This window comes from Adiantum capillus-veneris, chromosome 30 (assembly GCF_014529385.1).
Source record: "Adiantum capillus-veneris isolate H3 chromosome 30, ASM1452938v2, whole genome shotgun sequence".
NCBI classification, from domain to species: domain Eukaryota; kingdom Viridiplantae; phylum Streptophyta; class Polypodiopsida; order Polypodiales; family Pteridaceae; genus Adiantum; species Adiantum capillus-veneris.
The window spans coordinates 31999651-32143829 of NC_140960.1; the positions used below are offsets into that span (position 1 = coordinate 31999651).

At 42.3% G+C, this 144179-nt stretch overlaps 1 protein-coding gene across 2 annotated transcripts; it reads right to left on the reverse strand.

Annotated features, from left to right (window-relative positions):
- Window positions 1–39701: 39701 nt before the first annotated feature.
- LOC147417753 (Thioredoxin superfamily protein) lies at window positions 39702–99403 on the reverse strand. 2 transcript variants are annotated; one of them, XM_086506774.1, is made up of 5 exons: window positions 99021–99403; window positions 76886–77029; window positions 76579–76787; window positions 40419–40506; window positions 40145–40282 (listed from the first exon to the last, which is right to left on the reverse strand). In XM_086506774.1, exons 1-4 carry the CDS (start codon window positions 99263–99265, stop codon window positions 40436–40438), a joined length of 669 nt encoding a protein of 222 aa, XP_086362900.1. In that variant the 5' UTR covers window positions 99266–99403; the 3' UTR covers window positions 40145–40282; window positions 40419–40435. The 2 variants fall into 2 exon arrangements, with proteins under 2 accessions (XP_086362898.1, XP_086362900.1); XM_086506772.1 differs by lacking the exon at window positions 40419–40506 and having other exon boundaries at window positions 39702–40282; window positions 99021–99397.
- Window positions 99404–144179: the final 44776 nt, after the last annotated feature.

The window sequence follows — 144179 nt, forward strand, 5'->3', positions numbered from 1 at the left end:
ATGACAAAAGCGGGGTGGGTGGAGCTTCAAGACGACACTCCAAGTGAGAACTTTATAGACTTATATATTGAGGGCTTTAATAAATTCAATCAATATTTAGGTAAATTGAGCAGCACAAAGAATAATAAGAAGCGAAAGAATGAAGACACAGGTACAGCAAATCAATCTAAGACGCTCAAGGAGAGTCAGACTCCCTCACTTGGAGAAAATAGTGGAAATGTGGCCGAAGAAAATCTTTCAGTTATACCCTTACAGACTCAAGAAGCAGGAGATTCTAGTGGACTTGCAACCCTAACAGTTGGAACCCCCTCACTGGCAGTGGTTGTGGACTCAGCATCCTTAGCTGTGTTGGACTCTATTATACAGCCCAAAGAAAAAGATCTTGATAAAGAAGTTGCCAAAACTTCTAAGAGTGGGCTAGATGGATACGTCGGAATTGACCACTATTTTAAATTTGGTGTACAATTTACCCAATTGATCCCAGTTGAGAAATTCAACCTTGCACCAGAAGGCTATAAATGCAGACCATTGTCAGATGTATATGTGAAATATCTCTTGAAGCAATTTGAAAGGCACTCTAGGCCAGTCTCCAATGCAGCAGACTTGATGCCGTATAACCCAATTACAAAAATGCCTTTACAAACAGCTGAAGTGCATGGAGACAAGCTATCGACATACCACTACTGGATTCTAGTTGGTCAGCATTCCATCATAGCGGCTAGAGCTTTTTTGCGTAACAACAGCACTAAGTATGCTTTGAGAAAAGAGTTCTACAAGTTTAGAACTGCAAGGATAGTGGTAGACGCTCCGAAAGAGGTTGTGTTCGAATTTCCAGAATGGAGAACATGGAGAGAATAAAAGCAATGAAACACTAGCCTTATGTGGAGGTCTTGAAGCATGGCCATAGTCAATGGCTTGCATATTCTAAACCAACAAAACCCAAGGCAAGTGTTCCTGTCGGTCATCCAAGTTGAGCAGGTTGGGATGTAAGTTCCACTTCCCTATGCTTGTTTTTGTTACAAATATGTCTTGAAATAAAGTTAATTTTCTTTTCTTTATTTTGAAGGCCTTTGTAAATGTGGCGAACATCATGTTCAACCATAAATCATTTGCCAACAAAGAAGCACACATGGTCATGTACGATGATGAAATATATGATCAGTGGATACACATCTTGGAGAAGCATCAGACATCAACCAAGCATAACAACCTTTAGATGCCTAGCTGGTTTAGAAGATAATGATGTCAAGCTACTACAACAATAGCTGGCAGATGAGAAGATTTGCTTTGTGAAGAAACCACGTCAACAAGCGGGCATGCTCGACCTCACTGCACGTGCAACGGTCTTAAAGAAGACCAGGGTTTTTGAGCTTCAAATGTTGATGGCATTTAAAGAGATAGATCCATCATCAATAGCAGTTACTTCATGGGATAAATGTAAGTCTCATTATAACATTACAGATGAGATTTACAAATCTCTCTTCACGAGTTGTACGCAATGGCTAAATCTCCTACTACAAAAAGGAAAGGAGAAAGAGTCAATTCCTGATATCACTAGGGGATATGTGCAGTGGATCATTGCACAAAAGAATGGCACTTCTAGTTTGCAATTCATTTTACCATGGACAATCAAGTGTGTTGGAAAGAATTTGGAAGGCATTGAGTTTCTCTGTAGTGAGAATAGCTCTAAAATTTGTGTTGGTGTTTGCATCATAGACACAACACACAAAAGTCTTACATCTAGTGGTTGGAGTGCTGCCCAATTTGGTAAAGTAATTGATGGAGTATGTGGGGTAGCACATCAACCATCAGAGTTTTTAATTGCCGGCTTAGTCAAGTATCAGCATGCTGCTTCCCTAGAGAAGGCAATTTCTGAAAAAGCTAAATGGTATGAAATGCACGTTCTACCTTTGAGCTCCTTAATGGGATCAGAGACCATCCAAACATGTGCTCTTCGCGAAGTAGTTTTTGGGGTTTGGGCATTTTTCAGTCAAGGAGAGCAGTACACCAACTACTCTAGTGTTAAAGAGTCATTGTTGGAGCCAATGCATACTCTCTGCATCAATGACGACGAGTATGATGCTGTGACCACGGCCAAATCCTTTTTTGTACATCGTGCAATCAAATGCATCTGTCTCAAAGAGGATGATCAAGTGATAGACATCTTCTCATTAGGCTATGGGACTAAAGAGGCACTACAACAACAGAGAAAGGTGATATCAGTTGCATGTAGTAGTGATCAAATGACGCAATTGGAATCTCTTTGCCATTCCATAGTGGAAGAAGACCTTGATCTTAGAAGGTGGGTAGGTGTGGATAACACAAAGAAATTCAATGCCAAGGATTCAGAGGAAGAAGAAATTGAAGAACCATTGGATGCAAGTGTTGAGGCCATTCTAGAAAGTCTACAGGAAACAGGTTAAGCTAGCCACCCATGATATTACATTATTGATATTTAGATTATTATTATTGTCATTTTATTTTATTTGTCCCATCTCAAATCTGCCCATGATGTTAAAAACATTGATGTTTGGCTCATTATTGTTCTCAATTTATTTTCTTTGAAAAAATGTGAACTTGTGAGTTTGAGTTTTTTCACAATAAATGAATTAGACTTAAGTGTATGATATTATATGGACATGTTTTGGTAAATAGAATTCTACATTTATATATGGTCATAAGATATATATTATGTAATACTTTAAAGTTAATTGATCATATGAGGTTTGGGAAGAATACACTATGACTTGAGACATAGAGTTCTTTGCAGACTTGAGGATCATAGAGTTCTTTGTAGACATGACACCCTATGGCCCTAGGGCCATAGAATCCCCCAAAAGAAAATGGGATACCCAACAACCTTACAGATGTAGGGTGATTACACTGAGTCTCTATAAGGGCACATAAGCATCTGGGTTACTCTATAGCCTTAGGCCCATAGGGTGTCAACATAGAATCCCCCAAAATCATTTGGATACCCTACAATCTTACAGATATAGGGTGATTACATAGAGTCTTTAAAAGGGCACATAAGCATTTGGGCTAGTCTACAGCCTTAAGGCCATAGGGTGTCAACACAGCTATCCTACAATCTTATGTATATAGAGAGATTACATAAAGTCTCTAAACGGGCACATGCGTATTTGGGCTATTCTAGAAGGAAACATAAGTTATCCAAGAGCATTTGGGATACCCTAAGGCCTTAGGGCCATAGGGTGGTGACATAGAATCTCCACAGGGTCACTTAAATCACCCCATGGATGCAAATCACCTAGCTCTTATGGACACATCTTATAAAACATCACATGACACCCTATGGCCTTTAGACCATAGGTTGGTTATTCTAGGTCACCTAAAGACTCTTTAAGTGTTTCAAGAACATTTTTCGTTGGCCTTATATCTTGTGTCCATATACATTAGGGACATATATTTCTTATCTTGTGATAAAGGTTTAATATTCTATTGAGAATGAAATAAGCTAGAAAAAACTAAAAAGTATTTAGTCCTCAAAATTCCAAAATGAGAGTTTGAACAATTTATGTATGATCATTTTTTGTTGGGTGTAAGTTCTTCTATTGTGAATTGATGGTGTAAGAGTTTGAAATAATTATCTTTGCATTGCAACTAACTAGATTAAACATATATTCAACATTTGTTGTAAATGCCAATTATTTGCTTAGATAGTAAACATCGAGTATAAATGGTTATTGAAGCATTTGTCCTTTGGATTATGTGAAGATCTAGTTCTTTGATTGTAAGAAGATTTTATTCAAAGATATAAAGTGCGAGTATTTTGTTCCAAACTATGATTTTGTTTCTCTTCTAGATGATGCAGAGAATTGGAATTTATATCTTGAATTTTTTTCAATAGAGAGAAGCTAGGACTAGTAGAATTTTTTAGCTTGTCATGTAGCAATTGGAACATTGTATCAAGGTTTATTGCAAAGAAATGATTGTATAATGTATAACCATTGTTTAAGTTTGTAAATTGGAAGTAGAAGGCAATGATAGTTCCAAAACATGTGCAATGCCATAAGGAGAATCCAGCACAAATACTTTTGCCCCTCAAGAATGTAACAATCGGAACATTGTATCAAGGTTTATTGCAAAGAAATGATTGTATAATGTATAACCATTGTTTACGTTTGTAAATTGGAAGTAGAAGGCAATGCGAGTTCCAAAACATGTGCAATGTCATAAGGAGAATCTAGCACAAATACTTTTGCCCCTCAGGATTTGTAAATCAAAGTGCATGGTGAGCCGGACCTTCCATCCACCAACAGATCAATGCATTTGTGAATTAAAGTACTTGAAATTTTGATTTAAATGTTTGAATGTTATGATTATATTTGAAGGCAAAGACCCCTTCAAATGTGTGGTAAAGCAACAAATGTATGATGTATGATAATGATTCAATTTTGTATATCGTGTTGCATATGTATCGCATTTTTTAGCTTACACATTTTGCTAGCATAGAGGACACCCTATGGCCCTAGGACCATAGGATGCCATCATATCCCATGTACAATTTCTCTTTTACCACAGAGGACATCTTATGGATCTAGGGTCATAAGATGCCAACATAGTGCATAAATGGCTTCTTATAAGTATACACGTAAACACAGTGCATAGAGGGAATTTTACTAGCATAAACACCGCCCTATGGCCTTGGGACCTAGGGTGCCAACATAGAGCATAGAGGGCTTTTTATAGCACCTTGTTGCCCTTGGGATGCCATAGTGCCATAAAGTGGTTTTTGTATATATAGTAGAGAATTCTCACACACATGATACCTTGGTCATTATCTAGCCCTTGGACCATATGATAGTAGCATAGAGGACACCCTATAGCCCTAGGGCTTCCTTCTATCCCTAGGGCCATACACTGCCAACATATAGTATACATGGTTTCTTCATAGAGCAAACCTTTTAGTCCTACACTATAGAGTGGAAACCTAGACCATATAATGTATCCTACTAGCATAGAAGGCACCCTATGACCCTGAGGCCAAAGAGTACCAATTTAGGGCATAAAGGGTCTCTTCCTAAGTTGAAGGGCACCTTGTGGCCCTAGGGAGCACCCTATGGCCCCAGGGCCATAGGGTGTCAACATAGTCAAATGGGGTGTAAACTTAGAGCATAGAGGGTTTCTTACTATCATGGAGGACACCCTGTGTCCTTGGTGCCATAGGGTGCAAACATATAGCATGGAGGGTTTCTTGCTAGCATCGAGAGCACCCTATGGCCTTGGGGCCATATGATTCCAACAAAGAGCATAAACGATTTTTTGATAGCATAGAGGATAGCTTATTTCCCTGGGGCCATAAGATACAAAAATAAAAGAGTCTTAAGAAGGGAACCTAGGCCACTAAATCACCATGGGGCCATAAGGTGGTCTTTGTGGGGAATGCTCCTAAAGGGTTCCTTGGCTATCCTATGGCCTTTGGGCCATAGGCTATGGGCCATAGGCTACCAACATAGAGTTTAGATGGTTTCTTACTAACATAGAGCTCACCTTGTGGCCTACGGTCTTTAGATTCTAATATAGAGTTTCAATGGTTTTATACTAGGCATAAGGGGCACCCTATGTCCTTGGGGCCATAGAGTGTCAATGTAGAGCACATAAGTTTCCTTTCTAGCATAGAGGGCACCATGTGGCCTAGGAGCCATTTGATGCACCCTATGGCCCGAGGGCCGTAGGTTGCCAATGTAGACAAGGTTTCTTAGTAGCATTATAAAGGGTACCTTGTGGCCCTCAAATCTCCATAGGGTGCCAACATAGAGCATAGAGGGGTTTTCTTACTAGCATAGAGGACATCCTATGGCCTTGGGGCCATAGGGTTTCAATATTGAGCATAGAGTATTTCTTACTAGCATAGAGGCTACCTTGTGGTCCTAGGTCCATAGGGTGCAAACATAGAGAATAGAGGATTTCTTACTATCATACAGGGTACCTTGTGGCCCTAGGTCCATAGGGTGCAAACATAGAGCATATAGGATTTGTTACTAGCACAGAGGGCACCCTTTGGCCCAAAGGCCATAGAGTGACAACATGTAGCATAAAGGGTTTCTTACTAGCATAAGAGGAAGACCTTGTGGCCCTCGGGTCATAGGGTGCCAACATAAAGCATATATGGTTTCTTACTAGTGCTCATAGAGGGCATCTTGTGGCCCTATGACAACCCATGGCCTTAGGGACATAGGGTGACACATAAATAAAGTACCATATGGCTTTGAAGCCATATATCTATTTATATGTTGAGACCTCCGAACAATACTAACCCTATGGCCTTGAGGCCATAAACAGACATATTTTGGATTATCTTAAAGTCATAGAGATATCTACAAAGAGAAATGTATGGCCTGAAGGCCATAAGAAACTTAGTCAAGGAAATCATCCAATGCAAGAAGATCATGGCAATAGAAAATGATACTTCTGCTCTAGAGCTTAAAGGCATAAATGTTTCTCCAAGTATACTTCTAGGCGCCACCATCATGGACAAAGAACTAATGTAGCTAGATAAAGATTAGGAATCTCTAGACAATAAGGAGCATAAAAATAAATTCATTGTAGATGTGTTGTCAGTTAGTAAATTTTCTATTTGCGATTAGTTTTTTCTAAGAGTGTGACAAAAAAGAGTTATCAAAATGTAGATACTTTGGAATCTAAAATTAGGTGTTCTTTAAACTTGCAATCCTTCAACAAGATATTGCAGCTAACAAAGTTTTACTGGAGATTGTTGGTATAGAGGATGCTAATGCCATTGACCCTACTGAGAAAGATACTATCAATCTCCATGTCAACCGAAGAGTTTATGACGAAGATGACAAGAATCTACAAGTCTTTGAAGGCCAACTGCTACAACGACTGGAGATAAATTTAAAGAGTAATCCAATGGAAGAAGACAGTGAAAGTTCCAGAACATGTGCAAGGGAAGAAGAAAAAACCAATGAAAATATTCTAGTAGCCCAAGAGTAGGGAATTGGATTGCATGACACCACAATGGAAGTAGAAGGCAATGGAAGTTCCAGAACATGTGCAACGCCAGAAGGAGAATCCAACACAAATATTTTAGCACCCCAGGATTTGGAAATCAAAGTGCATGGTGAGTCAGACCTTCCATCCACCAACAAACCAATGTTGACTATAATAGTGAGCTTGTGTGGATTGTTCCTGAGGAGATGCTGGCAAAAGTCCAAGAAAATGAAGAGCTTAAAGTTTGGACATGAGCATATTGTTCTTCGTCCAAGATGCATTGAGTTTTTAAAGGCTCTATTTAGCAATTTCAATGTAGGGATATCGTCAGCTACTAATGACATGCATGTTGTGGACATCATCAAGATTTTAGAAAAGGAAGCTAAAGAAAAATTTCCATTCTTTATGATCTGGGGGCAAAGCCAATGTCAATCATGCGTAGAATCAAGGATCACTCGCTTAGATAATCTAGGAGTAGAAGCACTTTTCAAACCGCTGGCTATTGCATCATCAAAATTTGGGCTTGATGCAAGAAGATTGCTTCTTGTAGATGATGAACCATTAAAGGGATATGTGAATCCTGCATTGAATTGTATTTTTCCACCATCATTTAATGTTGATGATGAGGAGGATAATATCCTCCTTGGGGAGCTGCAACCATATATCAAAGCTCTCAATCATGTTAATGACATTCGCAGAGTTACAGGGTCTCATTTATATGGACAAGCACCCATTGCTCAAGGTCATGAGCTTTATAACCGTATACACAAGGTTGTTGCAGAGTGGGAGGAGAGAAATCTAATTTTTCTAGGAAAAACCTACTCCACGGGAAGACTACCAGAAGTTTCTCGTCCTCTTCACGATGAGAAAGTTACAACATCTAGCACTAGTGGAATGTCCACTCGAAGTCAAGACAAGAAACTTTCAGTACGTGATCGAGAAAAAGTAAGGGTCTTAAAGAATATCAAATCATTATCATCCTTGAAAGGTACAGAAGCAATCATGCTTGCCCAAAAATTGGGATACAAGGAGCCTGTGATCAAAGTACATGAAGCCAGGAATTATATAAAGCATCTAAAAATTCAGTATGATCTCAAATAGCCCTATATCAAGAAATGATGGAGCAATGTTTTGTAACATTTTGTCATTTACAAAGATCTGTATGTACTCAGAGACTTTGTTAGAGTGCTTAGGGTTTCAAGATATATGAAGATGTAAATGATTAATAGTTTTTTAAATTGTCTTTCAATACTATAAGTAACTTCTGAGTTTCATGTGCCAAATGCTCTTTTTTTTTAAAGCTTTTATACTTGTTTGCTTTGAAATTTGAGTTCACTGTGCCATCAAGGACAATCTACGTGCTCATAAGGTCAAATCTCACCCTATATTTCCTTGGGGGAATTTCACTTTATGGTCTCAACACCCTATGAATCTAAGGCCATAGGGTCATAGTTTGGCATGTGTTCTTGCATAGGACTTACTAAGTGTAACCACAAATTAGCACCCTATGTCCCTAAGGTCTTCAACACACTTAAGATATCTATATTAACTTTTCTTTTTTAATCATTTCAGGGCTTCTAAGAAAAAATGTTTTGCTATTAGATTATCACAAAATAGAGGAGCTCCCTTTCATATTACATCAAGTATCACATTCAAACCAAGAGCAATGGTTTCATTATCTACCAACATCTTTCAAACAGGACAAAAGAACGCTTATCTTGGATTTAGAGGGTGTGCTTCTTGCAACATTTGAGCTTCAATCAAGGCCAACTTGGACCAAGTACATGTGCATTGTAGAAGATAACAATGAGGTGTATGCGGTGCGTCCAAATGCAAAGTATTTCTTAAGATTTTGCTTTGAGTTCTTTGAGGTTTGGATTTGGAGCTGCCATCGTTTACAAAAAGCTCAACACATACTCAAGATCTGTTTTCCTACACAAAGTCACAAATTCAAGATGATTATGGATAACCGGTGCTGCCAAAATTCAAATTTCATGATCGGTTACAAAAGAGCCTATCACAAAAATCTTTCGACCATATGGAAGCTATTTGATTATTTAGATGGGGGCAACACTATAATATTTGATGATAGTCCATATCAAGTGATGTGGAATATGCAAGGAACTTATATGATTTTTCCAAAGTTTTGGAACCAACCTACTCAATTGCTTCAAAGTTTTTTAAAAGATGAAATTGTTCCATGGTTATGTGGATGGTTGTATGCTAAAGACAAGAGAGACTATACCATAAGAAATTTTGTAATGTTCCATCCTGATCCTGAGACTCACTATGTAATGCAATGTTATATGTCTCAAAGGACTCAAAATCTCAAGAGAAGGAGGCCATATTAAGTGTACTAGTTAAGTATTCTAAATAGCATCTACCAAGTATTTGGCAATGTGTACTTTTCAAAATTTAAAGTTGATGGAATGTTGTGGGATATCTTGAAACATCTTTAAGCTGTTTTTTTAATGAAGTGCATCCTATTGTCAGGAGACTTCTCTCATTCAAGTTCTTTGGTTTCATTGTTTGATGCTTCTATGGTGTTGTTAACTTTTTCTTTTTATTAATTGTCTTTATTAAGTGATCCAAACAATCAAAATTTCTTGACATTTGGTAGTGTTACAAAACGGTGTTTTTTGAACACCCTCAATCTTGGAGATATCATACTCTTTCTAGTTAGTCTTTTATTGTATATGCGATGAAGACCATCATTTTTATGAAACTGTCAAGTTGGTGGTAATCTTTATGTTTATACTTTATACTATTTTGACATAATCAATGTATACAATGCGTATTATTCACATCAAATGGTGTTTTTCAACACCTCCTTTTTTTGAGACACCATCTCTAAAACCTTTGAGTGAAGTTTTAAAGCATGTACTTGATGTAAAAAATCTTCATCTTAACATTGATTCTTTGGCACAAACTTATATTAGGAGTTTTTATATTGTAGTTTTATGTTAAGAAATAATTTCAAAGTTACAATTATGATAGTTTATCTAAGTAAGTGTTTAATCTAACTTTGTATAGTTAAATAAAATACCAAATGGATTATAGGTGCAATAGATGACATTTTATGGTCTTAGGGCCATAGGATACTCTATAGTATTGTTTATATTTTTGAATTGTTTGTGAACATAGATCATAGAGGGTTTTTCTCACTACCATAGAGGATATCCTATGGCTTTGGGGCCACATGGTCTCAATATTGATCGTAGAGGATTTCTTACTAGCATAGAGGGTACCTTGTGGCCCTAGGTCCATAGGGTGCAAACACAGAGTATAGAGGATTTCTTGCTAGCACAGAGGGCACCCTATAGTCTAAGGCCATATGGTGACAACATATAGAATAAAGGGTTTCTAACTAGCATACGAGGCACACCTTGTGCGCCTGGGGACATAGTGTGCCAACATAGAGCATAGAAGGGTTTGTTATTGGCATAAACAACATCTTGTGGCCCTAAGACAACCTACATCCTTAGGGACATAGAGTGGCACATAAATAAAGTCCCATACGGCTTTGAAGGACTGGACCTCTTTGTACGTTGGGACCAGCTAACAATCCTAACCCTATGGCCTTGAGGTCATAAAGAGACATATTAAAGTCATAGACATGTCTACAAAGAGCACCATATGGCCTTAAGGCCATAGGTGCAATAGATGGCATCTCATGGTCTTATAGCCATAGGATGCTATATAGCATTGTTTTGACTTTTTAAGTGTGAAATATTAGTTTGAATGTTGTTTAAATTATCGTGTATTTAAAACTTGATAGCATGCTACAAAACCATGACCAAGTATTTTGTTATACATGGATTAAGGTCACCAAATTATGACAAGAGTGTTTAATAGTATTTGCCTTTACATATTATCTTTTTTAATTGCTGTAATCAATCTATATGCTGCTTTAAAATCATATCAATTGGTTTTTTTGACACCTCATTTTTTGAGAATCTACTTCTAGAAGCATTTGTTGAATTTTGAAAAGCATTGATGTCATACAAATCCTCTTTCCAAAAACTATATTGGAGGTTTATTCTTAAATTTTATAGTAGAGAAATTAAAATAGACTCATACAATCATGATAATTTATTTAAATTAAAGGCAACTAGAGCTTAGAAATCATTAAATAACACAATCCTAGCATACACATTTGGTATTTAGGAAATGGGATTTTCCCAAATTATCTAAAATGGTGTTAGACCTTCGGAGAAGGGCTTTCATTACACAATGTGGAACAATATTTTCGTGGATCTTAGAAGGCTTCAAGAAGCCATGCTTAGATTTTACGAGTTACCTGAAGAAGGTGACACACTTTACTTTTTTCTTTGGTATTATTCTTATCATAGACTCTGAAGTTTAAGGTCTTAGCACTATTTATTTTGTAGTGCTTGGCACAAAAGTCGCTTTTGTGCTGAAACTCGATGAGTGTCAAATAGTGAAAGGCCGAAGGTTAGAGAGGCTAAGTGTCACTCTAATGAATGATGCCGAAGGTTAGAGAGGCTAAGTGTCACTCTAATGAATGAGGCCCTTCTGCAAACCAAGCAAAGGGATTCAGTCGAGCCATCTCCCACCCCATCTTTTAGAGTGCAATCAGAGAAAGACATTTAGTGGTTGGGTGCTATTGAGGTGCCCAAAGAGACCAATGGAGTACTTTCATGGATTTTTGAGAGAACTCCATGGATCACAGAAGTAATACACTCCCAAACTGCAGGTCAGAAGTTGGAGATTGAGGGTTTTGGTAGTTATGATGTGGAGTGGCACTTAGGTGGGGATTTGAAGACCATAAAGTGTTTGCTTGGCTGCAAACAAGGGGCTTCTTCTCTCATGCCTTGTCCATTTTGCACTCGAGGGTACAAACCTAATGGACAAAAATCACATAAGAGCACTACAAAGGCCGGTTCCATGCTTCCATGGCAAGGGCATGGAGAACAAGGGTTAGATTGTCGTGATGTCGGAGATGAAGGTAGAGAATGGGAAGCGTCTATTCTGAAATGTCCCATGCTCAATGCCCCAGACCGTGATCAAAGGGACCACGCTTGGAATCCAATCTTTCAATTTCCTCTATCGAATGTACATTTTTGTACATTACACGCATTCATGCGCATTTTTTATAGGCTATTGAAGCTCCACATTGACTATGCTTTCACAATGAAACCGTTGGAAAAGTCCCAGGAAGCGATCGAAAGAGTGGAGGTACTCTTGAATTCCATTGGCTGTCACGGTAGAAATGTGTCTATCGTTGCTGCAGAGAACACAGGGGAGGCCCATGAAATTGCTCAACAAGTGTCAATGAGTGGACAAAAAGCTAGACACTTTTTAAAGAAAGTTTCCCAAGGAAAGCCAAGTCGATATGATGCTCAAAACAGCTCCAACCAGCAGGCAGGTAATCTTTGGGAGCTTTGGAAGGAGTTATGCAAAGCTACTACCGACAATGATTCAAATGGCGAGCTTGCAAATAAGCGCAAGCAAGTTTGGGCACATTTTGATAAAATGGTCAAGCTTATGGGCCTTAACAGCACAAGAGAAGAACAACGCCAATCATTTCAAAAAGCCTTGGCGGATTCCACCAAGGTCTTCACCCTTTCTTGGGGTGAAAATAACATCACACATTACATGGTGTATTCATTACAAGGGATTGTTTTTATTTAATAATGTGGATCGTTTACTCATGTGAACAACATATCTTGTTTGCGCATGGTGCAATTTTTATGCACAAGTATGGATTGCTTGAAATTTTTAGCACTCAAGGCATGGAGAAGTCCCATTATCGAGCAAGGGGAGTGTACTTCAAAAATACTCGACATGGTGGTGGAATGGTGCAATCCAATTATTTGGAGGAGATGTTCAACTGGTTTTTACGCACAACATTTTCTCGTAAGCTCACAATGGAGCGTGCACGACAATCCAAGATTGCTATTGAAGTGTAGAAATGGAGTCGTCAAGAGCATAGCAACAAGTGGCAAATGTCGCAAGGTCCCACCAAGCATGCTGCATGGCGGCGATGCAAAGTGTGACAAGAATCAAAGTGGATACTGCGCGAGTCACTAAACATGAACGCAAGGTCCAACTCTTAGCGACATGTTTATTTAAAAAATAATACTTTTAAAAAAGAATTAGTGTGAACAGGGCCCTTTTTAAATGGGCCCTTATAAATATTGCATGCTCTCATAAAACACTCATTTCTTAAGAACAGGTGAGCTCTTACCAACGAAATGGCGTGCACCAAACAAACCACGAAAGAGCATCTTCCTGCCAACAAAAACACCCTCCAAGGATGTGAGAAGCCGTCATGGCTTAAAGGCTTAAAAAAACAGCCACGAACGCCTGGCCATTCCAGGAACTCATCTTGTAGTGGGCATGGTGGTAGGGCACGAGAGTCATCGAGGACTGTTGAATCTCCACCTCCTCAAGATATAACACCTAGAAGGAGAATGAATCAACGTGCCCAGTGTTGGAGAGAAGAAGAGGGCCACCAAACAACAGAGTCCGATAGGGAGCAGCCATCACGCCACCAATCACAAGCAGGACCATCCAGGACTCGGGTGGTCCATACAGACACTGAATCAGAGAGTGAGCCACCTTGGCTGCGAGATAAAATACCGCGCACACACCGGGTGGCCGTTGGGGGGAAGACATTGCCTCAAGGCCAGGGAGCTCTCCCCACACGACAAGATCGGCAGCCAAGGAAAGAGGAAGAATCAGAAGAGGCTGTAGAACCAGCCCCTAAGCATGTAAAGAGACGCAAGTCTAAGTTTTTTAAGAAGCCTAAACGCCACCCGCCAGCAAATGTGCAAGTGCCCCCAAGACAACCGCAGCGGCGCCGAAAAATAGCAAGGGCATTTGCAAAAATCCGCCACTACCAGAAGACGACGGAGATTTTGATTCGACATGCCCCCTTTGCTTGCACTGTGAAGGAGGTGCTTCAAAGCTATGGAAATCAGTATAGAATGCAAGCAATAGCGCTAGAGGCTATTCAAGAAGCTGCAGAGGCCCACATCATTTCGGTGTTGGAAGATACCAACCTATGCGCCATTCATGCAAAGCGAGTGACAAAGCAGCCAAAAGATATGCAGCTTGCACGTCGATTGCGACGAGACTTGGAGCATTAGCCGAAGTTACCCCTCTTTTTGTATTGCACACCCTTATCTTTGTAATGATTTGACTTTCCAATGATAATATGATCAACAGTTGTGTCAATTGTGTCTATTATCTTTGTAATGAAATGACTTTGTAATTTCAAGTTCTGTATGTAATTTCAGTCAATTTCAATAAATTTGTGCTTTTAAGTACCCTTGGGGGTAGATAAGCCTATAAGGGGCAAAAAAAAACCTGGCCACAAGGGCACGCAAATGGCTCATCCATCAATTTTGGATGGGCCATTTGCGCGCCCTTGTGGCCAGGCTTTTTTTTGCCCCTTGTAAGCTTATTTACCCCCAAGGGTACTTAAAAAACACAAATTTACTGAAACCTATTGGTTTTGCAACATTATTTTACATGGATCCTTGTGGACACCCTTTTTTTCCATTTCAAGCTTTGAATTCCCTATAGGATATCAAAAAAAATAACATATTGTGAAACCAAGTGTCTATGCAACATTAATTTGGATTTTTCAAATGTCCAATGTAATTGGACTTTTTGGTGCAGGGGTGTACTAGGTAGAGCTAAAGCACGTGATAGTGTGTTGGAAACTTCATTTCATAATTGATTTCACCTTTTCTAGTGTCCTTGAGTGTGAACATATGCTGGAATTGCCATAAAAAGGGTGCATCTAAATTAATGATGCAAAACCAATTCATTTCAATAAATTTGTGCTTTGTAAGTATCCTAGGGGGTAGATAAGCCTACCAGTGGTAAAATAAAGCCTGACCACAAGGGCGCGCAAATGGCCCATCCAAAACTGATGGATGGGCCATTTGCGCGTCCTTGTAGCCAGGCTTTTTTTGGCCCTTGGTAGGCTTATCTACCCCCTTGGGAACATAAAATACCTAAATTTACTGAAATTGACTGAAATTACATACAGAACTTGAAATCACAAAGTCACCAATCAAAACAATTTTCATATCACCAAATTGAAACAATTTTCAAGATTGACAAACCACATTCAAAAGAATTTGCAAGATAGAGAGACAATTACTTCCAAAATGGTGATTTTACATCATGTATCTAAGGAGTTCATAATTTTTTTGACCATTTCCTGGCGCTTATTTTGCACGTAAGGAAACTCCCCAGTCAAGAGGGACTGCGCTATGGCCTTTGGTTCAGTTGAGCCAATGGAAGCATGTATCCCTATCTGGGCAAGCACTTTACCACGAAAGCCAATGCCAAACGCTGTGCATACAAGGGATCTACGCACTAGGAACACTTGATGCGCAGTTTGAGCAATGGTGCTCAAACACAAAAACTTGCTCAAAGCTTTTAACGACCAAGTCATAAAATGGGCTTGGAGAGTAAATTCATTATGGATAATGGCCACTTCGCCAGGGGGGAGTTGTCCTAGGTAATGCGCAAGGGAAGCTTGAGGTCCAAAGCCTGCAGCAAAATCATCAACCTCCACAACATCTTGTCATAAACCGATGAAGGTTGAGAAAAAAAACAATGAAGGATAAAATAGTAACATGAAAATTAGGATACAGTTTACCTCTTGCTCCTTGTCGTCCTCCTCCCTGTTGCCCTTTGCATCCAAGTCAATGCTCCCATGCACCACAGATACGACCTTTGGATCATCAGATGGGAGGTTGCATAATGGCATAGGCATCCTAGCAGCCTCAACCTTGGCTTGCATGGCTTGGAATTCTTCATCAGCCACGCGCAACTGCTCTGCTACCAGGAACTCCGCACATACAACTGCAATAGTGTCAGCAATAGAGTCCCCATCTGGCAAGAGCTTGCTTTCTAGGACATCTGGCGTATTGTCTAAGGGACATTTGGTTTTGTTGCATAGCACACTCAAGCATTCATCCATGCGCAGGCCAAATACTTTCTCCAAATCATGCAGAAACACATACTCCTCCCCATCCACTAACACTGAGGAGAAGCGGCTGATTTCTACCTCTGGGAGAGCCACATCCGTCAGTGGTAGTGGCACTGGAGTGTCACTAGGGCCAGCCACAACTATGGATTTCTCAACCACTTCCTCAAGATCCCTAGGGTACTCGAGCCGGTGTGCCTTTCCTTCCGCTGTAGGGTTCATGGGGATAACCTGCTGCTCCTTGGTCTCCTTGATAAAGGACCCAACCTGAAGGTGTGGTAAGCGAAGCTCCTCCAAATCAGGTTCCTTGCTCACCAAGAAGATAAATGCTGCGAGCCGCGGAAGGTAATCCACCCCCAACTTGCGCTTCTTGAGCGCTGACACCCCTGGGGCTTGCTTGTCCAAGTAATGGCCTGCATCGGTTGCAATTTCTTGGAATCGTTGCAAACGCTTGGAGAATGGGCGATCACCTTTGTGTATATAGCGCAAAAGATCGCAAGGCACCCAGATCCCTACATGTGGGGGGATAGATACAGAATATTTTATGATGTGCTCCTCCATAAATGCAAAAATCTCGGAAAATGCATCCATGTGAAGGGCAACTGTGGCATCAAGGTCAGGGAGACGAGTAAAAAAGGTGTGGAGGTCTAACTTCCCTTTGTATTTGGTGTCCTCGAGGAAGAGGATGAAGCATGACAAAGGGGTGGATGTGGCTGCAGATGCAGAGGCTGTGGAAGCATCCATGTCTAGCCTGGGGTGTAGATAGAGAGTGGAGGAGCTCAAGAGTTGCAAAAGTGAAAATAGTGAATGAGTTAGGTGGCCCCCCTTTTATAATGGACCCTTTTTTTAAGACATAAAAAAAGGCACTTTCACCAAAAAATGATTTCTCATCCCAATGCAAAAAATTATATTCAAAGGCAAATCATGTTGATTACAACAGGGATCAGTTTGAAAATTGCAAGAGTTACAAAGTTATAAGATCGATAGCATAGTTCCATCCATCCCCCAGTCCTCCTCGACCTTCAATTTTTCTTCCATTCTCTTCCCAATCTGCGGACATTCATTACAATAAGCATCCAATGATCGACAAACCATGATGTTTAAAAAATGTGGTGGAAGGATTCTCACCTTGTGACCTTGTAAAAAAAATTGTGCTTGTTGAAGGGCCTCAAAACCCATAATAACCAAATGTTCTCTAACATTACTGAGAGTCCAATGCTTGTTCACTTGGACTGCCTCCAAAGCATCGTTGGGCATCTTCATTGCAATGTCAAAGCTTGAAATAGCGCCGTCTACACTATGTAAGGGAGTCCATACTCCAAGCTTGCACATCCAACGATCATAGTGAAATCGTATGTACAAGGAGGTGCGGGATTTCAAATAGCGCATTCCAATACCTGAAGCTCCAACCTTACAACAGTATCGGTCCCCGTTGTGCATGCCCTCCACAAAACCCCATTCCTCTTCTAAAAGCCTTCCTAATTCCTCGTAATGCGCATCTTTACATACAAGAATTGTGGTAGTCTCCACAAATCCAAACTCTTTAAAAATGTGCACAAAACAATGAATAGGCAAACACCAACTCAAGCCCACAGACCTAGAAGCTTTAGAGTATTTCAAAGAGTTTTGGACATCCATTATTATCTTTTTCTTGAAAGATGCTACCGACCACAAATCTGGCACCGGCCACTCCATACTTAATAAGGAAGTTACTTTGATGGGTTCAAGCGTTCCAAACGCTTGTGTAGAAGTAGGGACAATAAAGGAGTGAGAATAGGAGAAAATCCTTCATTGAACCAGTTTGGTTGGGCAAAGATGTGGGAACATTATTGCTCCAATATCCGCATGTATAGCATTGAATGTGCCGGAGAGACAATGTAATGGCTGCTCCTCCACCAACGTGGATGGAAATATGACTATAAATGCATGACAAATCTTAAGTATGAATCCATAATAACATTACACTGTGATTTCACACCTGGCTTTGTATTCTCAAAACATGTACTTCCAATGTGTTGGAAATCGAGGTGGTTGTTACAAATGCATGGTTGACATTGAGGAAACATGTTGCACAATGGCTACGGTCCCCTTGTCTTTGCGGTTCTTGAAGCCAAGGAGCTTTCCTTTCCAATGAAGATCCAAGTTTGCACGATTCCGCATACGATGAGGGCAAATAGCAGATGGTTGCATGTATACCCAAGCACCTTTGGTGAACTCTTGTGGCACCCACTCATCATCTACACCTCTAGTGTTGTTGCATGCAAGTGTTGTGACCTCATCCTTTGGCCGCCTTTGCGAAGTAGACTTGGCCATGGTTGAGCAAAGAAAACTAGGAGGAGGAGAAGGACCTTGCTTGTTGCTACAATGTAGGTGGGATAAAGTGATATGAGAAGGTGGTTAACCTTTGTGGCAATGGGAGGAGAAGGTGGATAACCCTTGCTTGGTGTGGCAATGGAAGGTGGTAGGGGAGGAGAGAGGAGCTTCCTTGCTGCAGCAATGGAGATGGTGTAGAGAGAGAGAGTGTTGGAGTAGAGGATGAGTGTGATGGTTGCAACCAAGGAGGGGTTGGAAAAGGGGTTCTAGAGAGAGAAAATCACTTTTTGCCTAAGAACTACTTTTGGGGAAGCTTTGGATAGCAAAAAAAGATTTTTCAAAAGTTTTTTAAAATTTTTGAATTTTAGGGTTTTTGGGTGCACGTTTTGACTTTTTGAGGTCAAAAAATGCTTTTTTGACCATAAAATAGTTTTAGGAGGGTTTTAAGAAGATGAAATTTGAGTTTTGAAAATTTTCAAATTTTTGAGATTTTTTCAAAACCGGATCAAAAAGGAGGGAAGTTGGAGGTTCCATATGCCCCCCCCCCCCACCCCACCTTCTCACTAGGTAAGAGCCCATTTAAGAAGTGTAAGACTACTTTGTCCCCCTACATTTTTGAGGGCATAGAGTGTGTCCACCACCCTCTTCTCATTGGCTGGCCTCTAATTAATCTTAATCCCAAAGGGCCCCTAGAGGGTTCATATTTTTCCTAATGCCTCCTATCTCTACCACTCAGATAAGGACGGTGCTTCAATGTCATAACAAAGGCATTACCACATGGGGTGTTCTTTGGAATCAACAGCTACATAGGTGGAAATCAGCCGAGGAACTTCTTCTCCAATTCCCCCTCCAACCATGGGAACTCACGTTCATTCTAGCCAGACTGAAGGTTTTCCCTGGTTCAGAACTATGGAAGCTTTCTCTTAAAGATTGTGTCACACTCGGTGCCTTTGGATGGAAAGGTAGGTTCAAACTCTAACACCCACAATTGGTTCTAGGTGACATCGCCCCCCTCACTACACAGCACTTTGAAGAGGAACGTCAGCCTAGACACAAATCAGTCCTCCAGTGACTCATATTCCACAAAGCCAATTGGACAGGGGAGAAAAGCCTCAGTGCAGGCTTATCCACAGGAATCTGTCTCAGATGCAATGTTGAAGTGGAGTACATTTTTCATTTATTTTTAAATTGTCCTCAGTCTACCACCATTTTGTCCCCATTAACTTATGTCCTCAAACATCCTGTGTCTTGGAGACAACTTCTGCTAGGTGACTCTGTCGGTGTTATGTCATGCTTTTGGAACCGCACTAGGACAGAATTTTTATGGATTATCTGGAAATTGAGAAACAGATGTGTTTAATTGGCTTACCACGCTCCTAGCCAATCTACAAGTGTTCAAAACTAAAGTCAAAGAAGCCAACCTCTACTATCTGAGGAACTGGATCATTAAGAACGCGGAAAAAGCTCACCTGACTATGGAGGCAGAGGATCTGGAGCTCCCCATCAATAAGAGGAAGTTAGCTAAAATCAAGAATATGCTAGCTGCTAACCTAGATTCCTCCCGTGCGGCTTTCGAGGTCATTTCCAAAGCTGAAAGCTTCATTGAGAAGATTCAAGGAATGATGGACTCTCTTAAGGACTGATGGCTGTTAATATGTATATGTTCGGCTTGATTGGCCTTAGCTGTTTTGGATCTAGACAAAACAATGCAAAGAATCTACTTTGTAAAGGGAGAGTCTCCCTGGTATGGCCATGGTCTCGGGTAAAAACATGGAATATTGGTGTCTCATGGTGCACATGGTGCTATACTGCAATTTTTTCTCGATTCTCCTATTAATATAACTTTCACCGCTTTGTTGGAAAAAAAAACTAAAGAAAGAAAATAACGTCTCACTTAAAACTCTTTCTATTTTCAATTCAAAATTTGAAGCATTTACTTGTTTTTCAGGAAAAATTTTGAGGCATGTTACCATATTTACACTAAGACTTTTAAAAGTTTGTCAGTTTTCTTCAAGGCAAGCTCGAAATCTAGCTCTTCTTTTGCCATATTGGCCAGCTAGCAATACACTAAAGCCCTGTTTTTTGCAAACATTGGTGCTACCTAAGACCTTGAGGCTTGTACTAGACCACCCTCTCTTTGTGGTCATTGTTGTTGCCTATAAGGTTATAAGGAAGGGGGGGGGGGGAGAGAGAGAGAGAGAGAGAGAGAGAGAGAGAGAGAGAGAGAGAGAGAGAATAATAATAATAAGTAGAAGAAAAAGAAGAAGAAGATTGTTTCAACGTCGTATAGGAAACTATCCTAAGATACCTTAAAGATCTATTCGACGAGGAGAGTTGAACTCAAGACCTGTTATTCAAGAGGGAAATGGCATAACCAATCTACCACACTTGTAGAGAGAGAGAGAGTGTGTGTGTGTGTGCGCGTATGTCACACGTGTCAATGCAAGGAACTTGCCGATACACCGTGTGTGAGCCACAAATGGCTCCAAGCACACAACAAGCCTAAACTAGTAAGCTCAAAGAAGGCGATGGTGTGTCACTCACCGCTCTACGCTTGCTTCGTGGAGGATTCCTCGCCGCGAAGAAGAAGGAGACGGCGCTACGCCGCGCTCAACCGCCTCACCGCTGCCGTGCCGCCGCAATGCTCGATCGCTCTCTCTCTCTCTCTCTCTCTCTCTCTCTCTCTCTCTCTCTCTCTCTCTCTCTCTCTCTCTCTCTCACACACACACACACACACACACACACACACACACACACACACACACACACATACACGCACACACACACAAGGAGGTGAAGAAGAAGAAGATGGAGATGGAGATGGAGCAAGAGCACTCTTCTATTGCACAAATGAGAGAATGAGTGAATTTTAGGTTTAGTTGACTTTTATATGAGCTCGCCCCATTCACACTTGGGCGCCCATGCTTAGCCAACTAATCCCTTGAATGTTCCAGTTAGAGTGCGTCTCTCATCGGCGATCACTCTTACCCTTTTCCTATTGGACCGACAAGCCCGGTACCTGACTCTACCAAATAAATAATATAATGTCCGCCGTAGGTTACAACGTCCGTCGTAGGTAATAGGGTGTCCGTGAGCCGTGAGGGTTAACATGCCCCCCTTCCTGATGTAGATTCCGTCCTCGGAAGCTATTGAGTTGAAGCTTGTTATGTCCATGTTGTAGAGCATCTGGATTTGAATCTGCAAGGCAAAGTCACTGTTTCAGCAAGCGGAATTATATGGCTATAAATCATGAGGGGAATGTAAAGTACATGTGGAAATGAGTAAATGCAAGATTTATGAAATGTTAGACTGCCATTAAGAACAAATATATCGCACTTTGAGTAAATTAATTAATCAAGAGTTTTGGGCTTATGGGTGAGTCTATCAATTAGTTAGCTATGACTAAGGTTAAAACAACTACTCTAGTACTAGCTAAGCTAAGAAGATTATCTAAATGCAAGATTCCTAATTATGCTTTTCAGCTTTGATTATCCAACTAGCTCTCACAACTGCAAACAAAAGCTTGAAATGTTAACTGTAAGCTCGATGAAAGTCTTTTAAATGTCATTCATTTTTTTCTTTTTCTCTTTTTTACTTTGGTTCACAATCATTTGACGTGTGTGCTTATTTTGTATGTCCGGGGCTTTTTGCTTCTCAAAGAAAAGCGCCCACACTGGGAACCTCTAGGGCTCTAGTACCACAGACAATACATGTGAGTGAAGTACCAAATCAAGCCCGGATTTCTCTTCCAGCATTAGATTTTTCATTTGTGGCACGTATGTTTTTTGCTTCCATTTCCTTTGTATTCTCACTAGTGTTTTTGTTGTTTAAGTGAGCAAGCTTCTCTATGCCTTAAACATTCCTAAGGTCTCAAATACTCATATAATTTTATCAGCTAGGCCTAGTGGTCAAGTAAATGAGTTAACCTAAAGTCACGGTCTCCTAATCTCAAGGCTCATCCATAAGATTAAACTCTAGTTCCATCAACTTAAGCAAAGACAAATTTATACATCTATAATGGCAGATAACAAACATAACTATTGCACTCAAACAAACCATGAAAAATCATTATTAGCAATTATGCATATCCACCAACATGAATCATGAAAAGTAGTACACCTGGAGGTATGGAGTTGCTCATTTCGTCGAAGCAGATATCCTCAACCATGTGGATGGAGATCCATATAAGTCCTACCTAACACATCCAAAAAAACAAGCATTATACCTCTAGGAGGCATGTCAGTGTGAAAAATTTAAAACTCTTAGAAAACAAACTCAAAACACAATCTAAACCCCTAACCTACCTATCTGTCATCCCTTTTAGAATCAAGGAAAGAGGATATTATATAAACCGGGTGGCCACCCTAAGGCTACGCCTCTATCCTCATCATCTAGATAAATAAAATCATTTTCCGTGAGGCCATAGTCTTCCTCGGTCTCTATTATTTCTTCTTCATCATCCTCTTGCGCAAGCGTGTTAATCAAGAACCTCACGATGTATGGATACTCATCCTGTGCAAAAGAATAAGAATGTGCCACCGGAGAAACATTCGCTACTGGGTAGGGATCACTAGTTATCCATAGACGTATCAGCCATTCTAACTCCTCAAAATTTCGCTCACGCGCAAGTCTCTCTACCAAATCCCATTCGCAAGAAAGTACAGGGTAGCAGATGTGAAACACTTGAGAAAAGGAAAAAGGGTACCTTTCATCAAAAATAGAAGCGCATGCCTCTGGTGAACTAGCCATCTCTGAGAATACAGACAGATTTGGTTAGGTCTTTAAAACATGAGTTGTTTTTGTGTGTTGCTTGATGTGACATGGTGAATTTAGACTTATGTGTAGGATCTGTTAGGATGCTCTCTCGTTCCTAGTCGCTCTTGCTCTTTTACTTTTCTTTTTTCTTTTTTTAAATCTTTTTTTGTTTGTTTGCTAGAACTAGTATAAGGCTTTATATATACATTCCCTAGGATTGGAGATTGAGAGGTCAGGGAGGAAGGTTGAGAGGGAAGCAAGTGAATGATGGATGTCAGACACTCCCCCCTTCCTTGGGTAGATCATACCTTTTGGAATGATGTCGTCACCTTTTGAAACCAATTGTTCCAAGTTGTTATGGGTGAAGGCTTTAACCAATAGTTTTCGATCGCCCTATGTGTTTCATCTAGTTGCAAGGGTGGTAAGGTACTCTCCCATGATTTTATTTGCAACATTGTTGTAGGTGGTGAACCTACAACGGGAGGTGCAAACTCTTTCTTGCTTGTATGGATATGTACAATGGTAGGTGGAGGTTGTGTCGAAGCTTCTATTTCCGTATAAGAACTACATGAAGAGCAAGAAGCTTCATTTGCTTTCCTTGTTCTTGAGCTAGGTGGAACAAATCGTTCTTTCTTTGGTACCCAAACTAGCTCTGGAGCAGGTGTGTCGCATTCCGTGATTTTTTCATTTCCACGATTTTCAATTTGTTTTGGAGCCACAGGATTGGGTTTGCATGGGCCAGGTGACAGGTAAGAGTACAATTTACGTTTGGACACCCAGATTTGATCATTTCCTTCATAGTATCCTTGGGCTTCCAATAGTCGTTTAGGAATCCAACGCAATGTTTCTTTACATTTCTTGGAGTGAGGGGGACGTTTCTTACGAGGCTTCCGTTTTTTAGCATCATCCATGGTTACTAAAGAATCTTTAGGGACCCACTTGTATGTTTTCTTTGTTATATTAGGATGGTTCTTGTGTGTCTCAAGTTTTCTTTCAACTACATCAGTTGAAGCTCTAGAGAGTTGGGCTATGGGAACGTATGGTTCAACCTCCTCGACATGCAATGTCTTGGGTTTTATTTCCTTAGGCAATATCTCAGGGACTATGGCTTGAGTGGTAGGGATAAGAATTGGTTTTTGCGTTGTGACACCCCCAGTCCCCCAATCAATAGTGCATTTGGTGGCTATCACCCACGTGCGTCCTAGGTTTATATTACCCTCCATAGTTCCAGTAGGCATGACCAAAAAGTCTTGAGCTACAACCCCATTGTCATAACTGACAAAAGTGTGTCAGATTCCAAAAACCGTAGTTTTTTTCTTGTTGACACCCTTGACTTGGATAATACTCTCAGATAGAGGTGGCTTCCCTAACTGACACCACACCCCATATGATAGCAGATTATATTTAGCACCCGTGTCCAATAAGGCGTTATATAGCACTTTTCCATAGGCACTATTTAACTCAATAGGGTATTGTAGAGGTGTGTCAGAGTCCAACCAATCCTCGTCGATTTCAACCTGGAATGCATGTGTGACTCCAAGGTTAGCCTCTCGTTTTCGTCTTATACGTTGTTGTCGCTCCTTAACCTCAGCTTGAGCTTGTATCTTCTTCAATTCTATTTGTGCCTTGGCTGCCTTTTTTGTATGGATGGCACGCAACTCCTCTTGGCTTAAAGGATCATAGTATCTTTTAAATTTGCTCCCATTGAGGAATCCAATGGTTTCAACTCCATCAAGAGTCTCCACATGAATGGTTCCTTGTGGGGTGATCTCACATACTCTATATGGTCCTTTTCCCGCATATTTCAACTTTTTCTTTTCATTACGCACTCCATACATAAGGACTTTATCACCAACATTGATATCTTTGTTCTTTAGATGACGGTCAAACCATTTCTTCCTCCTATCTTTCTCCACAAGTGCATTTTGCACAGCTAATTGCCTCTCTTCATCTAGCCTTTCAAGGATATATAATCGCTCAACTAAGGGGTTACCATCCCAACCTTTTTGAGAAGCTACTCGAAGACTAGGAACGACAAACTACTCGAAGACTAGGAACGACAAACTCCCATGGCATAACTGCTTCTTGGCCATACACCATCTTGAATAGTGTGCAATTAATGGCAACTTTATACGCAGTACGATAAGCCCATAAAGCTGAAGTTAACTTTAAATCCCAATCTGTGCGATGAGCTTCCACCGTTTTGGTCAAGATAGAGATTAAGGTTTTATTGGTGCTCTCAGCTTGGCCATTTGCTTGCGGATAATAAGGTGTGGACTTATGGTGAGCTATCATGAAGTTAGTAGTGAGTTCTTTGATTACTCCATTTATAAAATGAGTACCATTGTCACTCACAATCTCAAAGGGACAACCAAATCTTGTAATAATGTTCTCAAAGAGAAACTTGGCAATTGACCTTGCATCGGCCTTACGTGTCGCCCTGGGTTCCGCCCACTTTGTCACATAGTCAGTGGCAACAATTATATATCGAGATTGAGTGCTACGAGCTTCCGGACTAATTGGACCTACAAAGTTCAAACCCCATTTTTCAAATGGTTGAGTCACTTTAACAGGATGTAAGGGCATCCTATCCTTTTGTTGTGTGATCTTGTAACGTTGGCATTCATCACATCCTTTTGCAAAAAGTGATGCATCCTTAAATAATGTTGGCCACCAATAGCCTGATTGCAACACCTTTCTAGCTGTTAGTTCCCCCGAGAAATGTCCTCCGGCTATACCCATGTGGGCTTCTTGCAGTATGTACAAATACTCATCCTCACGGGCACAACGTCTCAGAATATCGTCCTTCCCTAGCCTGTAGAGAGTTCCTGCAATGAGAGAGTAAGGTTCACATTCTTTTAATAGTTTTCGAGCTATGTCCTTACGAAGCTCTTTGGGTGGAAAACCATTAATTAGAAAGTTCACAATCTTCTCACTCCTTTCAGGTATGGTTTCGACTAGGAATAGAGAAGTATCGGGTAATTCATCATCGACTCCGGCTTCACCATTGGTATGCGAGACAAATGATCCGCCATGACATGTCTTTTACCAGGTCTCACCACAATGGTAAAATCAAACTCAAGGAGAATTAGCAACCATCGTGTAATTCTTCCCGTGGAACAAGGTTTATTTACTAGATACAACAAGGCTTGATGATCAACATAGAACACAAACTTGTTGGCCAGAAGGTAGTAGCGAAATTTCTTCACTGCATAAATCATACCTAAACCTTCTCGCTCTGTAGTGGTGTAGTTTCTTTCGGCATCATTCAACTGACGACTTGCAAAGCTAATGGGGTAGTCCAGTTTATGTTCTCCTGGTTGAGCTAGAACACACCCAATAGCAAAGTTCGATGCATCAATATGCACATGAAAAATTACATTCCAATCGGGCACTCGTAGAATAGGAGCGCTAGTCAAGGTCTTTTTCAATGACTCATAAGCATGGTCACACTCCGTAGTCCATTGGAACTCAATAAGAAGCTTGTACAAAGGGCGAGCTATCTCGGCAAAGTTTAAAATAAATCGTCGGTAATAACCAACATGACCCATGAACCTTTGAACTCCTTTATAGTTTGTAGGTGGTGGTAATTCAGCAATGGCTTTAATTTTGCTCTCATCTGTGGAAATCCCATTTTTGGACACTATATGCCCTAAAATGACTCTATGTTTAACCCAAAATTGGCATTTGAAAGGGTTTAAGGAGATGCGATACAATCTACACTTCTCAAACACTTTTCGTAAGCATGATAGATGTTCTTTCCAAGAGGAATAAACACAAAGGTCATCTAAGAAAGCTTCACAAAACTCCCTCAAATATTCTCTAAAAGCAGTGTTTATTAATCTTTGAAAGGTAGCCGGGGCATTGGTTAAGCCAAAAGCCATAACACGAAATGTGAACACTCCAAATTCGGTTATAAAGGTTGTTTTAGCTTGGTCCTCCAGCGCAATTGTGATTTGATTGTAGCCAGAGTACCCATCTAAAAAGCTATAAGTTTCCTTCCCTGCAACTCTTTCAAGCACATGTTCTGAATATGGCAAGGGATAATGGTCCCTCCTAGTGGCGGCATTGACCTTCTTGAGATCCATACACACTCTGAGTTTCCCATTCTTCTTTGGCACAATCACTATTGGAGACATCCATTCTGAGTGCTCAATAGGGTATATGAATTCGCATTCCACAAGCTTTTCAATCTCTTCTTGAACGATTTTTGCATATTTAGGATTCATTGGGTAGGGTCGTTGTTGAACTAGTTTAGCCATGCTATTCATAGGGATTGTGTGTTGCACCACGGAAGCTGGAACACCTTTCATGTCATGATATGTCCAAGCAAATATATCCCTGAATTCCTTGAGAAGTTCTTTAAGTACACACTCCTCAGTCGCTGTCAGATCTTGGGCAATGAAGACAGGTTTAGACTCTTCTCCTGGGTCTGCTAACTCTATTTCCTTAACTATCGTTGGACCATCATAGACTCCATTGCTACCATCGATAGGTTTTATTTGAGCCTTTGTATACACAACCCTACGTTCCTCTGTGGTATAGGATTTAAAATGTTCAGGTGCAGGGTGTAAGTCTGTGGGGTCTTGCTGTTCTGTGGACTTTGATTTAACTTCTGATTCCTTTTGTTGTTGAGCTAACTCTCGATTTTGTCGTCTCCTTACGGTACGGCTCAACTTTGGCTTATCTGTAGCCTCTAGTTGTGCGATGTCAATGGGTTGTGGACTACTCCACATAACGATTTGAAGGTATTCACCCCAGTTATCTACCAACTTTCGATGAGCATCACATGCCCCTATATAATTAAGCCATTCTACGGTAGATTTCTTTTCATGTATTCTAGCACGCACATTTTCTCGATATCGTCGCCTCTTATATCTCTTACTCTTCTTGTTTAATTCTTGATTACGGTCGATTTCTAGTGAAGACTCACTAGATGAATCACTACTTGTGTCTTCTGCTCCCTGGATAGATTATCATCTAGGTTACCACTGGGCCCTGAATGGTTTGTGCCCACATTTGCACTAAGATTTAACTCAGATTCTTCGTCCTCAGAGTCAAAGTCAATTGATGATTCTGACCCCAAATTGTGTGGGCTATAGTCTTGTGAGGCGCTACTGTTTTCAATGCCAGACAAACTTTCATCTTGTAGATCATCAGAAGCTATATACATTGCTTCTAGCATGTTTAAGGGTACAAGTGGTGGTATTTTATCCCCCTCAGGTGTTACCCAGGTCGTCCCCCTATTTCCCCAAGTGTCTATGGTTGCTGCTAGGTGGACCCAATCCACATTGTCCGACTCGGTCATCCCAGGTAGTACATCCATATAAGGAGAATCTTCCCCAACATCAGTGTCCGCTTTACACGTGTAACAATACTGCAATGGGGCCGAGTGAACTGTGGTGTCAAATCTATGATCAATTATAAACCTGTTTCCTAGAGGATGTGCTCGACCCGTCACAAGATCCACTCGAATGACAGAATCTTGGAACTGCAAGTAGACATGGTTTTTAGACCATTCATGCACCATTTTTGCTTCCCTCATGAAAGGACGTCCTAAGATCATCTCCGATGCCATAGTGTGTTTGGAGAAATCCATAACAATAAAGGTAATCCTTATTTTATGTCCAAAGACCTTGATCTTGAGATCTTCTAGCATCCCAATAGGTTTAACAATAGACCCATTGGCCATCTTCACTACTATGGTTGTGGTCGCAAGGTGAGGTCTTCCCATAGTTTCCCAGCAATTTTTAGTCACAATGCTAACCCCAGCGCCACCATCAAGGATTCCCTTCACAGTTAATCCCTTAGTAGTGATTGGTATAGTCGCATTAGATTCATCACCCTCAAAGTATTGTCCCAACTTGTTAACAGGTATTTCTATAACAAGGTTCTCATCTAAGTTGGGTTGTGGATCTAAGTGTTCCTCCTCTATTGGCATCTCCCCAGCTCCATCCATCTGTGAAAATTGTGGTAGCCCAAACTTCAGTTCTCCATTGAGGAAGGCTCGAAGGGCTGAGACTAGCTCGGGGTCTTTATATAGTTTGGACATGATGGTGGTTCTAACTTCTGAAGACATGAAATCCATCAATTTGGCAATGTTTAATGGCACCTTTTGGCCTTGAGTCCCTTGACGTGGGGAAGATGGGATCTCCATTTCTTCGATAGGATCAGGTAGTCCCTTTGTAAACATTCTTTCCATCAAGAAGTCAGTACGCCCACTTTCCCATGACTTTAAGTCACTTTCTTCTTGGATGACACTAGGTATGTCCAAGGGTCTATGGACTTGGTGAGGTTGTTGTTGCGTAGGGAACACGGTGTCTGTAATCTGGATCTTCCTAGGTGCTGGTTCTAGATCCCTTTGGGTATCTTCTACCAAACTCCTTAAATGCTTGACTCGCTCAATCTCCTCTGTAGGGTTTGGGTAAGTTCCTATCTTTTTTTTGGATCCTGGCCATTGTGGCTCATGAAGATCTTCCTTGTTGGTTTCTATGTTAGTGGTCGTTTTGGTCTCCATGGTTTCACCTGAATCAGAATCTTCTTCAGCGTCGTTCATATATACGGGGTCGTCATCAGTTCCTATGTTGGTCTTTGAACTAGGGTCTGACTTCGCTGCTTTTTGCGATCTCTTTCTTCGTGTTTTCTTCTTTTTCTGAGATTGGGCAATTGATGCCGTGTCTCTTTCCTCAAGAATATAATTTTGTTTTTGGAGCATCGATCGTGTGAGTACGTTTACTAGTACCACGGGTGTACTTGGTAATGGCTCCTCGGTAACTTCAATCAAGTTTAATGGCGTGATCTTCGGTGCATTTGGATTATTTGGACATTGGGCAATCAAATGATCTATGCCACATCGATTACACATGAGTATCGGCATTGTAAACGTGCTTGCTTGATAGGACACTCGGCTACACGATGTGGACCTCCACACTCATAGCATTGAAGAGGTGGTCTCTTAGCAGTGTGATTGATATTTTGGCCTCTTGCCGTAAGAGCAGCTACTTGATATACAGGTTTGACTTGTCCTCAATAGTCCTCCATGTAGTATTGTGGACTTTCTTCAAGCACATCCATCCCATAGGCGATATTAGGATCTATATCTTCCTCATAGCCTTCCAAACAAGAAATAGATGACTCACAACCCACTTGATTCACAGAAGTGATTCTCGGATGTGGTGGTTGCGGTCCTAGCACTGGGGGTGGTAAGGGTGTTGTTTGAACAACATTTTGGGCCCTAGGGACCATGTGTTGTGCTGTTTGTTCAAGAGGTGGGGCCGGCATCAATGCAGGCACTCGAGGTGTGTCTGTCCATGCTAAGGTTGGTCTATTGGCCATCGCACGCTTAAATACTATGCAATCCTTAGCTTGATGACCATACCTTTCACATGCATTGCAGTTCCCATTGAATTTTACTCTAAAAGTAGGGCATTCACTAGTACTATGCGGTTCATAGCATACTGAGCACCATTGTTGCTCCCTTCTTGGATACATATGATTGTATTGCGGAGCACAATTGTCTTTAAGACTCTCTTGAATAGCCTTGGTGAGATCTGCTAAAGTCATCTCAGATATCTTTGGCTCCTTAGCAATAGGCTTTAGGGTCATTGGTTGATGCCCTGATGCTTGTGAGCTAATAGATTTAGACTCAACAGACACTCTTTCTTCTTGAATCATTAAATTATCCTCCAATTGGATCGCATTGGTGGTGATTGCTTCCCAAGTGGTGATACCTCTAATGACTAGGCCATTGTAGATATCCTCATGTCGTAATCCCCTAATGAATCTATCAAGCAATTGGTTATTATTGAAGCGCTCATTTGGATTACAACGAGAATTCAAATGCTTCAAGCGACTTATAAAGTCTCTCACCGACTCTCCTTCCTCTCGTTGGGCTTTCTTCAGCTGAGAGGCTACACCCCAAAGTACTCCCTCTCGTATGTATTCTTTTAAGAACAGTCTCCTAAGAGTAGGGTAAATCGCTTTTTCTTCCACCCTTAGGGTTCTATACCAATCCCCAGCCTTTCCACTTAAGGTTAGGCTTAAAGCATTGCTCTTATGTAGGTCATTGTGTTCTCCTAGAGAATCGCATATTTGTTCAAACACTTCGATATGCTTTCTCACATCCCCGTCTCCACTAAATTTTTGTGTGAGCTTGGCTATTTATACTGCCTTACTTCTAGGCTCTCTATCAGGCGTGTTACGCATATTCTCAGCAATAGATCAACCAATAGCTTGAGAAAATGTTGCCAAGTCACCTAAGTGAGCAGGCACCGTGGGTGAAGGCGCTCCAGAGACTACATGTGGAGTAGGTATTGGCATTGGGCTTGGCGCATAGGAAGCCCTTGGGTTCTACGTTGGGTACGATGTTGTGCCATGTGGTGGTTCATAGTTCATATGAGTGTCCCTAGGCATAGCAGACGTCGGATGTGACATGCTAATGCTAGCCGGTATAGTCCCATGAAAATAAGAACTTGTGTATTGTGGTTGTGGAGCATAGGTAGTTGAAACAATGGGAGGGGTAGGGACTACATGAGTACGTGGACCCATAGGTGCATACAATTGGTACACACTTGTAGGTACTATTGCAGGCATTGAGCTACCATGTAGCGGTGCTTTACTAACAAACGAGGTCCATGGTGTGTTTCTTGGCATACCCATCATAGGGGTAGGCATGGTATCCGTGGTGTCATCCAGGGAAAGATGAGCTAGACTTGGAAAATTAAAGCTATCACTTGTGGGCTCAGATTGCATTGAGACCCCTGGCAAAACAACATATGGGGGATCGATGGGACTCACTGGGGGAGTCTCCATTTGTGATAGAGTGGGTTGTTTCCCTTTGCCTGTGTCTAAAAATCGCATAGGACCTGTCGAAGGTATGTTTATTCCTCGATTTTGCCTCTCGGACTGGATAATCCTATGGATAACATTGCAGATCATGTGTTGTTGTTCCTCTAGACTAGTGGCACTAGATGTGGATTGTACAACTTCTAACCAACCCACATGGTATGTGTAGCCCATGTATAGGTCGGTCAAAGTCTCCGTGTGTAGGTCATATTCCCAATTTTCATTGAGAAATACCCCGTCCAAACTTGGTGTACTAGAGGGTTGCCGTGAGGTGGATGCAATGTTGCTTCCCGTGTTTTGACTTTTAGTCACCGCTACCTTAGAGGCGACTTTGGAAGGTGGTAGCTCGGTAGGGCCCTCATTAAATGAGGTAGGTAGAATGTCCACGTGGACACTCTGAGGGAGTGTGGGGTTTACAGGAGATGTCAATGGTGATTCTACTTCCCCACCTCCTTCGTTTACTTCACTAGCGTAGGTTCAGAGCGCATAGCTCTACTAAAAGTTTCCATCAAACGGCTAAAAACACTAGTTCCAGGTTGTTGGGCCCAGCTAGGTACGGTTTCATTTGTTCCCCCGGGGCTTTGTGTAAGATGCTCTTCCATAATATCGTAGTCAGAGGAAGAGTCACTAGCTGCTATATTTGGGTCTTGGGTTGCACTACCTTGGGTCCCCGCCAAGGGCGTAGACCCTAGCGTGGAAGGATAGTGAGTACCCCCGTAAATCGAAGCACTAGCTAGTTGTTCGGACTCTAGCACACGACCAGAGCGTAGATACATGTGCTTTGGGTGCCCTACAAGTGTCGGCAAGTACCCTCAAAGGTTACTTGCTTTGTTTTGTGGGTGTTTTGCACCCCGTTTTCTACTTGATTTTTTCTTGTTTTTGATGTTTTTTTTAATGTTTGATTTTTTTTTATTAAAGTGTGTGATAGCTCAAAACGAGCGTATCACTTAGAGGATTGTTGTGTGCTTTACAGCACAATTTTCGGACATCTGACGTTCCGTTGGTCCTCAAAAAATCGAATTTTAGCTACGTGTGAAGCTAAAATTCATTTTTTTAAAAGGCGACTGAGGCCTAGGCCTGAGTGTGAGCTTGGGCTTGGGTCTGGGAGATATTCCCGATCCCGGTCCTACCTTTAAATTTTATTTTTTATTTTTTTTCTTTTTGTTTTAGAATAAGGTCGCCGCGGCAAAGCGCGAGAGCACACACACACTCTATCTACCTACTTCTAACTAATACACTTACTCTTACACACTAACACACTCTAATAACTCTCACTAATCTACTTTCTACTTACTGTACACAGAAAACTAACTACCTTAATACACAGAGAATAAACACTGAACCTTTGAAATCTCCATTAACAAAGAAAACTAACTACCTTAATACATAGAGAATAAATACAGTACCTTTGAAAACTCCATTAATTAAAAAAACACACAGTATAACACCAAATCCCTCTTCACAACACACACACGCTCCTTCCTTGCCTTTCCTACAATAGAAATTGCACCACGGAGAAGCACAGAGTGCTACTCGAGCTTGGTGTATGGCATTCCCCGGCAACGGCGCCAAAAATGTGCGCGTATGTCGCACGTGTCAATGCAAGGAACTTGCCGATACACCGTGTGCGAGCCACAAATGGATCCAAGCACACAACAAGCCTAAACTAGTAAGCTCAAAGAAGGCGATGGTGTGTCACTCACCGCTCTACGCTTGCTTCGTGGAGGATTCCTCGCCGCGAAGAAGAAGGAGACGCCGCTACGCCGCGCTCAACCGCCTCACCGCCGCCGTGCCGCCGCAATGCTCTCTCTCTCTCTCTCCTCTCTCTCTCTCTCTCTCTCTCTCACACATACACACACACACAAGGAGGTGAAGAAGAAGAAGATGGAGATGGAGATGGAGCAAGAGCACTCTTCTATTGCACAAATGAGAGAATGAGTGAATTTTAGGTTTAGTTGACTTTTATATGAGCTCGCCCCATTCACACTTGGACGCCCATGCTTAGCCAACTAATCCCTTGAATGTTCCAGTTAGAGTGTGCCTCTCATCGGCGATCACTCTTACCCTTTTCCTATTGGACCGACAAGCCCGGTACCTGACTCTACCAAATAAATAATATAATGTCCGCCGTAGGTTACAACGTCTGTCGTAGGTAATAGGGTGTCCGTGAACCGTGAGGGTTAATAGAGAGAGTAATAATGATAATCGTAGGAACAATCCCAACAAGACATCTTGAAAAATGATAGATCTATCCCCCAAATCTTGAGCTCGACCTTAATGCTCAATGAAAAAAATGAATGTAACACACTTGTGTGTGACATATGTGTGTGTGTGTGTGTGTGTGTGTGTGTGTGTGTGTGTGTGTGTGTGTGTGAGAGAATAAATCCACAACAGCATTAATAGCCACAAAATCACAAAGGATTTAAGAAAATAAAAGACTTGCAGTTACAGGTTTAATCACAAAAGCAACCTTGCGGCTATAGTTTTGTAGCTATAATCACCTTCGCAACAGTTTTACTAATAAAGCAAACAAGAAATATCTCTTATCCACCATCTACAAATTAGACATATCCCACTTTGAGAACATTTTTCAATGATATATCCTTGACCAGACTATGAATGGTGGGGACCATGGCTATGTGGTAGCTTCCGCAACTTCCTCTCATATAGTTAGCCTTCATAAGTCTTAAGAACCAAGAGGATAAAGATGAAGGTAACAAGCATAAGAAGGGGGGGGGGGGGGGGGGGGGGGGGGGGGGGGGGGCTCGGGACTAAGTGGCACGGGCATGGGAGGGTGGGATCTACGGTCGGGGGATTGTGGATCGTAGATCTAGAATGCGAGTACCCTAGATTACTTTTGTAATCTAAGGTACCCATGTTTCGAAAGTAATCTAAGGTACCCCATTTTGAGGGCGTGGGTTTTGAACCTGTGACCTCACCCATGAGAGGGACATACCCTAACCACTTCGTCATGCGCGCATTCTGAAACTTGGGGGCCCTAATTTACTTAGAACATGTATGCAAAGCGACGACAGCCGAAAGTAAGTACCTTAGATTACAAAAAGTAACTAGGGTACCCTAGATTACTTTCGACGCTGCCACCCATATCTACCGCCCACAATCCCCCGGCCGTAGATCCCACCCTCCCATGTCTGTGCCACTTAGTCAGAGAGAGAGAGAGAGAGAGAGAGACGGTAGTGGGCGTGCAAAACTAACTCTCTACTAAAGAATGAACATATACATTGTTTATTAAGCCTTGTACACTCATGCAAAATTTAACCACTACCACCTAAATTAATGATGACCACACACCTATCAACCACTAGAACATTTGGTGCATGGCATGCATGCTCTAAGTGCTTATTCCCACTGAAGGTGGTCGTATGCTAACATTCCCCCCTTCACACCGCTGGCTACTGTGGACATGTCACATAGACACATGATAAACAACAACGTGGTAAAGAGGAGAAGTTCTCCATGGACAACAACATAGGATTTTTGTGTGTACTTGTATCTGTAGAGATCATAGGTTTTGTGTGGATCATAACATTCTTGTTCTAATTCTAATTTGGAAAAATTACATCTTCAATCAAAGGCAGCAACAACCTCTACGCATTAATACAAAAATTTAATTAGCAATGGAAGGTTTTGCTATAGTAACATTTCTAAATAGATTGAGATGCACTTTGCAACGAAGAATTTTAAGAGTGTTAACAGCTCTTCCATTTGCAACGGTGGTCCATATTCAATCAAGACTAAGCCTCTTTTTTTTTTTTTCCCAAAGCAAGAGCTTCAATCATGATCTATATTTTATGATTTGAAACTTGTACACGCACGTTGATTGACTTACTCTCCTTGCATGGCGTGGTCACGTGAGGCTCAGTTATCAGTAACTTGCAATTGAGCCTCAGCAAATGTAATTGTGCCAAAATAGGCATAGTAGCAAATTTGCAAGCATAGTAGAACTGAGCCGGCACAGCTCCATGCACGTGACCACAACGCAGACTCAGTTATTTGTCCAAATAACTGATAACTGAGCCTCGCATGACCATTGCCTCAAAAAGAAAGACATCATATACATGATCCCTAGCCCGGCCCATTAGTGTGTCTTGAATGTAAGTATGTATAACTAGAGACATTAGTACTAGGATTCTATAGCCTTGCTTGCTACAAAAAAGAGAAAATTTGAGTTCATAAAAGCACAAATCTTAGATTTTCCCATTCAACAAAAAAACTTCTCAAGAACATATTGTGCAAAAGACGTGGGGAAGACAAATGAGAAGCTTGATGAGATTTTTCTTCACTCCTAAACCTTTTTCTCTTTTAATCTCCGAGAAATATGCAAAATTAGAATTTCTTTGATCCCCATACTCTCTTTTGCGCTCCTAGAGAGGATCACGCCTCAAGTGTGGGCAATCCCAACTACTAGGAAGTCAACAACCACACTATCATAAGCAAGAGGCTCAAAGGGGAGGGTCTTGCTCCCCGCCCCAACATGGATATCGTCTCTTATATCATCATACTACATGGTCCTTGTACTCACAATGTTTATGTTCATAAGAGATGCCCATATCTTGTCCTTCCTAAATCATATCAGGACCTGAGTGGCATTAACAAGATTCCCTCTTCTTCTTTCACAAGAAGATTTAGAAATTTTCTCATGTTGGAAAACGGAGTCTTTTTCATACAATGCATTACATCATGAGCTTCTACTCGAGAGGCACCACATACCTAGCTAGGTACGATTGGGGGCTAGGTATGCGATGCCTCCTTCACAGAAGCTCATGATCTTGAGGTAAAGTCACAATGTGGAAATTATTGTGAGAATTTGTCCAAAACTTCTTGTGTTTATACTTGTTTTTCTTCCTATAGGTGTGCTTTTGCATACATAGCAACCACGTTAGCATGCATCCATCTTTTCTTTTCCAAGTAAGCTTTTCAAGTGTACAAAACACCCTACTTTGCCAAGAACACTTAACGTTGACTAAAATTTCAAAGGCCAAGACTTCTAAGTGGCATTCATATGATTAATGAGGGCAAAAGGCATTTTGATTGCATATAAGATTTTGAAATCACTCACAAGAAGTTTTTGACAAATTCTCACAATAATTCCCACTTACCTCAACATCATGAGCTTCTGTGAGGGAGGCACCGCATACGTAGCTAGGTACGATTGGGGGCAGGGGACCGCCGGCCCCTGCCCCCAATCGTATCTAGCTAGGTATGCGGTGCCTCCCTCACAGAAGCTCATGTTGTTATACGTTGTATGAAAAACACACAAAAAGACATTGTTTTCCTACATTAGTAAATTTCTAAATCTTCTTGTGACTGTGATACTGCTATCAAGCCTGTAATGGTTCTTCCACAGCCAAGGCTAGGTGACGTACGGAGTTTGTTGTGGCCTTTCGATGTAGAGGGATAAAGACTAGGTAGCATGAAATAATACGGTCTCAACTTTTGGTCAAGCACTAACACTATTATGTCCTCCATACACCATTTAGGGACCATTTATAGGTTATGTAACATAATGCACTCCTCAAGATAGAGCCAAAGAAAAGGTGGGCGATTGCAAGCTTACACTAGTTTGGTCAAAATTAAAAAAAGAACATTGAACTTTCCTAAATATAGGAGCTCTAAACTGGTAAGGCTACTATTGCAACATAGTAGACATTATTTTAATCCATCTCATAATGTGGTAGCTTGTCTTTTTATAATTGTTCAAGTAGATTTGCAAGGAATTAAATACGTAGGTTTTTATCAAGCACCTATGTGTGTGTGTGTGTGTGTGTGTGTGTGTGTGTGTGTGTGTGTGTGTGTGTGTGTGTGTGTGTGTGTGTGAGAGAGAGAGAGAGAGAGAGAGAGAGGGGGGGGGGGGGGGGCGGGGATGATGAATGATGCCTAAATTGGTAATAATGATTTTCTCTAAACTTTTTGAGTAAGCAATATAAAGTAAGAGAAGATGCATAGGGTTATTTTCCAACCAACTGTGTCTTGAAGCCATATGTTCATTCGGTGTAAACTTTTCTTTAATGTTTATGACACCGACTGAGATAAAAATAAGATGAAATTATCCTTGTTTTACTTTCTTCCACAAGCAAATGTCCTTTGTAGATGTGTTCAATCTTTTGTTTAGTGTTGGCTCAACAGACTACTCTTGTAATAAGACAAAAAATAATAATATCAGTGATTAATAATCATAATTATTCCATAAAATCTCCCCAATCTCGAAAAATTAAAAATCCTTTCAAAACATCTCGAGTGCATAAGTGAAGGGTGAGTTTAGGAAATGAAAAGACCATGGAGGTGGAAACTCAAAAGACTTATTGTGTGCATATAAATAGAGATGGTCGATGCACCTTATACATTTGTGTTTTTCTTCTTACTTTTCTTTGATCTAGCGTTTTCAAGCCATTGGAGCCAATAGGAAAACCCTTTTATAATGATATGATCGTTTGCATACTTATTCATTACTTGTGTGTCACATCTGCTGCAAATGTAGGCCATTTTAGACCTTCAAAAATCATGTGAAACATTTTGATCCATAAATGATGTCAATTAATATCAAGAGCATCAATGTTTGCTTGTAGCAAGGCTTGCAATAAGAGAGTATTTTATGAGAAGTTGCATAAAAAAGGAGGTTGACATCAACAATGTAAAAATAGTATCCCTTTGAGCCCATAGGTTCGATGCAATCTACATTCACATGTAAAATTTTAGTGTTGTACCACATTTCTGTCAAAAATGGGCGGCTTCAAAAGGTATTCTTGCTCTAAGTCAAGATCAACATCCCATGATAGGCTTGTATTTTCCTTGACGCTTACTTCATTGCGTCTTGCATTTTAGAGAAATGCCAGATGCTTTCTCTCATGTTTATATTTGATGCTCCTCACAATCAGAAGCATCGAAGCATATCATTTTTCACCATGGTCTTGGGTCATTTTGGCCTTTTCCCAAGGTATTCAGGAAGTGCTACCATATGGTCGCACATAAGTGTACAAGAGGGGGGTTTAAACTTTACAAAGGAGGGTCCCGTACTTAGAGGTTAAAAAGGCAGTTTTGGTGCATGCAAGTGATGTTTCCCGAGAACTAATGGTGAATCCCTAGGTATCTTTCTAGCTTCTCGATTGCACTTTGGCACCGTCTTACTGATCCATTACGAAACTTCAATAAAATGTGATATAGATATTGCCTTACATGCATATCTACAAATGAGCAATCAATTTATTTATTTGAATGCCTTCAGTTTTTTATCAAAGAGGCTTTCAAGTAAATAGTCTTTGTTGAAAATGAATGGGCATCATACATTCCAATGCAATTTTCCTCGATGGGATAATTTGCAGAACTTTCTTAAAAGTAATTCCATTTATAGAAGTGGCCAGTATTCAATGTATGAGCATTCTTGCATCTTTTTCAACAATATTTCACGTTCGGCCAACTTTGGGCTGAAGAAATGTCATGAGTACTCACAAACTAACTTGCCATTTTGAAGTCCATGTACATAAGGTGTTCAACACAATGCTTGGCACAAGTGTTGGCATTCTCCCAAGAATTAGGTGTGAAGAGAACTGTACCTAGCTCTATTGATCAAAATTTTATGCACTGAACATGATTAAAAAAAGTTTACACTATACATTATACAACGATAACTAAATCCAATTCGGCACTTGCACATTTGCCGTGAGTCAAGGGTGTACCTCCTCATAGTATTACCCTTGAACAAGAGGATGGACACGAGCACAAAACTTGGTGGGGTAGGTTAATATGAACAGGTATAAGTGAAACCATTAAAGGCACTAATTGGAACCAAATCACAGCTCTAAAATCTAAAAACAGAATCACAGCAAGAAAGAGATTCAATATGTGAGATTGAAAGAAATCCACATGTTCAATGAGCAAAAGCATGATCTGCAAATGCAACAGATGCTAGCTTTAATTAAAGCCCATCAATCTAAAGATGCCCTAGTCAGATAATTCCACTATTTCTCATTGATTTGCTTGATGAAAGAGCCCCACGTACTATACATGCCACATGCAATGCATGGAATGGTTATGCTACCTTGGCCAGCTGTCATCTATTCCCTGCAAAATTGGCACATCGTACCATTGCAGTGCTGGCAAGTATGCGATATAAGCTTGTTCAATTTGCCCACATACAAGAGGATAATTTTGAATCATCAGCTACATTAAAAAAAACCTCTATATCTTTCAGAAAAGAGAATCCAAGACTTCCTGCCACTTCTAATGTCAGAAGTATTTAATCATCGTCCTCAGACTTATCAGAATCTTCCTGCTCTTGCTTCGAGATTATCTTCTCAAGAAATTCTCTCCTTACTCTGTCCGCTACAGCATCCTTGGACCCCTCTGCATCATCACCCGAACCCACAAGCACTGGACCGTATTGACATAACGTAAATGCCACATCTGTAGAACCACATTTCAAACACCGTTTCAATGTCTCAGGCTTCTTTCTCGCAAGCAAGATAGTCAATCAGTTTGCAAGCCCGGTTTATTAAAAAAGCTTATCTTCATAAACTGATTATTGATTCTCTGTTCTTACATTAGAAAATAACAACTTTAATTGGCAATTCCTTTAAGCTTTAAGCTTGAAGCCCCTTCCTTCAGCGCACACGCACACGTATGCCCACCTGTGCACACTACAATTGCATCAGCCCTACCTGCTGACAGGTGGGTACTACACAATTTCAAACCATACGTATGTGGAAGGCACTTTTTCAATTAGATCATCTAAGGTACAAGCATCAATTGACCTAATGAATACAAGATCTTGGGAAGAAGAGATGCCACGTCCTTGGAGAGCATTGCCTAGGGCTATGCCAGGGCATGTACAGAGATCGATATGGATATCCAATCAAGAGGATGGTCGATGAACGCAAGGAGTGGCACATCATTCAATTCAAACCACACATCATTAGGCCAACTATGTATGACCATTTGACACCTATGGAGGCACCAAATGACTTTAGTCACAATCCAAGCGCGTGCGAAACTCTGCATAGAACGCGGCACATTTTATGGCCACTTCTCCATAAACAGGTCGAGTAATATTGACATACCGATACAGTAAGCATGAACTCTTATGTAAATAAGTGTATGATCAACCAACCTTTACAAGACAAGAGAGCAAAACACTTATAGGAGAACATCCCTAGAATCCAGAACGGTTTCCTCTTTTTTTTTTCCCGAGAAAAAGATCTTCCTATTGGTTAATAAAACCTCTGCTAGAGAGGGCTACATCAACCATAAGGGGAGACTCCCAATGAAAAACACAGCATATGTACAATGAGGGCTAGATCAAGAGATGGGAGGAGGGAAAAGCCACACAAGTAGACGGTAGAGCCATCTGAGCTCACCCCGGACCATGGTGAAGAAAGGCCCAGGGCGCTAGACTCCAAGGAACTCCTCTCTGCGCTCCGCATGCGGTCAGAGCTGCCCTGAAGTCTCTCGAACTGCACCCTGAGAGTATGGATCAACTCCGATCAAAAATCTCGAACAGTCTCCGCTGGTGGCACAAGGTGAGCCTCGAAGATGTGGAAGCAGCGGGCCCGCCAAATGAACCATAGTGTCAGGTCACAGACGAGCTCCCAACACACCTCTCTCTCACTGCACCACTCCTGTGGGGTAAGCTCTGGCAGGCCCGAGTGTAGGTCGACCCCCCTGTATCACTATCAACCTGCTGGTGGAGGATAGCTCAAACTATAGTGCAGGGCCCGTGAGAGTGGACCAAGCAGCTACCCCCCAAGTGTATTGTCGTGTTGTGGAAAGAGTTGGCATTGGCCAAAGGACCCAAAGCCAAACCTTTTGTGCCATAGGCAGTCCCACAAACAATGACGCCGACTCTCCAAAGGATGGTCAAAAGCTGCACATGCTGCCGAAAGGCCACTATGTACTAGCCAGCTCCCCACTGTTGTAGCTCTATGTGCAACTAGCCACTGGAAGAGAGTGACTCCCCGCGGCTGTTTGGCGTCCCACAACCTCGCCCAAAAGGCTGACAAGAACTCAGCTGTGAGACCCTCCTCCTGCCAATGATGTGCTGCAGCAGGACGAGCCCCTCTCCGTGCTGCCAGTATGCGACGTCCCAATCGAACAGTGTACTGAAAGAAAGGGACCCCTGGATGGTCAGCTGAGGAGAAAGGGTCCCTCTAAAACCACTCTCCAAAATCCCACTGCACTCATGCCAGTGGACAGCTCTCCCAAGCCCAAAGCCTCCAGTGGCCTGTCTTAAGAGCTGCTGGGTCAGGATCGATGACAAGTCTCCCGCAGATGCCCAGTACTCGGACCCTCTGAAAACGAAACTGCAACCTATGGAACCTCTACTGAGACTCTGTGTAGTCGACCCTCGCCCTCTATCTCGAAGAACATGGAGGGTAGTCTCTGAGCAAGCTCAAACTGCGATGAGGACCTCCAATGCGTGAAGACCCCCATCCATCTGGGAGCTGCTCTCTCTAGAGATGTGAGCCACTCAGCTAGTACTGCCTCTGTGATGTCCTGACACGTGCTCTACACGCCTCTCATGCCCTGCAGCTGGATGCTTTGTAACTCCTCTGGCAAGCCTGAGAACTGAAGCCAATCACCTAGAGTGCGTGTTGGACCCTCTACCATGGGACCCCAAGAAACATGAGGCCTACTACCAACCAAGTGGCCTCTTTGAGTGCTGACCATGAGGTTCCAAACAAGGGGTTGTCTCAAGTGCTCCTCCGTGTAGGTGGGCTCGTGCTGCTCCACGCCTCTCTGTAGTTGCTCCCAAGAGCGAAGCAGGCTCACAGCGAAACGACCTCCGGTATCCTGCTCGGACCAACTCTACGCATCTCTGCAAAGATCCATCTGATGGAAGGTCTCCAAGGGCCTCCTGCCTGAGGCACTCGAGCTCTAAGCCACTGAAGTAAAAACTCCTTCCAGGGCTCCTCCCCTGGAAGCAGTCCTCTGACCAAAAACTTCCCAAGAAGGGCTCTTCTCTGCGGTGCTGGGTCTATATCCCCAACCCCCCCCTGAGAACAAGGTAGAGTGATGACCTGCCATGCTACTTTGGCCCGAGCTATCTGAGTGTCACGCCCTCACCAAAGAAAGTTCCTGATCAGCCTCTCTACCTAGCTGATGCAGGAGCTCGAGAAGATCCAACAAGATGATGTAATGTACCACATAGTAGCCAACAACACCTGGTTGGCCACTACAACTCTGCCTGCCAAAGAGAGTCGTGCCGAACTCCAATGTGCAACTTCCTCCTGATGGACAGGAGGAGGGGAGCGATCTGCTGCTCAAGAGACAAGTCCAGGCCAACCTCACAGCCCAAGTAGCGAACTGCAGTCCCTGGGGGAATCCATCTAAAACCCTCACCTGGCAGCCAATCAGGCGTAGGAGCACTACCAACCCAAAAAGCCACTGTCTTCCTCTAGTTGATCAGTGCGCCTGATGCACAACAAAAAGTCTCAAGAGCCTGCTCACACCTATGCCAGTTGGCCTCCTAGCCTCCAAGTACAAAGCTCAGTCGTCTGCAAACTCAGCATCCAGTAGCACATCGCCCCAAAGCCACGTAGACCAACCTCCTCTAAAACCAAGAATCTGCTCATCGCCTCAGCATAGAACAGAAAGAGGAAGGGGGCTAGACGGCAGCCCTGTTTGACCGAGCGTGTGAGCATGAAACGGTCTCCTCTACCTCCTGCCAAAAGCACCTGACTGTGTGCACGTCTCTAGAGACCTGACACACCTCTGATCCAAGCATCTGAGAAGCCCATCCTACATAGAGTACCCTCCAAGAAGTCCCAATCAACCCTGAGAAGAAGTATCACAAGATTCTCACCTCGGAGGCATGCGAGGGCAGACGCCTCCCAAAAAGTGAAGATGTTGTCAAGGATATTGCGCTCCTTGACAAAACCTGTCTGGGTCCCATGTATAATGCTCTCTCAAACTCATAGCCTTGGCTAGAATTTTGTAGGATTAGTTGAGGATGTGACGGGCCGCCACTGTCGAATCTCATCCAAGGAGCCGCCCTCCTTGGGAATGAGGTAGATCAAGCCCTCACTCATGCTATCAGGCACCTCTTGTGTGCAAAGATGTACTAAAAAGTGCTGCAAAGGTCTAAGCCCATCAAGTCCTAGTACTCCAGGAAAAAATTGGGAGTCAAACCATCCTCACCGGGATAACTACCTCGGGGAAGTTCTATGAGGGCCGCATGGAGCTCCTCTAACTGGAGAAGGCAGTTCAAGCCAGCCTCTGGCACATCTCCTCAATTACAAGACAAGGCATCTGTGCCCAAACCTGCTCTCTGCATGCATCCTGACGCTCTGAATGAGGCTTTGCTGACAACAGGTCACGATAAAAGTCAGTAGCAACTGCACGCATGGCCTCTGGCTCTGAAACAATTGACGCGTCAGGTCTCCTCAACTGGCTAACACTGGTGTGCGCATGACGAGGTCCCGCTACCTCAAAGAAAGACCGAGTCACCCTATCACCCACCTGAGTCCATTGAGATGCCTGTCGATGGAAAGCAAACTCATGATGCCTCTCCTCTATGCTGGCGAGCTCCTGACGGGCCTAGCTGCAAAAAACTGCTCCTCCAACCAAGGACTGCCTGGACGCTGCTCTTGCATCCTCTGCAAGAAAGCAACACCCGTCGGAGACGCTGCTCCTCCTCCCTCGCTGTAGCCAGGCGGGCCATAGACTCCTGGAGAAAGAAACGACTAAGCTGAGCAAGTCCAAAGGCCACTCTATCAACAGGAGAGTCCTGCGTGTCCAAGCTCTATGTCCAAAGAGCCACCACTCGCTCTTTGAGCTCGGAGTCCAACAAGATCCTCTCAGGGATGCATAGCATCGTGCTCCCCCTCCTCTGTCTATTTGTCACCGTGAGGATCACTTGTGCATGGTCCGAAAAGATGTCCCAGCCAAGATGCAAACTGACCCATCCAAGTCACAAATGCGGTCACTAGCGTAGAACCGATCTATCCTAGATAGATTCACTCCAACTCTTCGATCAGAGCGAGAGAAAGCCAAGTTGTCAGGGGGTCTCACAAAACCTGAATGCTGCCAAACATCAGAAACCCTCATAGTCATACATAGCCGCTCCTAGGCTACCAACTCAGCCCCGTGCACAATGACATGGCCACCTCCAATCCGATCAGAGGGGTACTCCAACATGTTGAAGTCCCCCCCAACACACCACTGCTCTGCATGCGACAAAGACTCTACAACATGAGACAAGAACTCTACTCGTGCACTTGTCACATTGGGTGCATAAATGTTCAGGAAACCCATGAGGCAACCCTGAACCTGCATAGTAATCCACTGAGCTCTACCTGGTACAATAATACCTCTGCCCACAATGGCCTGCTGCAAAGAATATGCAATAGTCATACATACCGCTCCCTGGATGCCTCCAGGTCCAAATGTAGCTGTAACACACTTGGACACTCCAAATCGAGAATCTACCGCAACACCACAAAAGATCACTTCAAAACAATTCACAGTTCACAATTGGTTCGACACTGCCCAGTGGAGTTCTATGCCTAGAGATATTGGCCCCATAGACTAGCGCCCCTTTCGGTATTTCTTTTTGTATTAATCTGTGTTCAAAGTACAAGAGTGCAAGCAAGCGCTCACACTTAGACCCTGCGTCCAGATGCCCTCATAAAATAAAGCAAAGGCTCTTTCTCTCTCTCTCCTATATGCTTTAGTAAAATAAAGAAACTTTCAAAATTGTGGGATTTCAGCCTTGCATAGCCAAAAGAAAATCCTAAAAATTGCCACTGTTTTTTTCTTGATGCCGCAAACGCGGAAGTCCGTACAGCTGCCACGTGGCATCCAGCCCGTGAAAAGCACCGTAGATTCCGGCAGCCTGCCAAGTCAGCATTTTCAGGTCTCTGTAACTATGTCAGACTTTGTAAATAATTAATGTATTTACGAGGAAAAAGAATCATCTAAATAGTTGTGTACACATTAGAATAGATCTAGCAGTTCTGGGACCTCAGGTACGCCCAAGTTTGGGCCAGTGCACCTCAGGGAGACTCTAGCAGAAAATACCGTAGTGATTGGGAAATCGGGTCTTCAATGAAGGGATCGATAGTAGCCTCAGATTTCAGGCTCAGAAAAATACGCGCGCTAGTGCAAGCACAGGAATGAGATGGGGTCCTTAGAATAATAACCCTAAGGCCTGAATTATTTTACGGCCTTAGGATAAGTCAGTTAAAGTATTTTTAAAGTGTTTATGCCGAACCAAATGACCGGACAAGTGCGAACAGGTAATGCCAGAGCAGTGCGGGTACGGCATTGTGCTGAGGAGGGAGCAGGTAACAGTTTCATTAGTTGCATCTATATGTGCAGTTGTGGTTCAATTTGCACATTTCATTAATAGTTTGTGAACTTTTAAAAGTGAAAGTTGAAGGGGTTTTAAGTTATTAAGTGTGCCAAGTGGCACACTTACCAATGCAAACTAACCCTCTCACTCTCACTCTCACCCTCACCCTCTCTCTCGTCCTAGCGCCCCCTCTTCTTGCTGGCTTGATAAGAGGCCCCCCTCCCCCACTTCTTAGGTTGGCAGTGCCCCTACCCCCCCTATTGTGAGTATGCTCTACGCATTGAAGCCCTCCATGGAAGCTTGAGAGCAGCCCCTTGCGACATACGTGGTGGCCTCGTGCTCCCATTGTCTAGAACAAGGGTTCTCATGGCCATAGCCAGCTTTCGGTAAAGTTTCACCGCGAGAAGTTGCAGCGGGCACTCTCTTCGTAGAGTGTGGTGGCTGTAAATTCTCTGTTTTCAGCCCCTAATCATCTCTTTTAGGGTGAATTTCAGCAATATACACATAGAATCTAGTTCTTCTCTACCTACACTACGCATACACAAAGTTTGGTGCGATTCCATCGCGAAAAGGTCTCTATTTCGGCTTTGGAAGGTGCTCAGGTAACATTTTCAGGTTATGTGCACAAAATTACAGCAAGCATGTGTGCGTGCATTTTGCGTGTTTCTCCCTTGTTTTTGTTGCAGGAATGATTATGCAAATAGGGACACAGTTAGCGGAAGGTAGACTCTCATTTTCGAGAGCTTCCGTTGAGTTTTGGTGGAAGATAGACTCTCGTTTTCGAGAGCTACCCAAAATCTCATAGAGGGAAAATCCTCTCAGTATTCAGAGAGTAGCTTTCGCACTCTCTCAATCAGAAGAGAAAAGAAAGAATAGAGGACGGGCTATTGCCCCGTTCTTGTGCTTGTAAAGATTCTCCCTTAGTAATAACGGTATCTCTTTATGGGGGGGGGGACCAACCCATCTTCTGGTCTCCAATGAAATGTCAAGCTTTCTCTATCTCTCTCTAATTCTCTTGAGTATTTGAAGTACAATTAAAAGTCAGTTTACGCTTCCGTATTTTTGTGACAATGGTATCAGAGGAAAGTCATCTCTCTCTTCCTTAAGGGATTGACGACTCTTGGCAGACTGCATAAATGGGAGGACGCAAGGTAGAGTTCTCTCTCCTTCAACAGCAGGTGGTAGAGTTGCAAAAAGGTCTCTCCCATCCAAAAGTCCAAAAGATTCTCCATACTCTTGAGAAAGGGAAGGAGAAAGTGCCGATGTGGTCGGGAGAAATCCCGCAGAACCCAAAGGCGCCAGAACCAAGGAAAACTCCTTTAATTGGAACCTCCCGCATGCACGAGAGGCAGAGGAAACCTCCAGAACGTCATGTGCGGTTTAATCCAAAGGTTCAAGAGCATGATCCTCTTGATTCCCCTCAGTTCTCTTTCATGAAGGATCTGGATGACATAGTCGCTCTGGAAGACATGTTTCTTGATGATCCGTCGCAGCAAGAAGTACATTCAAGGGAAAGGACTCCTGTCCACAAAGAGTCTAAGCATAGAAAGAAGGAGCACCATAAGAAGAAACACCACAGGCAGAAAACATTTAAGTCGGGAGACAAAGATGTGAAATTCGACACCTACAATGGACGGCGTGATAATGAAAAAGCTTTGGCTTTCATCCGCCAATTTGAAGTTGCATTTGCAAAAGGGAACTTTAAAGAAAGATCCAAGCTTTGCCATGTCAATATGTACCTGAAAGGCACCGCCAGCAGTTGGTGGTTAACCTTGATCTTGGAAAATCGCAAACCCCAAGATTGGACTAATTTCAAGAAGGAGTTCTACGCACAGTTCCTTCCTCCAGACTATGAGAAAGAGGTAAAGAAAGAATGGGATCGACTCTCACAGTCAGAGAACAAAACTGTTCCACGCTATGTGGATAGGTTTTGGGACGTTCTCTTGAAAGTCACTCCATTCAAGAAGATTGACGATTCGGAGAAGATGCGCAAGTTTGAAGCAGGATTGCATGAAGCCTTGCAAAAGGCTATGAAGCTTTACCCTCGACGTAACTTGCAGATACTTATGACATCAGCTCGCATAGCTGATGGAATACATGACAAGGGTACTCCTAGGAAGATGGAGCAAAGCACTTATCATGCCAAGCAGAAGGCTCTCCATGAGCAGCCTACCTCTACTTCTTCTTCTCAAAAGAAGAAAAGAACCGCCTCTGAAGCAGAAGCAAAGCCAAATCAGCCCCCTTATCGAGTTAGTCTAATGCAGCAAGAGGAAATTCTCAAGCAGGTTAACAAACTTTTGGAGAAGGGCTTAATAAGGCCTAGTACTTCTCCATATTGTTCACCTGTCTTGCTAGTACAGAAAAAGGATAGCACATTCCGCATGTGCATAGACTTTAGATCTCTAAACAAGATCACAATCAAGAATCGATTTCCAATCCCTCAGATTGACGACATTCTTGACAAGTTACAAGGAGCAAGTGTCTTTAGTCGTATAGACTTGAAGAGCGGTTATCATCAAATCCGCATAGCTCCTCAGGATGTGCATAAGACTTCATTTAGAACAACCTTCGGGTTGTATGAATTCTAGTGATGCCTTTTGGACTCACTAATGCACCAGCCACATTCAACAGAATGATGGATAGAATCTTTCACTCATATAGAAGCTTTACAGGCGTTTTCTTTGATGACATCTTAATCTTCTCAGAGACGGAAGACGAACACTATAAGCATCTCGCATTAGTGTTTGAAGAATTACGCAAACACAAATTATTTGTGAATGCTAAGAAGAGTGAGTTCTTTTTAAAAGAAATCCACTATTTGGGCCATATAGTATCTCATAACCAAGTGAGAATGGACCCTGATAAGATTCAAGCAGTTGTAGAATGGCCTACGCCATCTACAGTACATGATGTACGAAGTTTCCTTGGCCTCTGCTCTTATTATCGGCGTTTCATTCGAGCCTTTGCCGCTATAGCAGGTCCTCTCCACCATGACCTGACAAAGAAGCGGATTCCATTCCATTGGGGGTCTGGACAAAAACAAGCTTTTGAAAAGCTTAAGTATCTACTCAGTCACTGACCTTTTCTCACCGTCCCTGATCTTCGCAAACCTTTCGAGGTATATTGCGATGCATCTGGAGATTGTGTAGGAGCAGTCTTGAACCAAGAGGGTCGCGCCATAGCCTACGAAAGTAGGCGCCTTAAAGATGCAGAGTTGCATGTTTCCATATACGAGAAAGAGCTAATGGCAGTAATTCATGCTCTTTCCATTTGGAAACACTATCTGTTAGGAGCTGATTTTATTATCAAGACAGATCATCAGAGTCTTCGTTACTTTCTCACACAGCGAAAGTTATCAGAAATGCAGATGAGATGGGCCAACTTTCTTTCAATGTTCCATTTTCAGATTTTACACACTTCTGGAACAAAGAATGCAGTTGTAGATGCTCTCTCCAGGCGTCCAAAGATCAATGCACTGACAACAATTTATCACAAGGAACTCGAATCTCTCAGTGAGATGTATCCTCAAGATCCATACTTCGCTACAATTTGGGCAGATCTTCAAGCTGGTCGGTCACTCAAGGCCACCTTATTCCATTAGGGATAATAGGCTCTATCATCAACAAGCAATATGCATAGCTCAGCCTTTACGACAAAAGGTGATGGATGAAGCACATAATTCTCCTTATGCCGGACATCGGGGAATTGCTGCTACCACTAGTGCCCTCGAAAGGTATTTCTTTTGGCCAACACTCCGTGCGGACATTGAAAAACAACATGTACGTGAGTGTTTAGTCTACCAAAAAGTAAAATATGACAGACATAAGGTTTATGGCAAGCTTCAGCCACTCCCTGTGCCTAACACGCCATGGGAAAGTATTGCCATGGATTTTATTACGGATCTTCCTAGATCCAATGGAAATGATGCAATCTGGACTATAGTAGACAAATTCAATAAGAAAGCACATTTCCTTCCAGTAAAGAAGACGATCAAAGCTGATCACATGGCTAGAATATTTCTAGCTCAGATTTTTAAACACCATGGATTGCCAAAGACTGTTGTCAACGATAGAGATCCTCGGATGACTAGTCTATTTTGGCAGGCATTGTTTGAAAACTTGGGAACTAAGCTTCATTTTTCATCAGCTTATCATCCTCAAACAGATAGTCAAAGTGAAATCGCTAATGCCACTGTTTTAGACCTCCTCAAGTGCTATGTTTCGGAACGACAATCCGAATGGGAACAGTACTTACTGATAGTTAAGTTTGCGTATAATAATACCATCCATTCCTCAACTGGTAAAGCTCCCTTCAAAATTATTTATGGGAAGCCACTCTTACTTCCTATTATGGTTACCAAAGAAAACATTTTCACTGCAGATGAATTTGTGCGCAATATTGCCTATCAACAAATAAAGCAAGCAATTCTACGTTCTCAAGAACAACAGAAGAGAAAAGCAGACAAGCACAGAAGGAATCTCAATCTTGGAAAAGGACAATATGTCCTGCTTCGCTTTGAGAAAGCTAGATAGAAAAAGCAGGTCGAAAAAGGGAAAGTTGTCAAACTTTCCCATAGATTTTACGACCCTTTCAAAATTACACAAAAAGTCAATGATGTGACTTTTAGATTGGATTTGCCTTCTCAGTGGCGCATCCATAATGCTTTTCATGTAAGTCTCCTCCGACCATATGTTGGACCTCCTCCAGTGGCGCGAGTACAACAAGATCCTCCAGATCCTCCAGAAGTCAAAGAGACTGAGGAAATCCTTCAACCTGAACAGATAATACACCACTCTAAGAGACAACTCAAGTCAAGAAGCCTACATCGAAAGTATTTAGTCAAGTTCAAGAATTACACCCCTTTAGAGTGGATGATTGAGTCCGATCTTAAGGACTACCCAGACATCTTGCACAGTTATGTTGACGCTCTACAATTGAGGTCAACTGTTTAGAACCAACAGGGATGTAACTATGTCAGACTTTGTAAATAATTAATGTATTTACGAGGAAAAAGAATCATCTAAATAGTTGTGTACACATTAGAATAGATCTAGCAGTTCTCGAGCCTCAGGTGTGCCCAAGTTTGGGCCAGTGCACCTCAGGGAGACTCTAGCAGAAAATACCGTAGTGATTGGGAAATCGGGTCTTCAATGAAGGGATCGATAGTAGCCTCAGATTTCAGGCTCAGAAAAATACGCAGGCTAGTGCAAGCACAGGAATGAGATGGGGTCCTTAGAATAATAACCCTAAGGCCTGAATTATTTTACGGCCTTAGGATAAGTCAGTTAAAGTATTTTTAAAGTGTTTATGCCGGACCAAATGACCGGACAAGTGCGAACAGGTAATGCCAGAGCAGTGCGGGTACGGCATTGTGCTGAGGAGGGAGCAGGTAACAGTTTCATTAGTTGCATCTATGTGTGCAGTTGTGGTTCAATTTGCACATTTCATTAATAGTTTGTGAACTTTTAAAAGTGAAAGTTGAAGGGGTTTTAAGTTATTAAGTGTGCCAAGTGGCACACTTACCAATGCAAACTAACCCTCTCACTCTCACTCTCACCCTCACCCTCTCTCTCGTCCTAGCGCCCCCTCTTCTTGCTGGCTTGATAAGAGGCCCCCCTCCCCCACTTCTCAGGTTGGCAGTGCCCCTACCCCCCCTATTGTGAGTATGCTCTACGCATTGAAGCCCTCCATGGAAGCTTGAGAGCAGCCCCTTGCGACATACGTGGTGGCCTCGTGCTCCCATTGTCTAGAACAAGGGTTCTCATGGCCATAGCCAGCTTTCGGTAAAGTTTCACCGCGAGAAGTTGCAGCGGGCACTCTCTTCGTAGAGTGTGGTGGCTGTAAATTCTCTGTTTTCAGCCCCTAATCATCTCTTTTAGGGTGAATTTCAGCAAAATACACATAGATTCTAGTTCTTCTCTACCTACACTACGCATACACAAAGTTTGGTGCGATTCCATCCCGAAAAAGGTCTCTATTTCGGCTTTGGAAGGTGCTCAGGTAACATTTTCAAGTTATGTGCACAAAATTACAGCAAGCATGTGTGCGTGCATTTTGCATGTTTCTCCCTTGTTTTTGTTGCAGCAATGATTATGCAAATAGGGACACAGTTAGCGGAAGGTAGACTCTCATTTTCGAGAGCTTCCGTTGAGTTTTGGTGGAAGATACACTCTCGTTTTCGAGAGCTACCCAAAATCTCATAGTAGAGGGAAAATCCTCTCAGTATTCAGAGAGTAGCTTTCGCACTCTCTCAGTCAGAAGCAGAAAAGAAAGAATAGAGGACGGGCTATTGCCCCGTTCTTGTGCTTGTAAAGATTCTCCCTTAGTAATAAAGATAATCTCTTTATGGGGGGGGACCAGCCCATCTTCTGGTCTCCAATGAAGTGTCAAGCTTTCTCTATCTCTCTCTAATTCTCTTGAGTTTTTGAAGTACAATTAAAATTCAGTTTACGCTTCCGTATTTTTGTGACAGTCTCTCCCGGGCTGTCCATACGGGAGTGTGTGAACCGAGCAGCCACGTCACCAAGTTGTGACATACCCCCCTCTTGAAAGCATTGTAATCGCCCTTGATTACCCCTACAAAATAGACAGAGGCCATAAACCGTCTTAGCAGACACTCACTATTAGTACCGACGCACTAGGAACACACATCTAGCACATGTACCAATCAACAGTCACATCACACGACATCACAAGACATCACATGACAAATCACATTTAACATTCATTCGGATCTTAGACCATGATTTTATCGGCAATGCAGTTAGCAGTCACATCTAGATCCACTCAGGACCTCATAGATGCCCGATTGACTAACCCCTACTGCAGCCATGTCTATTCGAGATCATTCAGACGAAAATGCTGCAGTCATTTCGTCTATCAGTTCCTGCACTTAAAAGCAAGTCAAGAACAAATCAGTTTCATACTCCGGAATTCTATTTCATAAAGTCATACAGCAGAACACTGTCAACTCTCAGTATCCCTGAACCTCAAAGAGACATCAGTGACACTAGTATTCTAAAAATCAAGTCATCTGTTGACAAAGGAGCGGAGTAACTCCCCTCTTGTGCAACCCACTGCACCAAATCTCCGGCCAAGCTGAATTCGGGGTTCCATTTGGAGTAGACTATGCTAAACCAAAAGCTTCAAGGTAAAGGTTCACAATCTGAGGAGTATCTGCTAGGTCCTCCTCCTCCATCCACTTTGCATCCAATGCAACATAGTTCTTGAATTTAACCAAGAACCGCCTTGTACTTTACCCTTAATCCTTCTGTCCTTATGTGCCAAAATCTGTTCAGGAACAAGAATCTCCTCGTTTTCTTCCACTTCGGGTTACTCATCAGGCTCCCCATCTTCGGACACATCACCTTTAAAAGGTTTCAAGAGACTCACATGAAATGCATTCTGAATCCTCCAAGTGTCAGGCAGTTTCAGTTGGAAGGAGACATCATTGATCTTTTCGGAGATCTGGAAAGGTCCGTAATATCGCATACTAAGCTTTGGAAAAAGCCTCTCCTTTCCCTTCTTCTTTCTTAGGCATGCCTTCTCAAAACCTAAGAGCATCCAATCATCCTCCTTCAATTTCAAATCGCGAGGATGGCGATCCGCTGCCTTTTTCTGTCTTTCCTGAGATTTCTGCAAAGCCTCGCAGAACTTGGCAAAAGCTGTGTCCAAGTCGCACGTATACTCATCGGCTTCAAAAAATCTTATCTTTCGTGCTTAAGAAGGGTGGAACCTTCGCAACACCTTCAATAATCTCAAATGGCACCTTGCCCGTCGAAGAGTGTATCATGTTGTTGTAGGCAAATTCCACCAACGGTAGATACTTTTCCCATTGAGTCTTCTGATCAAAGATATAAGACTTCAAAAAATCTAAAACCACTGAATTGGCAATCTCAGATTGCCCGTCAGTCTGCGGTAGAAAGATGACGAGAACTGCAACCGCGTGCCAATGTTCTCCCAAATTGTCTTCCAAAACAAACTCGTAAATATGGGGTCCCTGTCGGAGACAATCGTCTCAAGCATGCCATGTAATCTTAAAATCTGGGCCACAAACAATCTCGCCAAGTGATCCGGCTTGACTGTTTTCTTCACTGGAATGAAATGAGCCTGCTTGCTAAATCTGTCAATAACAGTCCAGATACCATCGTGACCACTCTGTGTTCTCGGGAGATCAAAAATGAAATCCATTGCAATACTTTCCCAGGGGCGGGTGCGTATGGGCAAGGGCTGTAACAATCCCTGTGCTTTATGCCTGTCAAACTTGACCTTCTCGCATACCAAGCAACTGCGCACAAACTCGTCCACATCCTTCTTGAGTCTCGGCCAAAAGAAGTATCTCTCTACCCCTCAAGGTGGCAGCAATACTGCGGTGACCCGTAAAAGGCGGACACTGGGAGTCGCTCATAACCTTTTCCCTCAACGGTTGTGTAACGCACGACATGGTTTTCCTCATCAAGTAGCCATCCCGAATGGAATATCCCGCTATTGTCTCCCCATCCCGTATCCATGTGAAAACGTCTGCAAAATCCGTATCCGTGGCATGTTGGTCGACCATATCCTCAAAGCTCATATGGTGAATGGCTTCCGAGACAAAGCATCTGCCACCAAATTCTTCTATCCCTGAACATGAACAATCTGGAAGTGAAACTGTGACAAGATGTTCGCCCACCGCATCTGCTTTTCCAATAGCTGCTTCTGTGACAAGAAGTAGCGTAAACTCTGATGGTTTGTAAAGACAGTAAAATCGGCTCCGAGTAGGTAGTGCCGCCACCGAGTAAGAGCATGGATAACCGCCAAAAGCTCTTTCTCATAAATCTGTGTTGTCAATTCCAGCCTTGAGAAAAATCGGCTCTCATAAGCAATGACATGGCCTTCTTGCATTAAGACCGCACCCAGACTACGACCACAAGCATCACAATATACTTCAAATGACTTCTACAAGTCCGACAAAGCCAAAACTGGTCCCGTAGTCAATTTCTCTTTCAATGTCTGAAAGGCAGTCACCTCTGTGGGTCCCCACGAGAAAGGGACTCCTTTCTGTGTCAAGATATGCAAAGGGGAAGCAACCTCTGCAAACTTTCTAATGAACCGCCTGTAGTACGAACACAATCCCAAGAAGCTTCTAACTTCATGGACATTCTTCAAATCGGGCCAATCACGGATAGTCTCTATCTTGGCCGGACCCATCTACACTCTTGCTTGCTGACACAATGTGTCCCAAAAAGTGTATCTCGGGTAGGAAAAAATCACTTTTCTTCGCATTAATCACTAACTTGTGATCTCGTAATGCCTAAAAGACTTGAAGCAGATGATCTCTATGTTCTGTATCATTCTTGGAGAAAACAATGATATCGTCAAAGAAAGTGCCAACAAATAGCCTGTACTCTCGAAAATTCCTGTCCATCATCCGGTTAAATTTCGCAGGAGCATTGGTTAAGCCAAAGGGCATCACCAAAAACTCAAATAACCCAAAAGTCGTCCAAAAGGCTGTCTTGTAGACGTCTCCTAGCGCTATTCGGATTTGATGATATCCACTCTTCAAATCAATCTTGCTAAAACACGAGGATCCTTGTAATCTGTCAAGTATATCATCGATCCCAAGAATCGGAAATCTGTTCTTGATGGTGATTTTGTTGAGAGCTCTATAATCGATGCACATTCTCCAAGATCCGTCTTTCTTCAAAACCAACAACACTGTAGAGAAATACGGTGAAGTACTAGGCTGGACAAGACCCTTTTCCAAGAGGTCTTTCTCTTGGTTCATAATCTCTTCGTTCTGGGCTCGGCACACGGTAAGGTGGCCGGTTCGGTGGTGTGTTTCCAGGTATCAAATCAATGGTATGATCTTCAAGACGAGCGGGTGGTAACTCACCTGGCAGGCCCTCTGAGAAGCAATCAACATGAGAGTGAAGAAAATCTTGGCGTTCTTTATCAAGTTCAGACATATTTGTCCTATCATCATCACTCAACTCTTTATAAAGATCGAGTAAACAAAAGATTGGATTTCATAATTTTGAAATGGCCGAAGCCGATACAATAGGGACAGACTCGCCCTTCAGTTTAATGTCAAGTACAATGGTTCTACCCTTCTCTGTAGTCAATGTCGCTTTCCTCGCCCGATAGTCGACCACGGCGTTGTTCTAGTGATACCAGGGAATTCCCAAGAGGACATCACAACCTTCCAAAGGCATTATGTAAAAGTCCTCATGCCCCAAATACCCTTGACAATGCAACCGAAGTTTGCCAATGACAGTTGTAATGGCTGTCCCTGTCGAGTGCCGCTAGAACTGCCTCTACAAGTGGTCCCATCCGATCGGGAGTGATCTCGAGCCGCCCGTCAATTCCGTGAAATGAAGTTGGCCTCGGCTCCTCCATCAAAGAAGATCAAGGCTTCTTGGTCTTTCACTTTTCCCCAAGCTCGGCAAAGTTCTGTACTCTCGTCTATCGTGCTGGGATCGGTACCCACGTAATCTGGAACCAGTCTTGTTTTCATCTTGCCTTTTCTTCCACGTTCCTCAGCTGCTCTCGAACGCTCGGGCCTTTCGTCGTCCTTGTCGTTCTGTTCTTTCAGTGCCTTTTTTTAGCACTTCGCGGAAATATGTCCAGTTTCCCCGCATCCAAAGCACTTCCCTTGATGTAGCGAGCCCGCTCTTGAGGAGTGAGTTTGGGTCGTGCATCTTTCTTTTCTGGGTTGCTCTCTCTCTTTCACCTTTCATTTGTCAAAGTTTGTGCGGCCCTTTGCATCATGATCTCATCTGTGGGATAGATCAAACTACCTGAGTGAATGGCAAAACCCCGTTTCGCATGACTCATCAACTCCTAAATGAAAGCTTACTTTTGTTCCAAGCAGTGATCTCGGATCTCTGTAGGAAGACCCAAGGTAAACCGCTCAATCTGTTCCCTGAACGAGATCTTCTTAAATAAAGAGGCGGGTAGAAAAGAGCTCCAGAATCTCTCACAATAAGCGTCCATGGTATCCTTCTTGGTCATCCGAAGATGGTTCCAAGCAGTTCGTATATCGCATTCATACTCTCGAGTCAACCAAGAAGAAATAAAAAGCCTCTTGAATTCCAGCCATTTAACTGGCGCAGTCTTGTTTAATAGAAGCGTGGACCACCAAGTTCGAGCATTCCCCTTAAAGTAAGAGGCAGCTCTCCGAATCTTAGAGTGCTCTGAGTAAAGTCCTCCGGCGAAAGCGATGTCAAACTGTTGTACAAAAGACAAAGCCTTCAAAGCATCTCTATGACCAGAAAACGTGTCAAATTTAATTGACTGTCCACCTTCCTTAAACTCTCTGACTTTCTTGCTTTTGTCTTCCAGAAAGTCATACTGGTTGGCTTTGTATGTCACGTGACACATCCCAACCCTATGTGTCCGTGGACAAGCTATACCACAGCAGGGTTCAGTCAATCCAGCCAGTTTAGATTAGCAGTGATCTGGCACTTTTGTGAGTCTATTCGTAGACCGTGCATGCCCAGTCACTTAGCATAGATGCATATCCTCCGGTTGCACACAGCATGATCATCGGAATTCCCATCAAAATCCATTAGCATCAATTAGGGAAATTTTCTAGTGCATTTAACCTATTTTCCTATTTTTGGTTATTTTCACTTATTATTTTTAGGAGAAATTACCAAAATACCCCTCTAATTTGAGGAAATTCCCAAAATACCCCTCAAATTTCAAAAATTCCCAAAATGCCCTTCAAATTTTTCAAAATTCCCAAAATACCCCTTGTTGTGAGACTAAATTTCTCGAAAAATAAATTTTTTTGTAGGTCTTCACAAGAAGAGTGATTGTCTATCGTACAAGATGCTAAAACTACAATTTGAGTTGTTTATGTAGGCTTTGGAGATGAATTGCTTCATTATTTTTAGACATAATTGCCTTTTTTGCGATGGTAATTGGTGACAAATTACATGTTGAGCACTCAAAAACGGATCTCAATTGTCAAAAACGAATGAAGATTAGAAAACCTTGAACATTCCAAGTAAAATAGATACAAGGGTATTTTGGGAATTTCCTCAAATTAGAGGGGTATTTTGGTAATTTTCCCTTATTTTTAAGTGACTTTCCAACAAAAGTAGGTAGGGCAATTTTGCTAAGTTAATATATAAGCAAACCCAAGTTAGCACTTTCTGGCAGAAGAGGCAGCAGGAGCTTCCCGCTCAACAGGCAACTTCTCAGCAGTACCCCCCCACAGCATCAGATCCATCGCCATACCTTCCACTTCCTTGGCGTTTCACAGATCATCCACCCCGCTTGAAGTCTTCCCCCTTCTGGCGATAATTCCCTTGCAGATCAGCCCCATCATAGCATTTTCAAATCAGCCTTGCTAGCGTTTTTCCACAGCAGCCTATTGGCGTTTTTGAAGCAGATCAGCAGTAGCGTTTTTGGAATTGTAGACCACCAGCAACATCAGCGTTTTGCTCAGCTTTAGGACCCTCTCACACCAACGTTTTCAACATGGATGTGCATGCATAACCAGCATTTTCAGCATACAGTAATGGCCTTGAAAACGCAGCCAAAGCCTGGTTTTTCCAGCGTTTTAATTTAGCCTAAGTCCCTCGCCAAAACAGGGATTTTCAGCCGTGTGAAGCAGCCCCAAGACCACTTAGAACCTCAGCAGTTTTCCCCCTTTGGACAGCAGATAGAAGTAGACCAGTTCAGCCCCGAAACAGTCCAAGAATTCAGCATATAGAAGATCCCAGATTTCAGCCATTAAGTTGTCGTCGTCACCCCCGTCGTCGTCATCGGCATAGTCCCATTGCATCAGTCCATTGCATACTCATTGCTTACACCTTTGTGCAATCAAAGTAGACCACTCTCGTCGACGAGAGTGGGGCCTTCAGAGGAGGGTTTTACAACCTCTCGGGTGTCGTATCTCTTCTCTCTCCTTCTCTCAGTCTCATTCACTTGCACGCACAATCCACTCACTTTGTTCGTGATCATAGCATTCTCCATAAGACAGAAAGCTCTCTCTTTCCCTAAGAACTAAAAGGAACCTTTGCAAATAAAGATCACTAATCTTGAGAAAATACAACATTCATTCCGCTGCACCTTACATTGTAAAAATTCTTCTTCTTTGCATAAAAGCTGCTTGTCATCAGAGTCTGAACTAGACGAGTCCTCTGTAGAACTGTCAACCACGGGGCGAGATTTAGACTTCTTTTCCTTTTTCTTGCCCTTTCCAAAGCTTTGCTTTTTGCTTCGCTTTTTGTCTTCTTCGCTCGAGTCAGATGAGCTAGAAGAACTGTCAGAAGAAGAAGAAGAAGAAGAATAAGAACTGGGTACTCCTTCAAATCGAACACGCTTCTTTTGTTTCTTTGCCTTTTCAAATGTAGATTGACGACCCAAATAACCTGAAAAGTCAAGACCTTTCTTCTGCTTTTTGTCGTGCTTTTTAGCTTTGTTCTGCGCGTCAAAAAGCTGAGCAATTCGTGCATCAACCACCTCTTCTAATTCTTGCTCTGTATACTTCCTAGGAGTAGAAGATTTCTTGAGAGCCGGTTTGCGGGGTGGTTTTGTGGTCTTCGGCTACTGTGTGTGTGTAACCGGCCTGTTAACTTCAAAAAGGGCGGTAGACTTTACTTCAAACCTTGATTTAGCTTTCACACATTATTAGTCGTCTATTCTACCTGTACTTTCAAGACACAACAAAGGGGAGAGGGATACAGGCTGCTAGATTGCACCTGTATGAGTAGACCGACACCAGATTGGCCCCTAACTTAGGCGCCCCTTCCGGTATTTCTTTATTGTTTAAAAGAGGGAATAAACGCTCTGGTTCCCTACAAGTTGCCCCACACAAGCTTGGCTGAATTTCAACTGTTCCAGCCCGATTTCGGCAACATAACTGTACTAGGACCCTTCACAGTCAGTATTCCCACGCATTGAATGACTTTCCCGACGCATACGGGCACTTTGCAAAACCTGGCGAGAATCTGCAGCACGCTGAATTCTCTGTTTTCAGCCCCGAAAATGCGCCAGATCAATTCTACAGCGGTCCCCTTGCGTCCCCGAACCTCCTGGGCGTATTCGGAACCGTTGAGGGCCAAAACCCTAAACCCGCAAAAATACACAGCAGGCTGTAATTTACTGTTTCGGGCTCCATTTCGCGTGCCGGTCGCATCCGTAGCAAGTCCTAGAGCTCCAGCACCTGTAGGGTTACTTGCCCTTTGAATCGGACGAGATTTCTGGCAAGAAACCTCTCCGAATTCACCTGTACCTGCGGGGGATTAGCCGCTAGCTAATCCAGTACTTGTGCAAGAGGCTCTTGCCTCGGCAATCACGCATGAACCCACACAACTGTACATTGGTCAAATGAAAACCCCACTAGTGGGGCATAACTTACTGCCATAGGGGAGAGAGAGGGCAGTGCGTAGAGTGCAGGGCATCACTCCTGGCACCGCACTGTACATAGGAGGGAAAGGAAGCACTCCATAGCTCTTAACCTGTGACAAAATCTGAAAATGAGCCTCTCCCAGCTTCAAATTCAGCGCCACCTTCTCTTGCATGAGGAAAGTGCACCAAAATGTGCCACTTGGCGCATTTACAAGCATTTTCCCGTTTCGGGGTTGCCGCCTAAAAATCTCCCAACCGGTAGCCTAGTTGACTTCACGGCAGAGTAAGAAAATGTTCTCCTTGTCATTCCGGAGGTAATGACGCAAACACATTTTCAGGTCCCAAAATAGCAGTTCCCTAAATTTTAGGAGATGCTGCCATTGTATCTTTCTAGGTCATCTGACTCACTTTAAATACCATGTACATCATTTGTTTCAGAAGCCATTGTCACACTGACAATCCATGTAGCTTTGAAACTCAAGGGGTCAAGGTAGGTTGCAAATCGAAGGCTTCCAGGTAAAGTGATAACACAGTTGGTGACTCTGCAAGTTCACCTTCTTCCATCCACTTAGCATCCATTGGTGGATAGTTTCTGAACTTTACCAGGTAACGCCTAGCAACCTTGCCTTTCACTTTTCTTTCTTTATGTGCCAAAATCTGTTCCGAGACCAAGATCCAATCAAGTTCCTCAACTTTCGGCTGATCTTCAGCTGGCATATCTTCTGGCACATCACCCACATAGGGTCTGAGAAGACTCACATGAAACGCATTGTGAATCTTCGAACTGTCAGGCAATTTCAGCCTATATGCAACATCACTGATTATGTCGCACACTTGAAAAGGCCCATAGTAACGCATGTTGAGCTTTGGAAATAGTCTTTCCTTGCCCTTCATCTTCTTTAACCTTGCCTTTTCAAAGCGTAAAAGCACCCAATCACCAAGTGAATATACCACTTCACGACGATGACGATCAGCTGCTTTCTTTTGCTTTGCCCGAGTCTTTTCTAAGGCCACTTTGACCTTCTTGTACATTTCATCCATGTCCTGAACATACTTATCTGCTTCAAATATCTTGTCCTTTGTATGCAGTATGGGAGGAACTTTCTTGCCACCTTCAACTATCTCAAAAGGTGCCTTGCCAGTTGATGAATGCACTGTATTGTTGTATGCATACTCCACCAATGGCAAATATTGCTCCCACTTTCCTTTAGCTCTGACACGTAGCACTTCAGCAAATCTAGGACAATAGAATTTGCCTCTTCTGACTACCCATCTGTTTGAGGATGAAATGACGAAGAGAATTTGAGCGTGGTGCCCATATTCTCAAACAAGCCTCTCCATAATAAACTTGTCATGCGTGGATCACGGTCGCTAACAATCGATTGTGGCATGCCATGATACTTGAAAATATTGCTCATAAACAAGCGTGCCATCTGATCTGGTTTTATCTTCTTCCTCACAGGAATAAAATGAGCCTGTTTGCTGAATCTGCAAATAATGGTCCAAATACCATCGTTTCCTGTCTGCATTCTCGAAAGATCAAAGATAAAATCCATAGCAATACTTTCCCATGGTTTGTCTGGAATAGGTAGTGGTTGCAATAGCCCTGGTGCCTTTTGCCTGTCAAACTTGACCTTCTGGCAAATTAGGCATTCTCGCACAAAGGCATCCACATCCCTTCCCAATGTAGGCCAATAGAAGAATGTCTCAACCGCTTTAACTGTAGCATCGATACCACGATGCCCTCCATACGGTGGGACATGACTCTCTTCCATAACTTTGCGTCGCAATGGCTTTGTGACAGACAATCTGCCATGCATCATCATGAACCCGTCTTTAAGAAGATAGTGTTCATGACGTTGTCCATCCATTAGCTGCTCGAAGACCCTTGCAAAATCTTCATCATTTGCATACTGTTCTCTCATATCATCAAGTTCATGATGATAAGGGATTGACACAGCTGAAATTTGTGGCTTCCTTGACAAGGCATCAGCCACAACGTTCTTCTTGCCTTCCACATGCACATCTGAAAATGGAACATGGACAAGATATTTGCCCATCGCATATGCTTCTCAGATAACTATGTCTGTGTCAAGAAGTATCGCAAGGTCTGATGATCCGTTTGGACAACGAAATCTACACCTAGCAGGTACTGTTTCCAACTTAAGAGCGCATGAATCACAGCCAGTAACTCTTTCTCATAGACTTGCATGGTCATCTCTGGCCCTTGCAAAATTATGCTCTCATAGGCTACTACCCTGCCATCTTGCATTAGCACTGCACCAATGCTACTACCACAGGCGTCACACTGGACCACGAATGACTTCCTAAGATCTGGCAACACAATGATTGGATCTGAAGTCATCTTTTCCTTTAAGAGATTAAAAGCTGAAATCTCTTTCTGTGTACATCTAGAGGTGACTGCCTTCTTTTGAAGAGCATGTAGAGGTGAAGCAATCTCAGCGAAATTTCGGATAAACCTTTTGTAATAGGAGCATAGTCCCAAGAAGCTTCGGACATCGTGCACCGTCTTTAAATCTGGCCATGACTTGATCGCTTCAACTTTTGCAGGATCCATTCTGACAGCATCCTTGGAGACAATGTGTCCCAGAAAGTGAATCTCTTCCAGAAAAAACTCACTTTTGTTTGCATTGATGAGCAACCTATGACTGCGTAGCTCTTCGAACACAATGGCCAAGTGATGCCTATGCTCCTCTTCATTCTTTGAGTAGACTATCATGTCATCAAAGAATGTACCAACAAACTGCTGGTGTGGACGGAAAATTATGTCCATCATCCTATTGAACGTAGCAGGAGCATTTGTGAGACCAAAGGGCATCACTAAAAATTCGAAAGGCCAAACGTTGTTCTAAAAGCAGTCTTGTGCACATCCTCTGATCTAATGCGGATCTGATGGTACCCACTCTTTAGATCTATCCTGCTAAACATAGCTGCTCCTTCTAATTTGTCCAGAATATCATCAATTCTAGGTATAGGGAACCTATTCTTGATGGTATTCTTGTTCAGTGCACAGTAGTCGATGCACATACGCCATGAGCCATCCTTTTTTTGCACCAACAACACTGGAGAACAGAATGGGGATGAACTGGGCTGAATCAGCCCCTTTTCTAACAGCTCTTGTACTTGGCCCATTATCTCTTTCTGCTAAGCCGCACTAACCCTGTATGGAGGCTTATTTGGTGGGCTACTGCTTGGCACCAAATCTATCGCATGGTCCTCAGGTCTTTCTGGCGCTAATTGAGACGGTAATGAATCGGAAAAACAGTCACTATACTGTTGTAAAAACATTGACCTTTCTTTATCTAGCACAGATAAATTTGATTCATCACAATCTTACACTTCACCTGCAAAAACCAAGTACGCAGAAAGATGCTTTTTCATTACAGAAGTAATAGCAGAAGCTGATACAGTGGGAATAGACTCCCCTTTAAGCTTTACATCCAAAATGTGAGTCTTTCCCCTGCTCTGTACAGTGATCTTTTTGTTGTAGGCATCCATGATTCCCTGTATACGAAATAACAAAGGAATACCTAGCAACACATCACATCCATCCAGTGGCATGATGTAAAATTCTTCAGCATCTACATAAGACTGGATATGTAGGCGCAACTTTCCAATGATGGGTGTCACAGCCTCTGTATGGCCAGGACATGCCAAACCTGCCTCTGCTGTATACCCCATCTCTTCAGGTCTGATTCCCAACTTTGAAGCCAATTCTCGGGAAATGAAGTTGGCTTTGGCACCTCGATCAAAGAAGATAAGCATTGTTTGATCCCTGACCTTTCCCCATGCTCTGCAAAGCTCACTTGCATCTGAATTTGGCTTGTCGCCCACCATATCTGGCACTAGACCAGTCGTGGGCTTCTTTCCTTTCTTGTCTTCCTTGTCTTCAGAATCAGCTGGCCTTTTCTTTGTAGGACAATTGTAAGCAATGTGGCCAAGCTGCTCACACATGAAGCATTTGTTCTATGACCTCAGGACCTTCTTTTGCTCTTCCGACTTGCGAGGAAAACATCTTTTCCATTTCTTTGCTGGTCCCTTTTCTGATTCAGCCGAAGCTTTGCCTTTCCCTGCGTTGGCTGGCTCCTGAGTCCCTTTTGGAGCCTCATTGGGAACGTGCTTCTTTGCTGAATTTTTCTTCGTTGATCCTTCCTTTACGCCAGTATTGAATTCACAATCTTCTCCCTTGAGCAAACCATTGCCAGTGTTTGCTACCTCGATGAGCTGCGTCAAAGTAGTGACTTTAGTCTTCGTACAGTACTTTCTCAATCCTTTGGGTAGGCCACAACAGTATTTTTCAATCTGTTCTGTCAATGGCACAAACCTATAGGAAGTTACTGGAAGTAGAGCTTTCCAAAACTTCCGATTGTAGTCATCCAGATTCTTGCAAGCGGCAGCATTAAGCTGGTGCCATTCTGTCATGACATCTGCTTCAAAGTCATTAGATAACCATGCTGCTGCAAAAATCTACTTCAAGTAAATCCATGTGGACGGAGCTTGCCCTTGCAGCAATAAAATTGTCCCGCATTCCCTGTCAAGAAAGTGGCTGCCTTGAGGACCTTTGAAGCCTCTGTAAAGTTTCCCCCTGCATAGGCCTTGTCAAACTGCTGGAGGAATGAGAGAGCCTTCTTCATCAAACCCTGTAAAGGTCCTGAATGTCACACCTTTGCCACCTTCTTTGTACGGAGTTGGCCTCTCCAGCGGCGTTAAGTTGTCATATGGAAGTGATTGAAACATGGGAACACTGTTAGGGTTCATTTGTGTTCCCTGACCACAATTAAGTTGACCTGGAAATGCCATATTTGGCTGCTGATTTGTAATTCCATCCATACCAAAATTTGCCTGTGGCATCCCAAATTGGCCCTGAGTGCTTTGAAACCCTGGTAGCATGCCCGCGACACCATACATGGGGTTAGGCATCATCGTTTGAGCACCCCCGAACACTGTTCCTGGCATGTAAAACTGATTTCTAGGTGCATGACCAGCCATGCTCTGGAATACCGATCCACCTCCAAAATAGCCAGGGTGTACTGAAGGTGGTGGGAAGACTTGTTGCATAGCCAGTAGGTTGCTTCCCTACCCATTAGAACCAGCTATAGGCTGCTGAAAAGTGGTTGGCTGAACTGGTACAGCTTGAAAGACTGGCATCTCAGCCACCTGTTCTTGCACCTTAGGCACAGGTTGTGGAGACTGCATGTTCTCCGTCAAAGTGTACAGGTGTTTCCATTGACTGTGCAGTATGAATCACCTGTGCTCAAGCCTTAACAGGCTTTTGAATATGATCCAGTGACCCAACTTGCTGAGACGGAAGAGGAGGTTGCAGAAAGGCTAAAAACCTCAGGTTCTACATTACTTGTGTGAACATAGCCACAGCAGTAGCCAACTGGGTCCTGAATATATCATCATCCGTCTGTGGTGGTCTTGAGGACTCACCCACTTCATGTGTCTGTTGACCCTGTGAGGAGGAAACCTCTTCAGTCACATCATAAGGTCTGTCAACCATAATTGCAATGTCCTATGTCTCGTCTATGATCCCATGTGTCTTCAAGCCCAAACTGACCAAGGCTGACTTCTATGGGAAAAAGTGATTTAATCCCGTCGATGGAACCATGTAACCAGCCTGTTAACTTCAAAAAGGACGGTGGACTTTACTTCAAACCTTGATTTAGCTTTCACCCATTATTAGTCGTCTATTCTACCTGTACTTTCAAGACACAACAAAGGGGAGAGGGATACAGGCTGCTAGATTGCACCTGTATGAGTAGCCCGACACCAAATTGGCCCCTAACTTAGGCGCCCCTTTCGGTATTTCTTTATTGTTTAAAAGAGGGAGGGAATAAACGCTGTGGTTCCCTACAAGCTGCCCCGCACAAGCTTGGCTGAATTTCAACTATTCCAACCCGATTTCGGCAACATAACTGTACTAGGACCCTTCACAGTCAGTATTCCCATGCATTGAATGACTTTCCCGACGCATACTGGCACTTTGCAAAACCTGGCGAGAATCTGCAGCACGCTGAATTCTCTGTTTTCAGCCCCGAAAATGCGCCAGATCAACTGTACAGCGGTCCCCTCACGTCCCCGAACCTCCTGGGGGTATTAGGGACCGTTTAGGGCCAAAACACTAAACCTGCAAAAATACACAGCAGGCTGTAATTTACTGTTTCGGGCTCCATTTCGCGTGCCGGTCGCATCCGTAGCAAGTCCTTAGTCCTCGAGCTCCCGCACCTGTAGGGTTACTTGCCCTTTGAATCGGACGAGATTTCTAGCGTGAAACCTCTCCGAATTCACCTGTACCTGCGGGGGATTAGCCACTAGCTAATCCAGTACTTGTGCAAGAGGCTCTTGCCTCGGCAATCACGCATGAACGCACACAACTGTACATTGGTCAAATGAAAAGCCCACTAGTAGGGCATAACATACTGCCATAGGGGAGAGAGAGGGCAGTGCATAACGTGCAGGGCATCACTCCTGGCACCGCACTGTACATAGGAGGGAAAGGAAGCACTCCATAGCTCTTAACCTGTGACAAAATCTGAAAATGAGCCTCTCCCAGCTTCAAATTCAGCGCCACCTTCTCTTGCATGAGGAAAGTGCACCAGAATGTGCCACTTGGCGCATTTACAAGCATTTTCCCGTTTCGGGGTTGCCGCCTAAAAATCTCCCAACCGGTTGCCCAGTTGACTTCACGGCAGAGTAAGAAAATGTTCTCCTTGTCATTCCGGAGGTAATGACGCAAACACATTTTCAGGTCCCAAAATAGCTGTTCCCTAAATTTTAGGAGATGCTGCCATTGTATCTTTCTAGGTCATCTGACCCCCTTTGTACACTGCAGCCACACCCAAAACTGAAATGTAGCCTCTGTAGCAAAGGTTTAAGGATTCTTTTGGCTAGTCAATGACCCCACTTTGGCTAACCATAGTCCTTGTCCAACCTTAGTGCTCTCTTGCCCTCAGGCCTAGACTCCCTCTGGAAAGTTCTACACTAGCTATGCAATGCAGGGCAGTTAGATTTCCCGAGGGGTGTTTCCAAAAAGTGAAAGTAAATAAATAATAAGAAAGAAATCAACAAAAAGGATAGATAGTAGTCACATGTTGGTGACAGTGTGCACCTCATCGAAAGAAGTCTGGCTCACATATTTTGCAAATTCCGGGTCCTTCGCAAAATTAAGCATCATCTTTGTTGCATAGCCGATCAATTGTCGACGCTCCATCTCTTGACGCTCCGCCTAAGTAGACCGAGGCGGGCCGTACTCCTCGCGTAAATCTTCGTTGTGATCCCTTCCCGCATCTCCGGATGCAGAGGGAGTTGACTGATCTTTGCCTAAAGCCATAGGTGCCGCATAAAAAGGATCGAATTTCCCGTAGGAGAGAAATCGGCCGCGCTCTGATACCACTGTAACAGACTTGGACACTCCAAATCGAGAATCTACCGCGACACCACAAAAGATCACTTCAAAACAGTTCACAGTTCACAATTGATTCGACACTGGCCCGACGCAGTTCCGTGCCTAGAGATATTGGCCCCAAAGACTGGCGCCCCTTTCGGTATTTCTTTTGGTATTAATTTGTGTTCAAAGTACAAGAGTGCAAGCAGACGCTCACACTCAGACTCTGCGTCCAGATGCCCTCATAAAATAAAGCAAAGGCTCTTTTTCTCTCTCTCTCCTATGCTTTAGTAAAATAAAGCAACTTTCAAAATTGCGTGGGATTTCAGCCTTGCGTAGCCAAAAGCAAAGCCTAAAAACTGCCGTTGCTTTTTTTCCTGATGCCGCAAGACGCAGAAGTCCGTACAGCTGCCACGTGGCATCCAGCCCGTGAAAAGCGCCGCAGATTCCGGCAGCCTGCCACGTCAACATTTTCGGGTCTCTCGCGGGCTGTCCATACAGGAGTGTGTGAACCGAGCAACCACGTCACCAAGTTGTGACACTAGCTAACCAAAACAACTCATAGCGACCACGCAAAATCTAACCACACCATCTAATGCGGCTCTCACAAAGATGATGCTCTTGTAGCATAAGAATATCAATCTCACCACCCACAAGGCATTGCTAAAGCTCCCGACGCAGCCGAACCCTCTGACACTGAAACTGGGGCCCTCCTAATCCCTGCACATTCTATGAGATGATCCTCATGGGGTAAGTGAGAGAAAACAGATGCTGCAACAGCAGCCAACCTCGCTATCTTTGAGGCCGGTTTGGATGGAGAGTAATCAGCATTCGAACGACCTCTAGACAAGCGCGTCTGGAGTAACTGTCCCACCCAAGCCCAAGCCAAGCGTGCAGCCTGTAGGGCTACATCCTCTATCCAAGAATCCTCATGTACAAATACATAGCAAGGAGGGCTCTGAGTGTCAGCAAACAAATTCACCACAATGTGCATCCAACCCGATACATCCGGTGGCATCACGCTGAACTTGGCAAGAGGCCAAAGTGTCTGTACCAGATCTGTCACCCCTAAGTCCTCTGTGTGGTGTGAGAGCTCAGTAGCCTGAATCTGGAGCCAGTCAAAAACTGTGTGCAGGATAGGATCCCTGCCGCACAGCGGGAAGGAAAAACCCACCGCTGTGTCCAAAGCCCCTTAATGCCTCGAGCTGCAAGAAAGAGGACGTGGACTCAAAAGCAAGCCTCGTCCACGTCAAGAGAAGAGTCACCCACGAACCATGTGAAGCCATAGTCGAAGAAGTCCCAACGTCTATGAATCATAGTTACCAGGAATGGCCATTTTCAGGTCTCCGTTCCCCCTTCCCATCTCAATTTCCCGTTCCGGATTCCCGTTCCGTGTTACAGACGTGAGTATCCAAAACAGGGAATGGCATTACATGCATGTTGCCGTTCCCCGTTCCGGGTAACTATGTTGCGAATGTCAAAGCTAGTCAAACCTCTAGGGTCTGCTGCAATAGGAGAAGTCTGCACAAGAAAAGGCCACTGCTCGTAGCGAAAGCACTACAAATTGATCACCTCACGGCAGACGTGTGTACAGTCCCCTGCGTCTGAGGAGTGAGGGAGGGATCAAGAGATGAGGTTGTGGGCCCCACCGGGAGAGAGGAGGGACGGGAGGCGGGGATGAGGGTGGAGGAGGCGGAGGAGGCGACGTCTAAGGGAGGAGGAGATGGAGGCGGAGGATCTGAAGTGGATGGGGCCTCCTCAGGCAAGTCCTGCTAAAGGAGGTCAAAACGATTCCCTGTCGGAACTCAGTGTTGCTGAGCTGCAGGAGGTGAGTCACCATTGGGAGCAATGGGGCGAGCTAAGTTAAATAGTTAGTATCCCTCCCAAAAGTTAAGATTACTCCTTTGACTCCTACTACACACCCAAAAGATCCAACCCCCACTCACCCAGGCAGCAGTATCACCTTCGGGAGGGAGTGTGTGTGTCAAACAAGAACCCGCACAATAGGTAAACCTGCGGCCTTGGCCACAACTGAAGCTATAGTGCGCAGAGACTCCAGAACTGTCCCGAACATGGAACAATCCTGGGGAGAAGAGGGAGGTACCCTCGCCTCAGGCCTGGGAAGCAGACCGAAATAGGCAAGTCGGCCTCCTCCTCAAGCACATCTCTAGATGGGTCAAAACCATGATGCCATTGTCTGAAGTAAGCTCCAGCTGCTCGGATGCCGAGTGGGCTCATCGAAGTCACCTTGGCCGTCATCTCTGGAGACTCGAACTCTATCTCGTAGTACCCTCTCTCGAGGATCTGGACATCGGTGATCATGTCCACATCGGAGAGAAGGGGGCCCTGAAGTAGATCCCGAACCTCACCCCGATTGGGCCGATTGTCAATGATCTTGCAAATAATTGAAGTGGCTTGCAAGCGTTCCACTTCGGCCATCAAGCTCGCTTGCTCTTTTGGCGAGAGGGCAAGTCGAAGGGTCGGCTCCGCGGTGTCGGGCAAGGGGGCTTCTGTAGAGTCCCTCTGAGGTGGAGCAAAAGCCACCATTCTGTGTGTGCTGCTAAATCGAGAAGGGCGGTGGTGACGAGACACTCACAGCAGGCTGAAACACAATCTACTTGCGAGCTGAGAACGTGATGTGAAGGGAGGATAAAGCTGGGAAAAAGGGGGCGAGGGAGAGAGGGAGCGTGTGGCTGAGGTGGGCGCGCACGAGGTTGAGGTGGGCAAGCGCGGGACTGAGGCTGAGGGGGCGCGGGACTGAGGCTGGCAGTCTGCGCGCTGAGGACAGTTGCGTGCAGAGCAGGGAGCAGCAGCAACAGCGCGCGTGGGCAGATGGGATGCGAGGAGGAGAGGGTGCAATGCTAGCGATGGAGCGTACGACAGCAGCGAGCTTCCTAAACTAGTCAGAACGGTTTCCTCTTATGTAATAGAGTTCGAGAATCCTATGGCTAGAATTTTATCTGCCTTAGATTTTGCCAAACGTCATTGACGCTTGCAACATGAAGATCCTTAAAGAGATTTAGCCAATTTTGGCCAGATACCACTTTCGGTTTGCCAAAGGATGAGATGCTCAAACAAGATGAACGATTCATGATTTGGACATGCCCTATGCAACTAGACATAAGAGGTTTTAAATCCTCAAGACAAAGAAAGACTATAAGTACCATAGACACCTAGATTGATTTTTAGAAAGCTTATTCTTCTCAAGGTTGAGAAGGCCGAACTGCGTAAACAGATTATCAGATAAGGAAACTTCCATATTGTTCGAAAGACTTGAACTACGAGTTGCCTATGTGACTGTAAGATTGATGAGTTCTTGGGACTTTAAGACTATCTGAGTGAAAGATGTCCTCGAGGAACTAGAGGAAAGAAAGAAATTTCTCCTAAATGGAGTAGGGTAACAAATCCAATTTCTCACTAGTAAAGTAAGTCTTGAGTTTATGTTTAATTAATTTTTTTAATTTCTCTTGAGATGGGACCAGCTCAATTGCAAGATTTGAGATTTTCCCGGATTACGTGAGCAGATAAGTTAGACCACTACAATTGAGGATAATTGTTTATAAGTAAGAGGAATGTTGCTAAATTAGCTTTATCTCGAAGAAATATAGTTCTAAATGAATTATTGGAAATCATAGGATCCATAAGTGAGAGGGTTTTCTCGCTTGAGACATCCAAGTACAGATATTTCCAATGCATCATTCTAAGGAATGGCGAGAGCACTATGAACGGGAGTATCTTTAGGCCACCAAGAGAGGATACTTCTGATGCATCACATCGGATGGGTGACAGAGAGCATTGAGAAGAAGAATTCGACCATCCAGAACAAACATCTTTGACTCTTGAGACCACTTCACCTATAAACACAATTGTTTCCCCTCGCTTGAGCATGATCGCTTCCTTTGCTGAAATTTCCCAGCCCAAGAAGCCTCTACACTCTCACTCTCATTTCCCTCTACCTCTACCTCTACCTTTACCTCTACCTCTACCATCCTCTCTACCTTAAGAAGTCCGTTTTCTCTTTCTATATATTGTTTTTTACAGTAGCAGCTCTGTAAATTCAAGTTTTCAGCAACTCTCTTGAAGTTTCAAGCTCTCGCTCTCTCTCTCTCTCTCTCTCTCTCTCTCTCTCTCTCTCTCTCTCTCTCTCTCTCTCTCTCTCTCTCTCTCCAACTTTCAAGGACCACGAGGACGAGAGTACCGAGCTATGTAGAGCGTGAGGTAAAGTAGCGATCAAAAGGCTCTTATTTCCTTCGATAACGGAGCCAAGGCCAACTTCATTTCACAAAGATGTTGACTCAACTCAACCGGGAGGCTGGAGTGTTACAGATGGACGCAAGTTAGCAACACCAAGACATGAGATTGCAATGACACAATTCCTTAAATTAAAATTCAAAACGGCATTCAATATAGGTAGGTCAAGAGATCCATACAAAATGAGAAACACTCCCACTCATTATGTAAATGCTAGAAGAGAAGCGATGTTTACATAGTCGAAAACTCTTGACCTTCCCAACTCTTGACTTCCGTTATTCCACCACAAAGAAGAGCCTCCGAGGAGGATCAGTTTGCTGCGAGCCTGCTTGGCTCTTGGGAGCTGTTGAGGAGTGGCCAAGAGAAGCATCAACCCACTTTGCATGGAGGAGCGCTTGACCCAGCCGGTTGTTTAGAACCCCATGATTAGCGCTCAGAGAAGCCACCTGGTTAGTAATAGGCCTCATGTTTCTTGGGGTCCCATGGCAGAGGGTCCAGCCTGCACTCTCGGTGACTGGCTTCAGTTTTCAGGCTTGTCCAAGGAGGTTCAGAGCATCCAGCTACGAGGCATGAGGGGGGTGCAGAGCATGTGTCAGGATATTAAAGAGGCTTTACCAGCTGAGTGGCTCACCCCTCTAGAGGCGGCAACTCCAAGATGGATGGGGGCCTTCACGCAACTAGAGGTCCTCATTGCAATTCGAGCTTGCTCGGAGACCGTACCCCACATGTTCTTTGAGGTTCAGGGAGAGGGTCACCTTCACAGTCTTAGTAGAGGCTCCTCAAGTTGCAAAGTGTTGCTTTCAAAGGATACGAGTTGTGGGCGTCAGTGGGAGGACCTATGACAGGCCAGTGGTGGCTTTGGGCTTGGGAGAGTTGTCGTCTGGCACAAGTACACTAAGACCCTGGAGAGTGGTTCTGAAGGGATCCTTTCTCTTTAGTCGATCACCCTCGGATCGCCTTTTTCCAGTGCACAGTAAGACTGGGGCATCACATACTGGCAACACGGAGAGAGACTCGTCTTGCTGCAGCACTCCATTCGCAGGAGGAGGGTCTCACAGCTTAGTTCTTGTCAAGTTTTTGGGAGCGGTTGCGGGACTGCAGGCAACCGAGGAAAGTTACTATGTTCCAGTGGCTAGTTGCACACAAAGCTACAGTAGTTGGGAGCTGGCTAGTATAGGCAGCCTGTTCAGCTTGTGGCCATCCTTTGGAGAGTCAGCGTCACTGTCCGTGGGACTGCCCCATGGCAGAGCAGGTTTGGCTTCAGGTTCTTCGACTGATGCTAGCTCTTTCCACAGCTCAACAGTACACTTGGGGTGCTGCAGCTTGGTCCACTCTCACGGGCCCTGCGTTCCATTCTGAGTTGGCTTCCACCAGCAGGATGATAGTGGTCCAAGAGGGTCAACCTACACTCCAGCTTGCCACAGAGATTACACCAAAGGAGTGGTGCAATGAGAGAGGTGTGTTGAGAGCTCGTCCGTGGCCTGACACTCTCGTTCATTTGGCAGGCCCGCTACTTTCACATCTTCGAGACTCGCCCTGTCCAACCGGCAAAGACAGTTCGTGACTTTTGGCTGGAGCTGATTCACACTCTCACGGATCAGCTCAAGAGACTTCAGGGCATCTCCGATCGCATGCAGGAACGCAGAGAGGCTTTCCTGCGACTCTAGCGCCCCGGGCCTTTCTTCACCATGATCTAGAGTGTGCCTAGATGGCACTACCGGCCACCACTGTGGTTTTTTCCTCCTCCCATTTTGTGATTTAGCCCTTCATTGTACATATTTTGTTTACTCACTGGGAGAGTCTCCCCATGCTTTTGATGTAGCCCTCTCTAGTAGAGGTAGTTGTAGCCCTATGGGCAGTTTTATTAACTAATAGCATGATCACTTTCTCAGAAAAAGAAAAGTAGAGCCTCCAAGGATCATTTCAATAGCTACAAGTTGATGTTTCTCTTTGTTGTCAGCCCGTAGACGTAGACGGGGGATCTACGAGAGGAATCACGAGAGCCCGCCTTTCCAGTGTGTAGGATCGGAGAAGAAGGTTCTCTCTACAAAGTTCTTTTTAGAGAAGTTCCAAGTCTTGGCAGGAGATGCTTTTCATGTTTAGATTGTTTGATCTGTGACTGTTTGCTCATTTGCAAGTGTTTCTCCCTTTGCACAAGGACATGGAGCCTATACTCTAGAGTGGGAAACAGAGCAAGATCAGCCCGAAGGGTTGTTGTACCCTGAGATTGGATCAGATTCACAAATACCTGAGAAAAAGACTCTCAAAATTCATGTCAAGGTGTAGAGAGTCCCAAGACGGGACTTCGCGTCCAAGACAAAATGGTAGAGGCTATGATCTCTACCGGTGAGGACTCTGAGTACATACTCGGGATTAAACTATAAGGTTGCCATGCCCTAAGACTAAATTTAGTTTTCCAGAGCTGAGAGCATCGGCTCCGAGAATTCAAAGCAAGGAACAAAAGATCCTGAGATTAGGGTTTTACCCTAGAATTAGGAAGCAAAGGATTCCAAGACCATTGAGGTGAGATGTCACAACGGAGTGAAGGAATTGTGCCCGACCTCTGGGTTCATGTGCTTGTATAGACTTCTCCCTGATAATTAAAGATTCTGGTCCCAACTTCCAAGTGCTCTCTCTCTCTCTCTCTCTCTCTCTCTCTCTCTCTCTCTCTCTCTCTCTCGGATTCCGCAGTATTTATATCTTGTTATCCCTAGTTGGATTTATTTTGTTAATCTGACTAGGTATCAGATACACCGCATTGTAACTTCCTGGTCTCTTTGGTCACTTTGGCCTTTTGAAGACATTAATATAACATTTCATTTCATTTCATCTCTCTCTCTCTCTCTCTCTCTCTCTCTCTCTCTCTCTCTCTCTCTCTCTCTCTCTCTCTCGTGTCTCGCGCCGTCCTCAGGTACATAGGGCAGCCGCAAACCGTTTAGCGCCTTGAGGTAAGGGAGTAGCCCCCCCAAGGGGATTGAGGGGGGGATCCTTCCTTTGACGGGTAGCTCTCTAACACCCCGCACCATGACAGGGAAGCAGAAGAAGACTTTTGCTGACATCCTGACACAACCAGATCGCATCCCTCCACCAATTATAAAACCAACAGGATGGGAATCTTACCTGCTACAAGAAATGAAATGAACTCAGTCTTGTCAAACAAGAGCTACAGAAGAAAGAGGAACACATAGCAGACCTTCAAACAAAAGTACAAGAATTGACAACAAAGCAAACAGCAATGGAAGAATTCCCACCAAAGGTTGAAGAAGACCAATCTACAGCTAAGGTAACTCCACAAAGCTTTTCTGATGAAGTTCTGTTAGTTATTAAAGAAAAAGAGAGAGTACAGAGCATAGAAAGACATATTCGAATTGGAGGTCTTCCCGATGGGTGGGACACGCAAAGGCATGAAGATGAACAAGATGAATCTGAATACACTGTAGAGACAGATACACTGACTAAACGATTGTCTCGGGTGGTCCCCTTCATCGATTTGGGAGAGCCAATGCATGTGGAAGTCAAAGGGAAACAGGCAAAGGTTTTCTACTATGATATGAAAGAAAAGATAGCAGTCATGAAGCAGACAAGGTCATTAAAAGGTACATCCATTTGGATATCAGATGAGCTGACACCTACCCAACTAAAGAACTGATCAGCAGAACTAGAAAAAGTAAGAGAAGCAAGGAAAAAGGGGAAGTGGGCAGTCTATAGAGGAGGAAAAGCCATCATTAGAGACTTTGTCAACAAATCACCTCAAGAACAGGAGACTAAAGAAACCTGATTGCACATCTTTCTTTTCTTTATATGTAGAAAGCATGGGTAATACATGTTGTGATGGTAAGCTCATGACCATGGAGCTCTGAGCTACTGAGGTAGTTTTATTTTATGTTCATTTTGCTATGATGGAAGACAATGTAACCAAAGATGTATTCTGATCTGTTCTATAGGTCAGCTTTGGCCTCGACAGGACGTTAATATATCTTTCTCTCTCTCTCTCTCTCTCTCTCTCTCTCTCTCTCTCTCTCTCTCTCTCTCTCTCTCTCTCACACACACACACACACACACACACACACATAGTGTGATAAAGAGCATTTTCCTGAGTTTATTTGATATTATTCTGCACTCTTGTTTGTGACACACTCACTAACCCTTCACCTATACCTTTCCTTTCCATCACTCAATGTTCTGGAAGCACAAATGAATTTCCAAAAAGAAATGCAAAAACCACATCTGTAAAACTAAACATAATCTTGCTGATCTTGTTAGGAGTCAAATTGTTGCAAGACACCTTCAGAATGTCAGCAAAGCTTCAAATGTTTATGATAACATGAAAGTGCTTTTTTGTTGCAGGAAACCTTCAGATTTTCAGCTATGCTTCATATGTTTATGATAACATTAAAATTGCTTTCTTACCTTCAGGTGTGCACCGGCGTCCCCCGAAGTGATGCAAACCAACCAATGTTGCCTTCACATTAGTGTGGTTGTAGATTAAAACTGTGGGCAGGTTACGATCAGGATATTTCGGGATGCAATCGGTTGATATTATTTTCACAAACTTGGTTCCTGTGTATTTCTTTGCCAGTTCCTCGAAGCACTGGCCCAACAATTCACATTCTTGTATCCTGAAAATGGAAACGTTAAAACTCTTTACTTAGCAAACTGTAACTGTCTAGCATGCTTAGGCAGCACCTTTTGCAAACATTTCAAGAAAATGCAGTACCCATTTTTAAAAAGAAGCACCACAACCCACACATCTGGTGGAGCACTGGAGACTTCACGAACAAAATCTGCCCCAACAATATGAAGCACTGATCCAAAACGTGGTTTGCTGTTAAAATCCTTCAGCTCTGCCAAGCGCTTTCTCCTACAGACAGAAAATGATAACCCTTCTTAACTTCTTTGATTTGCTTTTACTAAAAGGAACATAAATAGATGACACCAGATATATGAACTAGTCGAAGAAAGTGCTAAAATTTGGGTTATGCTTAGTGCAATAATCAAGAGAAAGCTCTGACACCAATGTGAGGCACAGCCAATGATAAAATGTGAACAAAGATCAGATCTCACACTTTTTAATCGAAACACCCTTCCTTGCTTGGTTGTGCTACAACTTACTTCCTTGTTCCTTTGCTTAGAAGATATGTTGACCTTTTGAGACATACACAAAGAGGTGAGGAGTCTCTACAAGCGGGGGGGGGGGGGGGGGGGGGGGAGATCGCAGATTCTCTACAAGGAGAGATACATAGGGGAGATCACATCACGTTGGGATACCAATCCACCCTCTCAAGGGCCAACTCCATGACCAAGAAGGATATTCGCTTCTGAATTGCACAAACGATTTGTACAAGAGCCATACGTTAATCCTTGAGCAATGATAACGATACGTTACATAGAGATCCAACCGAAAGACTTAGCTCAGCTGCCCACTCTTTTTGAAACTCCAAATCGCTCTACTCAATGGCTCTAAGCAACTCGTGCAGCAAGGCACCTCATGGTGCTGATTTCAAAGGTCAACAATGATTGGACTAACTCCTTGGCTGAAATCTGAGTATTCTAGGATTTTATCTGACCTTGATGCTTCTACGGGCTGCTACGGGCTCCAGATGATATAGATCTGTGGCCTACAAATGCAGGCTTCTTGACTAGAAAACACAAGGATGCAGGAGATGTAGACGCACTCCTTGCAACAGATTTATCCAAGGAGGTCACCAATGTGCCTGCATACCTGGTTGCAACTCGCAGCAGAAACGCTTATGAATTAGGCCTCTAAGACATAGATAAGGTCTGCTGCATTCAGTGGTACTACCAGATCTAGCTGATTATGGTACTACTGCCAGATCCAATGGTACTACCATATCCCCTTGTTAGGTGCAGCGGAATGATTGTTTGCGCTTTGCTCAAGATGAGTGCTCCGAACTGTGCTCAAGGTTCCTTTTGTGTCACGTGACACATCCCAACCCTATGTGTCCGTGGACAAGCTACACCACAGCAGGGTTCAGTCAGTCCGATCAAGTTAGATTAGCAATGATTTGGCACTTTTGTGAGTCTATTCGTAGACCATGCATGCCCAGTCACTTAGCATAGATGCATATCCTCCGGTTGCACACAGCATCATCATCGAAATTCCCATCAGAATCCATTAGCATCAGTTAGGGGAATTTTCCAATGCATTTAGCCTATTTTCCTATTTATTGGTATTTTCACTTATTAATTTTAAGTGACTTTCCAACAAAAGTAGGTAGGGCAATTTTGCTAAGTTAATATATAAGCAAACCCAAGTTAGCACTTTCTGGCAGAAGAGGCAGCAGGAGCTTCCCGCTCAACAGGCAACTTCTCAGCAATACCCCCTCACCATCAAGATCCATCGCCACCCTTGCCTAGCCTTGGCGTTTTCCTCACCACAGCCTCGCCTACTAGATCCATTCACTGGCGTTTTCACCCATCTGCAGCAGCCCAAGGCCTTAGCGTTTTTGGTCGCTAGCAGAGCATAAGGCCCAACGTTTTTGGACTCAGACATCAGCAACTCTCAGCGTTTTTGCAGCAAACACTAACGCTAGGGAGAACCAGCAAGACCTCAGCAGTTTGTAGCAATTTTGGCAAGGAAAAAGACTGCAGCTATCAGCGTTTTTAACATCAGTTCAACCCTGCAGAAAACGCAGATTTTCAGCCTTATGCACAGTAGGAGATCCCCCCCCCCCCCCCCCCCCCCCCCCAAGTTGGTTGCAGATGCTCCCCCATTTTCAGCCATAAAAACGCAGCCAAAACAGTCATTTTCAGCCACCGAAACAGTCCCCGAATTCAGCGATTAGAAGATCCCAGATTTCAGCCATCAAGTCGTCGTCGTCATCGGCATAGTCCCATTGCATCAGCCCATTGCATTCGCATTGTACACCTTTGTGCAATCAAAGTAGACCACTCTCGCCGACGAGAGTGGGGCCTTCGGAGGAGGGTTTTACAACCTCTCGGGTGTCGTATCTCTTCTCTCTCCTTCTCTCAGTCTCATTCACTTACACGCACAATATCCACTCACTTTGTTCGTGACCACAGCACTCTACAAGACGGAAAGCTCTCTCTTTCCCTAAGGACTAAAAGGAACCTTGAGCAATAAAGATCACTAATCTTGAGAAAAAAACAACATTCATTCCGCTGCACCTTACATTGGTATCAGAGCTTTGGAAGTGTTCTGCATTACTCAAGGAAAGAACCACAAGAACCACAAGAATTCTTTTGCTTGTTGCGATCGTACGAACCCAAGTTTACTTGGGCGTGGCGATTCCTAATCGTGTTTTGTTGAAGAGTGACAGGAATCCCAAGAAAGAAGGGCTTGTCCAGCCTCCCCTTGTGTCTCTTTTCACTCATTGAGAGCGGACCGTCGGCCGGCCAATCGACGTGAGGTGGGAAAAAGCAACCTTGGTGTGAGCGCAAGGCCGCCAAGGGTGCGCCCGCAGAAAAGAGTAGAACTCGGGTGAAGAGAAGATCCTTCTCCAACGCGATTTGCAAGCGAAAGAAAACCTCAAGAACCCCAAGAACCCAAGTCCCTCAAGACTCAAGAACCTCAAGAACCCAAGATTCTCACGAATCAAGGACCTCAAGAACCTCAAGACCCTCAAGAACCCAAGTTCCTCGCGAGCTTAAGACCCCAAGATCATAGTGCATGGTCATCACCCGAAGTTGAATGGATACTTCGCATACAGGTGATGAGCATGAGAGAGGCGACGGAGACTCGTCCCCACCCGGAGATGATTTCTTCAACCCTCCCCCTTCGCCATCTACGCCAGACCCTATGGAGACAATGATGAAGCAGATGATGGTTATGATGGATAGACAGGAAGACAAGCGCCTTGCTTTAGAACGCGAGCGCGACGAAAGAAACGCAAGATTGACCGCACAACAAGAAGAAAATCGACTTGCTCTCGAACGCGAGCGCGCTGAACGAAAAGAACGCAAAGCAACAAGGTGGAAAGGTACGTAGTGTACGGTACAGTTTAGGTACGTACGGAACGTACTTTCGTACTGAACCAACCTTTAGGTACGTGATAGGTACGTACCATTTGTAAAAAAAGAAAATTACACTAAATTTAAGTTCACAGGCCTTTCAAGAGAGAGTCTTTTGTAATCCTGGTCGATTAAAAAAGCCTAAGGCTCTCTCCCTTTCACCCTATTATCCCAATCTGAAAGCGCCTCTCTCCCTTTCACCCTATTATCCCAATCTGAAAGCGCCTCTAGCGCGAGTGGTCCGTGGAGAAAATGGCCCCAAAAAAAAAACAAAAAAAACCTTGCCGTACTGTATCGTACGGTTGTACGGTGCGGAATCGTAAGGTACGTACGTACGGATTCCACCTTGCAAAGCAGAAAGGGACGCTGAGCGAGAAGCTCAAAGGGAGATTCGTAATCAAGAATTTATTGCCAAAGTCCTAGCCTCAAAGACTGAACCACCCAAAGATCGTAGGAGTTCCTCAAGTGGCGCAAGCCACGATGCGGATTCACACAACCCAGTCACAGAGAAGTTGACTTTCAGTAAGTATGACGGTAAGATGGATGCTACTGTTATTCATTCTTGGTTGCATCAATTTAATGCTTATTTTGCGACAACTAAGAAGACAAGAAATAGCAAAGTTTTGATGGCAGCTATGTACCTTGCCGGTGATGCCATCAATTGGTACCACGCATGGCAAGAGGCACAGCTAACCACGCACCTAGAGGCAGCCAAAGATTTCACGCCCCTCTCTTTTAGTTGGGCTGATTTCCAAGACAAGCTCAAGGCGTAGTTTATGCCACCTCAGTATCTTGCACAATTGAAGGACGATTGGCGCGCTCTCAAGCAAAATGGTATACCGGTCATGTCTTTCTAATCGTGTTTTGCAGCTAGGTACCCAATTACGCATGTCGGATGAAGAGCGAAAAGAGGCTTTTCTCTTTGGATTGGACGAGTATATCAAGTACGATGTCGAGGTACTCGATCCAATCGATCTCAACAAGGCGGTAGCGATTGCTCTCGCACAGGAGATGAAACACAACAAGGGAAAGCCTAAGGAGAACAAGACTTCCACAAGTACCTCGCAGACTCCTCAGAACGGTAAGAACGGTAAGAATGGTAAGAATGATAACTCTTCTAACCAATCTACCAACAGTATCTCATCAAAGAATTCTTCCAATAAATCTAAGGGTAAGGCTAACACAATTGCTAAACCTAAGCTTACTCCAGATGAAAAGGTAGCACAAGGAATTGTAGGAGGTTACATCACTTCGGAAGAACAAAGCACTTATTCTAAGAAAGGTCGTTGTTTTCATTGTCACATTAAGGGTCACATAAAAAGAACATGTCCTACGCTTGAATCGAATGAATCTAAAGAACCCACAGCAACCACTACATCTGTCAATGCAATGAATGATAACATGAGTGTGCCCCAAGTTTCTCAGGACCCTCCCATTGATGATTCGCTCATTAAATATTATGGTCGTACGTCGGGACACCGTTTTGTCATATTGTTTGACCCAGGTAGTATGCATGATGTGATCAGTCCCTCTCTTGTTGAGAGAGCCCGCCTCGAAGTTAGTCCGAGATCTCCTATCGAGGTTTCTGGCTTTCGTCCTGGTATGGACGCTCTCATCACGAAGGAGTGCCTTGATGTGTTGTTTGCAATTCAACAGACTGCCTTCACTAAAAGATTTGTCGTTTCTCCTCTCTCAGGATGTGATATGATTTTAGGCATGAAATGGTTTCGTGAAATAAACCCTCTCGTTGATTGGGAGGCTAGCACTTTAACTCTTAATGCCAAAAGTGATTCTCCTACTGTCTTTCATGGAGTGGACATTGTTTCTTCTCTATCTCTCATTGCTAATATGCAGGACAAGATTGAAAGGATTCGAGATACGGAGACTCTCTCAGTCTCTTTTTCTCCACAGCATGACACACAGAATTTGCATGATTATGAGAAGCATGATGATTTGATTGACCATGATTTGCATAATGATTTGGATGACAATGACAAGCATGATGAGTTGCATGAAGATGGTGTGATTGTTCACAAGGATGATGTGTTAGTTGATGCTTTTTCTAGCGAAGCTAACCTCGTTGTAGATTCGATCAATCACCAAGAATCGATCTTGGCTTTCGAGTCGAGGCCCACAGATCCCCCACAAGACTATTCGATAGACCCCGAAGAAGCGATCTTGGCTCTCGAGCCTTGGTCCAAAGAACCATCACAGGAAGTATTGTGTGTTCGCATGATTGATACACACGCATTGTTCGAGTGTTTCATTCGTGACGGTTTCCTGTATTTTAGTCAGCATCGTTATGTGATCCCTTTTACTAGGCATGACATATTGTATGTTGAGCATGTTTCTCTCATGGATGAGCACGAATGTATGCGGATTGTTCATGAAAAGCTGAAAAGTTTGTATGTCAAGAAGTCACATTCCATGTCTCTTCCTTGGCCTGACACAGTTTCCGAAAGAGCACATGATTGTATGAGCACCAAACATGGGCATTTCCATTGTGATTTGCCACAGTTGATTGACTTCGATCCCACAGAAAAGATTCGATCTTATTGTTTGCATGTGTTTGATGAACGGGTTGTCACTCCGTCTCTATGTTCATCTACATTGCATACACAGTCTTTAGAAAAGACAAGATTTTTTTCCTTCACTTTACATGGAATGGGTATGTTCATGGTTTTGTGTTGGAGATGGGTTCAGGAATTTTCAGCCATGGAGATTCTTGAAGACGGAAGAAGAAGGACTCTACACACAGTTGACGCAAGGAAGGAGATTCAAAAGATTTTGTCGCTTTCGGCGCGGCCCAGAGAAGCAAGCATTGAAGACCTTTATGAAGTTCAAGTACCGCTTGACCCACATAGCAAAGTGGGCCAGCGAAGAGTCCCTTCCAGGATTCCGGATGTTGTTGGCGATCTCGCTCGACGCCATACAGTTCGGTACCAGTACCTCACTTTGAAAAGGAAGGGATGTCACGTGACACATCCCAACCCTATGTGTCCGTGGACAAGCTACACCACAACAGGGTACAGTCAGTCCGATCAAGTTAGATTAGCAGTGATCTGGCACTTTTGTGAGTCTATTCGTAGACCGTGCATGCCCAGTCACTTAGCATAGATGCATATCCTCCGGTTGCACACAGCATGATCATCGGAATTCCCATCAGAATCCATTAGCATCAGTTAGGGGAATTTTCCAATGCATTTAGCCTATTTTCCTATTTATTGGTATTTTCACTTATTATTTTTAAGTGACTTTCCAACAAAAGTAGGTAGGGCAATTTTGCTAAGTTAATATATACGCAAACCCAAGTTAGCACTTTCTGGCAGAAGAGGCAGAAGGAGCTTCTCGCTCAACAGGCAACTTCTCAGCAGTACCCCCTCACCATCAAGATCCATCGCCACCCTTGCCTAGCCTTGGCGTTTTCCTCACCACAGCCTCGCCTACCAGATCCATTCACTGGCCTTTTCACCCATCTGCAACAGCCCAAGGCCTTAGCGTTTTTGGTCGCTAGCAGAGCATAAGGCCCAGCGTTTTTGGACTCAGACATCAGCAACTCTCAGTGTTTTTGCAACAAACACTAACGCTAGGGAGAACCAGCAAGACCTCAGCAGTTTGTAGCAATTTTGGCAAGGAAAAAGACTGCAGCTATCAGCGTTTTTAACATCAGTTCAGCCCTGCAGAAAACGCAGATTTTCAGCCTTATGCACAGTAGCAGATCCCCCCCCAAGTTGGTTGCAGATGCTCCCCCATTTTCAGCCATAAAAACGCAGCCAAAACAGTCATTTTCAGCCACCGAAACAGTCCCCGAATTCAGCGATTAGAAGATCCCAGATTTCAGCCATCAAGTCGTCGTCGTCACCACCGTCGTCGTCATCGGCATAGTCCCATTGCATCAATCCATTGCATTCGCATTGTACACCTTTGTGCAATCAAAGTAGACCACTCTCGCCGACGAGAGTGGGGCCTTCGGAGGAGGGTTTTACAACCTCTCGGGTGTCGTATCTCTTCTCTCTCCTTCTGAAACCGGCCTGTTCGATCCAAAAAGGGCGGTAGGCTTTACTTCAAACCTTGATTTAGCTTTCACCCATTATTAGTCGTCTATTTTACCTGTACTTTCAAGACACAACAAAGGGGAGAGGGATACACGCTGCTAGATTGCACCTGTATGAGTAGACGGACACCAGATTGGCCCCTAACTTAGGCACCCCTTTCGGTATTTCTTTATTGTTCAAAAGAGGGAATAAACGTTGTGGTTCCCTACAAGCTGCCCCGCACAAACTCGGCTGAATTTCCACTGTTCCAGCCCGATTTCGGCAACATAACTGTACTAGAACCCTTCATAGACAGTATTCCCACGCATTGAATGACTTTCCCGACGCATACGGGCACTTTGCAAAACCTGGCGAGAATCTGCAGCACGCTGAATTCTCTGTTTTCAGCCCTGAAAATGCGCCAGATCACCTGTACAGCGGTCCCCTTGCGTCCCGGAACCTCCTGGAGGTATTAGGGTCCGTTTAGGGCCAAAACCCTAAACCTGCAAAAATACACAGCAGGCTGTAATTTACTGTTTCGGGCTCCGTTTCGCGTGCCGGTCGCATCCGTAGCAAGTCCTCGAGCTCCCGCACCTGTAGGGCTACTTGCCCTTTGAATCGGACGAGATTTCTGGCGTGAAACCTCTCCGAATTCACCTGTACCTGTGGGGGGATTAGCCGCTAGCTAATCCAGTACCTGTGCAAGAGGCTCTTGCCTCGGCAATCGCGCATGAACCCACACAACTGTACATTGGTCAAATGAAGAGCCCACTAGAGGGGCATAACATACTGCCAAAGGGGAGAGAGAGAGGGCAGTGCGTAGCGTGCAGGGCATCACTCTTGGCACCGCACTGTGCATAAGAGGGAAAGCAAGCACTCCATAGCTCTTAACCTGTGACAAATCTGAAAATGAGGCTCTCCCCTCTTCAAATTCAGCGCCACTTCTTGTTGCATGAGGCAAGTGCACCAGAATGTGCCACTTGGCACATTTACAAGCATTTTCCCGTTTCGGGGTTGCCGCCTAAAAATATCCCAACCGGTTGCCCAGTTGACTTCACGGCAGAGTAAGAAAATGTTCCCTTTGTCATTCCGGAGGTAATGACGCCAACACATTTTCAGGTCCCAAAATAGCAGTTCCCTAAATTTTAGGAGATACTGCCATTGTATCTTTCTAGGTCATCCGACCCTCTTTGTACACTGCGGCCACATCCAGAACTGAAATGTAGCCTCTGTAGCAAAGGATTCCACTTTGGCTAGTCAATGACCCCACTTGGCTAACCATAGTCCTTGTCCAACCTTAGTGCTCTCGTGCCCTCAGGCCTGGACTCCCTTTGGACAGTTCCACACTAGCTATGCAATGCAGGGCAGTTAGATTTCCCGAGGGGTGTTTCCAAAAAGTGAAAGTAAATAGATAATAAGAAAGAAATCAACAAAAAGGATAGATAGTAGTCACACGCTAGTGACATACCCCCCTCTTGAAATCTCAAATGTCCTCGTTTGCATCTATGTCGTACATGCTTACTGTCAACACTGATGTATTCAACACCTGTCGACACATATACAACACATACATGCTCATTGTCAACCCTGGTGTATTCAACACCTCGTCGACTCATGTATTGCTTGCGTGTGAACCCTGTCCCAATGAGATAGTGGTAGCTGCGCACTCTGCCATTGCTTTGAGTCACTAACTTTCCAATGACAAAATGGTAGCTGCACATTTTGCCACTGTCTTATAGTACACGTTGGATCCCGTAACACTTTCGAGCATACCCAAACCGACAGTTTAAGAATGCAGTTACACATGTACTCTTCAATAGAAGTAATCACTGTATCCTTGACAAACTGACAACAAATACTCACTTCTATAGCACTAACCAAACTTTTGCACATTCCATAAGAGCAATTGCCAAACTGACAATCTGTACAGCTCTAACATTCATGTAACAGGTATTTCATTTGAGCTCACTTTAAATACCATGTACATCATTTGTTTCAGAAGCCATTGTCACACTGACAATCCATGTAGCTTTGAAACTCAAGGGGTCAAGGTAGGTTGCAAATCGAAGGCTTCCAGGTAAAGTGATAACACAGTTGGTGACTCTGCAAGTTCACCTTCTTCCATCCACTTAGCATCCATTGGTGGATAGTTTCTGAACTTTACCAACTAACGCCTAGCAACCTTGCCTTTCACTTTCCTTTCTTTGTGTGCCAAAATCTGTTCCGGGACCAAGATCTCGTCAAGTTCCTCGACTTCCGGCTGATCTTCAGCTGGCATATCTTCTGGCACATCACCCACATAGGGTCTGAGAAGACTCACATGAAACGCATTGTGAATCTTCCAACTGTCAGGCAATTTCAGCCTATATGCAACATCACTGATTATGTCGCATACTTGAAAAGGCCCATAGTAACGCATGCTGAGCTTTGGAAACAGTCTTTCCTTGCTCTTCATCTTCTTTAACCGTGCCTTTTCAAAGCGTAAAAGCACCCAATAACCAAGTGAATATACCACTTCACGACGGTGACGATCAACTGCTTTCTTTTGCTTTGCCTGAGTCCTTTCTAAGGCCACTTTGACCTTCTTGTACATTTCATCCATGTCCTGAACATACTTATCTGCTTCAAATATCTTGTCCTTTGTATGCAGTATGGGAGGAACTTTCTTGCCACCTTCAACTATCTCAAAAGGTGCCTTGCCAGTTGATGAATGCACTGTATTGTTGTATGCATACTCCACCAATGGCAAATATTGCTCCCACTTTCCTTTAGCTCTGACACGTAGCACTTTAGCAAATCTAGGACAATAGAATTTGCCTCTTCTGACTACCCATCTGTTTGAGGATGAAATGACGAAGAGAATTTGAGCGTGGTGCCCATATTCTCAAACAAGCCTCTCCATAATAAACTTGCATGCGTGGATCACGGTCGCTAACAATCGATTGTGGCATGCCATGATACTTGAAAATATTGCTCATAAACAAGCGTGCCATCTGATCTGGTTTTATCTTCTTCCTCACAGGAATAAAATGAGCCTGTTTGCTGAATCTGCAAATAATGGTCCAAATACCATCGTTTCCTGTCTGCATTCTCGAAAGATCAAAGATAAAATCCATAGCAATACTTTCCCATGGTTTGTCTGGAATAGGTAGTGGTTGCAATAGCCCTGGTGCCTTTTGCCTGTCAAACTTGACCTTCTGGCAAATTAGGCATTCTCGCACAAAGGCATCCACATCCCTTCCCAATGTAGGCCAATAGAAGAATGTCTCAACCGCTTTAAATGTAGCATCGATACCACGATGCCCTCCATACGGTGGGACATGACTCTCTTCCATAACTTTGCGTCGCAATGGCTTTGTGACACACAATCTGCCATGCATCATCATGAACCCATCTCTGAGAAGATAGTGTTCATGACGTTGTCCTTGCATTAGCTGCTCGAAGACCCTTGCAAAATCTTCATCATTTTCATACTGTTCTCTCATATCATCAAGTTCATGATGATAAGGAATTGACACAGCTGAAATTTGTGGCTTCCTAGACAAAGCATGAGCCACAACGTTCTTCTTGCCTTCCACATGCACAATCTGAAAATGGAACATGGACAAGATATTTGCCCATCGCATATGCTTCTCAGATAACTATGTCTGTGTCAAGAAGTATCGCAAGGTCTGATGATCCGTTTGGACAACGAAATCTGCACCTAGCAGGTACTGTTTCCAACTTAAGAGCGCATGAATCACAGCCAGTAACTCTTTCTCATAGACCTGCATGGTCATCTCTGGCCCTTGCAAAATTCTGCTCTCATAGGCTACTACCCTGCCATCTTGCATTAGCACTGCACCAATGCTACTACCGCAGGCATCACACTGGACCACAAATGACTTCCTAAGATCTGGCAACACAATGACTGGATTTGAAGTCATCTTTTCCTTTAAGAGATTAAAAGATGAAATCTCTTTCTGTGTCCATCTAAAGGTGACTGCCTTCTTTTGAAGAGCATGTAAAGGTGAAGCAATCTCAGCGAAATTTCGGATAAACCTTCTGTAATAGGAGCATAGTCCCAAAAAGCTTCGGACATCATGCACCGTCTTCAAATTTGGCCATGACTTGATCGCTTCAACTTTTGCAGGATCCATTCTCACACCATCCTTTGAGACAATGTCTCCCAGAAAGTGAATCTCTTCCAGAAAAAACTCACTTTTCTTTGCATTGCTGAGCAACCTATGACTGCGTAGCTCTTTGAACACAATGGCCAAGTGATGCCTATGCTCCTCTTCATTCTTTGAGTAGACTATCATGTCATCAAAGAATGTACCAACAAACTGCTGGTGTGGACGGAAAATTCTGTCCATCATCCTATTGAACGTAGCAGGAGCATTTGTGAGACCAAAGGGCATCACTAAAAATTTGTAAAGGCCAAACGTCGTTCTAAAAGCAGTCTTGTGCACATCCTCTGATCTAATGCGGATCTGATGGTACCCACTCTTTAGATCTATCCTGCTAAACATAGCTGCTCCTCCTAATTTGTCCATAATATCATCAATTCTAGGTATAGGGAACCTATTCTTGATGGTATTCTTGTTCAGTGCACGGTAGTCGATGCACATACGCCATGAGCCATCCTTTTTCTGCACCAACAACACTGGAGAACAGAATGGAGATGAACTGGGCTGAATCAGCCCCTTTTCTAACAGCTCCTGTACTTGGCCCATTATCTCTTTCTGCTGAGCCGCACTAACCCTGTACGGAGGCTTATTTGGTGGGCTACTGCCTGGCACCAAATCTATCGCATGGTCCTTGGGTCTCTCTGGCGGTAATTGAGACGGTAATGAATCGGAAAAGCAGTCACTATACTGTTGTAAAAACATTGACCTTTCTTTATCTAGCACAGATAAATTTGATTCATCACAATCTTACACTTCACGTGCAAAAACCAAGTACGCAAAAAGATGCTTTTTCATTACAGAAGTTATAGCAGAAGCTGATACAGTAGGAATAGACTCCCCTTTAAGCTTTACATCCAAAATGTGAGTCTTTCCCCTGCTCTGTACAGTGATCTTTTTGTTGTAGGCATCCATGATTCCCTGTACACGAAACAACCAAGGAATACCTAACAACACATCACATCCGTCCAGTGGCATGATGTAAAATTCATCTACATAGGACTGGATATGTAAACGCAACTTTCCAATGATGGGTGTCACAGCCTCTGTATGGCCACGACATGCCAAACCTGCCTCTGCTGTATACCCCATCTCTTCAGGTCTGATTCGCAACTTTGAAGCCAATTCTGGGGAAATGAAGTTGGCTTTGGCACCTGGATCAAAGAAGATAAGCACTGTTTGATCCCTAACCTTTCCCCATGCTCTGCAAAGCTCACTTGCATCTGAATTTGGCTTATCGCCCACCATATCTGGCACTAGACCAGCCATGGGCTTCTTTCCTTTCCTGTCATCCTTGTCTTCAGAATCAGCTGGTCTTTTCTTTGTAGGACAGTTGTAAGCAATGTGGCCAGGCTGCTCACATATAAAGCATTTGTTCTCTGTCCTCAGGACCTTCTTTTGCTCTTCTGACTTGCGAGGAAAACGTCTTTTCCATTTCTTTGCTGGTCCTTTTTCTGATTCAGCCGTAGCTTTGTCTTTCCGTACGTTGGCTGACTCCTGAGTCCCTTTAGGAGCCTCATTGGGAACGTGCTTCTTGGCTGAATTTTTCTTGCCTAATCCTACCTTGACGCCAGTGTTAAATTCACAATCTTCTCCCTTGAGCAAACCATTGCCAGTGTTTGCCACCTCGATGAGCTGCGTCAAAGTAGTGACTTTTGTCTTCGTGCAGTATTTTCTCAATCCTTTGGGTAGGCCACAACAGTATTTTTCAATTTGTTCTGTCAATGGCACAAACCTATAGGAAGTTACTGGAAGTAGAGCTTTCCAAAACTTCCGATTGTAATCATCCAGATTTCTGCAAGTGGCAGCATTTAGCTAGTGCCATTCTGTCATGACATCTGCTTCAAAGTCATCAGATAACCATGCTGCTGCAAAAATCTGCTTGAAGTAAATCCATGTGGACGGAGCTTGCCCTTGAAGCAATAAAGTTGTCCACCATTGTCCCGCATTCCCTGTCAAGAAAGTGGCTGCCTTGCGGACCTTTGAAGCCTCTGTAAAATTTCCCCCTGCATAGGCCTTGTCAAACTGCTAGAGGAATGAGAGAGCCTTCTTCCTGTCATCAAACCCTGTAAAGGTCGTGAATGTCACACCTTTGCCACCTTCTTTGTACGGAGTTGGCCTCTACAGCGGCGTTAGATTGTCATATGGAAGTGACTGAAACATGGGAACACTATTAGGGTTCATCTGTGTTCCTTGGCCGCTATTAACTTGACCTGGAAATGCCATATTTGGCTGCTGATTTGTAATTCCAGCCATACCAAAATTTGCTTGTGGCATCCCACATTGGCCCTGAGTGCTCTGAAACCCTGGTTGCATACCCATGACACTGTACATGGGGTTAGGCATCATCGTTTGAGCACCCCCAAACACTGTTCCTGGCGTGTAAAGCTGATTTCCAGGTGCATGACCAGCCATGCTCTGGAATACGGATCCACCTCCAAAATAGCCAGGGTGTACTGAAGGTGGTGGGAAAACCTGTTGCATAGCCTGTAGGTTGCTTCCCTACCCATTAGAACTAGCTATAGCCTGCTGAAAGGTGGCGGGCTGAACTGGTACAGCTTGAAAGACTGGCATCTCAGCCACCTGTTCTTGCACCTTAGGCATAGGTTGTGGAGACTGCATGTTCTCCGTCAAGTGTACAGGTGTTTCCATTGACTGTGCGGTATGAATCACCTGTGCTCGAGCCTTAACAGGCTTTTGAATATGATCCAGTGACCCAACTTGCTGAGACGGAACAAGAGGTTGCAGAAAGGCTAAAAACCTCGGATTCTGCATTACTTGTGTGAACATAGCCACAGTAGTAGCCAACTGGGTCCTGAATATATCGTCATCTGTCTGTGGTGGTCTTGAGGACTCACCCACTTCATGTGTCTGTTGACCCTGTGAAGAGGAAACCTCTTCAGTCACATCATCTGGTCTGTCAGCCATAATTGCAATTCCCTGTGTCTGGTCTATGATCCCCTGTGTCTTCAAGCCCAAAACTGACCAAGGCTCACTTCTATGGGAAAAAGTGATTTTATCCCGTTGATGGAACCATGAAACCGGCCTGTTCAATCCAAAAAGGGCGGTAGACTTTACTTCAAACCTTGATTTAGCTTTCACCCATTATTAGTCGTCTATTTTACCTGTACTTTCAAGACACAACAAAGGGGAGAGGGATACAGGCTGCTAGATTGCACCTGTATGAGTAGACGGACACCAGATTGGCCCCTAACTTAGGCGCCCCTTTCGGTATTTCTTTATTGTTCAAAAGAGGGAATAAACGTTGTGGTTCCCTACAAGCTGCCCCGCACAAACTCGGCTGAATTTCCACTGTTCCAGCCCGATTTCGGTAGCATAACTGTACTAGAAACCTTCATAGACAGTATTCCCACGCATTGAATGACTTTCCCGACGCATACGGGCACTTTGCAAAACCTGGCGAGAATCTGCAGCATGCTGAATTCTCTGTTTTCAGCCCTGAAAATGCGCCAGATCACCTGTACAGCGGTCCCCTTGCATCCCCGAACCTCCTGGGGGTATTAGGGTCCGTTTAGGGCCAAAACCCTAAACCCGCAAAAATACACAGCAGGCTGTAATTTACTGTTTCGGGCTCCGTTTCGCGTGCCGGTCGCATCCGTAGCAAGTCCTCGAGCTCCCGCACCTGTAGGGCTACTTGCCCTTTGAATCGGACGAGATTTCTGGCGTGAAACCTCTCCGAATTCACCTGTACCTGCGGGGGGATTAGCCGCTAGCTAATCCAGTACCTGTGCAAGAGGCTCTTGCCTCGGCAATCGCGCATGAACCCACACAACTGTACATTGGTCAAATGAAGAGCCCACTAGTAGGGCATAACATACTGCCAAAGGGGAGAGAGAGGGCAGTGCGTAGCGTGCAGGGCATCACTCCTGGCACCGCACTGTGCATAAGAGGGAAAGCAAGCACTCCATAGCTCTTAACCTGTGACAAATCTGAAAATGAGGCTCTCCCCTCTTCAAATTCAGCGCCACTTCTTGTTGCATGACGCAAGTGCACCAGAATGTGCCACTTGGCACATTTACAAGCATTTTCCCGTTTCGGGGTTGCCGCCTAAAAATATCCCAATTGGTTGCCCAGTTGACTTCACGGCAAAGTAAGAAAATGTTCCCTTTGTCATTCCGGAGGTAATGACGCCAACACATTTTCAGGTCCCAAAATAGCAGATCCCTAAATTTTAGGAGATACTGCCATTGTATCTTTCTAGGTCATCCGACCCTCTTTGTACACTGCGGCCACATCCAGAACTGAAATGTAGCCTCTGTAGCAAAGGATTCCACTTTGGCTAGTCAATGACCCCACTTGGCTAACCATAGTCCTTGTCCAACCTTAGTGCTCTCTTGCCCTCAAGCCTGGACTCCCTCTGGACAGTTCCACACTAGCTATGCAATGCAGGGCAGTTAGATTTCCCGAGGGGTGTTTCCAAAAAGTGAAAGTAAATAGATAATAAGAAAGAAATCAACAAAAAGGATAGATAGTAGTCACACGCTGGTGACACCTTCTCTCAGTCTCATTCACTTACACGCACAATATCCACTCACTTTGTTCGTGACCACAGCACTCTACAAGACGGAAAGCTCTCTTTCCCTAAGGACTAAAAGGAACCTTGAGCAATAAAGATCACTAATCTTGAGAAAAGAACAACATTCATTCCGCTGCACCTAACATTTTGTTCTTATGGAAGGGAGAGCCTTCTGTTTCTTAATGAGAGAGTGCTATGATCACAAACAAAGTGAATGGACACTGTGCGTGCAAATGTATGAGACTAAGAGACAGAGAGAGAAGAGAGCTACGACACCAAAGATGTTGTAAAACCCTCCTCCGAAGGCCCCACTCTCGTCGGCGAGAGTGGTCTACTTATGATTGCACAAACTGGTACAAACTAAATGCATGTGACTGATGCAAGTCTAGGCTATGTCGACGATGACGACAGTGATGACGAAGTCGACCTAAGGGCTGAAATCTGCAATCTTCCTACTACAGTCCAAAAATGCTATGGACGGAAATCTACTGCGGGTCCAAAAACGATGACTTTTGGGGCTGTTTTTGGGGATCTTTGTCGTTGAAAATATGCACGTTTAGGGCTGAAAACTGAGATTCTTTCCGGGCTGAATCTGCTACTTCTTTATGGGCTGAATCTACTACTCTTCTATTGCTGAGAATCGGCGAAGGCTGAAATCTGCAAATGCGGAGATCTTCAAAAACGCTAGGGCTGCTGATGTCAAAAACGCCAGGTTGTCTACTTCTTCCGGCAATGCATGATGATGCAAAATGCTTTGGATGGGGCTTGATTCTGGCGATGAAAGTTGCTGATGCAAAAACGCCAGGCTAGTGTAGTTTCCAAAAACGCTAGTGGAAGGGGTCTGATGGCGATGGTCTTCTTGCTTGGAGGGAAGTCTACCAAGGGGTCTTGTTGAGAAGTTGCTTGTTGAGCTTGGCTCCTGTTGCCTCTTCTGCCAAATAGTGCTAGCTCTAGTTTGCTTATATACAAACTTAGCAAAATTGCCCTACCTACTTTTCAACAAAAGTCACTTAAAAATAATAAGTGAAAAATGTCAAAAATAGGGAAAATAGGCTAAATGCACTGGAAAATTCCCCTGATGGAATCTGATGGATTCTGATGGGAATACTGATGATCATGCTGTGTGCAACCGGAGGATATGCATCTACACTAAGTGACTCGGCATGCACGGTCTACGAATAGACTCACAAAAGTGTCAGATCACTTCTAAATCTAGACTGACTGGACTGACTGAACCTTGATCATGTTGTAGCTTGTCCACGGACACATAGAGTTGGATGTGTCACGTGACATCCCCTCCTTTTCAAAGTGAGGTATTGGTACCGAACTGTATAGCATCGAGGGAGATCGCCAATAGCATCCGGAATACTGGAAGGGACTCTTCGTCGGCCCACTCTGATGTGTGGGTCGTACAATACTTGAACTTCAGAAAGGTCTGCAACGCTTGCTTCTTTGGGCCGCGCCGAAAGCGGCAGTCTTCTCTGGCTCCTTCGATGCTTCATCTTCGTGTAGAGTCATGCTTCTTTCTTCTTCAAGAATCTCCATGGCTGAAAATTCCTGAAACCATTTCCAACACAAAACCATGAACATACCTATTCAATGTAAAGTGAGTGGAAAAAATCATGTCTGTCTCAAAGACTGTGCATGCAATGTAGATGAACAAATAGACGGAGTGCGAAACCGTTCACCACACACACGCAAACAATGAGATCGAATCGACATTTAACCAGATAATGGACAAGATTTTTCGAGAGTACAGGCTGTTTGTTGGCACTTTCTTTGATGATATCATTGTTTTCTCCAAGAATGAGGCAGAACATAAAGATCATCTGCTTCAGGTCTTTTAGGCATTACAAGATGACAAGTTAGTGATTAATGCAAAGAAAAGTGAATTTTTCCTACTAGAGATACACTTCTTGGGACACATTGTCTCAACAGCGAGAGTGCAAATGGATCCGGCCAAGATAGAGACCATCCGTGATTGGCCCGATTTGAAGAATGTCCATGAAAGTTAGAAGCTTCTTGGGACAGTGTTCGTACTACAGGCGGTTCATTCGAAAGTTTGCAAAGGTTGCTTCCCCTTTGCATATCTTGACAAAGAAAGGAGTCCCTTTCTCGTGGGGGCCCACAGAGGTGACTGTCTTTCAGACATTGAAAGAGAATTGACTACTGGACCAGTTTCGACTTTGCCGGACTTGCAGAAGTCATTTGAAGTATACTGTGATGCTTGTGGTCGTAGTCTGGGTGCGGTCTTAATGCAAGAAGGCCATGTCATTGCTTACGAGAGCCGATTGTTCTCAAGGCCGGAAATGACAGCATAGATTCATGAGAAAGAGCTTTTGGCGGTTATCCATGCTCTTACTCAGTGGCGGCATTACCTATTCGAAGCGGATTTTACTCTCTTTACAGACCATCAGAGTTTGCGCTACTTCTTGTCACAGAAGCAGTTATCGGAAAAGCAGATGCGGTGGGCGAACATCTTGTCACTCCAAATTGTCCATATTCAGGGACAGAAGAATGTGGTGGCAGATGCTTTGTCTCGGAAGCCGTTGGATCTGGCTATTTCCGCGGTACATCATAGGAGCTTCGAGGATATGGTCGACCAATATGCCACAGATACAGATTTTGCAAACGTTTTGGCACGGATACGGGATGGGGAGACAGTAGCGGGATATTTCATTCGGCATGGCTACTTGATGAGAAAAACCATGTTGTGCGTTACACAGCAGTTGAGGGAAAAGGTTATGACCGAATGCCACTGTCCACCTTTTACGGGTCATCGCGGCATTGCTACCACTATGAAAGGGTTAGAGAGATACTTCTTTTGGCCGAGACTCAAGAAGGATGTGGAAGAGTTTGTGCACAATTGCTTGGTATGCCAGAAGGTCAAGTTTGACAGGCATAAAGCACAGGGATTATTACAGCCTTTGCCCATACCCACCCGCCCCTGGTAAAGTATTGCAATGGATTTCATTTTTGATCTCCCAAGAACACAGAGTGGTCACGATGGTATCTAGACTGTTATTGACAGATTTAGCAAGCAAGCTCATTTCATTCCAGTGAAGAAATGTGGCCTAGATTTTCAGATTACATGGCATGCCTGAGACGATTGTCTCCGACAGAGACCCCAGATTTAAGAGTTTGTTTTGGAAGGCAATTTGGGAGAACATCGGCACGTGGTTGCAGTTCTCATCATCGTTCCGCCCGCAGACTGACGGGCAATCTGAGATTGCCAATCCAGTGGTTTTAGATTTATTGAAGTCTTATATCTCGGATCAGAAGACTCAATGGGAAAAGTATCTACCTTTGGTGGAATTTGTCTACAATAACACGATACACTCTTCGACGAGGAAGGCGCCATTTGAGATTGTTGAAGGTGTTGCGAAGGTTCCACCCTTCCTAAGCACGAAGAATAAGGATTTTGAAGCAGATAAATACACGTGCGACTTAGATACTGCTTTTGCCAAGGTCCGCAAGGCTTTGCAAAAATCTCAAGAATCACAGAAAAAGGCAGCGGATCGCCATCGTCGCGATTTGAATTGTAGGAGGATGATTGGGTGCTCTTACGTTTTGAGAAGGCACGCCTGAGAAAGAAAAAGGGAAAGGAGAGGCTTTTTCCAAATCTTAGTATGAGATACTACGGACCTTTCCAGAACTCCGAAAAGATCAATGATGTCTCCTTCTGACTGAAACTTCCTGACACTTAGAGGATTCACAATGCATTTCATGTGTGTCTTGAAACCTTTCAAAGGTGATGTGCCTGATGATGGGGAGCCCGATGAGCAACCCGATGTGGAAGAAAACGAGGAGATCCTTGTTCCTGAACAGATTTTGGCACATAAGGACACAAAGAATAAAGGTAAAGTCCGAAGGCGGTTCTTGGTTAAATTCAAGAACTACCCTGCATTGGATGCGAAGTGGATGGAGAAGGAGGACCTAGCAGATACTCCTCAAATTGTGAAACTTTATTTCGAAGCTTTTGGTTTAGCATAGTCTATTCCAAATGGAACCCAGAATTCAGCTTGGCCGGAGATCTGGTGCAGTGGGATAAACAAGAGGGGAGTTACTCCGATCCTTTGTCAACAGATGCCTTTATTTTTGTATACTAGAGTCACTGATGTCTCTTTGAGCTTCAGGGATACTGAGAGCTGACAGTATTCTGCTGTATGACTTTATGAAATGGAATTCCGGAATATGAAACTGATTTATTATTGATTTGTTTTTAAGTGCAGGAACTGAGAGACGAAATGACTGCAGCATTTTGGTCTAATTGATCTCAAATAGACATGGTTGCAAAAGGGGTTAGTCATATCGGGCATCGATGAGGTCCCGACTGGATCTAGATGCGATTGCTAGCTACATTGCCGATAAATCATGGTCTAAGATCCAAATGAATGTTGAATGTCATGTGATGTCCTGTGATGTCTAGTGATGTCCTATGATGTGATTGTCGATTGGTACATGTGCTAGATGTGTGTTCCTAGTACGTAGGTGCTAACAGTCAGTGTCTGCTAAGACGGTTTATGGCCTCTGTCTGATTTGCAGGCGTAATCGAGGGTGATTACAATGCTTTCAAGAGGGGGGTATGTCACAAAGTGATGACGTGGCTGCCCGCTGAAACCCTAACCCTAATTTTGCCCTAACTCCAACCCTAAAAATCTGAAACCCTAATTCTGTCTCAACCGTAACCCTAATTCTGGCATGGCTACAAAAATGACTGACGTGGCTAGCCGTACGCCTGCTATTGACGTGGCAGCCCGCAAAACATGGCAGAAATTGCAAAATTGAAAGCATGCGGTAGTTTGCTTTTTGGCCTGCTTTTTAGGCTACGCAAATTGAAAGAGAGAGAAGGAGAACTCTTTTGCTTTATTTTTAAGGCAAGAGAGAGAGAACTTGAGAGAGAAAAGGATAAGCTTTTAATTTTTCAGTTTTTGAAGCTTTTGGGGCACTGCTTTTGGCATCCCTTGTACTCTTTAAATAAGTGGGTAGGCCGCTCACAACTTAGGGCATATGGACGCAGAGTCTGAGTGTGAGCGCCTACCCGCACTCTTGTACTTTGAACACAAATTAATACAAAAAGAAATACCAAAAGGGGCGTCAATCTATGGGGCCAATATCTCTAGGCACGGAACTCCGCCAGGCTAGTGTTGAATCTATTGTGAACTATGAATTGTTTTGAAGTGGTTATTTGGTGTTGTCGCGGTAGATTCTTGACTTGGAGTGTCCAAGTCTATTAGAGAGAGAGAGAGAGAGAGAGAGAGAGAGAGAGAGAGAGAGAGAGAGAGTAAGCCACAAACACAAGATATGGTAAAGAGGGGCTATCAGCCCCCATGACTACCATGAGTAGAAGACTTAATACACGATGACCAGATGATCTTTGTGAGATATGGAAGTGGGTACCCCGGGCCCTATAAATAGGTGCCCAAGGGGAGGTAGGGCAAGGCCTGATAAAAATCCCCACGACCCAACAGAAAAATGATATATGGAAATATATGAGGGCGCCCGGACAAAGGTGGACGGTTGGCCCCAAACTTGGGCGGCCAGACCAGGAGCAACCTAGACTATGGGTGGCCATTTCGGAGACATACTAGCCGTACAAGTATGCCCTAGACTTGTGAAGCAGCAGAATGGTGTAAATCTAACATTAGAGGGTGGCCCCAGCATTAGAGGGTGTTTTAGATCATGTAAATTGGTTAATGAAATACTGTGAAATGGTGAAGAGTGTAAGGGGGCAACAACCCTTTTATCTTTGAAGGGGCCCCCAAAAGCACCTCTCAAAGGACCTGAGTAGCACCATGTCAATAGCCTACTTTCATACATAGTTAGGAGATTATACATGTCGAGTTGTGACAACTGATGTATCATCATTTCTGCAAGTTTTCAATGGTGTAACCTGTATCGTATATACCTTTGAATACTTGATATCAAAGATCATTCACCAGCACTAAACGCTCCAAAACATCTATATACTCTGGGCAAGTTCTACACACATCGTTTGGTTTTTGTGTCATCTCATTCGTATGTCCATGGTTTCCCCCCCTCTCTCTCTCTCTCTCTCTCTCTCTCTCTCTCTCTCTCTCTCTCTCTCTCTCTCGTGCACACACACCTCCATGTAGATCTGACCTGTAGTCCTCAAGAAATCGATCATCATCAAGCGTGACGTCGTCTTCAAGCTCAAGCAACTCTTCTTCTGTCTTGTCATTGATCCACTCTTTATCTTTTTGAGCATTCTCATCAGGATGAGGAGTCCAAGCAGGCGGTTTAATGGGCTCGGGCTTGGGGGGGAGGTTGCCGAGCCTGCGTTGAATGTCGTCCCACTCAGTAGTGGTGCCCTCTAGATCCTTGTACACAAAATGGTAATCGCCCATTTGACCTGATCGCTTCCCTCTCCCTCTCTTTCTCGCTCTCTCTCTCTCTCTCTCCCTCCTGGCGTAGCTTGTGTAGTACAGAAGTAAGGAGAACTCTGCAATACACTGTGAACGGCTTAATGTTTTGAGATACAATTACCGTGCCTCAGATTATTTAGCATGGAATCTTTTGGGACGTCAGTACTAAGTAGTGTTAGAGCTCTACATATTTTGGGACGTCATAGTAGTGTTAGAGCTCTACATATTTTGTGTTACAGCGGCATTTTCTAGGGGATCGAGGGAATCAAATATTGACCCCTGCTCGTCAATTGACTCGACTACTTGTCCACCCCAATTGTTTGCTAACAATGGCGTGTACAACACATTGAGATAAAAGAGAGCATCCATTATTGTTGGGGCATGCATCTATAGCTCCCTACACATTGCTTAGCTCCCTACACATTGCTTCTCATACCAACATGCCACCCCCTTTGACTAGATGCACACATGCACTGGAATCCCAATGCAATCCCACACACAAGATAGAGAAGGAGAAGTTTTATCTTTGTAGGGGATGGTTTCAAGAGACCTCATACATGCAACTGACAAGTCTTAAACGTAAGACTTGTTGCTCAAAAAGGGAACTGGGATAACCAAGGTGATAGATATAGATAGAGGGAGAGAGGCCATGTCTTCGATGTCAACCTCCTTTGCATTGCTACCAGTTATCTTTGCTATTCTTATAGATAGCAAGATATTATCATCTTTCACTTTACAAATCGAGAGCAAGGCATTCTTTAAGATTTTCTCAAGACAACCTGTATCCCACGGTGTGGGTGCTCTATTTCGATTTGTGTTTTTCATAGTAAAAAATGTGACGATTTTAAAGAGGATGAATAGAGCTAACAAATTTAGGTTAAGCCAAAGGTCATATGAGAAATGGAAAGGTATTGAAATTTGAATAGTCAAAAGCTTTTACATCCTATGCAAAGAGGTAGCGTGTAAAAAATGCATTCTCACAATTTTCCTTTTGCTTTTCTGTATCCTTCATTTGATTTTTTTCCCTTATCTGTCTCTCCCTATATATACATATATGAGCCACAATCTTTTCACCATAGACATGAAAAGTTTTATAGTTAGATGGTTTAGCAATTATGGGTCTTCATCTTTAAAAACTTTATGGCTTATCCAGTTTGTACTTCTCAAGTTGGTAGCACTTTTGTCAACCCTAGGTAGACCAAGGGAAAGATGTCCTTCTTGCTATATAGGAGGTTATGATGTGCACCTTTACTATAATCTTGCTCATAAGAAAGACGCAAGGATAGAGAGTGGAGCAGAGACATTGAATCCAATTGTACTGCTAATTGTTGAAACCAATTTTAGAACCCACTCCATTCTCAAAAAAACATTTACATTTGTCAGAGAATTGGGATTAAGATGCATTAGAAATTATAGATTAACTAGAGTAATCAATCAATCATGTAACATTGAGCATATTCGAGCATGACAATTGCAGTACATGCATTAACTTAGATTCATTAATGCATCACACACATGTACTAAAATTGTAAGAAAGAGAGAGAGAAGAATTCAACACTAGTTGAGGGCCAGACTTTTTGGAGTCGACCCCCCCTCTGAAAGGACTTTGTATTAATAAATTTTTCTTCTTCAGAAGAGCTTCTGATCAATACAACTAACTAATCGCACTTTTGTCTACACAAATTCAAGAGATGAAATCTATAAAATTTGGTAGAGTCTATGATTACAATTTTCACCTAAAACACCTCATTGAACTCAATCCCAAGGCTCTAAACATCTCGCATGTGATAGGATCTACGCGGAGTAAGCAAGAATCAGCTTGGAAAGAAGATATGTAAGCATTAAGAAGTAGTAACCTGCATAGTTAAATAGTATAAACTTAGCTATAGAGACTTGTGTGTGTGTGTGTGTGTGTGTGTGTGTGTGACAGAGAGAGAGAAAAGATGATGAGCCTTGAGGGGAGCTTCTTTTGGTTGAGGATTGCATGGAGCTTCATGAGACAGGAAGACAGAAGCTTCTCTGCTCTCTCCAGCACAGCCCTGCAGAAAAATGCAAAAAAACTCCCTCTTGCGGTCCTCAAATTAAAAAACTATGAACTACAAAGTCACATGGGCTCTTTTTATGAAAACGCTTTTTTTTTAGTTATTTCTAAAATACTCACCCTAAGTTTTGAAATAGCAGTTTTCTATTTTTAAGAGCCACTCCTCTCACCTTATCTTTTGCATGAGAGGCTTGTGGACCACATCCCTTATCTCTACATAGCTTTAGATTGACAAATGTGGATAATAAAACCTTGGCTCTTATTCCCAGCTTTCGGTTATCCTTTTAACTTTCGGAGGCTTTCGAGATCCGTTTTGGACTCTTTTGGACTTGTTAATATCTCGTCTTCGCCCCATAAGATCCCGATTGAATCCTTATCTAATTTTGTTGGCACTTGTGAAGAATGCATTTAAATTTTGGAACCCTCTAGTTCACAAATACATTCCTTTGTCTGTTGTACATAATTGGCCCTTCTACTATTTTTATTTTCTCTCACTAGAATGGCCAATTCTAGCAAGAGAAAATTCATTTAAGTAGACCAAAAGTGAAATTTGGTGACAACATTACATTGACTTCTCTTAGCTTTCATATTTTCACACCATGTTGACTTATCTAATCTGTATAATCAAGTTTGGTAGCATTGATAGACCAAGATAGACCAAAAGGAGGACTCTCTCTCTCTCTCTCTCTCTCTCTCTCTCTCTCTCTCTCTCTCTCAATAGAAGTAGAGCACTCCTACGTTTATTGAAGGAGGGCTAGAAAATCATGAAAATAATGTCTATGAGAAGCTCCCAAGCTTGGTATTAAAGAATTCTTTGCAACATCTTACATATGTTTATGTTTGTTAGAATCAATCAAGAGGTTGTGTCATGCATCACTTTTAGAGATGCAATAGACTATACATGTCAAAAGAGAGCATTAATAGTGTTCCACTTGGAAGAGATGATAGCACTACGAGAATAGAGGTGATGTTTCTTTGGCCACAACAATGCACCGATCACATACTAGTTCTTTACTAAACACAATTTTGATCTTCACTTCAGTCTTTGTCTTTGCCCTTTCATTTTTATCATTTCTTGAATCGTTTCCTTACACTACATGGATAAATTACTTTTTCAGAGCCTTCAAGAGACAAAGATATAGTAGGTGTGGGAAATTTAATGGATAAGCAAACCTCTTGTCTACATTGACTAATGATATAATGACTTTTTTGAAATAGAATGATGAGGGGTGTCACGTAATTCAAATAGGGGCTAAGTTCGCTACTAAAGTGGAACCCGCACAATGAGGTCGAGCTAATTTCATAAAATGCCAATGCAACACATTCACACCACTCACTAGGAGAAAGAGACACATAGACGAGCAAAAATTAGACCAAACCAAAAGATTAATTGAGAGCAAGAGAGGCAACATTCATTGTTTTGCCAACATTGCCTGCACATTGAGACAAAAACTACATCATTGCATAATGAATATTAGCAAACAAAGATACATGTGTCCATAATAGGTTTTTTTTTTTCTTTGGGTGGTGGTGGGGGGCAAATTGAAAGCAATGAATCCATCTATTTTCATAAAAAATTTACCAACCCAATTTGGGTGCCCTATTAGAAGGCAATGATTTACATGAGGCAGCTCTACATATATATTAGAACAAAGTGTTTTACAGGAGATGAACCTAATAAAAGATTCAATTGACAATTGGATGTCACAAATTTTGACATCTTCTCTCTTCTCTCGTTAGAATTGACCATTTTTTCTCTTTTCTCGTTAGAATTGACCATATTATAGAGAGAGAGAGAGAGAGAGAGAGAGAGAGAGAGAGAGAGAGAGGTGCTAAAATAATGAATGGGTGAAGCAATGCAAATGTGGCACAGAAGGTGCATTTATGGCTTAGTGATTTCGAAAGGGTCATGTTGCCTTCAAAGTGGGGTAAAAGTGCCTAGGGAATTCATAATGAATTTTAACGTGTTTTACAAAACCAAAAAGACATTATAAACATTTTGAAAGTGTGCTAAAAAAGTCAGCCAAAGGAGGAGGAAGTGGGAAAAATCCGGCCATCTATTTGTCTCATCTTCTTTATCTCTCTCTTTATATGCACATGTGTATAGGGTGATTGATCTATGAATTGTTACACAAGTTAATGCATTTGTTACACATGCATAGAGAAAAATCTTGATAGTTAGTCTGCATAACTCCATTTATTTATGTAGTGGCATCATAGAGATTCTCATTTTTCTCTCTTCTTTAAGAGAGGACGGTCTGGGAAAGTTTAAGCATAGTTGATTTCATCAGAAACTTCATTTACAAAGAATTCTAGATTTACAAAGTAGCGTCAAGATATGCAATAAAATTTAAAGAGACATTTGATTTCATGAATCTTGATTTGATTGATGATGTTGCAACTCCTAACTAAATTTGGGGTCTGTTGAGTTTCTTGCTCGCGGATTGCAAGAATCCATGACTACTCTTGCTTTGCAAATAATGGTGCTAACAAAACAATATTTCAATTTTGGTTAACGAAAGGAGAGAGCAACTAAGAAGAAGGTACACTTGTTTGACCAATAGAGACAATCTCATGAAAAAGGAGGAAGAAGTTCTTTAAAAAGGCCCCCGGGTGAAAATTTTTCTAAATGTTCCTTGAGGCTACAAATGAGGAGGATGGGCATCCAAGAGGATGCCAATAGAAGAAATCAACTTTGCTTGTGATGAAGAGGAAGAGACCACCAAAAACTTGTGTTTTGGCACTCAAAAAATATAAAAATAAGTTGCACTGTCTATTTCTACTCGCTTTTCTCTGCCCAAATAATCCACCAAAAACTCAATCCTCAAGCACTACACAAGATCAACTTGCGCCTTCAAGCCACCCAACTTTAAGCACCTGTAGTGCTTTCAAAAGCACATTACACTCACAATGCAAGAAACAAAAAAATGAAGTTTTTTGTATATTCAGTCTGCCAAGAATATTTGCAAAACAGTGTGGAACTTGAAGAAACTTCCTTTTGCAAAGTTGGTAGATCTCATCAAAATGGAGGGGCTCGTGTGGCAGGAATTCTCATATATGCATTCTATAAGGAGATATTTGACCTGCAAAAATAGTGAAGCTGCCCTTGAAGGAAGAGGAAGAAGAAAATGTCTCCTTCTTTTTCTTCAAGTTCATATGATTCAAAGTTGATTCAAACAGTAGTCACCGCCAAGTACACAACCTTACAAGGATCATAACTACAAAGGGTAGCATAATCATACTGCTTGGAAGAGATCTTGCTATTTGAAGAAGTTCAAGGAAGAGGAAAAAGCATTCCTATGATCACCAAAGGTGAGCTGGTCTTTGTCCAAAGGAGAGGCTCAAAAACCTAGAAAGCATGCAAAACTACTATGATGAAGCAATTCCTCTCAATTGAGGTAGAGGATGATGTTCTTATAGCATGGAGGAGCCTTAAACTAGGGCAACAAGAGTCTATTCAAAAGAAATGTAGGTAGATTTTGCATCTCAAAGCCACTATCTCCTAAAGAATAGACTTTTGTAAGCGAAAGTAATAGTTATGTGCAGGGCATTGAGAGGACATGCAGGGCTCAAAGATTAAGGACAATCTCAAAAGTTATCCATCACACTATTGTAGCTTCCAAGACTACTTTGCGGGCAAGAAGAGAAATAACCCTAATGTTGGGAAAGGAAATTGTTTGAAAGAGGAAATAACAACAATTCCTCTTCCAAGAATAGCATGACGGAGGAGAAAAGTGGCTACCAAGGTAAGGATTGGCTCCCTCCTAAGAAGATGTAGAAATACTTCAAAGACATTGGTGCTTCAATTGGGGGTAGCAAGGTCACTCATATTGCATTTTCCCTTAGAAGCATACAAAAAAAACTCCTCATGCATCCTTTGTTCATGCTCCAACAAAAGAAGGTTACGCTCAAGGAGCATTTTTATGCTATGCATGGGGAAATGTATCAAAAACTTCATATCTTTGAAGTTAGCTACAAAGCTTGAGATTCATGCCCAAGAGATGGGAGAATCCATATCAACTGATGGAGCCTTCAAAGGCCAAGAGGCTTCAATCACTCTATTGATTGGTAAGCTCAAACTACATGTGCAAGGGTATGTGAAGATGTCTTGAGTTTCTAGATAGAGTTGTTCGAATTTAGCATAAAGGTAGAGAGATGAATCTCCATGTCCATGAGTGAGAGAAAAATAAACATATTGTATCTCATGATGTTTTTGATAAACTAATAAAGAATTATGTTTTTGTTTACATGATTTTTGCAAAGACTCTTCTCATGCTGACTCTGTGTTGATTCTTCATCTTCTTCCCTAGGTTTCTATGATCTTTCTTTCTTTCCTTTTGGGCTTCTCTCCTTGTGATAGATGCTTCTATTGATCTCTTCCCGAGCTTTAGTTGCAGCATTTGCTCTTTGGAATTGCCTTCCATGTCTTGCTATATTTTCTCTTCTTGTAACTTCCTCAATTTTGCTCAGGCTATTGCCTCCTTTGGAGCTTGTCTCCTGCTAGGATTCTTCTTTTGTTTATTTATAATCTCAATCACTTCATTGAAAGCCTTTTCTATGGATCCTCAAGGGATCCTTTGGTTTCTATCATTGATGGTCGATCTTTTGTAGGTCTCATGGTTAGAATCTTCATCCAACTCCTCAACCTTCCTTTTACCTTTGGTAACTTCACTTGCCTTTTTTAGTCGAGATGGTTTCATCCTCTATTTATGAATCATTTTATTTTTTGTCGATATTCAAGAAGTGGGCCTTTTACTTCTTGGTGTCATGGATGGACTTAGAGTCTTTAGCCTCAATTTTGTAGCCTCCTTGTTTTTGGTAGGGACCGTTCTTCCAAAGGGCGGATTCCAAAATCTTTTGTAGCAAATGAAGCACATGCTCAGAAAAATTAAATTTTTGCTTGTAGACTTTTCCTCTAGCATAGTCAAAAGAAGTGTGAGTGAAATGGTGGGTTGTGTATACTTAACTAGACTTGAAAAATGGAAGGGCTATTTGTTAAGTCACTATGAGATTCTGAAAATGGTAGAGCCTTCATGCACAATCCTCTTATCTATTTTATCTTCCACTTTTTTACCATCATTTAATGTGTGTTCGTTCTTCAAAGTTGTTAAGAACTCATACGCTCTCTTGTAGTCCACTCCACATGGTGTTTAATACTGAACTTAGTGGGTAGGTCACATCAAGTTCCAGGTGGGAGAAAATCTAAATGAAGCTACAGTCTGTGAAATTTTGACCCATTACATGAGATTCTTTTTGCTATATTTGAGAGCATAAAGGCCCTGCAAAATATAGAAAAGAACATGCTACAATCAACAAAACCACAAATCTACACACCTAACAACGCATATACACATATGATCCACATCAAGACTGATATATGAGAGGTTGCGTGCGGAAAAGAGAGGGGAAGAATACGTGCAAGTGCAACTCCTAGAGAGGAGAGCTACACTTGCAGAGTGAGAGAGAAGAGAAGAGAAGAGAAGAATGACGCCACAGGGTGCTGGGTGCAATCTCCCCGCGTGCAAGAGTGAGCATTTTCCCCTTGCACATATTTATTAATAGATTTCTTTAATGCTCAAAATGAATAAAGACTATCCGCCTGGACATAATAATAGCCATAGCTCATAAAGAGCACTTAATTAATGAAATGTCCATAAACATGTTATCCTTTCGCATAGTTCATACATTAAGTGAGCCTTTTCCTATCAACTACAATAAATAAATATTTTGTCGTTTCCATCACATACCTCTTCGTTAGAAAATCAATTGTCCTCAATTGCTAAGTTAAGAATCTACAAACCATACTACTCACATATAATGGTTAAATTTTGTGTGAGTATGTGCTAAACAATTTTTAAAAATGCCCATTAATACGAATCTCTCATAGATGCTTCATTTAAATAAGTAAAAGGGAAATAGAACCAGTTTGCCTTGTGTGACCGTGGAGGCGAGCATGAGCAGAAGACGGGGCAAACTGTAGGCAGGAGCATGGGGCAAATTGCAGGCAGCATGAGCAAGGCCGAGAATAGTGAGGGAGCAGTTCGGAAGGCTAGACGCAGTTATTTTTTTTATGTATAAGGTCTCCATCGTAGGTCGCTTCATCTTGCTGGGCGAAGTGGTGTATGTGGGTGACGCGTTCTGAGCGTGCCCTGCCGAGGTCGATTCTTGCTGGTGCCTGTATCTCAACTTTTGTAGATGCACTTCCAAACCTTGGTGATGGCGCATCTTGGGAGATTCGCTATGGTAAAATAGCGATAGTTACCAGTATGTACAGTAATATCATGTAACAAAATACAAAGTCATAACTCAAAAAAAAAAAAGCTTGTGCCTGTCGTCATCCACATACGGCATGCTCTAGTGTCCCATACCACGAGAAAGCAATATATGTCATATTTTGATGCATCATGATATCATTGGTCACAATCATCATTTCATAATCAAATTCCAAATTCAATTCAATATACATTGTTGACAATATATGATCATAAATCAAATCCAAATCCAAGTCCAACTCCAAATTAAAATCTGTGTGCACGTGACCAATGGACTAGGCAAGGCATGAAAGACAAAAAAATTACTACCTATTTGGTATCAAATTGGAGTAGGTTGGAATATTGAAGTATGTACAAAATGTTGACGGTCATCCCAAATCACATGAGCTCATGCAATTAGTTGTATAGTTTCATGACAAATCATCTTAGTAAAAGTTTCATTCAATGTAAGTATAAGCCATCATGTTTGAGATGATTGATTTCATAGCTCATAACACAATGTAGATAAGTAAACGAGCCCTATCTTCTAGAAGTATCCAATAGTATTCTGCCTTGTTGTAAAATTGCTTAAGTGTAGTCCCTTCGTATATCCGCAAAGAGAGTCAAAAGAAATTACGTAAACTGATCGTTTATCAAACCGAGTATAGTAAATTGGGAGATTTGTGTATAAGAAGATGTTGTAAGAGGTGGTGCAAAATTTGGAGATCCTAAATGATAAAGAAGGAAGTAGAATAAGTACTAAAATGGTGCATTATACATGGTGTTTGGGCCTATAGAGAGAACGGACTCATTGAAGGAAATTCAAATGTTGTCATCTATATTAATAGATATATTGAGAAATTACGCACCTAGAGGTTTTCTGAAGAAAGAGATAGTAATCTAAGTGATAATCAAGCCATCTAAGTTGAGTCTGTGTACTTGTGTTTTTCTGTTTGAATGAAATTAGTAGACGCGTTTAGGAGCATTCAAGGGTGTTATACAGTCTTGTGCGAGAGAGTTAGCATGTTGAACAAACTCAATACTATAGATTACAAGTTAGTTTAGATGTTCGATTTCATATTAAGCAATACTATCCTAAAATTTGATATCATATTGTTAGTGTATTACGACTTGCATTTTCCAAATAACTTCACAAAAATAGAAGTAATTAAAATAAGCAAAGAACTTACATGACTGCTCTTTGTAAATCACTCAACTGCAAACAAGCTAGAAGGAAAATGAAGGTCATCATCAAAATCATTGGGTTAAGTTTAGTCAATTGTATTGCCTTAAAATTTGTAAATAGAATAAAGGGAATGATTTGAACCTCTTTTTTAAAAAATATTTATAAAGGAAAATTATAACAGACTCTCGACCAAGTTTATCAAGAAGCTACAAAAGCTATGCTCCTATATTTGTCATCAATTCTATCGTCTCTAGTCCAAGTTTGCCTCTGGCTCATGATTGCACACGTTAAATAATGTGTGAAGCAAAAAAAATAGCTTCTTATTTTGTAAGAGACAGACTCTTGACCAAATAATCATGCGTCAATCTCCACCATGAGAGGAGATACGTACCCTCTTGCACGAGCCTCTTCTGATGTAATATGTGCACTATGGGCATTGGGAAGTATAAGGAACAATACGAAAGAGTTAGTGTAGTGCTTTTTTAGAACCCATCATCTACTGCACTTTGTACAAACTTCATATAGTCAAACCAATCCGGCACACAAGATTTTATAGATTTCAGTATTTTGGCATGTCACTGTGACTCAATGTAACATGATAGAAGTTGTAAGAAATGAAGAGAGAGAGAGAGAGAGAGAGAGAGAGAGAGAGAGAGAGAGAGAGAGAGAGAGAGAGAGAGAGAGAGAGAGAGAGAGAGAGAGTTTTTGGACAGTTGTTGAAAGATGAGAGTCGAGAGAGAGAGACAGGGTCTGAGTGTCTGTGGCTGCCAGTTGACCAGAGAGAGAGAGAGAGAGAGAGAGAGAGAGAGAGAGAGAGAGAGAGAGAGAGAGAGAGAGAGAGAGAGAGAGAGAGAGAGAGAGAGAGAGAGAGAGAGAGAGAGAGAGAGAGAGAGAGAGAGTTGATGTGTGCAGATGACTACCGGCCGAAGGGGGAGGTTGCATGGTAACACACACATATAGTGAGTTAATTAGTGGTTTGTGGTGTGCATGAGGTGAGATAGGTGCAGGTGGGTGGGAGAGAACGTTGCACTGGGGTCCAGTGGTTGGCAATTTTTAGCACTGGTTTGCTGCCAGCTGGTGGTTGACGACGTGTGTGCTCCTCTCTACTGATATCATCAGCTAAGTGATGCCACAACGATAGAGCTTCCCCACCCATGGGTGACCAATGAACAAATCCGATTCAGCAAATCCCTCTGGGTGTTGGGGACGACGTGCATGCTGCATGTTGGATGTCATAATTCCTGTCAATTTCTCTATTGGCATTGAGCTCGCGCGACGCAATTGAAGATAATAGAAAAATAAAGAAAATTTTGGCTTAAGTTTACAGGCTTCTCTTTAAATAAAACCATGTGGGGTGGTTTCCCACAAGATGGAAATTGTCCCCTTCTCTTCACATATACATGGTGGCTCAATTCTCTTAGTTCCCCCTTCGATCTTTTTCTTCTTGTAATTGCAATTCCTCTTGAAGAAATAGTCTCGAGATCTACGTGACCTCTATTGAAGTTTTCCTCAGGCAGGAAAGCTATTCTAATTCTGCTTCTCTTTCTTCTTCAAAATTGGATGACACTAAAATCTCTGTAAACATAGGTCCTTACTTTACATATATCATTTCTTCTAACTTGTGGTTACTCACTACAAAAAGAATTTTATGTTTATGCTTCTCATTTTTGCTTCTCCTACATCTTATGGAGTATGCTACATCACCTTCGACTTCTTCTTCTTCTTTCCTATAATGCTGTAGAAGCAAAATCTCTAATCCATACAATAATTAATCATCTTTTTTTTTTAATAGAAAAACTCACAATTGTGAGTTAATTATATTGAACAACCCAAAAAATTACAAGGTCTTGTCATGCTCTTGTTGAGCCATGACATCATCCAAGGACTATAATTACATTGGCTATCAGGGCAGCCACCCCCACCAACTCGACGCCTCCTCCTCGATACACAAGTCTTTTATTTACCAATGGCCAAGATTTTCCCCCGTCCTAGGCATTCCACCTGCTGACAGCAAGGCACAAGTAGTCCTAGTCCAATCCTCCGAGTGTTGCTTGCGCCCGAGCGTCCATATTAGCACTTTGCTTTCTTGAGTAATTTCTGCGAAGCTTGCCACCTCCAAACCTCCTTCAAACACACGGCGGTTCCTTGTCTGCCATACATTACGTAAGAAGTATCTGACAATAATTAATCATCTTAATCTAAGGTTTTCTCTTTATTATTATCTCCTATTATTCTTCTCTATGAAAGATCAATATGGTACGTCCAGCTAAGCATGCCAGAAAGTAATTAAAGATTAAACTGAACATGCCAAAAAATAGACCTAGCTTTTATTATTATATACAAAGATTTCAATAGCCACCAGAGTGAATACTATGTTCTGATACCACTGCTACAATTGGAGTGCAAAGCTTGAAAAATATAGAAAAGAGCAAGCTACGATCAATAAAACCATAGATCTACATACCTAGTGACACATATACACATATGATCCACAACAAGACTGATATAAGAGAGGCCAAGAGCAAAAAAGAGAAGAGAAGAACATGTGTAAGTGTGCCTCCTAGAGCAGAGTGATACACCAACATGGTGACAGAGAAGAGATTAGAAGAGAAGAATGACACGGGCACTAGGTGGAATCTTCCCCCGTGCAAGAGTGAGCATTTTCCTCTTCCACGTATTTGTTTATAGATTTCTTTAATGCTAAAAATGAATACAGACCGTCTTCTCGGACATAATAATGACCATAGCTCATAAAGGGCGCTTAAATAATGAAATTTCCATAAACGTTCTATCCTTTTTCATAGTTCATACATTAAGTGAACTTTTTCCACCTGTTAGCTACAATAAATAAATATTTTTCCATTTCCATTACACACGTTCTCATCTTTAAAAGTTGTGCTAAAGAACATGGTGTTGAATGCTTGGAACTTTTCAATTTCAGCCTAGCAAGTGGTAACTTGACAAATGTTCTTATTATCCAATTGAAAAGGCCCTAAAGTTGACAAGTTGGAATTAAACCTAATCTTTTGCTTTGCCACTATGACCCATACATATACCATCAAAAATCTTGATTTTATTATCTTTTAAACTCATCAAAGTTGAATTAGCTACATTCTTTTGCTTATGGCGGCTTTGACCATGTAATTGAAATGGATCATGAACTTTGAGAATAGCGGAATTAAGAGAATTAAAGTGAGCATTTTTGTGAGATCCTTTGAGAACGTAGAGGGTGAACTTAATTGACGGTAGCAACATAAACAAAGTACTTAATTAACTTGGCATGAGCAATACTTTTGCAAGAGAGAGAGAGTATTAGAGAACATGACAATAGTTGAGGACCGGATTTAATTGGAGCCGGTCCCCCCTCCAAAAGGCGTTTGTATTATAGATTCTCCCATCAAGAGAGACTTGGTACAATACAATCTTTGTGTTCCTTGTGACCTTGGTGATGCTATGAATATGGAAATCTTCATACATCACAAACATAACATAAACTTTGCAAAAAGCATTAACTATGCCAAGCCTCAGTCCCCAAGCCTCAGTCCTAAGGCCTCAAACACCTTCGAAGGTGGAGAGAGTTAGCGGGGAATGAGGGTAGGGAAGAGGAAGAAGAATCATTCATAGGAGAAAGAAATAGGTCCTCACTTATCATCACTCTTCTTGTTTAGCATAGCAAAATAGCATAGTAATGAAGAAGAAGAAGATGGCAAGCTTAAGCATTGAAGCATGGCTCTTGGTTGGATTTGCATTCCATAGCCAAGATTGTTGGTGTAGGCTCCCAACTTCTCAACAAGCTTGGTGAAGGAGATGGAGCTCTTGCCTTTGCACTTCACATAATGAGAGTATGTGTGTGTGTGTGGGAGAGTATACCTCCTCTCATGCTTGGTCCCCACCCCTCTCTCTCTCTCTCTCTCTCTCTCTCTCTCTCTCTCTCTCTCTCTCTCTCTCTCTCTCTCTCTCTCTCTCTCGCTCTCGTATTATTTAATTATAGTGTCCTCTTATTTCTCTTTGAGAGAAAGAGCTTAATTATTTATTTTTATGCATCTAAATTCTCATTGGACCCTTTAAAGCCTATCCAATAGGATTCAAACACATCATGAGGGCTACATGTGGAGGATTTTGGACATGTGTCTTTTATGTTTCTTAAGTAATTTGGTTTGAATTAAACACTTCAAGCACTTAGTCAATTAAGCATGGAAACCGTTTATGCCTCTTGAGAGTTTATCTTCGAATTTAACACTTCAAGAAACTTAGTAGTTTAAGCATAAAAATCACCTCAAGCTTTGGGCAAGGTTCCCTCAAACACTTTAAGCACTTTAGTTAGCAAGCTGACAAGCACCTCATGCTTGGGTAGGAATCCCACTCAAGGTCAGCCCTAGCTTTTGCCTAAGGTCAAAGGACTTTTAAACACTAACTTTTTGAGATCTTTAATGAAGCTAACAACCCTAAGGTCTTTAAGCTCCATTATGTAGCATTATGTAGCATTCCTACCCAAGCACCTCATGCTTGGGTAGGAATCCCACTCAAGGTCAGCCCTAGCTTTTGCCTAAGGTCAAAGGACTTTTAAACACTAACTTTTGGAGATCTTTAATGAAGCTAATAACCCTAAGGTCTTTAAGCTCCATTATGTAGCATTGCCCTTTAACGCACCATCTCTCATTTGGACCCCTTTAACCTTGGCCCCGTGTTGAGATAGATCCATAAGCACATGTCTATATGCTAACTCTTGTTCCCATTTATTCTCCCACATTAAATGATCAGTTTAATATGAGAAAATCATTTGGGTTGGTTAGATATTAGATTTTATGACATTACCTCTATCTTGGAATCATAGTCGTCCTCGACTACGAGGTAGAAGAGATAAAGTCTTAGTCATTAGTCTACGTTTCTTAGGGGGTAGAGTATCCCTTTTCACCCTACGACATCATTCCAAAATGGATGACTTAGTCCATTTGGTGCTTGGGAGACGTATTTTTAGTCCATATCATACTTCCAAAGTAGAGTGACATGCTCTACTTGGTGTTTGGGAGACGTTGTCACCACAAACAAGATCCTAAGCATGCATACTTCTTAATTTTGTGCACAATAAAATAAAGAGAATGGGTCTTATAGTACAAAAACATTGTTCATTTAAAATGCATTTTCATTTGCTTACTCTAGTGTAGCATTGTAAGCATTGACAAGGTTCATATTATCCTTAAGCTAGGTTTCTTGCATCCCTCTAGCATCTTTAAAAGGATAATCCTTAAACTTAACAAGATGTCATTGGAAAATCTTACCGTTTCTTAGTACCTTGTCTTCTTGTCGAAGAATTGATTCGGGCTGCAACACCTCTTCTTGATCTTTGATCTTTGGCGGGTCCTCAATTATTGGTTCTTTTTGTGGCTCTCCTTTGTAAGGCATGAGTAGGCTCACATGGTTAGCATTGTGAATGAGCCAATGGTTGGGCAACTTCAACTAATAAACCATCTCATTGATTGGCTTAAGATTTTTTTTTAAAGGGACCATAGTATCTTTTTGCTAGTTTAGCATAATACTCTTGGTGGCCTGTAGGATTCTTGCCCATAGTATGCCTTAGATGAGCCTTGTGAAACTTTAGCAAGACCCAATCATTTTCCTTAAAGGCTAAGGCTCTTCTATGCTTATTAGCAGTAGCCCTTTTTACCTTTGTTGTGAGATGAATATAACCATTATAATCTTTGGAAACAATTCTTGTAAGTCTCAACTACATTCATTAGCAACGAAGATCTTCCCATGTACTTTAAGTAGTAAGGGACTTTTGGATCTTCCCTCTTTAACCTCGAAAGGTGCTCTCCCCATAGAAGTATGTACAATGTCATTGTACGCATACTTTATAAGAGGTAGGTACTTCTCTCATTGAGAACGTTGATCTACTTCCATGTCATCCGTTTGTGGATTATAGGCCGAAAGAGAAATTTAATCTACTTCCTAGATTCTCAAAGAGACCCTTCTAGAAATTACTGGTTATTCTAGGATCTTTGTCCGACACTATGGATATTGGCAATCCATGATGCTTGAAAATTTGAGACCTAAAGAGGGTTGTCATTTGATGTGCCTTAATACTCTTTTTGATAGGCATAGAGTGTGTTTTCTTGCTAAGACTGTCGACTGAAACAATCCAAGTTGCTTCCCTCAATCAAAATTTCAATTTTTGGTATACCACGCATTTTGAAACATACTCTTGTATGTTTACTTTTCATGGTAGACCAATAAAAATACATTTCTACTCCTCAAAGAGTAGATTATGGAATCCTTCTTTGCTCCGCATAATGAGAAGCATGGGATTCACCCATGACTTTCTTATTGTATGGGTGAGTAACACATAGCCTATTGGTGTTTGGAAGATAACCATCCTCCAAGGTGAATGGTTATTTCTTTCCCCCTGATGCAAAGGCTGTCGTTACGTACTTAAAGTCTTTGTCAATGGCATACTCATCTATCATAAAAGATAGATCATTGTGAGTTGCTATAGACACCATATTTCCCCTTGGCCGTTGTGAAAGTGCATCGACCACTTGATTGTGCTTGCCATCAATGTGAGCAATATGAACTTTAAATTGTGAAAGAAAATATGTCCACCTCATTTGTTTGTCGGAAAGCTTGGTTTGCGTCATGAAGTTCTTGAGGCTTTGTGATCCATTCATCCATTCGTAGGATGAATGGATCCCCCAAGAGATAGTGCTTCCATGTGTTAGGGCATGTAGAACAGCTAAAAGCTCTTTTTCGTATATTCCCAAGACCCGTTCATTGGCATTGGGCCTTTGGCTCTCTCATATTCTATGGAATGCCCTTCTTGAAGCAAAACTGCTCCAGGGCAATCACCACAAGCATCACATTGGACCTCAAATGGCTTTGAGAGATCTGGAAGCATGAGGACTGGTTGATAGGTAAGCTTCTCTTTGAGCTTGTCAAAAGCATTAGCAATCCATGAGTACTTAAGTTATTCTTTGTTAAGTCATGTAATGGTCCTGTCATTTGAGAAAATTTTGCTATGAAGCGTCTATAGTATGCACACATACCAATAAAGCTTCTTCGCTCATGTAGATTCCTTGGATTAGGCCATGCTTTTATTACCTCTAACTTTGATGGATCCATACGGATACCATCTTGAGAAATAAGTATTGAAATCTTTTGAAGAAAAAATTCGCTTTTCTTTTGGTTGAGGAAAAGCTTGTTCTCTCTCAATGCTTAAAAAATCACTTGGAGATGTTGCTTGTGTTCCTCCAAGGACTTGGAGTAGATGATGATATCATTAAAGAACACTCCAGTGAGCTTACGGTAGGGTCTAAATATTTTCTCCATCAAATGATTGAATGTGGCTAGTGCATTGGTCAAGAGAAAAGGCATGACTAGATATTTATTACCTCTAACTTTGATGGATCCATATGGATACCACCTTGAGAAATAATATGACCTAAGTATTGAATCTTTTGAAGAAAAAATTCGCTTTTCTTTTTGGTTGAGAAAAAGCTTGTTCTCCCTCAATGCTTAAAAATCACTTGGAGATGTTGCTTGTGTTCCTCCAAGGACTTGGAGTAGATGATGATATCATTAAAGAACACTCCAGTGAGCTTACGGTAGGGTCTAAATATTTTCTCCATCAAACGATTGAATGTGGCTGGTGCATTGGTCAAGAGAAAAGGCATGACTAGAAAAGGCATGTCTTTAGGATATCTTCATCTACTATCCTTATTTGATGATAGCCACTTTTAAGGTCAATCCTACTGAAGTAGGTAGAGCCTTGTAGCTTATCAAACAGATCTTCTACCCGAGGCACGAGAAATCTGTTTTTGATAGTGATATGGTTTAGTGCTTGATAATCCACACACATATGGTACGTACCATCTTTCTTTTGCACTAAAAGGACTGGAGAACAAAAGGGAGAGGAGCTAATACCTCACCATCCCTTTGTCTATCAATCCTTGTACTTGCCTCATGATCTCCTCTTATTGAGCTTGGGAAACTTGATAAGGAGGCTTGTTAGGTGGTGAGCTTCTTGGTAGGAGCACAATTCGATGGTCATCATCCCCTTCTTTTGGAGGTATGTCCATAGGGATATCATCAATGAAAACATTTTGGATTCCATTTAAAAAAGAAGACAAGTCTAAGTCTTCTTGATTCCTACCATTTTCATTTGATAAATCATTAGCGTCATTAGTGGATTCTTTGACAAAAATCATGTACACACAAATCGAGCTTTTCATTGACTTATCAAAAGCTGGTGAATTTACAAGTGGTATACTACGACCATACTCATTAGCATCTACATACATGTTCTTTCCATTGTAGGTGAAGTAGATTCTCCTTTCGAGGAACTTCATGTTGGTAGCCATGCGATCAAACCATGGCGCCCCTAGGATAGCATCCTCATGTTGGAGAGGAGAGATAAAAAAGTCTTCTTTGTTGACGTAGCTTTGGACATGAAGCCTCAACTTCCCAATCAAGGGAGTAACGGAGGCTTGTTGTCCCTTGAAAGCTGTGCCAACCATTACAATATCTCCCATTTCAAAAGCTTGAATGCCCAACTTGGTGGCCAACTCTGTTGATATGAAGTTGTGAGTAGAGTCAGGGTCAAACAAGATGAAGGCATCATGCTCCCTTACCTTTCACCAAGCATAGGAGAGAGATGATCCTTTGATGAGCATCCTCTTTTGGAGCTTCGAAGGTGGAAGCCCTAGGAGTCTCATTGTGAGCATTTTTCTTGGGGCAAGAACGATAGCCATGTCCTTGCTCCCCACACTTAAAACACTTATGGTTCTTGCGAGAAGCTTCAAGCTCTTCATGAGAGAGTTTGTTTTTACCTTTTTAAACTCCCTTCTCCTTGGACCTATTGTTGTTGTTGTTGGAAGTGCCTTGGGAAGAATTTTGGGCATTGGTTTTCCCCTTTGCATCATTTTTGTCTTTGTTTTCTATGGGTTTGACATTCCGTCTAGCCCCTTGTTGGAAATTGATGCGGGAAGCAACCATGGTGTGGTGGATTACTTCGGTGATAGAACCAGGCCGTTGGGAGTTGACATACTCGGCCATTTCTTCACGTAATCCCGCACAAAAATTGTTGTTTTTGCTCGATGAAGTCTATCTTTTGGAAGATAGTAGCCTTGAGATGTAGATCCCAAAACTTGTCCACATATTTGTGAATAGACTCATGTGAGAGAAGCTTCAAATTGTGCCATTTGGTAAGTACTTTGTCCTTTGTATCGCTTACAAGGAATTACTTCATGATGGAAACTCATAGAGTTTTCCATGTCTTTGGGGCCTCACCATTGCCACAAAGGCTAGCCCACCATTGACGAGCCAAATTTTGGAAGTGCATAGCTACATGTTGTAGCTTGGAGGACTCCGTGAAGCCCTCGTTTCCAAAGGCCGCATCAAATTTCTGGATGAAAGCCAATACTTTGTTGGTGGCACCAAAGGTGCCATCATAGGTGGAAAAGAGATACTATTTCTTCCCTCTTTGAACTTCTTGAGCTTTTGTGATCTTCGCCATGCACGGTATGATTTGCAATGTCCTCCCCTCTTGTATTCTCTAGGAGAATAGCTATATCTTTTGTCGGGAGAGGAGGAAGGTGAAGAAGAAGGAGAAGAGGGTGACCTCTTTCTTGACCTTTTCTTCCTTTGTTTCCTCTCTTTCCTTTTGGAGTGAGGAGGAGAATGACTGTGTGACCATTTCCTCATGGGAGGAGTTGGCGATCATGTAGACCGCCATCTTCGTGGAGCCACATCTTCAGAGGAACTTAGGGATTAATTACTTTCTTGTTCTTTGGATTCCTCCTCTCATATGGGAGAGAGTCTTCCTTTGGGGGTCTCTTTAAGAGGCCTCCTCAGCTCTCTCCTCTTGGAGAGGAAGGGAAATCCCATAAGCACGAAGTTGTTGAGTAACTTCGGCTTGCAAAGTAGGGTTGCCCATAGTAATAAAATAATTGATAAACATGGGGGCATCATCATTAGCACCTTCATGTGCAAAATCAAAGTTATCAATGTTCATTCTACTCTCTTGGTTATTGTCAGCCATGCTAATTATACTTATGTGTTTACTTAGTGTATTCTTTGACAATTCAAAACCTTAGTTGCTACTCCACTTAAGTATCGACACCCACGACTCGAATTGGTTAATTATAGAGAGTAGTGGGTGGGTCTAACATAGCAGAATTGTCGAGGGATAGCTCCTTTTGAACTTCTTATGGCTCAATAATGGTAAAGCCATAGGAAAGTCTAAAAAGACCCCATTATTAAGATCAAAGCTCCCGAGATGTGCACCGTATCCCACATAGTGTGTTCAACAAAACTGATAATAGATCCCAGTTCCACTTACTCTAATAAAATTAACAAAATCAACCATTATAGGCTACTTAAGGACCTCTCTTCTTAAGCAAGAAAAGAGAAACCAAATGCTCTGATACCAATATAATTGAAATGGCCTTTGAACTTTGAGAATAGCGGAATTAAGAGAACTAAAGTGAGCATTTTTGTGAGATCACTTTGAGAACGTAGCGGGTGAACTCAATTGATGGTAGCAACATAAGCAAAGTACTTAATTAACTTGGAATGAACATTACTTTTGCAAGAGAGAGAGTATTAGAAAACATGACAATAGTTGACGATCGGATTTACTTGGAGCCGGTCCCCCCTCCAAAAGGCGTTTGTATTATAGATTCTCCCATCAAGAGAGACTTGGTACAATACAATATTTGTGTTCCTTGTGACCTTGGTGATGCTATGAAGATGGAAATATTCATACATCACGAGCATAACATAAACTTTGAAAAATGCATTAACTATCCCAAGCCTCAGTCCCAAGGCCTCAAACAACTTCGAAGGTGGAGAGAGCTAGCGGGGAATGAGGGTAGGAAAGAGGAAGAAGAATCATTCATAGGAGAAAGAAATAGGTACTCATTTATCACCACTCTTCTTGCTTAGCATAGCATAATAGCATAGTAATGAAGATGAAAAAGATGACAAGCTTAAGCATTGAGGCATGTCTCTTTGTGGGATTTGCATTCCAAAGCCAAAATTGTTGGTGTAGGCTCTTGGCTTCTGAACAAGCTTGGAGAAGGAGATGGATCTCTTGCCTTTGTACTTCACATAATGAGAGTATGTGTGTGTGTGTGGGAGAGTATACCCCCTCTCATGCTTGGTCCACCTCTCTCCATCTCTCTCGTATTATTTAATTATAGTGTCCTCTTTTTCCTCTTTGAGAGAAAGAGCTTACTTATTTATTTTTATGCATCTAAATTCTCATTGGACCCCTTTAAAGCCTATCCAGTAGGATTCAAGCACATCATGAGGGCCACATGTGGAAGATTTTGGACATGTGTCTTTTATGCTTCTTAAGTCATTTGGTTTGAATTGAACACTTAAAGCACTTAGCCAATTAAGCATGGAAACCGGTTATGCCTCTTGAGAGTTTATCTTTGAATTGAACACTTCAAGAACCTTTCCAGAGGAAACTAGTGACAAAAGCGTCTGCCTTCGGTTTCTCGGGGCATAGTCCTGGTGGTTCTTCTTGTTCACTTTTATGGTGGATAAGGGGAGCGGCCGGGCTTGCCCAGCCCGACTCCGAAAACAAAAAAAACTTCAAGAACCTTAGTCATTTAAGCATAAAAATAACCTCAATCTTTGAGCAAGGTTCCCACAAACACTTTAAGCACTTTAGTTAGCAAGCCGACAAGCACCTCATGCTTGGGTAGAATTCCCACTCAAGGTCAGCCATAGCTTGCCTAAGGCCAAATGACTTTTTACACTAACTTTTGGAGGTCTTTAATGAAGCTAACCCTAATGTATTTAAGCTCCATTAGGTAGCATTGCTCTTTAACAAACCATCTCTCATTTGGACCCCTTTAACCTTGGCCCCGTGTTGAGACAGATCCATAAGCACACGTCTATATTCTACCCTTGTTCCCATTTATTATGTCACATTAAATGATCAGTTTAATATGAGAAAATCATCTGGGTTGGTTAGATATTTGATTTTATGACATACCCTAACAAAAAAATTGGCCGTACGTTGAGCCATACTTGTCAAAATTTGATGAAACTTGAATCAATAGGTTTAGTGGAAAAAGAAGAATATGCTTATACATTTACAATTTCCAGGTCCCTATATCAGCCAAATCATAATTTTTGCACTATCTGTCCTTTTGGGATATTGTGTATTGGAAACATGATTATATCTTCAAAATTTGGCTTGATTTTGGATCGATAAAAATTGAAATATATGACAATTTTTTTATTATCAAAGCCTTGGTGAGTTGTAATAATGGCCATTACCTTTATCGTGATCTTTTTGAGATGAAACTTGCACCATATTATTATTATTACTTGGAAGGTGATGCCCTATTAGTTTGGCAAGCTATGGATGGTACTATCCAAATTGAAATTTGTGCAGTGATAGGTCCCTATGACATAGTGGTAGTGAACCTCTATGTGCTTTGTTCTTGCATGAAATACTGGATTCCTTGCAACTGCCATAGCACTCTAACTGTCAGTGAAAATGGTAGTGGGTGCCTGTTGACACTCACAAAGATCTGCCAAAAACCTACGTATCCATACACAATCAACTGTTGCCGTGAAAGCTGCCCTGTACTCAGCTTCACAAGTTGATGTAGCCACTGTGGGTTGCTTCTTGCTTAGCCAAGATATACATGCATTTCCCAAGAAAAAACAATTGCCACTTGTGGAATGTCGTGTGTCAAAATCACTAGCCCAATCTGAATCGTAGTAACCAAGAAGCTGCATAGAACTGTGCTTTCCATACATATCCCCCCTTGGAAAGAACATGGCAAGATTAGGGGTACCTGAAAGGTAACGAAGTATGCGCTTCACAGCCTGCCAATGATGCATACCTGGGCTGTGCATAAATCTGCTTGCTTGTGAAACCCCAAATTGAATGTCTGGACGAGTGTTGCTTGCCAAATATATCAAGCAACCAACCGCTGCTGCATAAGTATGTACATCAAAAGGTTCTCCAGCATCGTGCATGCTCAACTTTGATCCAGTTTCTACGGGTGTAGAGATTGGTTTACAATTTTGCATACCAAACTTGTCCAAAATTTTATGCAAATATTTTGCCTGCAACATGTATATGCCATCCTCTGATTGCACAAACTGAATACCCAAGTAATAATGTAGCAAACCAAGATCAGACATCTCAAAGGTTTTTCTCAAAGCATCTTTAAACGCTTCAATTTCATCTGCAGTATTGCCTGTAAGAAGCATATCATCCACATAAAGTGTTAGCATAATGATAACTCCATCTCTCTTTTTGACATACAAAGTACTTTCTGTTGGACTATTCTGAAATCCCTGGCCAATCAAATAAGTATGTATCTTCTCATACCATGCTCTTGGAGCCTGTTTGAGACCATACAAAGCTTTACGCAATCTACATACCTTTTGCTCTTGACCTTTTACAACAAAACCACTTGGTTGACTTACATAAACTTCTTCCTGCAAATCACCATTCAAAAAAGCAGTTTTGATATCCAACTGATGCACTTTCCAACCATGATGAGCAGCAATTGCAACTAGTGATCTAACTGTGGACGCACGAGAAGTAGGAGCAAAGGTTTCATCATAATCTATGACTTTCTGTTACGCATAGCCTTTTGCCACAAGCCTTGCTTCGTACCTGTCAAGAGTAACATCTTGTTTCCTTTTTACCTTAAAAACCCACTTTGTACCAATAGGCTTTTTACCTGTAGGCAAGTCCACTAGATCCCATGTATGATTCTTATGAATAGAATCAATTTCTTGCTGCATAGCCTAATCTTTCCACTGAACACACTCTAAAGCTTGTTCAAATGAATCAGGCTCATCTGCATCACAAAGAGTGCTAAAGCAAGCCAAATCTACTTGCTCTCTGCCAAAAGTAGTACCAACACATGTTTTTCGTGGCAACGGTGCATCCAACTTGCTATCCTGCAAAGTTTTTTGCACCCATTTAGGCAAGGTTCTTTCTTCCCTGAGAACTTCTTGCTCGTCATGCACAATTTCCTCTATATCATGAGGTGTCACATGCTGATCAAAAGATTGATCAAGGTTATCAACCTGTTGTGATTCTTGATTCTCCACAAAAGAAGGAAGCAAACCTTCAAATACATCATGTGTCTGCATATGAGGTACATCAAAAGCAACCATAGGTTGAGCAGTAGTTTCTGCAAAAATTACATCACGACTTTCAAAAATCTTGTTTGTAGCAGGATTGTAAAGTCTATAACCTTTACTTCCACTGCTGTACCCCACAAATATACATTTGATTGCCTTATCATCAAGCTTCCCACGTAACTGCTGAGGGATGTGAGCATAAGCAAGACAACCAAAAACATGAAGATAACTGACTGAAGGTTTTCTGTCATACCAAGCTTCAAATGGAGTAATGGTCTTCAAGGCACGACTAGGACACCTGTTCAAAACATGTGCTGAACAAGCAACTGCCTCCATCCATAGCTTATGAGGCAAACTCTTAGCCTTGAGCATACATCTAGCCGTCTCCATTAAAGACCTGCTCTTCCTTTCTGCAACACCATTCTGTTGTGGTGTGTATGACATAGTGCATTGGTGTTTAATGCCTTTCTTTCCCAAAAAATCCTTAAATGCACCTGACATGTATTCACCTCCTCGATCGGTACGAAGAGTGTGTACTTTGCAACCTATTTCATTTTCAACCATGGCGACATAATGTTGAAAAACTGCAAACACATCTGACTTTGCTTTGAGTGGATACACCCAACAAAACCTGGAAAAGTCATCAATGAAGGTCACAAAATAAAGGCCTGGATGCACCACTATCAAAGTACCAAATCATTTGTGTCTTGTCAACACTGTAAGCAGAAAAATCTGAACATACTACAAAAGCATAAGAATCCTGCACAAAGTTTGCAGACTCTTCTTTAGCTGTAAAAGAATCACCAGAAGCTGAAACAACCAAACTTGACTGTTTCTTCTTTTCTTTAGCAATTCGCTTTTTACACTCACTAATGTAGTGACCAGGTTTCTTGCAGTAGTGACATTTACCTTTCTTCTTGGACTTGTCGGAATCACCTTTAGACTTCTCTGAAGATTGTCCTGCACTAGACTTGGAGTAATGAGCACTCTCTTTACCCTTGTTTTTGTTCTGTACAACAAGAGCATGATCCATACCATCCACCTGTAAAGACTTGTTCTTACGTGATTGATCCTCCTGCAATAGCAAAGCCACTAACTCTTCAAAATGAAGAGGCTCAAGATTAGCTCTCAAAGACAGAGTCAAAGAAGTCTGAAAAGTCAAATAAGATGGTGGTAGTGAATTGAGTGTTTTGGAAACCAAGTCCTTCTCTGGAATCACTTCATCAATGCTAAGCAATTGCTCTTTAAGATCCCTGATTTTTGTAAGATGCTCGACAATATCGTCACCTTCGTCCATCTGTATTTTGTCAAGTTGTTTCTTCAAAAACTCTATTCTGGCAGCGTTTCTTCCTCCAAACATAGCTTGCAGAGTGTTCCAAGCATCCTCAGAAGTTCTGCAAGATCTGATATGTGGTGTGATTGTCCTCTTTATGGTTAAGGCAATCACAGCCATAGCTTGTGCATCTTTAGTATCCCATCTCTTTTGCTCTGGAGTGACTTGTGAGGGTCCTGCACCAACAGCTGCACCACGACCAGGCGTGGCAGGTGCAATGCTACCTGGACGAACTTCATCTCCAGATACATAATCCCACAATCCTTTACCAACCAAAACATTTTTGGCCATAAAAGACCAAAGAGAATAGTTGGTACCATCCAATTTGTCTTCGGATGTAAACGCACCAAAAATCTCTTTCTCCGTAGATTGAGCCATACTGTGGATGCACACAAGAGAGCAAAAGAACCTCCAAGAGATTCACAAATCTCCTCTCCAATGCAAGCAAAACTCTACACAAAATCTTAGCACAAAGCTAAGACAAGCTGCTTCCCAAAAGAACTGTTTACCCGAAGAAAATCTGTCCAAAAGCACACCCTCTTGATCTAAACGCCTCCGAAAAGTAACTTCTGCTACGCTGCTCAGAACAAAATTCTGAGGGCTCGAACGGCTTCGAAAGGGGGGTAAAACCCCAGGTCGCTTGGTCAGAATACTTCCAGCACGTCGAGGATGCTCCCACGAGCAAATTTTCCGAAAACTGCCTGAAAACTGCGATTGTGCGCGTGGACGCGAAAACGCAAGTAGAGGCTTTGGAAATAACCTGGCTCTGATACCAATTGTTGAAGATGATGAAACACGAAACAGAAGGAAGACAGCAACTCAGAGTAGGAAGAAGATGGAGAAGGAGAAGATACAGAGCTTGCGTACGAGATCTCTGTAGTCTCTCTTTCTGTATTAGAATAATAGAGTATCTACAAACTCAGAGCTACAAAGCTTATATGAAACCCTAAGAGATAAGGTGTCCTTTCACACCGGATGTCCAGGGGGAAAAACCCAGTGGGAGAAAAGTGCCCCTGGTGAAGCGCGTATACACACTAACACTACTACATGTCTACACCCTAGACATCTAAACCGTTTCCATAGCTATTGCAAGATTTTTCAAATATCATTATAACTATCAAACTTTTGGTAGACTTAATCTGAGGAACTTCTGATGAAATCTGATGGACTGGTCTATCTTGAAAGGATTAAACTTGTATAGCTTGACTTTGTCTTACACCTCTTAGGGCTTTGACTGTTTGGAGACTAGCTATGTTCTTGGTTGAAAATTGGAGAAAATATGAACATAGTTTGATTCTGAAAATCTATGAAATTTGTAGTGGTATTACACCAAATTAAATATTAGTTGTATTAGAGGAAAGCGCATATATGTCCCTTTGACTTGTTTCAAAAAGAGTGCGACCCATATTCTCCACCTTGGTTGAATGGACTTGAAACTCTACTCAACTTATAAAGGTTTCTATATATGGTTTTTGCCTTGACACTGGCTATGGCAAGCTTGAATCAGTTGGTCCGGTATGAGCTTATGAATAAATAAACCAGCCTAATTGAACCCTTTACTAGAACATTATGACTTGAACAGGTAGCTCGTACGACGGATGAATGTTCTGAGTTATCTATAATTATCTTTTTATTTCCGTGCTCTTAACTATAGCTCACAGAAGAGCAACTTCATGTTTTAAGTAAGAGATGCTATAAATTTTAAACTAATCTAATTATTGATGACACTTTTGACTCTATCCTTCTCATGCCAAAATGGGCACTATTGATTTTGAGTTGGTTTCAATTGAAAGCCTCATTTATGCTAGCAAACTGAGGAGAAAGACTAGCATGATTTGATATATCTCGCCCTTTTGGTTTTTGAATGCAAAATCGGCAAGTGATCTATGTAAGATAATGTGCAATTTTTTTTATAAAGAGAACCCAGCTAGTATAACAGGGTATATGAGCCAATCAATACGTGATTAGTAACCTGTTTATGGTATTTGATCTCACTAGATAAAAACAGCCTGAAGGGTTATGGTAATAGGAAATCTATTTGTTTTGCTAAGATACTTAAGTGAAAATTTTGTTATGGATAGGCAGCTCTTGTGATGACTGATGGATTGTATCGAGTCCTCTAAAATCATCTTTTAATCAATAATACTCCTTTTTTACTCTATGTTCCATATGCTAGAATTGACACTATTGATTATGATATGGTTTCGATGGAAAACCTCTTAGGTTGTTGGATTGGCAATCAAGCTATTGATGAAGAGAGACTTGTATAAATGAGATTATCTGATGTGATATCCCACCTATTTGATTGTAATTGCACATTTGGTAAGTAATATTATAAGATGATTTGTAGGCTAATGAAAGATTAAAAAATGGAACCAAAAAGTGTAGCAAGGTATATGAGCCTATCACTACTTAATTGGTTACCTGATTAAGTTGTTTAAACCTCATTGGATAAAACGGCTTGAGGTGATATGGTAATTATGAAAAAACCGTTTGGTTTTGCTGAAATACCTAAGTACAAATTCTAAGGGTTCTGAATCTGAAAAGAAATAAATAGGGTCGTTTGATTGTGAAGCTGGTGACTTGCAAACTCACGATAGATACAGATTGATTAGCAACATTTTTGAACCTCTGAAAAGGAGTTTTCAGAAGTATAAGATGGTTATATAAACCTATGATGTTGGTTGCTTAGCAAGAATCTTATGGTTATATTTTTTTTGAAAAAAATCTCCTCTTTTGAGAGATGCTCTTTGGAGAGATGCTCTTTGGAGAGGAAACTCTTCTATCTCTTACAAAAATCTCCTCTTTAGTATAAGTTAGGGTTACATGGACAACAACTAGAGTCACCCTACCCGTAATGCTGTTTGGAAACTACTTTATTGATTGTTTTCTTATTGTGGATGCAGGTAAGGGTGCTCTCTCTCTGGCTTTGCTGAAGGATGGATGTGATGTTCTACTTTTTCTCTTTATATTAGTAGGACCCCATAGACTATGCTCTGGCATGTACACTCAAAAGATGTATCTCTTTGGTGTTAATGACTAAAAAGATATGTCTATTGGAAATTGACAGTTGTGGTCTATGGTTCTAGATTTTCAATTGAAGTCTCATGTGCTATTTTAGCCCATGTATGTAAATCTCTCTCTCATATGTACATCGGTGAACAAAGGCACATTGTGCACTTGAACACCATAACCTGGACTAGAATACTTTGTCCAATTAATATCTGGCTTCACTAGATATTCTTGGATGGAGGGATGCAAAACACCCGTTATGACTCTGTCTTGGTTGGTTTTAGGTTGGTCTCCCTACCAGTTTTACTTACCTTATCTCAAATTTTTTTAGATGGCCATTATGCATGCTGATCTCTTCCTCTCTACTCAACCTCTCTCCCCAGCCTCTCTCTTAGTAATCAAAATGATCACTAATTAAGAAGCGATTACTCTGCTGAATGAAAGATCAAAATATGTGGAGACTTCCATGCATGACTCTATCATGACTTCCATGCATGACTCTATCATGCATCTACTCTCCTTCAACGATTTTGTGCTAGTTTTAGCCAATTTAGATGCCAATGAGAAAGATGGAATCAAATACCTATAGGAAAGAATTGCAAACTTGGTTACAAAGAACAAGGTCACAAAGAATATCTGATGAAATTTTCCTCTCAAGGTGTTGAGCTATCCAGCCATCTCAGGAAATTACTTGGGCTGTCAACTAGTTTAGTAGCATCTCAAGTCCCTTGCTGCAGATAAAACCCCCAAAGGTTTATTCTTTCACAATCCAACAGCTTTGGAATCTGTAAAAGAATTTGAAGTAGGACTTTGTGCAACTAGTCAAATCTCCCTAATGGAGCTAGTTCCAAAGGTCTCCAAGAGCTTTCCCTTCTTACCATCCATACATATTGAGATAGAAGGAAGAGAAAGTAGCACATGCTTTGGGAACTTCACAAAAAGGCCTTTGTGGCTCCAATCTCCATTGAGACATGGATCTTCCTTGCAAGACTCCCAGCCTCCATGAATGAAGATTGCAAACTATACATCCTCAAAGGAATCCAATTCCTAGACAAAGGAGAATTGATCAAGGCCCCTTTTAGTATGAGTTTTTTAGACTCCAAGAGATGCAGCATTATGGTAGGGCTCTGTGCCCACACAAAAGAAACAATGTCCTTTGATCCCCAAAATAGTGAATTCTACTCAAGATCTATCTAGAACATCTATAGACCTTACATCAAATGCGGATGCAAGATCCAAAAGCCAATTGTGAAAGCAACATACTCTGGTTTGATCATGTAGTTTGGTTTATCTTAAACCACCTTTTTGAACTCTTTTTTACCTAGGTAGCAGAACACTACCTCCCCCTGATCTGCTCCTGGCTTGGTGGACAAGCTCGGGAAGTTGTCCAAGCACAGATTGCATGCTTACATTTTAGGACTTGTACACATGACTCTCTGATTGAACTTAAGAATGATGAGCCTGGAGTCCTCTCAACTCTTAGATCTACTAAAGGGATTAAACACATCTTGTGTCTTGTCAAGCCTCCCCTAGAACTTGAAGATACTCCCTCTCTAAAAAGGCCACTTCTAACCAACTCAAGATCTCAGTCCATTACTTCCTTTTTGACCCTAGGACTAAAAAATTTACAGCCATGGTAAATGCTGCACCTGATGTGAAAACTGCCTGAAAATAGGAGAAACGAGTGAGAACAACACGTGCTATATAGCACAAACCGTAGAAGACTGTAAGGCACCTGTTATGCAGAAAACAACACTGACAAAAATTTTGCACAAAATGACGAAATTGCCTGTGTAGATCTTCTTGTAGTGGAAACGGAGGCCGAAATGAGCCCGAATAAAAAATATGAGCAGAGTGAGCTCTACGAGCACACCCGAAATGTTTGTCAACCTGGGAACGCTCGCGAAACCTCACTGTAATCGGAGAAAGTGAGCAGGCGTGTGTTGGAGCAGCTGGCGACTAAGCCCGGGAGGACGTAACCTGCTCTGATACCAATTGTTGGAATTAGGGTTGTCCTCAGCAGCAAACATCTTGAAGACATCTGTGTTGTTGTCAGCCATGGTAAATGCTGCACCTGATGTGAAAACTGCCCGAAAATAGGAGAAAACGGAGCGAGAACAACACATGCTATATAGCACAAACCGTAGAAGACTGTAAGGCACCTGTTATGCAGAAAACAACACTGACAAAATTGCCTGTGCAGACCTGCCTGTAGTGGAAACGGAGGCCGAAATGAGCTCGAATCAAAAATTTGAGCAGACTGAGCTCTATGAGCACACCCAAAATGTTTGTCGACTTGGGAACGCTCGTGAAACCTCACCGTAACCGGAGAAAGTGAGCAGGCGTGTGTTGGAGCAGCGGGCGACTAAGCCCAGGAGGACGTAACCTGCTCTGATACCAATTGTTGGAATTAGGGTTGCAGAGAAATGCACACACCTTGGAGAAGACAAAGGAAGCTCAAGGCACACAATAGAGAGTGTGTTACTTAGTGTGCAATGGAAAGATGGATAGCCCTAGAGTGATGGGCGTATATACAATCCAAGGGGGGGGAAAACCTCCTAAAGAGGGAAAATATGCCTTGGCGGTCCTAGTGTGTTCAGACACATCACTACCACGCGTATATGGTAACAAGTCAAAGATCCCTCTGAATTTTATTAAATCTACTAAAGAATCCATGGAAGTGCAAAATTTACCAAAAAACAAGAATACAAATTTCTCATTTGTAGTGCATAACTTTCAATTTGAGCATGTAAGTCCTCTTTAAAGCATAAAGAGAAATGTTGAAGAATAGTAGGGCTAATACTCCACCAGTCTAGACCTTACAAATATGATTTTGAGAGGTATGTATTCAAAAAAGTAGAAATTGGCCAAAAATAGCACATGTTTTTGGGCTCAGTTTAGGTTGAGAAATGTTTTTCGAGATTAAGGTTATAGGTGAAATTAGTACCTTAAAAAGAATGTTAAGGTTTTTTTGGCTCATAAGACAACTTTATGGATATAGAGAAGCTAAACATATCCACCTATCAAAACCCACAATACTCATATTCTTGTATAAGGAAAGTATAGTTTTTTGCCCAAAACCTTTGAGAATAGTATTCCATGTGTGTTACATGAATGTTAAATATAGTATGACCTATGTGTGTGTGTGTGTGTGCGCGCACATGCATAAGGTATGATTTTTCTTGCTTGCCACGTTCACTCGTTTAGGAAGTTCTAGTTGCTGAGTCTAGTTGAACCATTCTCGTACAATTGGACCAGCTCATATGGTCCCACCTAGCTCACGGTGAGGTTTTTCTTCTTTCCATTCAATTTCCCAGGGAACCATAGCACCAAGTCCCCTTCCTCAAACCTTCTCTTTTATCATCGTAACCTTTCATTTGCTTTTGGGCTACTTCTAGCTCCCGTAGCGCTCTTTGATGCTACTCGTCCACCTTTTCTGGCTCTAGCAGCCTACTCTGAAGATATTCTTTTGGATTGAGTTGATGTTGGGCTGCCATACATAGTGTTGGGATGGTGAACTCAAATGGCATAATGTCCTCTTGACCAAATGCAAGGCGAATGAGTGTCTGCCTGATCGTGACTTTAAATGCTGTCCTGTATGCCCATAATGCTGAGTATAAATGCATATCCTAGGATCCTTGCACCATTTGTGCCATTTTGGTCAGCATGCCCTTCGGTGTTTTGTTGGTGCTTTTTGCTTGACCATTGCACCTTAAGTAGTAGTTGGTTGATTTCTGATGTTTGATGCAACACACCTCTGTTAGAGCCTCTACCTTTTCATTCAAGAAGCAAGTACCCTAGTCATTAACTAATTCTAGCGGACAACCATACCTAGTAATGATATGTTCATAAAGAATACTAGTTGTCTTATTTGTTTTGTTATTCTTTCTTGGTCAAGACATACATAGGTGCTGCCAATTCTGCTAAGTTCTCTACGAATCTTGGACAAGGCAAACATAGGTGCTAGCAATTTTGATAATTTTTCTATGAATCTTCTATAGAAGTTGACATATTCCAGGAAGCTTGCAATTTCATTTGCACTAGTGGGTGGTAATGCTTCCTTGATTGCTTTGATATTATCTTCTACCATTTCAATCCCTCTCTTTGACACTGCATGTCCCTATAGCATTCCCCTGTATGCTCCAAACACACACTTGTATGGATTTAGGAAACCATCTTTTCCCAACATCGTTCAAAACATGAGTCGCAAACATTCCAAATGTTGATTCATGCTTGAATACACTGTGAAGTCATCAACAAGAGACATAAAGTCCACCACTTGTTCAAACTCAGCAACAAACATCTTGAACACATCCTGCAGTTGATGTGAAAACTGCCTGAAAGAGAAGAAACAAAGCGAGACTAGCACATGCTATATAGCACAACCAAAGAAGGATGTAAGGGACGTGAACTTCACAAATAGTATCCTGAGTACTTTTTTGAAGTGATCTAGTAATTGTTTATTGACTCTACTATCTTATTTTCTGCAATTCCAATGTCCAATTCTTCAACCTCATCTCAAGTCACTTTTCCCTCCGCATCGGCTTGGTGCCTTCTTTGTCTTGCCTAAAGTGTGCTCGAAATTGTTTGGCAGATACAGTTGACAGACGCCCTCCTAGCTGACCAAACCTTGTACAAGCCATTTTTGATGTAATTCATCCTATTTTTCTCGGAAAGCCTTATAATTGAGTCCATGTAATTATGACCCAAAAGCTATACAATCATATTTTGTCAAGAGTCCAGAGCCATATGAGCCGACCATTGGCCATTTTGAAAAGCCCTAGGTATATAAGTTGTTGACCCATGGGTGAACGGTACGTCATAACTCAATTTTCGTACCAAAGTCATTTTTTGAGAGTTATGAAATGATGTGGATTATGGTTAAAAACATCATTTGTAATGAGTAGCTATTCTAGTTTCAGAAGCCGTGGTACGATAGCACTTCCAGATTGTAAATACAAAGCCCTTTGACCCATTGAACTCTATTTTTGGTTTAACCTATGGTAGCCTTAGTATGTAAGGTACCTAGGTCATTTTGTAAATAGAACTTTGATTTTAATCAAGGTTTTGTGCTTCCATCGACTGTGTGTGAGAGAGAAAGGGAGAGAACGCGAGCTTCATCCTGTCGCTACTCCCTACTTGCTCATCACATTGGAGATACGACTGCACCATTGCGATAGGCTTGGGGAGAGTTACGCAACAACGCCAAGCATTCCATGCAAAATGGAGCACACGTGCTAACACATCTACAAGCTATTTGTGGTCGTAGATGTATCAAACAATGTTTGTTTTGTGCATGCAAGTAATCGTTTTAGAATTGTGGTGACATAAGCTACACATATATACTCATAGATTTCAATTTTGGACACTTTCTATATTCTACTCTGTCTTCATACGCGTTTATAGCAGATGGGGTTTGGAGTGAGGATTTTGAGTGTAGAGGCGTTGGGGCACGTGTCTCCTAGTGAGGGGATGGTGTTCCTTAAGTTTCATACGATTCTGGTATGATTTGATGATTTTCCTTACGTTTGTGTGTATGTAGGTTGGGAGGTGTAGTAGAGAGCAGTGAGATTCTTGATTTTGGTTTAGTTGGCCTTGCAGAGTGTTGTATGTGTGGGATGGTCTCAGCCTGACAAGCTATAAAGATTGCCTTTGTGCACCTATCATGTTATTTGTGTCCTCAATTGACATTATGTTGATCTAGGTAGTGTTGCATGCACTTTATAGGTGGTGTGATTCACTACCACAACATTGGTGCCGTTGCCGAGGACACAAGGGCTTAAGTAGGTAATCCTACTAACACTCTTGTGATGGTTTCTTGCTTTAGTTTCGACTAAAGTGAGCATTTTTCTTAAGTAGATCCGAAAGAGGATATTCTGAGATCAAGTGGATAGCCAGGAAGCATGTGTCTTGCTGAGGGTTTGCACTAGATAGATTTAGTTAAGATTTGTAGTATTACTTGTAGATTAGAGTAGTTGTTGGTGGTCAAGTGATTTGTGAGGTGATAAAAGCGTTTGCCAGTCCGTATGTGGCAATGAAGCATTTTTCTATTCACAATTGCAAAACTCCATATGATGAATAGGAGTAGCTTTAGGTAAGTAATTTGATTCTGATCTAGAGTAATTCATCATTGATTTATTTGCCAAAGTGCTTGTTTGCATTTAAAATCACAAAAAAGTTTGATTTTGATGGTAAAAATGCAATAAACAGGTTTTTGTTGACATTTTTTCATGATTGATTGATTCTTGCATATAAGAGGGCATTTGCAAGAGTTCTGTGAAGAAAATTTGAAATTCTGCAAACTTGGACATCATATGCGTGTTACCATATACATGTGGTAGTGATGTGTGTGAACACACTAGGATCACCGGGGAACTTTTTCCCTCTTTAGGAGGTTTTTTCCCTCGTGCATTGTATATACCCCCATCACTCTAGGGCTATCTATCTTTCCATTGCACACTGAGTAAAACACTCTTAGTTGTGTGCCTTGAGCTTCCTTCGTCTTCTCCAAGCTGTGTGTGTTTTCTTGCAACCCTACTTCCAACAATTGGTATCAGAGCCAGTTGCATCCTCTTGGACTTAGTCGCTAGTATCTCCAGCACACGCCTGCTCACTTTCTCCAATTTTTGTGAGCTTTGGTGAGTGTTTGCAACTCATTTTGGCCTCCATTTCCACTACAGCCAGGTATGCACATGCAATTTTATCATTTTGTGTAGAATTTTTATCTGCACAATTATTGCATAACAGGTCCCATATAGTCTGCTGCGGGAAAAGTACTATGGGAAAAGCATCAATAGCTCCGCCTCTTTAACTTGGGGCAAAAGCATTGATTCTTTCTTTCTACTATCTCATTATTATCTCACACCCTAGCTAGATCCTATATCTAAGGTAACTTCCAATATATATATTCTATGTATTTTTCATATTTTTCTTATATTTCTTTTTACATAGCTACTAGGAAGGAATCAAATCCTAGTGGGACACTAGGTGGCATGATTTTCAAAGATACACCTATTTTAATGCATTATTGCAAGCATGATTACAAAAATTTATCAAGGAGCAATGTCATGCTTTCATATAGCATGATGTGTCCATTGGAATGAAATAAAAGTCTAGGCTAAGGGGACCACAAGAAGACTTTTGCTGCCAAAACTGTATCCTATTTTGATGATTTTTTAACACAACGTTCCAATCCAAATTGGAAAAAGTATATAAAATGGGAGTCATAGCTAATGAGTGGAATTTTTTGTCCATATTTTTATTTTTTTATTTGGAGCCACGTTCAAGGATATGATCAAAATATTGGACCCCAGTCTGCCCACATCATGTAGGGATAGCTCATTTGAAAATTTGCCAGTTCCTGTTCACACTGGCTCTTCTCCTTCTTGTGTAAACCCTTGGGGGTTCCCTTCACCTATAAAAGGGGACCTATTATTCCTTGAAAAACATTCAAGCCATTGATGAGAGGAATTCATGAGGAAGTGAGAGTAGAAATGTCTAATTGTACTTAGCCATAAACATAAGCTTAGCTAAGCCTACACTTACTCCTAGAGGAAGACTAGACATTCTTGTAAGATATCCTTAGAAGATAAGCTCTAATCAAAGAAGGACTTGAACTTGGTACATCAATCAAAGCTTGAAGTATTCCATCTTCTTCTCTCTCCATAAAAAACGGTGAATAACTCCCGAAGGGTTTGTCAGGTAAGATGTGTTCTACTTTCATATTTTGTTGATTTCTTGTTGTTTTCTTTTTCACCTCTAATCCAATATATATCTCTAATATCATCTCCCTCTCTAACCAAACCTATCTCTCTCACTCTTAGAAATTCATTCTCTCTACAAATTCTAGGTTCTCCTTGCTACAAGTACATCTCTCCGTGCAGTATCCTTATTGCCTACGAGTAAGAATAGGGCTTGGGAGGGAAATTCTCTTCTCGTCTCTTCTCTCATATTTATATTTTTCACATACTAGAGTTATCTTAGATGAATAATACATATGATAAATTTCTATCGCTTCCACTCTGTGCGATCTATTAGAATTAACGTATGGCTGTAAAATACACTTTCAACAACGTATAGTGTTTCTCTTTGGCCCAAAAAAGCTCAATGAAATACTTCTTTCACCGGATCCCATCATACTACCTCTTATAGACTATAACTTTTCTTTTGACGTAAGTGTAGTTATCTTGCTATGAACCAAGAGGATTTGTACACACAATCACTCCCAATCACTAGACAAAACATATATATTATGGTAAGCACAAAACTACAATTCCAAAGAACAGTTCGTAGCCTGTTTGGTCGATAAAGATTCAACGCCATTACCTCATCTGTAACCCTTTCATATTACCCATGATACAATATGACCATAGCCTTGATGTTTTCATCTTTGTGTTGTTTTGATATTCTCTTCTGTGTTCTTTGTGTGCGTGTGTGAGTGCAAGAGAGAAAGAGTGGGGCTTCTTTGATTGCACTTCCTTCCAAAACCTAGTCTTCATGGCATCTATGGTTTAACTCCTTCATATAGTTTTTGGAGTTCTGTCACAAACTCTCACATCCAAAAGCCTGGTGCTTTCTTGGCAAGACCGCAAATTTCTTGACATATTTTTGGGGTGAACCTGACGCAAATCTGCCAGGGTGAGAGTTTTTGGGTAACGATGGGTGATCATGTTGAGCAACAGGGTATGCATTTTGCCCCAGTAACAATGCAAATGTTTCAAGCATTTGCCATGTTCATGCAACAACAACATGCCACTAAAAGAAGGGAGATTTCAGCAACCAAGGCCATACAAGCGGTTGTTAACAGAATGGATCAGTTGAATGGAAAAGATGTAACCATGTACTTACGCGAGTATGTGAAGGAGATAGAGCTGCATCGCGTGTCAGAAGGTGAGATGATTCAAAGCTTTGAGCTAGTTGTTGCTCCAGAAATTAGGGAACATGTTAGGGGAATTAAAGATGGATATGGGACAAACTGGGAGGAACTCAAAGTAGCTTTAAAGGAGGAATATTTCATGGAGGACTCTAAGAGTGACCAAAAGGACATTCTTGGAATGGGTAGTCAAGCCAAAGCAAGGACTATCAATAACATAGCTACTTAGGGAATTTGAGTGGCGTTATGCACAACTCACCAAGACAGAAAGGGCCACACTAGATGCAGAGAAGACAGGTCTTTTCTTACAAGCTGCAAGTAAAGAGTTTCAAGAAAATTTGGAGCTTCTTCTTGAAGGGAAAGATGCTGAGCAAGGACTAAAGACCGACTGGAATGAAGTTGAAGGTGCTGTCTCACTGCTTGCCAAACGACAAAGAAGAAGGGACAAGATGGTAGTAAACACTACAAGTCCTTCCACCTCAACTTCTGACAAAATGGTAAAGCCTACTTTTATAGCTCCTAAGTTTGATGAGTCTATGCTAGATGAGCTTGTGAAGGGAATGCGTGAATTGAAGGTGAAGCTTGCAAAGATTGAAGAAAAAGGCCAACCATCGGGGCCACTTCCTAGGCAAAGACAATAGCCCAAAGAAGGTTTTGTTAATAGATGTATTTGGTGTGATAGTACAAACCATGTAAGAAGGAATTGTGATAGTTTCAGTGATGCTTTGTAAAAAGATGTTGTCTTCTTTAAGGATGGTAAAATCCACTTAAGAGAAATAGGTCTACCCTTGAGAACTAACTTTGGGAAGGTGGGAATGCAAACCTTAGTTGAAGATACAGCAACTAATCATGCCACCTCTTCAGTTGAGGCAGCTACTTATGGAGTAAAAATTGAGCATCTTAGTGATGAAGAGGTGAGTGACCATCATGGTCAAATTTGGCCAAATGTCATGCAATTAGCTAAAAAGGGAAAGCTGATTCTACATGAAGCAGGCAATTGCATACGTCTAGAAACACAATGGAATGATCCAATGGACTCATTGTCAGTGCATGCCTACATTACAAAATGCCAACAAAATGAGGCTATTGTAGAAGAGAAGCGCAGACATGAGAATGTTGATGAAGGACCATCAAAAAGAGATTCTAGAAGTGGGGGAAGAGGTGACTCAATGCCTTCCCAAACACCCCCAACACAAGGAGCATCTCCACCTGCAATACTCATAGAGGAGTCTACAATAGAAACGAAGAAAGAGCCAACAAAAGGTAAGACAAAGGGCCCAACTTATAAACTAGAATTTGAGATTGAGGTTGCTATAGATTTAAAGAAAGTCATGGAGGATAGGATTTTGAATAGCAAGATTGAGTTTACTTTGGGAGAAGTTCTTGGCATTGCAAAGCGTGAATTCCATGAGGAGATCATTAACATCATCAAGAGAAAGAGGCAAACTCTTGCTGAAGTTTCTCATCCACAAGTTGAAGGAGAAACCTCAAAGACACAAGGGATGCAGTTGCAAAATAAGGAGGATGATGGAGGTGTGATAGGATGCTACCAATCTAGTGGGAGAGTGAAGCAAGCGCATTTCTCAAATGATGAAGAAGAAGTTGAAGCTATTCCTAGGAGCTACTATTCACGAAGTCACTGGGAAATGGCTACTACAGAAACTTTGGTCAAGGTAGGTGATCTTGAAGATCCATTTGTTGCTTTGATTGACCATAATTCAGAAATAAACATAATGTCAAAGAGTCTCTACAACAAGTGTAAATGACCGATGGACACAGATCATGGTTGGATGGTGAAAGTGGCAAACAATTTATTCGATGAATTGTATGCAACATGTCCAGGTGTGAAGGTGACAATAGGTGATGTAAAAATTGACCAAAACTTCTTTGTACATGATACATCTTCATATCATCTCATCCTTGGACAACCCTACATTGTGGGAGTTCGAATGGAAACAAAGGTAATGGATAATGGTTCAACATATGCCAGGATACAAAGCAAAGATGGTAAACATGTTGTCCAATTTCTCACAGTTTGTGTAAACCATGAAAGAAATCATGACAACCTCAGAGATCATCCTCTACCAAAGGTGATCAAAGAGTTTCATGACCATAGGGAAATGATGGGTTTTGGCCAAGTACCATTGTAAAGCGAGATTGCAGTGGTACAGAAAGAGAAAGGGTCTCACCTAATCCAGAAATAAGTGAAACTTTCTCAACGGGCTCCTTGGTAACAAGGAATGGATCAGTATGTTTTACAAAACTTGAAGATTTGAAGAGATGTGAGAGGCAATATGTACATAATGTACAAATAGGCATGAAAGAGAGTGGGTTGCTAGAACCTACTGAAAATGTTTTGGGTTTGTGTGAGCAAGTTTCACTTGCTCACACAAACCCAAAACATCTTGAAAATGAAGTTGTGGAAGTATGCTCTATGGAAATGTATCGAGTCATAGAAGCTTTTAAAGAAAACCAATGTTTTGAGCAAATAGTTGGCCCAGAAGTCCATGTTGAAACTAAATACAAGAGTGTAGCAAAGAAGGTGAAACCAGTAGCTTCACCCCTACCGCCCAACAATAGGGAAAAGATTGAGAAGGCTTCTTTGCAACAAGGTTTGAAGAGTCCTAAAAAGATTGGGCACACTTCACAAAAGAGTCTTTTCAAGAGTTGCAGATTGGTTGTGAGGAGTTTCTAACACAGGAGGAGACAAAATGCTTTAAAGAAATTCTTTCAAAGCATGGTAAGGCTTTTGCATTTGACCAACATGAGATAGGATGTGTTGATCCTTCTATTGTAGCTTCTATGGTAATTTTTACAATATCTCATGTCATAAAACATAATATCTAACTTTACCAAATGATTTTCTCATATTAAACTGATCATTTAATGTGGGAGAATAAACGAGAACAAGAGTTAGAATAGAGACATGTGCTTCTAGACCTATCTCAACACGGGACCGAAAGGAGAGATGGTTGCATCTCAATAGGGGTACAAAAGGAGATGGTCTATCAAAGAGCAATGTGCAATAAGTGCATCTAGACTTACCTCAGCAGGGGACCAAGAGGAGAGATGGCTACTTCTCAATAGGGGTCCAAAAGGAGGTAGTCTATCAAAGAGCAACGTGCATCTAATGGAGCTTAAAATACCGTAGGGTTAGCTTCATTAAAGGCCTCCAATGTTGTTGAAAGTCCTTTGACCTTAGGCAAGCTAGGGCTAAGCTTGAGGTGGGAACCCGACCTAAGCTTGAGGTGCTTGTCGTGCTTGATGACTAAGGTACTTGAGGTGCTTGTCATATTTAATGAGGAAGGTGGTTGACAAGCTTTCCATGCATGGGGGTTAAGGTGCTTGAGTCAAAAAGAGATCCTACAAACTTAATGAGGAAGGTGCTTGAGAAGCCTCCCATGCACCGGGGGGGGGGGGGGGGGGGGGGGGGGGGGGGGGGGGTGTAAGGTTCTTGAGTCAAAAAGAGACCCTACAAACTTAATGAGGAAGGTGCTTGAGAAGCTTCCTATGCATGAAAGTCCCAAAGTTAGGGGAACCTTTGACTTAACCTTCCACTCACCCAAAGGGCACCCCTTTTCTCAAAGGGCACATGGGACACATGTCAGACCCTCCCTATGCTTAACCACATGGTGTGCTTGAATGCTATTGGTTGGGCTAAAGAGAGGTCTAATGAGGTTATAGTTCCATCCAACAAATATCTAGATATTTTCAAGCTCTCTCTCTCTAAGGGGTAAGGAGGACACCTGTCCAAAGACTACCCATGTACTTGAATGCATGTTGCATGTGATTGTCTAGGGGGGAGAGGGGTCCAATGAGCTTGAAACATGTGTAAAAGCTACAACTCGCCCCAAGCAAGCAAGGGGGTCCTGGGGGGATATACACCACTCACACACACTCATTTTGTGGATTCATTCTCACTTGGTGAAAGTTGAGGAACTCCACCTCCTTCTCCAAGCTTGTGAGAAGTGAGAGCCTACACCAACACTCTTGACTATGGAATGCAAATCCAACCAAGAGCCATGCTTCAATGCTTAAGATTGCCATCTTCTCCATCTTCATTACTAGGCTCTTATGTATGCTAGCAAGAAGAGTGATGATAAGTGAGGAACTATTTCTTTCTCCTATGGAATGTTTCTTCTTCCTCTTCCCTATCCTCATTCCCCGCTAGATCTCTCCACCTTCGAAGGTGTTTGAGGCCTTGGGACTGAGGCTTGGGATAGTTAATGCTTTCTACAAAGTTTATATTATGCTTGTGATGCATGGAGCTTTCCATCTTCATTGCATCACCTAGGTCACAAGAAACACAAAGATTGTATTGTACCAAGTCTCTCTTGATGGTTGAAACTATAATATAAATGCCTATTGGAGGGGAGACTAGCTCTGTATGAATCCGGTCCTCAATTGTTGTCATGTTCTCTAAACTCTCTCTCTTGAAAAAGTATTGTTCATGCCAAGTTAACTAAGTACCATGTTTATGTTGCTACCATCAATTAATTTCACCCGGTTTTCTCACAAAGTAATTTCACAAAAGTGCTTCATCTAATTTCCTAATTCCGTTACTCTCAAAGTTCATAGGCCATTTCCATTACATTGGTATGAGAGCATTTGGTTTCTCTTTTCTTGCTTAAGAAGAGAGGTCCTTAAGTAGCATATTAATGATTGATTTTGTTAATTATAATAGGGTAAGTGGGAATGGGATCTATTATCGGTTTTGTTGAGCCCACTATGTGGGATATGGTGCACACCTCGGGAGCTTTGGTCTTAATAATGGAGGTTTCTTAGACTTGCCTACGGCTTTATCATTATTGAGCCATAAGAAGTTCGAAAGGAGCTCTCCCTCAGCAACTTTGCTATGTTAGACCCACTCCTCTACTCTCTATAATTAACCAATTCGAGCCGTGGGTGTGAATACTTTAAGTGCCTATTTTCAAAGGCTAAGAGGAGTAGCAACTAAGGTTTTGAATTGCCAAAGCATACACAAGTAAACACATAAGTTTAAATTAACATGGCTGAAAATAACCAAGAGAGTAGAATGAACATTGATAACTTTGATTTTTCACATGAAGGTGCTAATGATGATGCCTCCATGTTTGTTAATTATCTTGTTACTAGGTTGCAACAAGCTATGGGCAACCCCTCTTTGCAAGCCGAAGTTACTCAACAATTTCGTGCTTATGGGATTTCCTTTCCTCTCCAAGAGGAGAGAGAGCTCAGGAGGCCTCTTGATGAGACCCCCAAAAGAAGACTCTCTCCCATAAGAGAGGAGGAATCCAAAGAACAAGAAAGTAATGAATCCCTAAGTTCCTCCAAAGATGTGGCTCCACAAAGATGGCGGACTATACAATCTCCAACTCCTCCCAAGAGGAAATGTTCAACCCATAGTCCTTCTTCTCATCACCTCAAAGAGGGAAGAGAGGAAACAAAGGAAGAAAAGGACAAGAAAGAGGTCACCCTCTTCTCCTTCTTCTTCACCTTCCTCCTCTTCCGACAAAAGCAATAGTTATTCTCCTAGAGAATACAAGAGGGGAGGACATCACAAATCTTATATTGCATGGCAAAGGTCACAAAAGCTCAAGAAGTTCAAAGAGGGAGGATAGAGTATCTCTTTCCTCACCTATGATGGCACCTTTGGTGCTACTGACAAAGTATTGGCCTTCATCAAACAATTTGATGTGGCCTTTGGAGACGAGGGCTTCACGGAGTCCTCCAAGCTACACCATGTAGCTATGCACTTCAAAAAATCGGCTCGTCAATGGTGGGCTAGCCTTCGTGACAACGGTGAAGCCCCAAAGACATGGAAAACTCTATGAGTTTCCATCATGAAGCAATTCCTTGCAAGTGATGCAAAGGACAAAGTGCTTATCGAATGGCGAAGTTTGAAGTTTCTATCTCATGAGTCTATCTACAAATATGTGGACAAGTTTTTGGATTTATATCTCAAGGCTATTTCCTTTCAAAAGATAGACTTTGCCGAGCAAAAGCAACAATTATGTGTGGGATTACCCAAAGAGATGGCCGAGTATGTCAACTCTCAACGGCCTGGTTCTATCACCGAAGTAATCCACCACACCATGGTTGCTTCGCACATCAATTTCCAACAAGGGGCTAGACGGAATGTCAAGCCCATGGAAAATAAAGACAAAAGTGATGCCAAGAGAAAAACCAATGCCCAAAATTCTTACCAAGGCTATTCCAACAACAATAACAACAATCGGTCCAAGGAGAAAGGAGTTTACAAAGGTAAAAATAAACTCTCTCTTGAAGAGCTTGAAACTTTTTGCAAAGACCACAAATGTTTTAAGTATGGGGAGCAAGGACATGGTTATCGTTCTTGCCCCAAAAGAAATGCTCACAATGAGACTCCTAGAGCTTCTACTATCGAAGCTCCAAAAGAGGATTCTCTTTGCAAAGGATCACCTCTTTCCTATACTTGGGGAAAGATGCAAGAGCATGATGCCGTTATTTTGTTTGACCCTGGTTCAACTCACAACTTCATATCCATGGAGTTGACCACTAAGCTAGGCATACAAGCCCACAAGATGGGACATGCATTGAAAGCCAATGGAGCTATCAAGGGACAAGACGTCTCAGTTACTTCCTTAATTGAAAAATTAAGGCTTCATGTCCAAAGCTATGTAGACAAAAAGGATTTCTTCATCTCCCCTCTCAAACATGAGAATGTTATTGTTGGGGCACCATGGTTTAACCGCATGGCTTCCAACATGAAGCTCCCTAAAAGGATAATCTACTTCACCTATAGGGAAGAGAGCATGTATATAGATGCTAATGAGTTGGGAGCACCATATCCCTGCAATAAAGGAATTTAAGAGGAATTAGAGTTGTCTAATTTCCTAAATGGGTTCCAAGATGTTTGATTGATGACATCCCTAGTGAGCTACCTCTAAAATGAGGGATGATTACCATGCAATTGAGCTCCTACCAAGAATCTCACCACCTAACAAGCCTCCTTATCGAGTTTCACAAGCTCAACAAGAGAAGATCATGAGGCAAGCGCATGAATTGGTGGAAAAAGGGATGGTGAGGTCGAGCTCCTCTCCATTTTGTTCACCATTGCTTTTAGTGCAAAAGAAAGATGACACATATCACATGTGTGTCGACTATAGAGGATAAATAAGATCACTATGAAAAATAGATTTCCCATGCCACGGGTAGAAGATCTATTTGATAATTTACAAGTTTTGGCCTGACAAATTCTCCAGACGCATTCAAACTCATGATGGACAAAAATCTTCAGGCCATTCAAATTCTCTTGAGGAGCAAGGGACACCTCCAGGTAATCTTTCAAGTTGTGAGAGATAATAAGCTTTTCATTAATAAAAAAAATCAGTGAATTTTTCCTACAAGAGATTCAATATTTAGGTCACATTATCTCTAAAGATTACACCCGTATGGATCCAACAAAGTTAGAGATAATAAAAGGATGGCCTAATCCAAGGAATCTATAGGAGGTACGAAGCTTCATAGGTATGTGTGCATACTATAGATGCTTCATAGAAAGAAAATTCTCGCTAATAGCAGGCCCATTACATGACTTAACAAAAAAAAAAGAACGTTAAGTATTCATGGACTGCAAAAGTGCAAGAAGCTTCTGAGAAGCTTATCTCTCAATGTGTGCTCACACTACTAGATCTCTCAAAGACATTTGAGGTCCAATGTGATGCTTGTGATGATTGCCTTGGAGCTATTTTGCTTCAAGAAGGGCATGACATAGCATATGAGAGTCAAAGACTCAACTCCGATAAGTGAGTATTGGGAAAATACGCAAAAGAGCTACTAGCTATTCTATATGCCCTAAACACATGGAAACACTATCTCTTGGGGACTCCATTCATCCTACGAATGGATCACAAGACCTCAAGAACTTCATGACGCAAACCAAGCTCTTCAACAAACAAATGACGTGGGAAAATTTTCTTTTTCAATTTAAATTTCATATTACTCACATGGCTAACAAGCACAATCAAGTGGTCTATGCACTTTCACAACGAGCAAGGGTAAATGTGATGTCTATAGCAACTCACAATGATCTATCTTTTATGATAGATGAGTATGC

Excerpts from the sequence above, each read along its gene's own strand:
- LOC147417753 (XM_086506772.1), bottom strand. The coding sequence starts at position 99,265 with ATGGGCGATTACCATTTTGTGTACAAGGATCTAGAGGGCACCACTACT. Across the intron at positions 76,788-76,885 it reads GTGCTTCTTTTTAAAAATGG|GATACAAGAATGTGAATTGT; the intron begins GTACTGCATTTT and ends TTCCATTTTCAG. Across the intron at positions 40,283-76,578 it reads ACGCCGGTGCACACCTGAAG|ATGTGGCATTTACGTTATGT; the intron begins GTAAGAAAGCAA and ends GTGGTTCTACAG.